The 125,383-nt window shown below is 44.4% G+C and overlaps 2 protein-coding genes and 1 long non-coding RNA gene across 11 annotated transcripts; 2 read left to right on the top strand and 1 right to left on the bottom strand.

Annotated features, from left to right (window-relative positions):
- Positions 1–4,340: 4,340 nt before the first annotated feature.
- FNTB (farnesyltransferase, CAAX box, beta) lies at positions 4,341–78,269 on the top strand. Of its 3 annotated transcripts, none has more exons than XM_032179996.2 (12): positions 4,341–4,701; positions 22,347–22,411; positions 30,445–30,517; positions 33,749–33,840; positions 43,010–43,156; positions 43,255–43,338; positions 48,172–48,258; positions 56,750–56,879; positions 59,927–60,059; positions 69,124–69,235; positions 70,465–70,579; positions 76,794–78,269. In XM_032179996.2, exons 1-12 carry the CDS (start codon positions 4,555–4,557, stop codon positions 76,923–76,925), a joined length of 1,317 nt encoding a protein of 438 aa, XP_032035887.1. In that variant the 5' UTR covers positions 4,341–4,554; the 3' UTR covers positions 76,926–78,269. The 3 variants fall into 3 exon arrangements, with proteins under 3 accessions (XP_032035887.1, XP_058285615.1, XP_058285616.1); XM_058429632.1 differs by lacking the exon at positions 4,341–4,701 and adding an exon at positions 4,965–5,009; XM_058429633.1 differs by lacking the exons at positions 4,341–4,701; positions 22,347–22,411 and adding an exon at positions 30,247–30,353.
- Positions 23,682–118,195, bottom strand: MAX (MYC associated factor X). Of its 7 annotated transcripts, none has more exons than XM_058429636.1 (5): positions 118,155–118,195; positions 109,376–109,483; positions 93,564–93,687; positions 92,996–93,080; positions 90,759–92,293 (listed from the first exon to the last, which is right to left on the bottom strand). In XM_058429636.1, the coding sequence occupies exons 3-5, from the start codon at positions 93,582–93,584 to the stop codon at positions 92,106–92,108; spliced, it is 294 nt and encodes a 97-aa protein (XP_058285619.1). In that variant the 5' UTR covers positions 93,585–93,687; positions 109,376–109,483; positions 118,155–118,195; the 3' UTR covers positions 90,759–92,105. The 7 variants fall into 7 exon arrangements, with proteins under 7 accessions (XP_032035895.1, XP_032035896.1, XP_058285619.1 ...); XM_032180000.2 differs by lacking the exon at positions 92,996–93,080 and adding an exon at positions 117,191–117,217 and having other exon boundaries at positions 117,948–118,164; XM_058429637.1 differs by lacking the exons at positions 90,759–92,293; positions 92,996–93,080 and adding exons at positions 93,092–93,295; positions 117,191–117,217 and having other exon boundaries at positions 117,948–118,163.
- On the top strand, positions 105,572–112,393 carry LOC131381513 (uncharacterized). The gene is made up of 3 exons (XR_009210309.1): positions 105,572–106,286; positions 109,300–111,108; positions 111,393–112,393. It is a non-coding gene; the product is annotated as an uncharacterized LOC131381513 (long non-coding RNA).
- Positions 118,196–125,383: the final 7,188 nt, after the last annotated feature.

The raw sequence follows: 125,383 nt of genomic DNA, 5'->3' as shown, positions 1-125,383 counted from the left end.
CTGGCAATGGGATTGGTAAGCAGTGATCAGATGCTAGATATATTTAGAACAGAACTTACAAGGAGTGAGAAAAAGAGAGGCAACAAGAATGATTCCAAGGTATTTGGAGTAACTGGAAGGATGGAGTTATCATAACAGAGATCGGGGAGACTGAGTGCACAAGTTTGGAAGGGAAGACCAGCAGTTCTGTTGTGGATATGTTAAGTTTGAGATGCCTATTGGAGATCTAAGTGGAAATGCAAATAGACATTAGACATGAACTCTGGAGTTCAGGAGAGATCCAGGTTGGAGATACAAATTAGGGAGTTTTCAACCTACAAGTGTTACTTAAAACATTGAGACTGCCTGAGCTGACAGGGAAGTGAGTGCAGACAGGTAAGAGGTCTGAGGACTGAATCCTGGGGTACCCCAAGCTAAGGTATCCAAGATATTAGCAAGGCAAGGAAGGAGGAAAGCCAGTGTGAGACACCACAAGGACAATGTGTTTCAAGAAGGGAAATGATCAACTATGCAAATATGGCTGGGAAGTCAAGAAGGAAGACTTGAGATCAGGACTGAGACCTGGCCCTTGGATTTGGCGATATGGAGTTTTATGGAGAGTTGATAAGAAACGATTGGAAAGCCTGATTAGAATGGGCTTGAGAGAGTTGGAAGAGAGGACCTGGAGACGTTCGTAGCAGCAAATCTTTTAAGGGTCTCTGCTAATGAGTCATAGAGAGGTAGCTGGAGAAGGAGTGGAATCAAGAGGGTTAGAGATGCACCCCCCCACCCCCCACGGCCGGGCGCGGTGGCTCATGCCTGTAATCCCATGACTTTGGGAGGCCGAGGCGGGCGGATCACGAGGTCAGGAGATCGAGACCATCCTGGCTAACACGGTGAAACCCCGTCTCTACTAAAAATACAAAAAAAAAAAAAAAAAATTAGCCGGGCGTGGTGGCGGGTGCCTGTAGTCCCAGCTACTTGGGTGGCTGAGGCAGGAGGATGGCGTGAAACCGGGAGGTGGAGGTTGCAGTGAGCCGAGATCGCGCCACTGCACTCCAGCCTGGGCGACAGAGCGAGACTCCGTCTCAAAAAAAAAAAAAAATAACCCCTCACCCTCCACGCAGCCAAGAATGAGAAAATGGCATGCTTGAGGGAGATCTGGATGATCAAGTAGAAGAAAAATTTGGTGTTTTAGGAAAGGCAAGGGAGAATTGCGATAGTCTTTGGGGGGTGGCGCGTGAGGGGAGGGAGATGACCTGGCCCTAGGTAGGAGATGGGGCAGTTATTCCATCCAGCGGAACAGGAGGGACAGGACCGCCGGTGGGCAGTAAACTTGGGGAGGAAGTTAATTACCTAGCGGGATAACAGATGAGTTCTTTCCATTTTGCAAATGTTCCAATATGTATTATTACACAGTTTCACAAGATATTAAAGGAAACAATTCATTCCGACATGTGGCTTGTATGAGTGAAAACAGGGAGAACGGTAAGAGCAGTTTTAAAACTTATTCCCTAAATGCACTCCAGGGTCAGAAGCGACCTCTAGTGGTTCATTTAGACCATTACTTTTTTCTTTTTCTTGCTCTTAAAAGTATAAAATAGCACGGTCCACATTTAATATTATTTTTAAAGAAACACGATCAGTTTAATTTAGAAAAGAGTATCAGGCATTTGAGTAAGATAAACATAAACCATCTGCAGTCCAAGCTGGAGTTGCTATTATCATGACTAAGAGTTTCCTCTCTAAATATATAATTCTCTATAGCACCATTAATATTTATGTTCATTCTGCTTCTTGAATGAGTGGTTGTATTAAACCAAGAGGAGGGACAACTAGTAGGCTATTTGATCCAAGTCTTCTCGATGCTTACACGGAGTACAAACCCCACATATTTTTCATTACTGGTTTCACTTGATTTGGGGTTGTTACTGGGTTTCCTCTGCCTGGGATGTTCCCATCCCCTGGATTAATTAACACTTCCTCATGGGAGTCTTTCCAGACCTTCCAGGCTACCTTAGGGTCCCCCCATCATGCAAGCTCACAACACTCCGTGCTTCTTTCTGCCTCATCCCATTTCTCCCAACTGTCATGAAAGAGTCAATTCTGTCATTACTGTTTAATGTTTTTTCTGGTAAGTCATGAGAACCACAATGGCAGAGACTGTGTCTGGCTTATTCACTGCTGTCTCGTTAGCACTTAGCTCAGTGCCTGGCACTTACCCTGTACTCAATAAACATTAATTGAATGAGAACACACTATCCTGCCGGAGACTCTTGCCCATGTTCCTATTCACATCTTTTGGATCCCACTGCAGAGGAGAATGAATTTTAGAGATGAATTTTTATTTCTAAAATACAGTTTGCAATTGCTTTAGGTCCATCTGTGACAGATGCAGCAATTTGTCACAAAACTGTCTCAGATATTCTTTCAATAGCACAATCTTCAGGATTGAAGCGTTAAGTTTCCAGCTCTCCTGCAAAGAAACTCTTTGTGACAAAGGCTGAATCCTTAGATATGACCCTGACCTTATCAGACAATTTTTTTCCCAAAACGTAACTAAGGGAAAGACTATAAGATGCCAATACAGGGGGAAGTATAATGAGACCATTTCACATTGTGCAGCCATATCCATGGGTCCTAACCCATACAGTCCCCTTATTTCCAGATTTGGTAACATTCTGGTGCCTCTAGGTCTTAGTTCAGCAACAGTACCACTAAAATGGACACGGTGGTAGTGTTCACCCACCTGAGGTCTTTAGGCCAGCCCAGCCTCATCTTTGAAATTTTTGTGAGTGATTCTATTTACTACCAGAGACTGAGAACAGAGGAATGGCTGGTTGTCAAATGTCACTCTGGCCTATAATCCCTGGATCCTAGACATGTGACATGGAATGGAGTGGGAGCAGAGTGAAATTGCTCTGAGCAGGAAATAAAGCTTGTCTCCAAGTGTACCCAGAATGTCTGTTATTATCATATCTTCTATAATCTCCTACATACAACTCCCCCAGTTTAATCTCTGGTATTATAATTTTTGGTGTAGTACTTTTGATGCATGCCCTAAAATAAATTCTCTTCTATTGCTTGTCCAAAGGTAGCAGCGTTTTCCTAAAAATCACAACTTTAAACTTGGTTGTTCTGGAGGCGAGTGTGATGAGTAAGTCCACTCCATAAGAATCAATAAGAATTTCTTTTATTCTAGCTGGGCGTGGTGGTGCGCATCTGTAGTTCCAGATACTCAGAAGGCTGAGGCAGGAGGCTCACTTGAGCCTATCGTTTTTGTTTGTTTTTTTGTTTTGCTTTTTTTTTTGAAACAGAGTCTCGCTCTGCCACCCCGGCTGGAGTGCAGTGGCACAATCATAGCTCACTGCAGCCTCGACTTCCTGGGCTCAAGAGATCCTCCCACCTTAGCCTGCCGAGCAGCTGGGACTACAGGCATGCGCCACCTCGCCCGGCTAATTTTTTGGTATTTAATAGAGATGAAGTCTTGCTATGTTGCCCAGGATGTTCTAACTCCTCAAGTGATCCTCCTGCCTCAGCCTCCCAAAGTGCTGGGATTACAGGTGTGAGCCACCGTGCTCAGCACATGTCTTCTAAAAGTTGCTGTTTCTTCCTTTTCAGGAGTTCTTTCCCACACTGTTCTTCTGGATGCCTCCTCGTCATCCTTCGGATCTCAAATGAAAGGTCACTTAGAGAGGCTTGGCCTGACCATACAATTCAGTTAGTTTCCTACCCCTTTAGTCTCTCTCATAGACCCTGTTATTTTCCTTCATATCATTTATCACAAGTCTTCATATATTTATTGTGTTGGATACATTCAATTCTGTCGATTTTCTTAGAATGTAAGGTTTCCAACGGCAGGGACTTTGTTTTGTTCACTTTTGTATTCCTAGGACCTAGCACAAGGCCTGACACATAGCAGGTGTTCCATAAATATCTGCGGACTGTCTATTTCACTTAACCTTGTTCCTTCTACTGCATTTCAGTTCTTGCTACTGCAGTGTAGCCTCCAAGAGACAGGAGAAAATCATAATGCCCCCCTCGCTCCATCACTGAGTTACTGAGACGGCGTCCTTGCACGTTTGAGCAGCTGCCGCCTTCTCCTGGGAGGCTGTCAAGTACCCCAAGGTGCACAATAATTCTATTAGTAATAGCGTGACTGAGGCAAATCAGTAGAGCTGTCAGAAATGCTTTCAAACTTACATTCATTGGGTTCTTGGGCACCTGAAACTGCAAACCATTGCATTACAATTAAGTGAGAATTAGCAGAATGTTAAAGTTCTTTAACAATTTGCGTAACAAACCGAGGCGTCCTACGTCATCTCTCTGAAATGAAATTCGGATGTAGACACTATTGCGCTTCAGGACTCTGCGCTCTTGCAGCAGCTCCTCCGCCCAGTGGGGGGCGGCAGCATCTCAGTAACTCACTCTAAATACGTGTAGGCGGGAGGAGACATTCGCGTTCAAAATCTTTTTGCCTCTATCCGCTCGCCGTAGCGCCTTAGCCCGCTCGAGTTTCAATGCGCGTTGTTGCTTAACGAGGCAGAGACCTACACACTGTCCGCTGCTCTCTTGATGATGGCTTCTCCGAGTTCTTTCACCTACTATTGCCCTCCATCTTCCTCCCCCGTCTGGTCAGAGCCGCTGTACAGTCTGAGGCCCGAGCACGCGCGAGAGCGTTTGCAGGACGACTCAGTGGAAACAGTCACGTCCATAGAACAGGTGAGGTGGCAGGACTGGGCGAGGCGCCCGCGCGGTGTGTTCTGGGAGCGGGAGTCCCGTTCGCACGGCCGACCGGGTGCGGAACTCACCGGGGAACTACGACTCCCACAGCGCACCGCGGCGCCTTCCCTCTGGGAAGCTCCGGGTGCCCAGGCTTGGGCTTCGTCGTGGAGCGTTTGCGCGGCCAGCTTGGGGAAGGGTCGTTTCAAGGTTGGGCTTGGAGGAGAGGGCAGTAGCCGAGTCCTCTCTGCCCTAAAGAACGAGAAGAATCGTGTTCTATGCCTGGAGGACAGAGGCAGCCCGGGCGGGTCAGACAGCCCACTCTGTTCTGCCAGTACTTCGGGAGGTTCTGGGGTGCATAATGCACTTTTCCTAACCTGCTCTCAGCTTCTGGAGGCAGAGAGGAGGGCCAGGCTGCTGTCATGCCGTTTCACGATCTGTTTAATTTTTGACCTACAGTGCCAGGTTTGGGGGCCCGCCTCGTGGGTGGGCATTTTGGTAGTCATTCAGCCATTGGGCACCAGCGACGTGTCGGACACAATATTAAACGATGGAAGTACAAGGAAATAAAACAGCTCCTGACCAGGAGCCTGGTTGGGGGAGAGGCAGGAAAACAGAGTTTGGAAAGTGATCTAATAGAAAGTATGGATTTTGGACTACTAATCATTCCCTAAGGCCTAGAAGTAGGATCGAACCTATCATTTTGAAAAGTGTTTGGCGAATGAGTGTATATTCATATGCCCAAAACCATAGTTTTGTTTTTCTACTTATTCCCTAATTGGAATTGTTCCCAAGGTTGCTATGTGGAACTGTTTATCCATCTGTCGCTAGGAAAAGTCGTTAGGATGATTCTTAACACTAATAAATGAACATCCTGCTGCTTACTGAAGTAAGATCTCTTAGTAAGGTCAGTCTCCAGGCTTTATCTTGGAGAGACCTGTTTTGTATTTCCTACTTTAAGTTGGAAGCCTGTACTTTGGCAAAATTAGTAACAATAATTGTTTTATTGTACAGTTATGACTAAATAGAATTATAAATTTATAACAGAAACAAGGGCTTGATACCTGGTGATTCACAAAGTAGCAGAGAGAATATTTTAACTGGAGATTTAAACTTCATGGAATTTAGGGTAGCAAAGGAAATCCTCACCTCTCGAATCTAGCTAATTCTCCAGGTTGGTTTGCCTACCAGTGTGTCCAGGGAAGGCTGACTGCAAAAGGTTGTAAAGAAATTTCTCATTGATGAAAAACCTACAGGATCTTTGCAGAATTCCTAAATGATGGATTGCTGAGTTGATTCAGGTCAAGTGTTTTACTTATTATCTGACCTTAGATTATGGGATTGCCTTTTTTTTTTTTGAGACGGGGTCTCGCCCTGTTGCCAGGCTGGGATGCAGTGGCACGATATCGGCTTACTGCAACCTCTGCCTCCCGGGTTCACGCCATTCTCCTGCCTCAGCCTCCAGAGTAGCTGGGACTATAGGCGCCCACCACCACACCCAGCTAATTTTTGTATTTTAGTAGAGACAGTTTTCACCATGTGGCCGGGCTGGTCTTGAACTCCTGACCTCAAGTGATCTGCCCTCCTCGGCCTCCCAGAGTGCTGGGATTACAGTCGTGAGCCACTGCGCCTGGTGCGAGCATCTTTCAAATCTAGACCCAATGGTATGGCAGACAGTAAAGAATCTCATATTTGTTTTTCATGTTGTTATTCCAGCACACATTATTAGAGTCTAGGATGAACAGTTTCAGGTAGTAGGAAGATAATGTTGTATCTCATTTTTGTGGCCTGCCTCACTGTTTTAATAATCATGTTAGTGACCATTTATTGAGTCTCAGCACAGTGCTAAATGCTCTCCATATGTGGTATCATTCAATCCTTTCACTTTTTATGGATGAGAAGACTGAGGTTTAGAGACCTACCATATTGGTAGGTTAATGATGATACATTCATCAAAAGTAACAACTTTGTTAGGAGGAGTTGTTTACAGAGGATATACTATTACTCTTTCAGTTTTGACTAAAGCTTCCATTTACTGATAGCTCAATTTTGTGCCATTGCCATTAAAAACAAATTGATGGCTGACACCTGTCATCCCAGCACTTTGGGAGTTCGAGGTGGGAAGATCACCTGAGCCCAGGAGACCAACTTGGGCAACATAGCAAGACCCTGTCTCTACCAAAAAAAAAAAAATAGCTGAGCGTGGTGGCATGCACCTGTAGTCCCAGCTACTTGGGAGGCTGAGGTGGGGGATCGTTTTTGAGCCCAGGAGTTCACAGATGAGCCATGATCGAGCCACTGTACTCTAGCCTGGGCAACAGAGTAAAACCCTGTCTCTTAAAACAAAACAAAAAATGACTATATTGATTTTGGTACTGGCCTGGGCAACATAGCAAGACCCTGTGTCTATTTAAGACAAAAACTTTTTAAATTAAAAAAAAGAAAAATAAAATAAATGCTTGTTACCTGCTTCCTGTCTGATTATCAGAAGACTCCGTTTATTTGTTAAGCAATAATTTGGTAATAGGAGTTAAACCTATAAATAGTGGAAGGAGTCCTTAGCTGTGAGTCGTCTGTTCCATTCATTGATTCTCATTCCTTCAGCAAATACTTGAGCGCCTTCTACGTGCCAGGCACTGTTCTAGACACTCGGCATAAGTTGTTGAACAAAAGAGGCCAAGTTGATGCCTTTATAAAACTCTTTCTAGGCCAATGAGGCAGTCAATTAAAAGAGATAATATCTATAGCTATCTCAATATAAAATGTTAATTAGAAACGCTGTGGAGAGTAACACCTTGGGATAGAGGGGATAGGGTGTGTCAGGAAAGGGTGGGGTGGGAGCAGGGGAGGTCTTCATATAAGGTGGTAAGGGGAACCCTCTGGTGACGACACATGTGATCTGAGACCTGAAGTCTCAGATGAGGGAGGAAGCCATCATGGATCTGATGCAAGAGTATTCTGGGCAGAGAAAGCAGCAAGCACAAAGGACCAAGGCAGCAGAATGCCTGGTGAGCAGGGGGCTTAGCAAACCAGAGAGTAGGAGATGGGTTGGATCATGTAGGGTCTCACTGCCCCTTGGAAGTACTTTAAAATACCCTGACTGAGATGGGGAGCCACTTGGCTGTATACCTGCCATTTACTGCCCCAGATTCACTTGGCCCTTTTCCAGCCTGCTCTGTAGATGTGCCCCAGGAGGGGGCCCTGCACTGACAGGTTTCCTTGCTTTATGGCTGCGGGCCATGGGAAGTATTGCTGGGGGTGACTGAGAAGGAGAAGAATGAGACCGCTGTATTTCTTCCCTCCTGCAGGCTTGTGTGGGCTGGGGTTTCCTTAGATTTAAGGTCACATTTCCTGTCATGTGCCTTCTCTGTGGAGCTCTTTGTCTCCCTCCCTCAACATCCTTCACACCTGCAGGTCTATGAGGAGTTCAGGTACCCCTGATTTACCAGCTCCAGATACTGCATTTTCTCTTGTAGTTTCCCTACACCTGCCCACATCTTTGTAAATAGTTCCTTAATAAACTCTCCTCAAATCACCCACTTTGTGCCATCTGTTTCCTGCCAGGACTTAGACTGATCCATGATCAGAGAGTTTTGAGCAGGGAAGTGACCCAATCCGACTAGCATTTTAACAGCCTCATTTAGGTTACTGTCAAGAGTAGATGGTGGCGAGTGAGGGTGGATACAGGGAAACCAGCTAGGAGGCTGTTGCAGTATCCTGGGAGAGAGGTGACGGTGGCTTAGCTCACAGTGACAGTAGTGGAGGTAATGAGAAATGGTCAGCTCTGGATATTTTTATGAAGGTCTCTACCTTGCTAAGCTGTTTTGTTAATGCAGATGCAGGGAGGGCCTTTCATGACACTACGGAACAAGACGTGGTTGTATTGTTAGTGCCTGCCTTCCTTATTGTGCCATCTGGAATCATCCCATTGCAAACACTCTGATTCAGGCCAGTAGGTTAATACTGATAGTCTCAGAGGTAGCAGCCTTGCCAAAAACAGGTGTTTACAAAAGATACTACTGTTTTTCTTTGAGTTTGTCTTTGAACAGTGGCAAACGCATCCTCCACTTTAAATGGCATGGTGTCATTGAACCACTGGCATGGTTCCTTGTCAATCAAGTGACTTGAACTCTGAGGGGAATATAAGAGAATTATTAGTCTTGATCCCTGCCCTCAAAATTCTTTTATCTTAGAGAGATAAAAAAAGAATATGCTGTAAGGCTGAGTGTGGCGGCTCACTCCTGTAATCCCATTACTTTGGGAGGCTGAGGCTGGCGGATCACTGGAGGTCAGGAGTTCGAGATCAGCCTAGCCAACATGGTGAAACCCCATCTCTACTAAAAAAATACAAAAATTAGCTAGGCCTGGTGGTGTGCACCTGTAATACCAGCTACTCAGGACACTGAGGCAGGTGAATCTCTTGAACCTGGGAGGCAGAGGTTGCAGTGAGCCGAGATTGCACCATTGCAATCAAGCCTGGGTGACAGAGCAAGACTCCATCTCAAAAAAGAAAAAAATAAGAAGAATATGCTATAGGCAGTCACAGAGTGCTAAATTATGACTGCTTTGCACGAGGATTTTGGGGAGTTGAAAAGCCATCTGTGTGGGCTGAGGTGGTCAGGATGACTTCATGGAGAACGTGGAACTGGGTGGGCTATAAAAAATAGAGTTTGGGGCAGCCATTCTAGGAGGGAGAGCTGTTTTGAGGAAAGACTCAGGCTTGACTGGGGGCTTTAAGATGGTTTACCAGGAACAGAGGGTGCAGGTTGGATGTGGTAGGAAATGAGGTGAGCTGGGCGGGTGGGCCCCCATCAGGGTATTAAGAGGCAGGTGATGTGCTGGCTTCAGGTTCGGGCAGTGGGCTACTACATATCCTAAGGAGGGACCAGCGGAACAGAAGCCTGACTGGCTGTTGACTTATGTCAGCTTATAGGATCCAATCACTAAATATGATAAAACTTCTCAACTTTTTATGCCTCTGATAGAAGGAACCGGAGCTCTACTTGGTTAAGTGGTCAGTAGGCTAGCTTTCTGAATCCATTTTATTTTATTGAAATTCAGCATATACCATATTGCCCAAGTGTAAAGTAATCCTGCATGTCAAAGTTTCCCCATTAAAAAGTCCAAAAGGTTGTTTTTGGTGAAGTTGAAAATACATGTACTTTTAGGTATATAAGTGAAAAATACCTGCTTACAAAATTTATGTTTAAATTTGGGTCCATATACCTACTTAAAATCACCTACTTTATAAAGTAACACTAATTTAGAAATGCTGGTTTTCCTCTTCTTCTTATTTATAAAATGTTTCTTTTCAGACTTCACATGCATCTTTGACTTCACTATTTTTATCATCACTGGAGCCACTTTTTGAGTCAGCCAGTATGGATTTCCGGACCACATGTTCAGTTCTTGAGATACATCCTTTTTGAATATGAATAAGATGTTACCACTGAACAGTTTATTCCAAGTTACAAGTATCCAATTGCATAACATTAGACTTTTTTTTTAAGAAAGGGTCTCACGTTGTCGCCCAGGCTGGAGTGCGGTGATGCAATCACCACTCACTGCAGCCTTGACCTCACAGGCCTGCCTTGGCCTACCAAAGTGTTGGGATTACAGGCATGAGCCTAGAATTTTTTTTTTTTTTATAGTGTTTCCAGTTGGTATATATTTGTGGTCACTGCAACTTAACCACTTTATTACTTTTTCAAATGATGTCTTTTTTTTTTTTTTTTTAAAGACAGGGTCTCACTCTGTTGCCCAGGCCGGAGTGCAGTGGCACGATCATGGCTCACTGCAGCAACTTTCCAGGCTCAAGTGATCCTCCCACCTCAGCCTCTTGAGTAGCTGGAACTACTGGCATGTGCTACCACGTTCGGCCACTTTTTGTATTTTTTTGTAGAGACAGGGTTTCGCTGTGTTGCCCAGGCTGGTCCCGACTTGGACTCCCAAAGTACAGGCATGAGCCACCGCACCCGGCTAAAATGATCTTTAAAACGTTGGTGTACTGGCCAGGCTTGGTGACTGATGCCTGTAATCCTGGCACTTTGGAAGGCCAAGTGGGTGGATAGCTTGAGCCCACAAATTCGAGACAGCCTGGGCAACAGGGTGAGACTCCATCCCTAAAAAAAGTAAAAAATGAATAAACAAAATAAAAAGCTGGCCTTACACTGGCAGTTTACACATGGAAGCGTGCGTTTATATCTCCAGGGGTAATTACTTAATTTGTGTTTAATTTATCTTGTTTCACTGATTACCATTAGCCAAAGCAGCCCAAACCACACCTTAACTGAGGTTGTTTTAGGGTATTGTGTCATCCCCAGCTGGTACTTTGTATTCAAAATAAAGAAATTGAAAAACTTCCTACAGCAAGAGGTACTTGTAAGTATTTGAATATGAAGTGACTTGTATTTTCTGAGAGAGAATTTTTTTTGAAAAGTCTTGCCTTATATTTCATATGTTAAATGATTCTTTTACTGAAGCTTCAATGAAGTGAATCTTAGGCAGCAGATCTACTTTCTGAAGCATTCTGTCTTGGGAGAGGAGGGAGATACAGGAAGCAGAGAAGTGATGGTGCCTGGTGTGAAAGTTGGTGCCTCATGAGATTGGCTTTAGATAGAAGCTGTGAAAGAGAAAGTGCCAAATGCATTAGTTGTTGTTTACCACTTACTGAATGGAAACTATTCTCTGCTTTTATTGATTGGATTTCTTTTTTTTTTTTTTTTTTTTTTTTGAGACAGAGTTTCGCTCTTGTCGCCCAGGCTGGAGTGCAGCAGCGCAATCTCCGCTCACCGTAACCTCCGCCTCCCGGGTTCAAGCGATTCTTCTGCCTCAGGCTCCCAAGTACCTGGGATTACAGGCATGTGCTACCACACCCAGCTAATTTTTGTATTTTAGTAGAGATGGGGTTTTACCATGTTGACCAGGCTGGTCTCAGACTCCTGACCTCCAATGATCCACCCACTTCCACCTCCCAGAGTGCTGGGATTACAGGCGTGAGCTACCACGCCTGGCCTAGTGATTGGATTTCTATTGATTAAATGAAAAACTCCATGAAATACCTTTTAAACAGAGCTGTCCAGAGTGCAGGCATTTGGTTAGCTCTTTATTTATTGCCATGGCACCTAAGTGTTGGGGACTCTAGTACAGTTACTTGATCCCTGGCCCCTAGAGTCTAACACAATCTCTCCATCGTTGAACAATACAAACTAATATACATATAGTTATGCATCACTTAATAACAGTAGAAATACATTGTCAGTAGGAAATTTCCTTGTCATGTGAACATCATAGAGTGTACTTAACACAAATGTAGATGGCATAGCCTACTACACACCTAGGCTATATGGTATAGCCTGTTGCTCCTAGGCTACAGGCTACAAACCTACACAGTATGTTACTATACTAAATACTGCAGGCAATTGGAACACAATGGTAAATATTTTTGTATCTAAACATATGTGAATATAGAAAAGGTAAAGTAAAAATATGTTATAAAAGATAAAAAATGATAGACCTATCTAGGGAACTTAGCATGAATGGAGCTTGTGGGACTGGAAGTTGCTCTGGGTGAGTGAGTGAATGAGCGGTGAGTGAATGTGAAGCCCTAGGATATGAGTGTACACTACTAATAGACTTTATAAACACTGTACACTTATTAGTGAGCAGACATTATGAAAAATAAAATAAAAATAAACACGGTATGCTTAAGCTACACTAGATTTATTCATACGCTTTTTTCTTTTTTTTTTTTTTTTTTTTTGAGTCAGAGTCTGGCTCTGTCCCCCAGGCTGGAGTGCAGTGGCACCATCTCGGCTCACTGCAAGCTCCGCCTCCCGGGTTCACGCCATTCTCCTGCCTCAGCCTCCCGAGTAGCTGGGACTACAGGCGCCCGCCACCACGCCCTGCTAATTTTTTTGTATTTTTAGTAGAGACAGGGTTTCACTATGTTGGCCAGGATGGTCTCGAACTCCTGACCTCGTGATCCGCCCACCTCGGCCTCCCAAAGTGCTAGGATTACAGGCTTGAGCCACCGCGCCCGGCCACGCTTTTTTCTTTCAATAATAAATTAAACCTAGCTTACTGTAAGTTATTTACTTCATAAACTTAAAAATTTGTTTTACAGCTTTTTGACCCTTTTGTAATAACAGTTTAAAACACAAGCACATTGTACTGCTGTACAAAAATATTTTCTGTATATTCTTATTCTGTAAGCTGTTTTCTACTTTTAAATTTTTTAACTTTCTTTTTACCTTTTAAACTTTTTTGTTAAAAACCAAGACACAAATGCACACATCAGCCTGGACCTAGACAGGGTCAGGATCATCAGTGTCACTGCCTTCCATCTCCACATTTCATCCCACTGGAAGGCCTTCGGGGACAGTAATAGGCATGGAGCTGTCATCTCCTAGGATAATAGTGCATTCTTCAGGAATTCCTCCTGAAGGACCTGCCTCAGGCTGTTTTATAGTTAATTTTTTAAATAAGTAGAGATACACTCTAAAATAATAATATAAAGTATAGTATAGTAAATATATGAATTAGTAATGTAGTTGTTTATTATCATTATCAAGTGTTAGGTACTGTACATAATTGTATGTGTTATACTTTTATAACACTGGCAGTGCAGTAGGTTTGTTTACACCAGTGTCACCACAGGCATGTGAGTAATGCTTTGTGCTAGAACATTATGAAGGCTGTGTTACTAGGCTGTAGGGATTTTTCAGCTCCATCATAGTCTTACAGGACTACCGTGGAATATGCGGTACGTTGTTGACCAAAACATCCTTATGTGGCGCATTACTTTATTAGTTTATATCATATATACGTGTATAGTTTATAAATTGATACATAGTTTATATTATATATTTTAAAGATATATGTGTATATTATACATGTATATATTTTATATATATGCATGTGTGCACATATGTGTATGTATGTATAGGTATGTATGTATGTATGTATAAAGCCTGATCAGCAAACTTGGAAACATTCTGTACATAGAAACACCTAGCCTGGGGCCAGGTGCAATGGCTCATATCTGTAATCCCTGCACTTTGGGAGGCTGAGGCACGCGAATCACTTGAGGTCAGGAGTTCGAGACCAGCCTGGCTAACATGGTAAAACCCTATCTCTACTAAAAATACAAAAATTAGCCAGGTCTCTTGAACCCAGGAGGTAGAGGTTGCAGTGAGCTGAGATCATGCCATTGCACTCCAGCCTGCATGACAAGAGCAAAACTGTCTCAAAAAAAAAAAAAAAAAAAAAAAAGAAACAACCAAGCCCTGGGCTGGGCACCGTAGCTCATGCCTGTGATCCCAGCACTTTGGGAGGCTGAGGCAGGAGGACTGCTTGAGGCCAGGAATTTGAGACCAGCCTGTGCAACATGGTGAGGCCCATCTCTATTATAAGAAAGAAAGACAGACAGAGAGGAGAGAGAAAGAAAAGTAAGAAAGAAAAGAAAAAAAGAAACAGCTAGCCTGTGCCCTATCAGAAGCAGGGGTAAACTCAACTCTTGGGTTCCCTTTTTGCCATATCGTGAGTGATGAGTTGCCTCATGATTAGAGAAGGTGAGAGAGGTACTGTTAGGCTTAACATTTGTTAGGTTATACATTAAATAATGGGAGAGCTGGCCTTGGAACCTAACAGTTAGGTGTAACATTGTGTTGATGGGAAAACAAATAAGGTCTAAAAACCAATGAACTTTGAGAACACAGCTTCTGCGCATGTCGTGGCCTGCCTATCTATGTAGGTGTGGGGGATGAGGCATCACAAAACTAAGCACTTTGAAATCCTTTTCCTTTATTTTTCTAGGAAATTTATGGTTAACAAAAGTATAATAGTGTAATTAGCCATTTTTCTGTAACTGAGAATTAACATTTGCTAACATCTTTTTTTTTTTTTTGCTTCTGGTTATTTGTTTAAAGGAAAAGCAATTAGAAATATAGCCAAACCCTCCTTTAACCCTATCCCCAGTTCAGTGTGCCTCCCACCCTTCCCAGAAGCAGCCCTTATCGTAAGTTGTTTGTGCATCCTTCCACTTCACTTTTAATCCTTTTATGCATTCATAAACAACTGGATTTGTGTTTTTAAAAATTCACATAAATTGTCACACTGCCATTTTGCCTTTTTTCATTTCACAGTAAAAAAAAATAGAAACAATCTTGCTTGATCAGTTGGAGTCTTGTCAGATTTCTCTTACGGTCATAATTCTGGAAAGACAATCTCCCTTCAGGATAGTGAGAGGGTCCTGAATTCTGTTAAGATGTAGGTGTAAAAGATAACCGGCAATTATTCCGGAGGTCACAAGATTTAGAGCTTTCTCAATTACTCCTGTAGATAACATCCCAATTGCAGAACCTAAGATTGGCTGTTTGAGATGTCTTTGCAGATTTTTGCATTTCTGACTGGCTGACTCCACATAGACAGGTCCTGTGGCCCCACCCACAGGCTCAGTGCAGGAGGACCATCTTCCTTCCACATCCCTATGATTTCATCCCCAACCAATCAACATTCCCATTCCCTAACCACCTGCCCACCAAACTATCCTTGAAAAACCTCCAAACCTTTGGGAAAATTGATTTGAGTAATAACTCTGTCTCCAGTGTGGTGTGGCCAGCTGCATGTCAGTTAAAGTCTTTCTTTATTGCAAGGCTGTGGTCTCAGTGAATTGATTTTGTCGGTGCAGCAAGCTGGAAGAACCCGTTGGGCGATTACAAAATGAGCAAATCTCAAAGAGGTGGCATAGACTTCAGGCTTAACTACCATGTTCAGCTGAAACAAAGAAGGATGTTGGGGAGGCCCGGAATGGGGAGATGACCCGGAAAAGCACAGTAAACAAGGATAAGGTTTGTTATGCAGATTTAGGCAGGTGCCTTCTCCATTGGTAAGAGTTCCTAGTGGCTTAGAGTCATCCTTGTCTCCCTGGTTCAGAAAGAGAGGCAAATGGAGATTTCCTTTTATAGATGTAATTTTCCCTTACAAATGAGGTAACTTCTACCCTGTTTTCAGAGCTTTTCCTTTGTCTGCTGTTTCTCAAAATAATCAGCTCAAAATAATCCTTATGCCAAAGAAGCCTATCGTGGGAAGACATATTCTGGTCTCCTACGGTCATATTTTGAGGTGGCATATTCTGGTCTCCTGCACATTCAAAATGTTAGGTTATTTAGAGAAATTTTTGTTTGTTAAACATTTAAAAAGATTTGTTACCTTTGTTTATCCTTTACTAGTTGAGAAGAAAAGTACATTACTGTTTTTTAAATTAATTATGAATGAAGAAAGTACTATTTGAGGTAAAACTTTACTCATCAACCTCTGAGCTGAAATTTAGTGACCATTGCCACTACTAAAAATCTTGTTTTATCAAACTTTCAACCTAAATTAACAGAGAGAGGCTCTCTAAAAGAACATGACACTTATTTGGGAATAGTGTATTGCAACAGGAATCTTTGTGCCACAGTAAACTGTGCATATTCAAGGAGGTAAAGGAAGACAAAGGTTTTTCAAGGAATAATGAGGATTATATAATTCTTTTAAGATAATTATTATTGGCTACAAGGATCAGTAACAAGTGTGACCAGTCTGAGATTGGAAAGGCAATTGCTGGACAGATGTTCTCGTGGAAATATTTTTTGTATAAAGTTGTGATGACCTTTGTGCAGGGTCGTGGTTTTTACAGAGTCATTTGGGATAGTTTTTGTTAATCAGGCATTGATGCATGAGAACCCTCTCTTCATAGCTGTCCCCAGCTTTATTTGTCAGGATTTTTAAAGACAAGTGACTCCATTTTGATTCTGACAATGTTCACAAACATTAGCATTGCATCAGAATCCACTGGAGGACTTGTTAAAAGAAGTTGGGTGGACCCCGCCCGCTAAGTGAATCTATAGGTCTATACTGAGGATACCTGAGAATTTACATTTCAAACAAGTTTAACTTAGTTTCTGGAGAACCTGTTTCTTGAGTAAGAGGAATGGTTTCTATGACTCGTAGCAGCATTATTCATAATAGCCAAAAAATGGAAACAGCCAAAATGTCCACCAGCTGATAAACTGGCAAACGAAATGTGATAGATCTACACAATGGAATATTATTTGGTGAAATAATATGAATAAAAAGAAACGGAGTACTGGCACATGCTACAGCATAGACGAGCTTTGAAAACATTGTGAAAGAAGCAAGCCACAAAGGACCACAGCTTTTATGATTCCATTTATATACAATTCCAAACAGGTAAATTTATAGATAGTAAATTAGTGGGCCAGGCACGGTGGCTCATGCCTGTAATCCCAGCACTTTGGGAGGCCAAGGTGCACGGATCACTTGAGGTCAGGAGTTTGAGACCAACCTGGCCAACATGGCGAAACCCGTCTCTACTAAAAATACAAAAAATTAGCCGGGCGTGGTGGTGGGTGCCTCTAATCCCAGCTACTTAGGAGGCTGAGGCAGGAGAATCGTTTGAACCTGGGAGGCAGAGGTTACAATGAGCCAAGATCACACCACTGCACTCCAGCCTGGGCAACAGAGTGAGACTCCATCTCAAAAACAAAGAAAGTAAATTAGTGGTTAGCAGTGGGGAGAATGATAAATTGGATTTGATGCTTAAGAGGTTTGGGGTTACTTTTCAGGGGAGTGAAATGTTCTAAAATTGATTGTGATGGATGCACAAATCTATGAATATGCTAGAAGTCATTGATTTGTGCAGTTTAAATGAGTGAGTTGAATGGTATATGAATTATATCTCAATAAAGCTGTTAAAAAATACATCAGTTCTTAGTTCTCCATGGGACCTATTAAGAAAAAAAAGAGGCCAGGCGCGGTGGCTCAAGCCTGTAATCCCAGCACTTTGGGAGGCCGAGGCGGGCGGATCACTAGGTCAGGAGATCAAGGCCATCCTGGCTAACACGGTAAAACCCCATCTCTACTAAAAATACAAAAAATTAGCCGGGCATGTTGGCGGGCGCCTGTAGTCCCAGCTACTCGGGAGGCTGAGCCAGGAGAATGGCGTGAACCCGGGAGGCGGAGCTTGCAGTGAGCCGAGATCGCGCCACTGCACTCCAGAGCAAGACTCCGTCTAAAAAAAAAAAAAAAAAGAAAAAAAAGAGAAATATACCAGAATATACTAGTTCTTAAGAGAAAATTATTCATTGTTATGAACAGCTGACCTGTAATACACAGATAGTCATCAGAATTCATAACTTGACTTTTCAGATATGAGGCAGTTACTAACTGCATTGGAAAATCACTTGTTCATTTTGAAGAAATGATTAGGAACTCCAAAGAGAAGGACACTATGTTGGGAAAATTTTAAGCATTTTCCACCTTGCAGTATGACATATTTCTATGTTTTTGTCCGGTGTCTTAGCTTAGAAATAAACCTCCATTTTTCTTGCGCTGTACTTGGCTGCTTTCCCGCAAGAAAGCTGAAGATAGGACTTCTGATTAAGGAGTTCCTGGCTGGGATCTTTCCTTCCTAGGCATCTAAGTGCCAGAATGCCAAGGGGAAGATGGGTTCATGCATTAGCCTTTGAATATTATTAAGTCATATGGATTTGAATAGGCTTGTATTGGGGTAAAGGAAGTGAATTTTCTTCCCACTTGATTTTGTGTCATTCAGAATTCGTTAACTCACTTAGATAAAACAGTACAGTTGGTCCTCCGTATCCGTGGGTTCTGCATCTGTGGATTCAGCCAACCACAGATCAAAAATATTTGGAAAAAAAATTGTGTCTGTACTGAATAAGTAAAAACTTATTTTCTTGTTATTATGTCAATCTAAAAGGAAGAAGCTCAGGCAAAGTTAATGTAAGTAGAGAGTTTATTTGGGCCAAGCTTGAAGATTGTAACCCAAGAGCATAGATTCAAGTTGCCCTGAATATACACTCTAATTAGCAACAGTTACAAGTAGGTTTTTAAAGGACAAGAATAGTTACCCAGGGCCAGGCGAGGTGGCTCACGCCTGTAATCCCAGCACTTTGGGAGGCTGAGACCGACAGATCATGAGGTCAGGAGATCGAGACCATCCTGGCTAATACAGTGAAACCCCATCTCTACTAAAAATACAAAAAATTAGCTGGGCATGGTGGCACACACCTGTAGTCCCAGCTACTCGGGAGGCTGAGGCGGGAGAATCACTTGAACGCAGGAGGTGGAGGTTGCAGTGAGCTGAGATCGCACCACTGCACTCCAGCCTGGCAGAGCCAGACTCCGTCTCAAAAAAAAAAAAAAAAAAAGAATAGTTACCCCAAAAAGCTGACTAAAAGAAAAATAAAAGAAAAAGAAGAGGTGATTCCTAAATTGTTTACCAAGACTTTACATTAAAATTACATAAGGTATACATTATTCTTCATATCACAAATTCCAGGGACATGAAGATAATGGATGAGGCAGCTAGGGAGGAATGAAATGCCTTTAAACAACTGCCCCCGGACATGGGTGTTGGGAGCACAAATGAAGTCCTATACTTGGTCTCTCTGGGCCTGATCAGTTTTGCATACCTCACATAACTCAGACTGCTCTGAACTATTTTTCTTTTCTCAATTGCAGTTATATTGTACTAGGAGGTATTATAAGTAATCTAAAGATGATTTAAAATACAGGCATGCACTATATAACAATCAACAGACTACATATACCACAGTGGTCTGGAAAGATTATAGTACTGTATTTTCACTCTACCTTTTCTATGTTTAGATACTTTTAGATATACAAAGGCTTACTATTGTGTTACATTTGCCTACAGTATTCAGTACAGTAATATGCTGTACAAGTCTGTGGCCCAGGAGCAGTAGGCCACACTATACAGCCTACGTGTGTGGTAGGCTATACCACCCAGGTTGGTGTGAGTATACTCTGATGTTCCCACCATGATGAAATCACCTAAGAAGGCGTCTCTCAGAATGTATCCCTGTAGTTAAGCTACTCGTGATTATATGGGAGAGTTGTATAGGTTTTGTGCAAATACTCCAGCATTTTGTATCAAGGACTTGAGCATCCACAGATTTTGGTATCCTGGGAGATCCTGGAACCAATCCTCCATGGATACTGAGGGATGATGGTATATCATAGGCAAATCTTTGTTTAATGATCTTACCAATTTCTTGTATATTTTTCTATCCCATTCAGCTTATAGGCATGACTGAGAAATGCAGTCTCTGTTTCATTTAGGCTGGTGCTTTATTTTAGCTGCATGAGTGTCGGGAATGGAAAAAGAATCTTGATGATTCTGGGACAACTTTCTTATTCCTCCCAAGTCAGATTCTCATGGTGACGTCTGTCTGTTTTTTGAAGTACTGTAATCTTTTAAACAGATCATCCCTCAAATTCATGTTCAAAAGCAAATATCAAAGCATATTCTAAAACCAGATGTAAATTAATTTTAGATTGGCTGCCATTTTAGATGATTCATATCACTGCTCCCCTCATCGTCACAGATAATTCTTGCATGCTTCTCAAAGGGACTAGGAGCTCTACCTCAATGGGTGTTTCGGAAATAAATGACTCAATTTTGAAGTTTCCCAGGGAGATTTTTATGTATCTTGAAATCTCAACAAAAACATATCTCACTATAAAGATTAGGAATGCCAAGGAAGGTGAACCCCAATCCTGTTAACCAGATGCTCCCTCATTACTATACCTTGTATACTGGGGCTCTCCCATAAGACCACATTGTGACTACAACCATTGCCTGATGCACTCAGCAAGTCAATACACCAAGGGGTTGGCTGGACATGGTGGCTCATGCCTGTAATCCCAGCACTTTGGGAGGCCGAGGCGGGTAGATCACCTGAGGTCAGGAGTTCGAGACCAGTCTGGCCAACATGGTGAAACCTCATCTCTACTAAAAATACAAAAATTAGCTGGGCGGGGTGGTGAGCGCCTGTAATCCTAGCTACTTGGGAGGCTGAGGCAGGAGAATTGCTTGAACCCGGGAGGCGGAGGTTGCGGTGAGCCGAGATCATGTCGCTACACTCCAGCCTGGATGACAGAGACTCTGTCTCAAAAATAATAATAATAATAAAATAAAAAACAAAGAAAGACGGGGGTTGCAGCAGAGAAGGAGGTTTAGTCATAGGGTCACCTGATGAGGAGATGGGAAGAATCTTCAAATCCCTCCTTGAGGAATTTGGGGTTAGGGCTTTTAAGGGTTTTGGAGTGGGCTGAAGTGTGGAGTGAGGAGTTTGTTGATTGATTGAAAAGTGTAGGGTGAAGTCATTGACAGAGAGATAAGGAAGCTGTATTCTCAGGCAGATCCTGTTCCTCTGTGGGGGTTTTCAAACTGATTGCTAGACTTCAAAGTATGAAAAACATCTTAGATGATCCTTAAACAAAAGTCTTATGATTCTAATGTCAGAGATCCTGGCTCTTTAGGAATGATGGGATACAAATGGTCAGACGTTTAGCAACCAGGAAGTGGGCTGAAGTGCAGCCTGATTCATGCTTAATTACAACTGTATTTCTGTCCAGAACCCAGCATGCAATTTTTGTCAACCATGTGGGGCGATTTTAGCATTATGGTGTGGTCTTCAGAAGAGAAAGATCTGATTTCTTTTGTGACCTGACTTTCTGAGATCCTTCATTTTATGGGACTGTGGAGTCCTGTGTGTGACCTAGGACCAGAATTTGCTATTTGTTTTGGTGTTTCAACAATTGATGTTGTTATAAATCTCCCTGACGATTTTAGTATTTTAACTGTTCAGTTTTACGATAAGAAGCATGACTGTTGGCAGAAACTAATTAAGTATTTGAGAGTGGTGAGTTAATGAACATCCAAACAACTTCATAGAGCAGGAAGAATACATATTTCAAGTGGAGGGGAGAAAAAAAATCATTTTCCCTCTACCCTTCTAATTTCTGGGTTGGAACCACTATAACAAAACAACAGGGTAACAAAAGAAAAACAAGCAGAAGTTTGTTAACGTGTATACTTCATGTATACATAGGAGATACCCAGGGGAAAATGAGTAATTCTGAAAGAGGTGATCTAGAACTCCAGCTTATATAGCATTTTCAACTAAAAACAGAAGATTGTGGGGGAAGCTAGTTACGGGGAGGTGAACAGGACAAGTATGGTAAATAAGAGTAATGTTTGTTACGCAGATTTCAGTAGGTGCTTTCTCCATTGACGATAGTTTCCTCTGATTTAGTCATCCTTCTCTTTTGGTACAGAGAGGGAAACACTCACAAATGGAGATTTCCTTTATAGATGTCAGTTTCCCTCACAAACTGGTATACTCTGTTTTCAGAGCTTCTCCTGTAGCTGCAGTTTCTCAAAATAATCCTTATGCTGTTGAGGCATATTTTTGGGTGGCATATGCTCTCCTACACAAGCAAGAGACATCTGTCTTCATCTGCTCCCAGAGTAACTGGTGCCAGGGAACCAAACACCAAAACTGCCATTAGTTTGGATATTATGGATTCGGTTTCTGGAAAAGTCCATTGTGATGCCAGTATGGTACAGGGGATTCCCTCTCGCCTTGTCCTAAGCCTGTCATCCTGCAGAACTCCTGTCTTACAGTACTGTGAAGTTCTAGACCATACCAACCAACCCTCGCCAATAGGCATTTGTGGCAATAGGAAGAAAAAGCTGATGGAGGTCTCATCTGTATTTGTTTTCTCTCTCCTATCTCCTGCATCCTTACCAGGCAAAAGTAGAAGAAAAGATCCAAGAGGTCTTCAGTTCTTACAAGTTCAACCACTTTGTACCAAGGTAAGCTGTGGTTAGGAGTTTGAGGGGATCTGGGAGAACACCACCATGCAGAAGCCTTTCTTCTTTCCTCCTTGAGCGAATCTAACCACGGGGAGCATCTGCTGCAAGAATGGTGCTTCTTGTCCTTGTGGTTACCGGGATATGCTAGGACCCCCACTCCTCCCTCTGGTAGAATACTGTTTAGAGCGATTCTCCACTCGAGCTGAGCTGCCAGGTGTTACATGGGGATCTCCCTCAGTGCCTCAATTCTGAGGTCTGAAGATGGAGAGAGGAATTCCAGGTTTTTGTTTAGTGGTGGCCTGCTGTTCTGGTCTTCAGATAACTCTCAGGTTTTTCTTTTTCTTTTTTTTTTTTTTTTTTTTTTTTTTGAGACAGCGTTTCGCTCTTGTTGCCCAGGCTGGGGTGCAGTGGCACGATCTCGGCTCCCTGGAACCTCCACCTCCCAGGTTCAAGTGATTTTCCTGCCTCAGCCTCTCAAGAAGCTGGGATTACAGGCGCCCACCACCACACTCGGCTAATTTTTGTATTTTTAGTAGAGACAGGGTTTCACCGTGTTGGCCAGTCTGGTCTTAAACTCCTGACTTCAGGTGATCCACCCACCTCAGCCTCCCAAAGTGCTGGGATTACAGGCATGAGCCACTGTGCCCGGCCCAGATTTTTCTTTTTCATATTGTACTTTGAAACATTTAGAGTCCAGGGAGATGGCAAAGGGTGGATTCCTTTGATGCAGATTATTATTTGACTGGAAAAACACGGAAAGTTTGAGTTTCTCCATGCCTGCTCCCTGTTGGTAATTGTGTAGCATATCCCAAGGATGAAATTTCAAACAAGAAATAGAATGCCTTTTGTTTTCCTTGGAGCTTAGCAAGTTGAAGTCTTCTGAGTCCTGTGAGGTCAGGTATTTTGAAAAGGGAATTATAGGAAGAAATTTATTATTTTATTTGAACCTTTATTTTCTCTTCCAGTGTTTTGTAATATGTCACACTAGAATTTCATAAGGTTATTTCATTCTTGTATTAGTACTTCTCATGCAGTCACAGATTCTTTTTTTGAAACTATTATTTGTTTTATTTCCAGCCATCAGAATTGATCGGTAGCCTAAAACTGTGTGGTCACCATTTTATCTTAATGATGGAACACCCTTCCTTCCTTCCTTCCTTCCTTCCTTCCTTCCTTCCTTCCTTCCTCCTTCCTTCCTTCCTTCCTTCCTTCCTTCCTTCCTTCCTTCCTTCCTTCCTCTCATTCTCTTTCTCTTTCTTTCTCTCTTCTCTCTTTCTCTCTATCTTTCTCTGTCTCTCTCTCTTTCTCACTTTCTTTCCTTTCTGTCTGCCTTGTCTTGTCCTGTCTTGTCCTGTCCTGTCTGGTCCTGCCCTGCCCTGTCTTGCCCTGTCTTGCTCTGTTGCCCAGGCTGGAGTGCAGTGCCCTGATCATAGCCCACAGCAGCCTTGAACTCCTGCGAGTCCCTTCAGTGCAGCCTCCCCAGTAGCTGGGACTATAGGAACATGTCACCATGCCTATCTTATTTTATTTTTGTTTTTATTTGTTGTAGAGATGGGGGTGTCACTGTGTGGCTCAGGCTTGTCTTGAGCTCCTGGCCTCAAGCAGTCCTCCCAAAGTGCTGAGATTACAGGTGTGAGCCGTGGCACCTGGCTGAGAGAACACTTTTCCTTGACATCTCTGAACAAAGTGTGGTTAGGTCACTGGCTGATTCACTCTGGTTGGGAAGTTGCAGGTCTGAAGTTCAGCCTTTCCTCCTTCATCATGTCTCTCGACTTCTTGAGATCTCCTAACAGACTAAATCCTAGGAAGTCAGTCTCTAGGTACTTCTGCTTACTGCAACGTTATAAATGGGTCCAACTTTGTTACCTTTGTGTCTTTTTTTTTTTTTTTTTGCCACCATTTCCTTAAGAAACTTTTTCTGATTAGCCATGGCAGAAAACAGCTGGAAAAGGCAAGTGTTCATCGGGAAAGATAGGTGGGAGGGTTAACTTCATCTTCGTTCCCTGGGGAAGGAAAGGAGGAAAAATATCAGCTTACTAGTATAGTCTTTCCCTTAACTGCTAAACCAAATCTCTGCATTAACCCAATGCTCTGACCTCAATAAAATGAATTATTCCTCTTGTCATGAGACACAGCTAGAGATTAGCAAATGATGCCATTTATTTAAACAGCTTGGGAGAACGAGCTCTCTTAAATATAATGGTATCCTTGGCAGTTTGCTGCCCCTAGGCACAAGCTGGTTCAAGCTTAGCTTCCCCAGAGGGGGCAAGACTTCATAATGGTGAGGGTATGGGTGATTGCTTTCGGAGGGGCTTTATTGGCGTGGTTGTACCCCCGATGACTCACCCGATTGGGCTGAGTCACTGTCTACTGCCTGGGCTCTGGGGACACACAGCCTCTGTTTCCCACATGAATCTTTGATTATTTGACATTCCCTTTTCACTTACCATCAGGATAGAGCCCTTGGTCTCTTTCATTCGTTTTTTAAAATTTTCCTTAGCTCATGAGCTGAAGAAAGACGTTTATTCACACTGAGATATGAGGGAAAATGGGAGGTTATATAGTCTGGGAGGAAGCAGTTGTTTTTTGGGAGTGGTGGAAGATGATATTAAAGGAGTGAAATCCCCTGATTCATAGATGGTAGGTCAGGTATGGGTGGGAAAAAAAAAAAAGTGTTCCTCCTGGGCTTGGATCCTTGTGGAAATAGAATATATCAGGGCTCTGGGTTAGTGTCAGGAATTTCACAATTACCCGTTTTACCATTGTTGCCTATGAAATTGAGTGTTTTGAAGGATGCTAATTAATATTGGAGATATTATACATTTTGGCTGAATGGCTGAGTATATAATTCAACATATCAATGTAAGGCTGAAGCCAAACATCACCATCATAGAATGAGCGAGGATACAGGAATAAATTAGAAAATTTATCAGAATTTTAAATTATTATCACAGTCTCAATATTTAATACCTTAATAGTCAAAATTTAAAAGTCTGACACTTTAATACAGGAAGTAACCTTCACTGTTAGCTAAAGTGCATGGTCAGCTGTTAGCAGTAAATCTAGATGGCAGGGCTTGTTTGTGTGTCTGAGGTCATGACGTTGATCAAAAGGGACAGACTCACACACACGCCCAGGACCACAGACCACGCACAGGTCCAGGGATGCCTGTGATGATGCTGAAGTCGGCATTTGCCTATTCAGTGTTCCAGGGCCAAAGCTGAATAGCAGACTGGGCTGAAAGTCAAGGCTGGAGCTGAATGTCAGTACATTCTATAATTAATCCCCTTCCCAGAAATGATTTTCTTCTCTAAGGTTGTGACTGTCTACCTGGAGTGAGGTAGTCAGTCCCAAGGAGCTTTTTGACCATGCTCTTCATGGTTTTGTTTATTCATATCTGCTTTCCCATGAAAATTCATTTTTTCTTCCCTGTGAGTATTGTCACGTTTTCACACCCTTTTGAATGTACCCTTTTGCATTTATCACCTTGGCTTTAATAAGAAACCTGAAATGCATAAACTACACAGATACCTCGCTCACATGTAATTTTAAAATTTGTTTTCTCCTGGGCACAGGAGCCTGGTGCTTCTCAGAAGTGAGAAATATTTATGATGTCCCTGTGCTAATAGAGCCCTGGAGGTTAAGTGCTGACAATGGCTCTGAAGCCAGAATGCTCTGAGTTAAAGTTCTTAAAGCAGGTCTCTCACAGGCACCAGCTTAGCTCCCGTGTTTTCTACCATTCCTGTATGTGATACAATTTTAGAATTTCCCAGATCCTGAGCAGGTAGAGGATGTATTCCCTTCTTACTGTTGTTCTTTCCAAGGTCTCACAAATAAGTTCACCTTTCCTCGATTGCTTTATTACTTACATGCCAAGTGCTTATTTTTTGACTAGAGAGGCCCCTGGCTTTAGTGAGTTTAGAAAATCCCCAGGAACCAACAATGGACTGAATCCCCTGTCCTCTCATCTGTCACAATCAAATGCATGTTTCCCAGGATGGCCCAGGTTTGGGGGGAGGAAGTGGCTTTGCTCTCATTCCATTCTGCTGCCTTTGTGTGATCCTCTCTTTCAGCAGCAGTATCTAGAGAGTCTCCAAAGGACAGGACACTCTGCTGGGCTCAGGGAAGCCAGCATGAGCAAGGCTAGCCCTGGGCCTGCCCCTGCTGTGCTCTTGGCCTAGTGGAGGAGGTGGACATTAAACAAATGAACACAAATATACAGTTACCAATGGGATAGTTTGAGAGAGGGAATCACTGGGAGAATCTAATTTGGATTGGGAAGTTGGGGAAGGCTTCTTAGAGAAAGTGACATTTAAGCTGAATCTGTAGGTGGAATAGGGGTGGCTAACTTAAAGGATGGGGAGAGTGTTCCAGGCAGAGGGAACAGCATGTGCTAAAGCCAGGAGACTGAAAGGAGCGGAGCTCAAAGAAGGCAGCATGACCAGAGCTCAGGGGCGGAGATGAGGTTGGGGAGTAATGTGGGTGGAGGCACATTATGAAGAGTCTGGAAGCCCAGTGGGCTCACCCCTCATAAGAAATTCTATTTAAATCATTACCCAGTACACACAGATGTGTAAGTTCCTTCTCAGACAGTGGAAACCTGACTTCCCATAGCCTTAACAGATTTACCCACTTGCTGTCCTGTCACCCTCTGCACAGTGACACGGGGCCCTCCTCATCCACTTGAGCTGACAGCCTGCATCCCACCCTGCACCCCCTCACGTCCTGCACGAAGCCTGTCTTATTCTGCTCCATGTAATTGAATGGTTTTGGGGCTGAATTGTTCAGGTAAAAATAGGAAGAGCTCTACCTTTTCTTTCTTAACTTCCTACACAGAAAAGATTTTTGGATAGAGGTGAGTTGAGAATGAGGACCAGTGAGGGTATTAGTCGGCTTGGGCTGCCATAACACAGTATCACAGATGGGGTGCATTAAACCACAGAGATTTATTTTTTCACAGTTCTGGAGGCTGGAAGTCTAAGACCAAGGTGTCAGCAGGCTTGGTTTCTCCTGAGGCTGCTGACTGGCTTCACCAACATGTTATACTTCTTAATTTCACTGGCCCTTCACTAACTGCCTTACAATCCTTTTATTCGTCTCATGTAGATTCCCTAACACACCCACCACAGTGGCACTCCACAGCTCACCCACCATCTTGATTCCTAGTTCCTGAGAAAATCGAGGCTGACCCACCTGACTTTCCTGTTTCCTCCTTCCCTCATCAGAGACCTGTATTTCGCTCGCTTCATACCCATCATTTCTCATTCAAAGAATGTAGCATCCTTCCTTATTCTAGGCTCACCTCTCCTACTATACCCTCATCCCAGCCCTCCTCTAGCCTCTTTACAGACCTTCCCTATGGATTTCCTCTGAGCTTTTGCATTTTTAATGTGGAATTTCTCTGCTTACTGCCTTGTACTTTTGATTCAGCTGAACTAAACTAACTCAAATGTGTCATGATATTTTCTTCATTTTGCCTGCTTAACTCATGTCCTTCCAGCCTTAACCTCAATGCTGTTCCCTTTGGGAAGAGTTTTCCGACCCTCCATCTGTTCCCATGGCTGATCACAGCGTTTATTGGATAGGGCTCTGCTTGTCATTTTCACATCTGTGTCCACCTCTGGACTGTCGCTCTAGGGTACAGAGCAGCCTCTACCCCAGTGCTGGACACTCTGCCCACACAGATGGGTGCTCCCTGCGTCCTGAGTGGACTTCCCTGAAAGAGAAACTGAGTCTGGCCTTCTCTTGTTTACAATTTGCCTTCACCTCTGCTCTGAATGTTCTTGGAGGTCTCCCGCCCTTCTGTGGTTTGTTTTCTTTTCCCCTCAGTCTTGCTGCAGCATCTGCCACTGTTAAACACCTTCCTGAAATTCTCTCCTCCCTGATGGCCTGTGACATGACACTTCCTTTGCTCTTCCCCAGCATATGTAAACTCTCCTGTTTCTCTCCTTTACTGGCTCCTCCAAACGCTTAGAGATGGGTCTTCCCACAGTTTTGCTTTCAAACTTCTCTCTCTGCCCTCTCACCTTCTGTGGCTTCACCTGTCACTTGCATGCAGACGAATGCTTCCCAGTCTGTGTGTGTAACCTGAATCCCTCTCCTGAGCCTCACGTGTGCGTCCAGCAGCCTGATTGACATCCTCACCTGAATGCACTTCCAGCATCCTAAAACCCACACATCCAAAAGTTGGCTGATCACGGGTCACACACTAGTTTGGGCCCTAAGTAGCCCCCACTGGGTCAGCTCCTCAGAGCTTCTAACCCTGTCTCCCCACCCCATCTGTCTGCCCACTGCAGTGTTTTCAGTTACTTCAGTTTGTAAATACACACTGAGTAGCTACTGTTTTTCTAAAGCACAGTTCTGATCATTTCTTTTCTCATCTCAAAAACCTTCAGGACTTCCCTTTACCTAGTAAATTGAGTAGAAATGCCTCAGTCAGCATCCCAGATCCTTGTTTTTTTAAAAAAGAAAGGTCCTAGCTGCTTTTCTCCCATTCCTCTTTCATCCCTGTATTGAGGCCAGATTCTCCCACCTGTCACTCCTCTTGCACGCTTTATACCTGTGCTGCATAGTAGAGTAGGCATTAGCTACCTGCAGCTATTGAAACTTGAATTAAAATTTTCTCCTTCTGCCAGGGCCACTCATCGCACATTCCTCCTTTTTCACACAAACTTTCCTGATCATTCCTTTCTTCATGAGATATCCCCTCCCTTTTGAGCCTCAGTAGTATTTTATGTTTTTCTCTTACAAAACCTACCCATTCTTTCCTTGTAGCCAGTGATATACTTACCTCATTTCTGAATTGGAAGAGTTTTTGAGGTAAAGACCACATGAAGGGCTGGGCGCGGTGGCTCACGCCTGTAATCCCAGCATTTTGGGAGGCCGAGGTGGGTGGATTACCTGAGGTCAGGAGTTCAAGACCAGCCTGGCCAACATGGTGAAACCCCTATCTCCACTAAAAATACAAAAATTACCTGGGTGTGGTGGCACGTGCCTGTAATCCCAGCTACTCAGGCGGCTGAGGCAGGAGAATAGCTTGAACCTAGGAGGTGGAGGTTGCAGTAAGCTGAAATCACACCACTGGGTGACAGAGCGAGGCTCCATCTCAGCAAAAAAAAAAAAGACTACATGAAGGCTCTTATTCTGAGCCAAGTACAGTGGGAATTTGATAAACAATTGTGGAATTGACTACCTAGCAAAGGGAATGGTTCTCTTTCCTTTGTTTCTGTAATCTGCAAGTGCAGGGAACATCTTGACAATCTGTGCTTTTTCCTTCCTTCCCTAGTCACACAGGCTCTTCTGCCAGACCAAGAAAGAAGTGCAGCCTTTGTGCTTTGCCCACCTGTGCAGGTGGCCATGGGCAGCACATTCCATCTTAAAGCCAGTATTGCTGACTTGAAAGCCAAGGACAGCGACTGGCTGCAGAACACGGTCCTCTGGCCAGGGCCGTGGGTCACATGTGGGAGGTGGAATTTCAGGGAGGGAATAATAGATGATAACTGAGAGGCAGGCAGGGTGTAAACTACGGGCCTTGGAGAAATCATCCCGGAAGGGGTGACTGAAATGACAGCGGCTGAGGCAGGAAAGTGGCGAGGCTCAGATTTAAATTGCTTATAGGATGGGGAGCCATAAAGATATCTGTTCTTAGATGCTGGAGGAAGTTTCTGGGTGGACTGTCATTGCCTGGCTGCATGTGCTTATTGCGGCTTTTCTGTTAGCCCAAAGTCACTGCCTTTAGGAGACAATCGCACTCAAAATGTCAGCTGGCATGGTTTTCAGATGCTTTAGAGACATTCTTTTCTCTAGTTTAGAGAAGCTGTAAACTAGAGCTTCTAAAAAGAAGCTTGACAAGAGCTTCTTTTCTCTGGTTTAGTTGCTCTTTGGAACCAGAGAAGTTGCTGGTTATCCAATCAGTGACTGCAGGGGGACATCCTGAAGCTGAGTGTGTACCTGTGTGTGTGTACGTGCATATACGTGTGTATGGTGGAAGCATAAGCTATTGGAATGGGCTTATAAGCTGTTTGTCTTTCCAGGCTTGTTTTGCAGAGGGAGAAGCACTTCCATTATCTGAAAAGAGGCCTTCGACAACTGACGGATGCCTATGAGGTAAACACATTACCCAGGAACTCTTGCTGTCAAATTATCCGCCAAATCTTCCTCCTTTTTCTATTTAAACGTAAAAGACTGTTGGGGCCGACCTGTTGCAGAGTCACTCTTTGTTCTTTGTGGCTCTGGCAGGAGGTAGGGTGCTGTCACAGAGCTGGGACTCCAGCCCTGAAAGGGCAGAACCTAGTCTCTTCCAGAGTGAGTGGAGCACCCTAGATAGGATGGGGCTTTCTTCTGTTACTAGATGATGACTGAGGGGTTCACGTGCTTTATCTAGACCTCCTTGACAGCTGGCTATAAGCCAGTTACCTGTTCACCCTTAACCCTTTGCCCTGTAAGCTGATTTAATTTCTTGCTCATTTATTGAGGGCTGTTGTCCAAACCTGTTAAGTTTGTATCATGATGGTTACAAATTTTCCAACTTCACCACTCCTTCTAGTACATTACTTTTCATATCTTCATTAAAGAGACAAAAAACCCTTTCTTGTAATAAGATCTAATTTCTATACTGACTAGAGGACCAGTATAGAGAGTGGCCCTTGCAATTTAACACTACTATTTAAGAGGAGATCTTTAATATTTCCCAGAGCAACCTCAGGGCTGGATGACGGTGGAGGGGGACAGATGTTGGATGGGATTGAGTGGCAGGCAAAGGGTGAATGTGAACAGAAAGGCTCCAATCTTTCTGCCCTGCTTAACATAGAGCAGCATCTCTATTTTTAATCTGTTTTTTATTTGGGTTCCACATTTGATTATTTGTGGCAACGATTTGCCAACTCAAATGCCTGTAGGGCCCAGGCAGGCAGCATAAATCAGTGAGGTGGGCTGCATGGAGACTGAGGCTAACTGGAGAACCCGTGCCTTTACTCCGTTCCCACCCATTGCTGCCATCTAGGAATGCAGACCCAGGGTTGCCAAATCATCTTTCTTTTTTTTTTTTTTTTTCTCCAAATGAAGCTGGAAATCCACGTTTTCATGTGACTCTCCTGACAAATGTTGTAGCTACTTCCAATTAAACAATACACATCCATGGGCTAGATTTGGCCTGTGGGCTATGAATTTTCAATCCTTGACTCAAGTTCTCAATAGTTATGATACAGTTGGTACCGTATCAGCTAACAATTTATTGAACAGTGTGCTGAAAGCTTACCGTGCATTCTCTCATTATTTGTGAGATGGAGTCTCGCTCTGTTTCCCAGGCTGGAGTGCAGTGGCATGATCTTGGGTCACTGCAACCTCCGCTTCAGGTTCAAGCGATTCTCTTGCCTCAGCCTCCTGAGTGGCCAGGATTACAGGTGTGCACCATCATGCTTGGCTAATTTTTGTATTTTTAGTAGAGACGGGGTTTCACCATGTTGGCCAGGCTGGTCTTGAACTCCTAACTTCAAATGATCCACCTGCCTCAGCCTCCCAAGGCTCTGGGGTTACAAGTGTGGGCTACTACGCCCAGCTGCATTCTCTTATTTAAATCTTGTAACTACGTGAGGTAGATCAATCTTTTGCTTTTTGCAGATAATGAAATGGGCATAGTAAAATTAAGTCATTTGCTCAAAGGCACATAGCTAGTAAGATGAGGAACTGGGATTCAAACTTAGGCTGCATCCCTGGCAGTGTCTTCAGTAGCTCACCAACCTGCCTTCCAGGTGGCGGGTTAGCCACAGCTTGGGATATCAGCACAGTTTTAAAGAGGGCAGCTTGGGCCAACGGAAAGAACACTGGATTGAGTCTAAAAACCTAGGTTCTTGTCTCAGCTCTGACATTTACTATTTTTATAATCTGAAAAAGGTTAATCTTTGGACCTCATTTATGTAGTTTAATTTATAAAACTGGGGCAGTACTCCTACCTACCCTGCCTAGCCTTGAATGCTCAATAATCATTTGTGGTTTAATTAGGATGAAGAGCCGTCTGCATGTCGCCTTTGGAAGCCTTTCCTAGCTCCCCAGGCAGAATTAGTCAGTCTCTTCTATGTGCTCCCTCAAAACTCTGTTTTTGTCCATTACAGCATTTCTCCAGGTATATATGTACACGGGTTGGTTCCAGAAAGACATGAGGTAACTTATATGTCTGTCCAGTGCTCTCTTCCCCTACAGGTAACCACATGCATTCTATATCCCAAGCATCTCAAGAACAGAAACCAGGTCAGGCATGGTGGCTCATGCCTGTAATCTCAGCACTTTGGGAGGCTCAGGCAGGCGAATTGCTTCAGCCCAGGAGTTCAAGACCAGCCTGGGCAACCTAGTGGGACCCTGTCTCTATAAAAACTTAAAAAATTAGCCAGGCATGGTGGTATTTGCCCCTAGTCCCAGCTACTTAGGAGGCTGAGGTGGGAGGATTGCTTGAGCCCAGGAGGTTGAGGCCGCAGTGAGCTGAGATCATACCACTGCACTCTAGCCTGGGTGACAGAGCGAGACCCTGTCTCAAAAAAATAAACAGTAGAAACCAAATTTTATCATCATCACCCCGGTGTCTAATACAGTGCTTGGCACAAGTAGATACTATCAAATATTTGTTGAATCAGTGATTGAGTTAAGCCAGGAAATCTCTTCAGAGAGTGTATATCTCCTTGGTTCTACACCAAGAAAATAGCAGCCCCTAACCTCCTGGCCTGTAGGAAGTCCTCTGCTCAGCCTTCCTTAGATGCCTGCCAGAGAGGGATCCACTGGGTTCAGGGTCACCTTTTTTTTTTAATCCTGTTGTCTTTTTTTCTTTTCTTTCTTTCTTTTTTTTTTTTTTTTTGAGACAGAGTCTCGCTCTGTCACCCAGGCTGGAGTGCAGTGGTGCCATATCGGCTCACTGCAACCTCTGCCTCCTGGGTTCAAGTGATTCTCCTGCCTCAGCCTCCCAAGTAGCTGGGATTACAGGCGCACATCACCATGCCCAGCTAATTTTTGTATTTTTAATAGAGACAGGGTTTCGTCATGTTGGCCAAGCTGGTCTTGAACTCCTGACCTTAAATGATCCACCCACCTTGGCCTCCCAAAGTGCTGGGATTGCAGGCATGAACCACCACGCCCGGCCTTGTTACCTTTTTTTTTTTTTTAACAGATAGTCATTTCAGCTCCTGGCTAAGACCACAAAGCAAAGTGTCCTTTATTCACTGATTGTTGTTTGAGCAAGGGGGCCCTCCTCCCCCTTGCCAGGCTGCTGGGAGTGAAACAGATACGGCCTTGGCAGCAGTGTCTTGGAGTGATTGTGAATAAGGGATGTTTTCTCTCCTGTCTCTCTCCCAGTGTCTGGATGCCAGCCGCCCATGGCTCTGCTATTGGATCCTGCACAGCTTGGAACTGCTAGATGAACCCATCCCCCAGATAGTGGCTACAGAGTGAGTCTGTCTTTGGGAAATCTGGGGTGTTCTCTGAAATTGTATTTTGAGTTTGGGGTTTTGTTTTGTTTCTGTTTTATTTGTTTGGACTGGAAAAAAAACAGTGCCACAAAGAAATCCTTGCCCTTCTCATGACCTCCGGCAACTTCCTGAAACTCCTCCACTTTAGAAACCTAATGTAAGCTGGTGGGTAGAACAAGACTTTGAACTTCCAAGAGAAGGATTCTGGTTTCTTCTGTGGCCTTTTCTTTTGGCTCTTGACTCTGGTCTTTGAGAAAAGTCTTAATCATCAACTCTGAGAGACAAGATTTTGCCAGAAAGTACAGTATGCATTTGAACAGCTTCTGTGGGGAAGCATGTGCCAGTCCAGTGAACAAAAATGCCTTTGCCTTTCCTATGTACCTCTATAGAAGTACCTCCCCGCTCCTGGTGCTTGGAGGGACCGTGTAGCTCTTGATGGGACTGGATGTATTACTGGCGTGGCATACAAATGCCATGACTCTCAGTTTTCCTAAACCCGATCGGTGATTAGATATCCAAGCAACTGAGCTTCTTCCCAAGATCCTTGTACAGATAGCATTCTTGATCTGGCATCTCATTCCCAGACACTAATCACCATTTATATATTAAAGAAGAAAAGACTGATCATGACTTCAGTCCTAGGGATACCTGGAATAAGAAAGGGCAGCCAGGAATTGGATCCAAGAGATCCACTGAGAGGCAGCATGGGCTCTAGGCAGCATCTCGAATTTCTCAGCTTCCTCTGGTGTTCTTGAGGGCGAAGCATCTGGGATGAGAGACTTCTGAGCCAGGTTTGTTTCTCCACAGCACAAGGAGGCAGCTGTGCTGGGACACACAGAGGCTAGCCGGGGCCCCTGTCTGGTCACAGAGCCCCTGCCTCGGTCACATTGTCAGGTCAGAGGAACAGAACTGCACATTGTCTCATTCATTCTGTCTTAACAATAACCTCTCATTCTTGCCTTCCTGGGCAGGGTGTCTTGTGATGAATGTGGATGGGGAAGATAATAAAGAATTAGGCCATTAACCCTTGTGGTACGTAGGATGCTTTCTGAGGGAGAGGCAAGTGCATTGTTTTAATCATCGGGATGCCACTGTAAGCCTGGCTGCTTCCAGCACTGGAAGGAGAGTTGGACACAGTTTCTGCAGTAACAGGAATTTAATTGTCAAAGAAAGGCCCATGTGGTTTTGTTTTTTTTTTTTTTTTTGAGACAGAGTTTCACTCTGTCACCCAGGCTGGGATGCAGTGGCACAATCTCAGCTCACTGCAGCCTCCACTTCCCGGGTTCAAGCGATTCTCCTGCCTCAGCCTCCTGAGTAGCTGGGATTACAGGCACCCACCACTGTGCCCGGCTAATTTTTGTATTTTTAGTAGAGGTAGGCTTTCACCATATTGACCAGGCTGGTCTTGAACTCCTGACCTCAGGTGATCTACCCACCTCGGCCTCCCAAAGTGCTGGGATAACAGGCGTGAGCCACCACATCCAGCCTTGTGTGTTTTTGAAATACCAGCTTGGGGGCCTGGCGATTGTTTGGGAAGTTTTCCCTTCACTCCTACACAATCATGATATTTGGAAAGTTTTCCCTTCATTCTTGCACAATGGGAAAGTTGGGTGAGAGAAGAAAGAAAAAATGGGGATTTCTGTGAGCCTGTATCTGAACGCTGGACGGAGGAGGCCGCAGACTCATAAGAAACTGGAAGAGAGAATCACAGGGGGTGACTGAGGTGGAAGAACTCGAGCCAGAATCGACTGAGTTTTTTTTCTAGGCTGTGTACTTGGTGTTTTATAGTGAAGGCTTTTCTGAGGAAGTGTCAGCGCCGCTTTTGGGGCAATGTCACATAGGAAGAGAGGAGCCCTTAAAGGGCCTTTCATTGGAAGCAATCTAAATTAAATATCAACAGTAGAGAATGTTTAAAAAAATTTTTTTTAAATGTAAAGCTGGGTGTGCTGGCTCATGCCTGTAATCCCAAGCACTTTGGGAGGTTAAGGTGGGTGGATCACTTGAGGTCAGGAGTTTGAGACCAGCCTGGCCAACATGGTGAAACCCTATCTCTACTAAAATACAAAAATTAGCTGGGCATGGTGGTGCATGCGTGTCATCCCAGCTACTCGGGAGGCTGAGGCAGGAGAATCACTTGAACCCAGGAGGTGGAGGTTGCAGTGAGTCGAAATTGCGCCTTTGCACTCTAGTCCGGGCGACAGAGCGACACTCCATCTCAAAAAAATAAATAAATAAAATACATAAATTTAAAAAATAAAACTTAAGTCAGTTATGGTGCAGTACATTCTGTGAAATACTATATAACCGTTAAAAAAATTTATAAATGTGGCCACGCATGATCACACCTGTAATCCCAGCACTTTGGGAGGCCAAGGTCAGAGGACCACTGGGGCCCAGGAATTCAAGACCAGTTTGGGCGACATAGTGAGACTCCATCTCAAAAATAAAAATAAAAATCGCTGGGTGTAATGGTGCACGCTTCTAGTTCTAGCTGCTCGGGAGGCCGAGACAGGAGGGTCACTTGAGTTCAGGATTTTGAGGCTGCAGTGAGCCATGATGGCACCACTGCATTCCAGCCTAGGCAACAGAGCAAGACCCTGTCTCAATAAATATATGAATGTGTATATTTGTATGTTAACATATATGTATTTATATAGAGAGATGTGAAATGAAAATAATTTAAAAGATTTAATTTACATATATTAAAAATATAGATGATTATATGCATAGATAAAGCCAGAAAGATACATGTAGTAGTTATTTCTGGACGATGGGGTTAAAAGTGATTTTATAAACTTTCTGGGCTGGGCACGGTGTCTCACACTTGTAATCCCAGGGCTTTGGGAGGCCAAGGCCGGCACATCACCTGAGGTCAAGACCAGCCTGGCCAACATGGGGAAATCTTGTCTCTACTAAAAATAGAAAAATTAGCTTGGCTTGGTGGTGTATGCCTGTAATCCCAGCTACTCGGGAGACTAAGGCAGGAGAATTGCTTGAATCTGGGAGGTGGATGTTGCGATGAGCCAAGATCATGCCACAGCCTGGAGGACAGAGTGAGACTGAAAAAAAAAAAAAAAAGGCCAGGCGCAGTGGCTCACGCCTGTAATCCCAGCACTTTGAGAGGCCGAAGCGGGTGGATCACCTGAGATCGGGAGTTTGAGACCAGCCTGGCCAATATGGAGAAACCCCGTCTCTACTAAAAATACAAAATTAGCCAGGCGTGGTGGCGCAAGCCTGTAATCCTACTCAGGAGGCTGTTTGTTTGTTTTTTGAGACAAGAGTCTCCTTCTGTTACTGCGCTCCAGCCTCCTACTCAGGAGGCTGAGGCAGGAGACTCACTTGAACCCAGGAGGCGGAGGTTGCGGTGAGCCAAGATTGCACCACTGCACTCCAGCCTGGGCAACAAGAGTGAAACTCCATCTCAAAAAAAAAAAGAAAAAGAAAAAAAAAACTTTCTGGCTGCATGTAGTGGCTCATGGCTGTAATCCCAGGACTTTGACAGGCTGAGACAGGCGGATCACTTGAGGTCAGGAGTTCGAGACCAGTCTGGCCAACACGGTGAAACCCTGTCTCTACTAAAAATACAAAAAATAGCTGGGTGTGGTGGCTGGCACCTGTGATCCCAGCTACTCGGGAGACTGAAGCAGGAGAATCACTTGAATCCGGGAGGCAGAGGTTGCAGTGAGCCGAAATCACACCACTGCACTCCAGCCTGGGTAACAGAAGGAGACTCTGTGAGCAGCAGAGGCCACCCAGAATCAACAAGAGATGCTGCCCGTCTTCACCTGTCCATTGTCATACTCTACCTAGGGAAGGAGATTTCCTTTTCACTGTATCAAGCTGAAGCTGTTTTACAGTTAGTATGAGAACAAGCTTGATGTGATGCCGACTCATGCATCTTGCATTTACATCTCCTCCTAAGCCGTTCTGCCCATGGATGACTGTTCCTATTTCCAAAGCTGTAAATCTTTTTTCTTTTTTTTTTTTTTAAACCTGCCCAATTGTGCAGAACATAGCTATAATCTTTATAACTTATCCTAGGCCTTAAGTCTGTCTATGATAGCCTATTCTAGTGCTGAAGTTTTTTATGTAACGTAAGTACTTCTTGCTACAAATTAGTCTCAGTTTTTACCTACTAGAATATTTATGTAATTATCCTTTGTATATTTGAGGCATTTTGCTGGATAGCTTTCTCATTGTGATTATCTGTAATATTAAGCTTTTTATTTTATTTTAAAAATAGAGATAAGGTCTTGCTGTATTGCCTAAGCTGGTCTCGAACTCTTGGCCTTGAGTGATCCTCCTGCCTTGGCCTCCCAAAGTCTAGGGATTACAGGCACGAGCCACCACACCCAGCCAAATACTTAAAAAAAAAAAAATGTAGTCATTTTTACAACTCTAATGTGAATTCCCTTTGAGGTGGAAAATGGAGGCTAGAGCCAGATACAGTTCTGACTAATACTGTGTTTATGATGCTTTTAACAAGCATTTTTATTGTTGTTCTTCACAACTCGTGGACCCTTATTGCTGGTCTTTTCCTGCTATGTTCCTAGTCATTTCCCATCTTGTATTCATGTGCCTTACCCATCCCCCACCCCTGCCATCTCTAAGCATAATTCTTGCTATTTGTACCTATTTCATTTGTTTTATTCTTATTGGTTTCTGATTTGTTTTGCTGCTCATTTTGTATTATATGCTTATTTACTGTACATGCCTTTGAATCCTTCATCCAAACTGATGACAGTGTTTAGAATCAACATTGATTAATTGATTGAGACAGGGTCTCACTCTGTTGTCTGGGCTGGAGTGCAGTGGCACAATCACAGCTGCCTGCAACCTGGACCTCCCCAAGCTCAAGTGATCCTCCCACCTCAGCCTCCTGAGTAGCTAGGGCTAGAGGTGGGTGCCAACATGCCTGGTTAATTTTTATAATTTTTGTAGAGATGGGGTTTTGCCATATTGTCCAGGCTGGCCTTGAACTCCTGAGCTCAAGTGATCCCCTCACCTCAGCCAAAGTGCTGGGATTACAGGCATGAGCCACCATGCCTGGCCAGAATCAATCACTTTAGATCAGTCCTCAGCCATCACCTAAGAGTCCCAGTAAACTCCTTATAAGGCTGAGAGGCAATCGCTAATATCCCTGCTTTGAACTTGACCCTCTGTCAAGATTTACATACTCTTTAATGATGGAGTGATAGGGTGGTGGTGTCCAATAGAACTTTCTGTGATAATGAAAATGTTCTATATTCTGTAAATGTCTATAGATGTCTATAAACGTCTATACATGTTCTATATTGGCCACTAGCCACAGTTAGCTGTTGAGTACTTGAAATGTGGCTTGTGTGACGGAAGAGCTGAATTTTCTATTTTAATTAATTGAAAATTTAAATTGCCTCATGTGGCTAGTGGCTGCCTATTGGACAGCACAGATGTATCTCATTGCTACTCAAAATGTGGTCTCCAGACCAGGAGCATTGCTATCACCTGGGAACTTATTAGAACTGAGGACTCTCAGCTGGGCATGGTGGCTCACGCCTGTAATCCTAGTACTTTGGGAGGCCGAGGCGGGCGGATTGTCCGAGCTCGGGAGTTTGAGACCAGCCTGGGCAACACGGTGAAACCCTGATTCTACTAAAAAATACAAAAATTAGCTGGGCGTGGCGGCATGCACCTGTAGTCCCAGCTACTCAGGAGGCTGAGGCAGGAGAATCACTTGAACCAGGAGGCGGAGCTTGCAGTGAGCCGAGATCGCGCCACTGCACTCCAACCTGGGCGGCAGAGCGACACTCCATCTCCTAAAAAAAAAAAAAAAAAAAAAAGAGGACTCTCAGACCCATCTAGTTCTACTGAATTAGAGCTGCAGTTTAGCAAGATCCACAGGTAATTTCTACGCAACTCAAGTTTGAGAAGCACTGATACCTGGCTGAACATTGAAATCACATGGGGAGTTTTAAAAAAATACTGCCACCTGGGTCCCACCCATGGTGATTCCAGTTTAATTGGAATTAGGTGTGGCTTGGGTGTTGGGATTTTTAAAACACCCCCCAAGTAATTTTAGTTGTGCGGCAAGGACTAGTGATGGCTCAAGCTTGCATGTATCTGAATCACCTGAGAATTTGGTAAAAATACAGAGGCCCAGGATCTTTTCCACCTCAGGAAGACTGGGTCTCTGTATTCTTTTGTTAGCTTTCTACAGATTCTGATGCACACATTTTGGGTTTGAAAATCCGTGGTGTAGAAGATAGTTTCCCACTTTGCTGGTAATTGGCACGTAAGCTAGAATGAAATGCCTTGCTGACGTTAAAGAAAATTGATGTATTACAGCTTTCAGTCATATTCTAAACGAATGATTTTGTGAATACTTGTTTTTCACAAAACGTGCCGCTTGGTGTTTGTACAATGTTTTTTGCTTGTAATTTTTTATTTGTTGGTGAACTTCTTGTCTCTATGATAAGTTTTTCTCCCCCTACCTTTGTGGGAAAAAAATTATTTTTTTGTAGAGCTTGGGGTCTCACTGTGTTGCCCAGGCTGGTCTTGAACTACTGGCTTCAAGCAATATTCCTGCCTTGGCCTCCCAAAGTGCTGGAATTACAGGCGCGAGCCACTATGCCTGGCTCCTTTTTTTTTTTTTTAATATATAGAAGTATCATTAACATTTTGGTCTTCAGAATTGCTAAGAAGTCTGTTAATGACAGCTGGTAGTTCATGGTCAACTTGCCAGTTCCTTAAGGTGCAAGTTGGAAAGCCTTGGGATCAGAATGTTCTGTAATACGGAAGTGTCTGAGATCAAGAGAAGCCCAACCTCCAGTTCTCTAGCACAGCCCCAGACAGTCAGATGCAGCACGTCAGCTGAGGGAGGTTGGCATGGAGGGATGGTATCAAGGTGTCTGGTACATTCAGATCCTAATTCGAGGCTTTAGGGTCAGTAGTGTTGCGTTCGGCACAATTCTATCTTAGGAGCTGGGAAAGGGAGTGGATAACCAGGTGACTCTTTTTCTTTCTTTTAAAAAATGTGCTGTTAAGTTTTGTATCAGCTTAAACTTTTTGTTTTTGTGGTACAGAAACCTTTTGGTATGCTAGTGCAGCCAGCCTTTGTTAGGGCATGCGCTTATTAACTATTTGGTTCTGGGAAATGTCATAAGAATTGATGACGATTTGGAAAGAAGGAACAAATTCAAGTTCTCTACAGAAATTAATTGCTGTTAAAAATGCGTCACATGCTGGGCACGGTGGCTCACACCTGTGACCTCAGCACTTTGGGAGTCCGAGGTGGGAGGATTGCTTGAGCCCAGGAGTTCAAGACTAGCCTGGGCAACATGGTGAAACCACATCTTTATAAAAAATACAAAAACTAGCCAGGTGTGGTGGCTCATGCCTGTAATTCCAGCTACTTGGAAGGCTGAGGTGGGAGGATAGCTTGAGTCTGGGGAGGTTGAGGCTGCAGTGAGCCGTGATAATGCTGCTGTCCTACAGCCTGGCCGACAGAGTAAGACCCTCTCTCAAAATCAAAAACAAAAACAAAAACCATAGTGCCACATAATTGTCTTCAACTTCAGTTTCAATCCTTGTGTTTTCTACAGTAAAATTTTAGGTGCAAAAAGAAGTGTGTGTTGTTTTAACCTGTGACGTTTCAGAACTCACAGAGCAAGGCAACAGCATTTGCTTTTGCTTTCCCTGCCCGGATAATGAGAACTCTGAAATCGAAAGTAATTAAATGTGATGTTGGCAAACAGTTATAAACTTGTGTCTTCTTGGAGAGTAGGCTATGTAGTCTTTCTGGCAGTAGTAGCAAGGAAATAACGAGGTGAAAGCGCCCAGGAAAGAAGGCCCCATGAACGCTGCAAAGACAATTTGCTTGTTCTAAATGGAGGTTTCTCCTGGCGGGAAGGCTGTGACCCTGCTGAGCTGTGGAGAAACAGCTTGATAACCAGGGCTTTCCTGGGGCACCCTTTCTGGTGCACTTCAGAAGACCCTGGACTGATGATAGGGCTCTCTTGATTTCACCTAAAGCAAGACTGTAACCTCTGGGCAGCCTGATGCCAAGCTTGGAGGCAAACCCTCAGAAAACAGCTCCCCTCAGTGAGGGAATGGGAGCCTGTTTGAATTAGTATGGAGAATTCTCCAAGAACCTGCAGACTGGGAGGCATTCTCACGGTGAGTCAGTGCAGCTCCTCTTATGTTTACCACAATTAAGGTGAGCATGAGAGCAGCCTGCCTGTCTTCTATTTTCCCAGCCATGGAAGTAGGCTCCATTACAAATGTGTTTTTCGTCCGGATGCAGTGGCTCACACCTGTAATCCCAGCACTTTCAGAGGCTGCAGCGGGTGGATCACTTGAGGTCAGGTAGTTCAAGACCAGCCTAGCCAACATGGTGAAACCTCGTCTCTACTGAACATACAAAAAATTGGCTGGGTGTGATGGTGCACGCCTGTAATCCCAGCTACTTGGAAGGGTGAGGCAAAAGAATCCCTTGAACCTGGCAGGTGGATGCTGCAATGAGCTGAGATCACGCCGCTGCACTGCAGCCTGGGCGACCGAGGGCAACCCCGCCTCAAAAACAAAAAACAACAACAAAAAAAACTTGCTTCTTACTGGTAGAGTAGAAATCAGTGGCCCACAGAGGCTTAGGTGGCAATGGGAGTGAGAAGACCTCTCTTTACATGTTCATGATAGGCCTAGGTGATGGATCCTGACTAGGATGGTCAGTGTGGAAAGAAGCAGTTGAGCACCATGTTTTAGCAAAATTCAAAGGCTGGGAGGTTCCCAAAGGCAAGGAGGAGGAGGCTGGCACCACAGGTCCAGGGCAGCGAGTTGAGTGGAAAGTCTGGGAAAGGTTTGTGTGGGAAGCACGGGAGACTCTTACCCCATAGCCACGAAAGTCGGTTTCTTTCCAGCCTTGTGTTCCCTGCTTCATGACCAGGGAAGCGCTGAAGTATGAAACTCAGAGGAGGGCAGACAGAAATGGTGATAGCTGGGGAGAGAATTAAGCCCTTTGGGGAGAGGTTATATTCAACAGGTGGGAGGAGAGGTTCCCCCCAACTTTTGAGGGAGTGGGGGATCATTGGAAAGGCATGGAATCTAGTGGGAATTTGGTGTTTTGACATGAATGCTCTCTGACTTTGTTTTTGCCCTTTGGCCGTGTACCTAGTGTGTGTCAGTTCCTGGAGCTGTGTCAGAGCCCAGAAGGTGGCTTTGGAGGAGGCCCCGGTCAGTATCCACACCTTGCACCCACATATGCAGCAGTCAATGCATTGTGCATCATTGGCACCGAGGAGGCCTATGACATCATTAACAGGTACAGCGAAAACCAGCAGTGACAGAACCCCAGAGGAGTTCCCCGCCTGCTGACACGCACTGACTGTTGCCTCTCCTGCCTCTTTCCCTGTTTCTCAGAGAAAAGCTTCTTCAGTATTTGTACTCCCTGAAGCAACCTGACGGCTCCTTTCTCATGCATGTCGGAGGTGAGGTGGATGTGAGGTGAGTGGGGTTTTGCACAGGCTGCCACATCAGTTGACTCTAGAGCTCATCTGCCATTAGAGACGCCAAGCCTAAGGAACATCATGGGGAAGCTGCTGCTTTGTCCCAGAATGACACATGGGATGACATGTCAGTGACACGTCAGAATCATTCAGATGTGATGCAGATGTCCTCAGGTGTCATGATGACTTGACTTATTTTATGTAAATGTGAAAATATAAGACAGAAACAAATGCTTTTGTTTTAGAAATTAAAAATATATTTGTTTGGTATGAAATGATATACCACAATATAAATAGCTGTATGGTGTAATGTATTCCTTCACCTCTCTCAGATAGGAAGGGAGGGGAAAGCCCAGCAGGGCCTCAGTAAATACCTTCTGAGTGAATTTGATGAAATCATGAGAATGTTAACCCCTGAGGTCCTCCTGAGGCACATGAGAGTTTTTCTGGGGGGTGCAGAGAGCCTTGTGGGCCAGGAGAGTGCAGTGCAATAAAATCACATTAACTGATTGGTGCCAGTTAGCTCGAAATTATTATTTTCCTCCATAAGTGTCTGATGTGCCAAGCAAGTTGCTTCCTCACCTGGCAGATTACTTACGAGGCATACAGGGAATTCATTGAATAAGCCATTTCTCTAAGACAGTGGCTTATTGAGATTTTCTGCCATTTGCTTATTATTTAGTTGAGAAATACATTTTGTGAGGTTTCTATGGCAAAGCTGTCTTACTGCCTATGTGTAAATGGGTTTGCTTCTACACAAGTTGATTAATATTCTGGCTTAAGCATCTGGTTTAACCATTGGTTTGAAAGTATAGGGGAGGAAAAAACCACAAACATTGTGGAGCATAAAATACATTACAGATAATAGCAGGTAATCAGGCTGCAAAGGCATTTAGTTCAAGATGTTCTTCTATCTCTAACTTGTCTAATCCAACCAAAAAAATTAGATTAGGATCTGTGTATACCAGTGAAGCCAGTAGAACTACTGAGGTAAATCAGTATGTGTTGATTCTTCTTAAGGAAAATGTTAAAAGAGTTTTTTTCCCTCGTGTTCACTACATTTTCATTCCTGTTCCATTGCTATTCCCCCAAAATATGCACAGTCTGGAAACATAGCTTTTAAAAACCTACTAAGATTATTAGGCAAAAGCAAACAAATCATAGCAAGATCCTTTTGGTATTTTATCATATACCTTTTGCAGCTATGATTATTTGCTATCTTATTCATTCTAGCACTTTTTTTTTCCTATGCTCTTTATTTATATGTTCTAGATAAATGCTAGGAAACTTCTCTAGTAAGGCAGATTGGTTCCCCTGCTGAGCGCTGTAGCCATATTCTTCCCTGACCTTTGCTCTTTGGGTGATGCTCTGCCATTTATGCCTGTGCTTTCTATTTACATAAAGGATTAAAGATATGAATGATGGAGAAAAGCTAGCAGATTGCATCCATTTTCCTTGCTTTGCCTGGTTTCTAGTACCCCGATTCCATCATTTTTCACTTGGCATTTCTTTCATCCTCCTTTGCCTGGAAGCATCAGCCAGTCCTCAGGAGTGCTTGTTTGGGTGGATTTGACTTGGAGAAAAGCAGCAGTGACGGGAGAGTTTGACATCTGGAGACTAGCTCGCTGCCCTTCTGGGATAGACAGCAGTCTCTGGATGATCTTTCTGCTCTGTTACACTGCTGATAGTTTCAGAGATGAGCCTACCCAAGGGTCTATAGTTCCAGTGTATTGTAAAAAATCAAATCACAGTGAACTCATAGCAAGCACCATTTTTTCTCAGTTCTTAAGAAAGGAAGAAGTCATTATTCCTGACCTCCTAATCTAGGTTGTATAATCTAGATCATTCTGTGAGGATAAGGTGGAGGCAGGGATCTAGCATTTGCAGAAGTTTGGTGAGAGAGCATGTGTTGCCCAGGAAAGGACAAGTTCAGTGTTGAAGTGTAGATGGCCTGGTGGGCAGGGGAGCAGTGGAGCTGGAGGGACAGGCTGGGAACAGGCTACAGAGGCCCTGAAATCTCCTATGGAGTCTGGAGTTTAGTGATATGATCTGATTTTATTTTCTTAGAAGTTATCCAATTGCAGTGATGGATTGTAGTGTTCCAATAAAAGCCCTCTGGTTTCAGGGCTGGAGGGAGAGAGAGCAGGAAGACTGATCTAGGTTGAAGAAGGCTTGGATTTGGGTGATGGCAGCAAGGATGGAAAGTTAGTGGACAAATTCAAATTTGAGAGCTGCGATGACTGGGTGGAGGGAAAGGGGGAGAAATACATGAAAAGGTTGTATTACGTTTCCTCCCCATCTCAGTGTGAGACCTGGGACTCGTGTCTTCTGTCATCACCTCTTAGTCCTCACACTTGTGAGAGGCAAACTGTATTATAGGTCGCCTCCTACCTCACAAGTCACAATAGGATTCAAGAGCAAATGCATTTGAGCCTCTTTAAGAGGCCCACGATTGCAAGGAAATTAGAGCAGATCTTCAAAATTAGCTGATGGTAGATGATCACATTTGGCATTGGCACTTGTGACTCTTGTGTGCTCCCAATGCCTGCTGGTGGAACTAAACTTCCACTGTGCCTTTGGCTGCTAAAAATGCTGGTAGGATCATAATGCATGCAGCTTCTGCAGAGACTTCTTTGGAATACCTCAGTAAGTCTGACTTCATGTTATGTCTATACTGAGTAAGATGGAAACCAGGGCCGAGCGCAGTGGCTCATGTCTGTAATCTCAACACTTTGAGAGGCTGAGATGAGAGAATCACTTGAGGCCAGGAGTTCAAGACCAACCTGGGTAACACAGCAAGACCCTGCCTCTACAAAAAATTTTTAAAAAATTAGCCAGGTGTGGTGGCATGCATCTGTAGCCTCAGCTGCTTAGGAGACAGAGGCAAGATCAGTTTGAACCCAGGAGTTTGCAGTGAGCCATGATAGCGCCACTGCACTGCAGCATGGGCAACAAAGCGAGATCCTATCTAAAAAAAAAAAGAAGAAGATGGAAACCAGGCCCTTCGTTTATGTTTCTTAGGAGCCCTTAGGAAAATAATTTTTGTTTGTTTTGAGACGGAGTTTCTTTCTGTTGCCCAGGCAGGAGTGCAGTGGTGGGATCTTGGCTCACTGCAGCCTCCGTCTCTGGGGTTCAAACGATTCTCCTGCCTCAGTCTCCCAAGTAGCTGGGATTACAGGCGTGTGCCACCATGCCCAGCTAATTTTTGTATTTTTAGTAGAGACGAGGTCTCACCATGTTGGTCAGGCTGGTCTCGAACTCCTGACCTCAAATAATCCACCTGCCTTAGCCTCCCAAAGTGCTGGGATTACAGGCGTGAGCTACCACGCCTGGCCAGGAGAAGGATTTTTGAGCAGAATTCAAACCAATGATTTTTGTCTTCCCTGTGCTGGGTATTTGAAAAAACCATAGAGGGGAAGGAAAGGCAGTCTATGTGTGTATTCCATGACAGAGGGAGAAGCTGAAATAAAATGTGCCCCGAGAAGAATTAGGGCTGGGAGGATGGAACAGCAAGAATGATCCTAAATCAAGTATAATAATTTTGTGTGTGTGTGTGTTTTTTTTTTTTTTTTTTTTTGAGGTGGAGTCTCGCTCTGTCGCCCAGGCTGGAATGCGGTGGCATGATCTTGGCTCACTGCAACCCCTGCCTCCCAGGTTCAAGTGGTTCTCCTGCCTCAGCCTCCCGAGTAGTTGGGACTACAGGCACATGCCACCATGCCCAGCTAATTTTTGTATTTTTAGTGGAGACGAGGTTTCGCAATATTGGTCAGGTTGGTCTTGAACTCCTGGCCCGTGATCCGCCTGCCTCAGCCTCCCAAAGTGCTGGGATTACAGACGTGAGCCACTGTGCCCAGCCTAATAATGTTTTTTTTAAAAAATAGCCCAGGCGCGGTGGCTTATGCCTGTAATCCCAGCACTTTGGTAGGCCAAGGCAGGTGGATTGCTCGAGGTCAGGAGTTCGAAACCAGCCTAGCCAACACGGCGAAACTCCATCTCCACTAAAAATACAAAAATAAGCCGGGCATGGTGGCATGCGCCTGTAATCCCAGCTACTTGGGAGGCTGATACAGGAGAATTGCTTGAACCCAGGAGGCGGAGGTTGCAGTGAGCTGAGATCATACCACTGCACTCCAGCCTGGGCGACAGAGTGAGACCCTGTCTCAATAAAAACCAAAACAAAAGCAAAACAAAAAATATAGACGTGCGCCTTTTTCATTTAACATGTGTGTCTGTGTGTGTGTACTGGTGAGAGGTTTGAAATCAAGGCTTTTTTCTCCCTCTAGAGGTTTAAGGACTGTATTGGAGTGGACTCACCTGTTCCTATCGTTGTTTGATCTATTACAATTTGGTAGCCTGTTTTGCAGTTTATCTGTTGCAGAAAAAGTATAGTTAATCTTTAATGTGTCAAGGCTGTAAACAGAAATCCTGGATCTGAAACAGTACTAACATCCAAATGAATGAGCATATCAGAAGTACCTGAATGATACCATAGATTTATGGCAACCATTATAGGTCTTTGAAAGAAGAGCTGAATCCACTTTTGACATGAATTGATACGGCTGTTATTTCCTCTGATGTAGATTGGACCATGTGGAGGTAGGGAGAATAGAATGTCATGTTCTTTCACTGAAGCCATGCCGTGAGCAACTCTATCCAAATAGAATGTCACACCTCTCAGTTGGAGACCCAGGAGGACTGACCGTGTGCCAAGAGTGAGGACAGGAGGTGATTACAGCTTACTAGGCAAGGCGAGCAGTCCGCCCTCGGAGTTCACTGAGCCTCATTAGCTCTTCTGTAGAGCTTAATGTGTTTCCCTTTTCTGTCTTTCCAGAAGCGCATACTGTGCCGCCTCTGTAGCCTCGCTGACCAACATCATTACTCCAGACCTCTTTGAGGGCACTGCTGAATGGATAGCAAGGTGAGAGAAGCCAGGGTTTCTCCTGGCCTCTTGGAGAGCAGGCAGTCACGATGCTACTTCAGAAAAATAAAGAAAATGCAAAGGGACTTGGAAGGGAATACAAAAATCACAGGAGATCCATTAGGGTTATCTAATGATTTTTTTAAATCCTTAAAATGTCTTCTTTTTTCCAAACTTTCTTTAATGTTATATTATATTTTAGATTGGCAAAGATAAAAAACTTTGGTAAACAATATTAGTGAGAGCCTGAATTGATTTAACCAGTTTTTAGAGCAATTTGACAGTATGTCAAAGATGCTCTTGTGTAGGACCCAGTAATTCCACTCCCACAGAAACCCTTGCACACACGAATGGGAGAGAGGAGCACAGGACTTGTTTATAAGAGCCAAAAAGCTGGATGCAGATTCAGTGCTCATAAGCATGAGATGGGTAAGAGTGGTATAGTTGCATCGGAATATAATGTAGCAGTCAAAATGAATGAACTAGAGTTACATGGATCAATATGGAAAAATCTCTATGTTGAGTTGAAAGAATGAAAAAAATACAAAAAACCACACAGATTAGCACATTTACTTCAAATTTGAAACATGCAAGAGAATTCTGTATTGTTTCTGAGAAGAGTCATGTGGTAATAATACAAAAACATGTATACGAAAGATAAACACCAAATTTAGCATGGTGATTCCTGCTGAGGGGAGAGCAAAGGAAATGAGATAAGTCTGCATAGGAGACTTCAGCTGTAATAGTTAACAACAACAAAGACCTGAAGTGTATATGGCTAATTCTAAGCTAGGTATTAGATACATGTATGTTCTATATTTTGTTTGCTGTACTTTCCTGGATGCTTCAAATATTTCATAATTTAAAAAAAGTAGGCCAGGTGCGGTGGCTCACTCCTATAATTCCAGCACTTTGGGAGGCCAAGGCAGGCAGATCATGAGGTCAGGAAATCGAGACCATCCTGGCCAACATAGTGAAACCCCGTCTCTACTAAAAATACAAAAAATTAGCTGGGCATGGTGGCATGTGCCTGTAGTCCCAGCTACTCGGGAGGCTGAGGCAGGAGAACGGTTTGAACCTGGGAGGCAGAGCTTGCAGTGAGCCAAGATGGCACCACTGCACTCCAGCCTGGGTGACAGGGCGAGACTCCGTCTCAAAAAAAAAAAAGCAAAAGGTATAGTAGACACATACATACTATGATGGAATGATAGCCAAGCTGAGATACTGTTTTAGTTAAAAAAAATTTATTTTTATCAAAGTAGTATGTATTACCATATAAATATAATTTACAGTGATACCATATGGTATGCTGAGATCATATTTACTTTTTTGTATGAGTTTTATTTTCCTGGAGTTAATGGATATATCATGAATGTACTTATGAATTCCTTCCCAAATTGTCTGTCAGAGCTATAAAAAATTACTCTAAACATAGTCAAACCCTTCAGGTAACCTGTCTCTGTGCACATGTGCGTTTTGAGTCGCCCCTTCTGGAGCCCTCTGCCCTCCTGCTTCAGTCTGGACAGATTGCTCTCAGCTTGCTACACAGCAGGCATCCCGAAGCTTCCTTTCAGCATGAAATTCACTTCATTTCTCTCCTTTGTTGAAGTCCCTGTCCTCCTTTTTCTTGGTTTTCTAATTTTCATGAAGTATTGTACTCCAACAGATCCCAAAAAAGGGTACCTGGGAGATACATTTTTAATATCTTGCATGTATCTGTGTTCTAATCTCACACTTAATTATTTGGTTAGAGATTTCTAACTTGGAAATGGTATAAACTGTAGTCTTTCTGAATTTTGTAAGCATTGCTTCGTTATCTTCTAGCTTCCAATGTCATTGTTAATAAGGCTGATAATAGTAACCAGAGTTCATTGAGGACTGTCATGCTCAATGGTAAGGCAGCTATAGTTGACAGCTGGAGAGCAGGCACTGCCTGTGTTTGGTTCTCTTTTATATTTTGTGTTTCTCAGCTGAGATTTTCCATCTTTTTATTCTTTATGAGTGCATTTTTCTTCATTTTTGCTGTGGTAAGTATGTAATTATAATGTCTGCTTTAAATTGCTTGTCTGGGAATTTCCACATCTGTGTGTCCTGGAGTTGGCATGTCAGCTCCACGAGTCTTCCTGTGCTGAGTGATGTTGTGTTGTGTCCTGGACATTGTGATATGATGGTGGAGGTGTCACACAACAGAACGGTATGGATTCTGTTGGTTTGCCCCAAAAGGTGTTGATGTTTTCAGTTTAGGAGGCAGTCAACTTGGTCAGACTCAAGCTGCAAACTGTCACTCCTGCAGCAGCTCAGAGCTCATTTCTTGCTTAGAAGTTGCTTTGTTTCCCCAGCACGTATGTGGAAACTTGAACTGAGTTTAAATGCAGAATTTGGGATTTTTCTTCTTTGACTTTCCTGTTTCTGGATTCGTCCTCAGTTTCTGGCAGCCTGCATCTTCCTGCCAGAAGGATGGTTGGCTTCCCATTAGAGTGTTGGCTGCCCGCCCCTGACCCTGACCCCTGGCCTGCTTCTGCCACCCTGGGCTACGGCTGCCATCCTGAGGGCAAACCAGAGAGAACAAGTTGTGGGGGAAGGGAGGGACTAACTGCGTGCTGTTCTCTGTTCCAAGTTTCAAACTCCACCAAAATCTGCCTGCCTTTTTTCAGTCAGCTGAGCCCTCAGGAAGCTGTTTTTTTGTATTTTGTTACAGTGTACAGCTGTCATTTGCAGGGGGGTTGATTGGTTAGGCACAGACTAGACACGGAACTCAGACAGCCTGGGTTTGAATCCCAGTTTTGCCCTTTCTTTTCTCTTCTCTTCCTTCTTTCTTCCTCTCTCTATCTCTCTTTCAATTCTCTCTTTCTTTTTCTGAGACAGAGTCTTGCTCTGTTGCACAAGCTGGAGTGTAGTGGCATGATCACAGCTCGCCGCAGCCGCCACCTCCTGGGCTCAAGCAATCCTCCCATCTCAACCTCCTAAGTAGCTGGGACAACAGGCGCGTGCCACCATAACCAGCTAATGTTTAAAAAAAAATTTGTAGAGATGGGATCTGTCTGTGTTGTCCAGGTGGGGCTTGAACTCCTGGGCTCAGGCTATCCACCCACCTTGACCTCCCAAAGTTCAAGGATTACAGGCATGAGCCACTGCGCCCAGCTTTTTTTTTTTTTTTTTTTTCTTTGAAGACAGGGTCTTGCTCTGTTGCCCTGGCTGGATTGCAGTGATATGATCACGGCTCACTGTAGCCTTGACCTCCTGGGCTCAAGCAGTCTTCCCACCTCAGCCTCCTGAGTAGCAGAGACCACAGGTGTGCACCACAACACCTAGCTAATTTTTAAAATGTCTTGTAAAGACAGAGTCTCACTATGTTGCCCAGGCTGATCTTGAACTCCTGGTTTCAAGCAATCTTCCTGCCTCAGCCCCACGAAGTGTTGGAATTACAGGTGTGAGCCACCATGGCTAGCCTGCCATTTCTAATTAGCTTTGTGCTTGGACAAGTTATTCCACTGCTCCGTGTCATAGTTTCCTTATATGTCAAGTGGTGGGATACTGAATTTAATTAATTTAATTTAATTTATTTTTTGAAAGAGGGTCTCACTTTGTCACCCAGGCTGGAGTGCAGTGGCGTGATCTTGGCTCACTGCAGCCTTGACCTCCTGGGTTCAAGTGATCCTCCTCCTTCAGCTTTCCAAGTAGCCAGGACTGCAGGTGTATGCCACCACACCTGACTAATTTTTGTGTTTTTAGTAGAGATGGGGTTTTTCCATGTTGCCCAGGCTGGTCTTAAACCCCAGAGCTTAAGCAATCCGCCTGCCTCAGCCTCCCAAAGTGCTAGGATTATAGGCGTGAGCCACCACACCCAGCCTTTAAATTTTATATTAAGCAGAAATACAAAGAAATCAAATGGATTCCACTGTGCTGTACTACCTGGCAGTGCCATTGTGATTCTTAATTCTCTGTTTTTTTCTTCTGTCTCTCTTTCTCTATCCCCATCTTGTCCTTCTTTAGAGGCTTAGAATCTATTCTTTTTGTGTGTGATGGAGTCTTGCTCTGTCACCCAGGCTGGAGTGCAGTGGCGTAATCTCAGCTCACTGCAACCTCAGGTGCCTGCCACCATGCCCAACTAATTTTTGTATTTTTAGTAGAGGTGGGGTCTCACCATATTGGCCAGGCTGGTCTCAAACTCCTGACCTCAAGTGATCTGCCCTCCTCAGCCTCCCAAAGTACTGGGGTTACAGACATGAGCCACCTCGCCTGGCCTGGAATCTTTATTCTTGTTTGGAAACTTGATGATGAATCTTGATGTGGATTATTTTTTATTCATTGTGCTGGGCACTCGATTTGGAAGTGCATATGTTTTAGTACCAAGAATCTTTATTACAGTATTTCTTTGATAATTTCTTCACTTGTGTTTTCTGTGTTTGCTCTTTTTTTTTTTTCCTTTGAGACGGAGTCTTGCTGTTGTCGTCCGGGCTGGAGTGCAATGGCGTGATCTCGGCTCACTGCAACCTCTGCCTCTCAGGTTCCAGCAATTCTCCTGCCTCAGCCTCCCGAGTAGCTGGGATTACAGAAGCCCACCACCACGCCCAGCTGATTTTTGTATTTTTAGTAGAGACGGGGTTTTACCATGTTGGCCAGGCTGGTCTTGAACTCCTGACCTCAAGTGATCCGCCTGCCTCGGCCTCCCAAAGTGCTGAGATTACAGGAGTGAGCCACCACGCCGGGCCTTTTTTTTTTTTTTTTTTTTTTTTTTTTTTTGAGACGGGGTCTTATGTGTCTCCCAGGTTGGAGTGCAGTGACATGATCATGGCTCACTGCTGCCTCGACTTTCCAGGCTCAAGTGATCATCCTCAGCCTCCTGAGTAGCTGTGACTACAGGCATCCACCACCAGCTAATTTTTTAAATTTTTGTAGAGACAAAGTCTCACCACGTTGCCCAAGTTGGTCTCAAACTCCTGGGCCGAAGTAATCCTCCTGCCGCAGCTTCCCCAAGTGCTGGGATTACAGGTGTGAGCCACCGTGCCCAGCCTCTTTATTGATTGATTGATTGATTGAGACGGTGCCTTGCTCTGTTGCCCAGGCTGGAGTGCAGTGGTGCAGTCTGGCTCACTGCAACCTCTTTCTCCCAGGTTCAAGCGATTCTCCTGCCTCAGCCACCCAAGTAGCTGGGATTATAGGCGTGTGCCACCACACCCAGCTAATTTTTACGGGGTTTCGACATGTTGATCAGGTTAGTCTCAAACTCCTGACCTCAAATGATCCTCCTGCCTTGGTCTCCCAAAGTGCTGGGATTACAGACATGAGCCACCAAACCTGGCCAGCCTTTTAAAAATATGACATCCCATTAGTACATTTGATTGTCTGACTTTTAAAAATACTTTGAGGCTGGGCGTGGTGGCTCACGCCTGTAATCCCAACACTTTGGGAGGCCAAGGCAGGCAGATCACGAGGTCAGGAGTTCGAGACCACCATGGCCAACATGGTGAAACCCATCCTCTACAAAATATACAAAAAATTAGCTGGGTGTGATGGTGGGTACCTGTAATCCCAGCTACTCGGGAGGCTGAGGCAGGAGAATTGCTTGAACCCAAGAGGCAGAGGTTGCAGTGAGCCAAGATCACACCATTGCACTCCAGCCTAGGTGACAGTGTGAGACTCCATCTCAAAATAAATAAATAAATAAATAAATAAATAAATAAAAATAAAAATACTGCCAGGCACAGTGGCTCATACCTGTAATCCCAGCACTTTGGGAGGCCAAGGCAGGCAGATCACGAGGTCAGGAGTTCGAAACCAGCCTGACCAACATGGTTAAACCCTGTCTGTACTAAAAATACAAAAATTAGCTGGGCGTGGTGGCATGCACCTGTAATCCCAGGTACTCAGGAGGCTGAGGCAGGAGAATCACTTGAACCCAGGAGGCAAAGGTTGCAGTGAGCCAAGATTGTGCCACTGCACTCCAGCCTCGGCAACCGAGCGAGACTCTGTCTCAAAAATAAATAAATAAAAATAAAAATATTTCGTTGCATGGTTCGTTTCCATCTCTTAATCCTTCTTCTTATACTTTGAGAGATTCGCTTAGTATTTATCTTCTAATCCTCTTGTTTTTATTTTTGTAATCCTATTTTTAGTTTTCCTCCCCGACTACTTTTACTTCCTGACTACTTTTTTATATACTCTCTTGTTTTTTTCTGGGGATATTTTGTCCTCTCAATAGTCTTACTTCATATAATATTTTATCTAAAGATACAACTTTAAAAAGTTTTCTTTTGCTCCCTGTCTTATTTCCTCCAATTTATTTTTGTTTGTTTTGGTCTCCTTCTCTTTCATAGTAGAGACTACGGTCAAATGTCTGGTACTCTACAGCTGTCTGTTCATATGTAAGGGTCCAGCACTGAAAAGCTGCTGGGGAGCTCTGCAAGGGTGGGCAGGATCAAGTCATTCACTGGGGAATTCTCAAAGCAGTATCTGTAGGGTTTTTCTTTTGGGCTTATCAGTTCCTTCAGAGAGGAATCTTCTAAATTCCTGCTTGGGGTATGAAACTGGCAGCCTTGTGTGAAATAGACGGAAGAATGAGGCTGGGGGTATTGTGTTGAGATTGCTGACTCTCACGTAATCCCATTTGGTACAGTGCTCCCTCCTCCTCTTAGCGTGTTGGATATTCTGGAACTCAGATCCTTCTGATTAAACCTCTGAAACTTCCCATCTTCTGCTGGATATGAGTAGGGGACTTAAAGGTCTGATTCTTATATAAGTTTGCAATCAACAAACTTGGTTCAAACGCATTCCACTTCGTGGAGGTTCCCTGTATCTCTAATCCTGGAGCCTTTTATTGGAGCAGATCACCTTGCTTTTTGTTGCCCCTCTCCCATCCTTTCCGTTTGGGTAGGGAAGATTTCTCTATTCGACTAAGTCAGTTATTTCTTGTCCTTCTTGTGTTAGTCCATTTTGTGTCACTATAAAGGAATACCTGAGGCTTGGTAACTTAGAAAGAAAAGAGGTTTATTTGGCTCATGGTTCTGCAGGCTGTTTAAGAAGCCATCGCCACCTAGCCTAATTATAATTTTTAAAAATAATGTTTATTTTTGAATAGTATAAAGGTTCATTATAAAAACTTTTCGAACAAAGAGAAAAACGAAAAGGAAAAATATTACCAGTAGACCTGTACTCAAAGATCACCAGAGGCCAAGTGCGGTGGCCCATGCCTGTCATCCCAGCACTTTGCGATGCTGGGGTGAGAGGATTCCTTGAGGCCAGAAATTTAAGACCAGCCTAGGTAACATGGCAAAGCCCCATCTCTACAAAAAATACAAAAAATGGTCCGGGTATGGTGGGGCACGCCCATAGTCCCAGCTACTCAGGAGGCTGAGGTGGGAGCATTGCCTGAGTCCAGGAGGTTGAGGCTGCAGTGAGCCGTGATCTGCAGTCAACCTAGGTAACAGAGTTAAGACCCTGTTTCAAAAATAAAAGATCACTACAATCAACAATCACTTCTCAATTTTATTTTAACTTGATGGTTATCACTATATATATGTGTGTATATATGTATATATATGTGTGTATATGTACATATATGTATATATGTGTGTATATGTACATATATGTATATATGTGTGTGTATATGTACATATATGTATATATGTGTGTATATGTACGTATATGTATATATGTGTGTATATGTACATATATGTATATAGGTATATGTGTGTATATGTACATATATGTATATAGGTATATGTGTGTATATGTACATATATGTATATAGGTATATATGTGTGTATATGTACATATATGTATATGTGTGTATATATGTACATATATGTATATATGTGTGTATGTGTACATATATGTATATATGTGTGTATGTATATATGTGTATATGTACATATATGTATATGTGTATATGTACATATATGTATATATGTGTATATGTACATATATGTATATGTGTATATGTGCATATATGTATATATGTGTATATGTACATATATGTATGTATATATGTGTATATGTACATATATGTATGTGTGTGTATATATGTACATATATGTATAGATATATGATTTTATAACTTTTTCCCAAAGAGTAATAATTTGAATTACTATGTTTCTTACACAAGTAGGCTGTTTCTAAGTGTCTGGGTTTTTAACATTTTACAGTTTTTATTGTACTTATTTTTTTTGGAGACCTAGTCTTGCTCTTTCACCCGGGCTGGAGCACAATGGTGTGATCATAGCTCACTGCAGCCTTGAACTCCTGGCCTCAAGTGATCTTCTTGCCTTAGTCTCCTGAGCAGCTGGGATTACACATGGACGCCACCAGGCCCAGCTTTTTTTTTTTTGAAAAGACATTTCCAAAAGTTAATTAGTTGGCATCTTTTCATTCATAGTTGTGATGGCTCACACCTTAATCTGAGTGAACTTTTTCTCTGCCACCTAGGATGGTCCTGGTCTTGTGTACGTCCACTCACTGGCCACTCATTCTGCTTTTCTCAATCTCTTCTTAGGTGTCAGAACTGGGAAGGTGGCATTGGCGGGGTACCAGGGATGGAAGCCCATGGTGGCTATACCTTCTGTGGCCTGGCCGCGCTGGTAATCCTCAAGAGGGAACGTTCCTTGAACTTGAAGAGCTTATTAGTAAGTGTCTTTTGAGCCATCCTCTTCTCAGGCCCCAGGTCATGGTGATATGGTTGTACTCAGACACGCAGGCTTCGGGAGAGTTTGGCTATGGGAAGGGCTAACAGAGTTAGCTCTGTTCCAACACAGAGGAAGGAGTGAGCAGCTGCTCTGTCTTGGCTCCTCCTTCTGCCTTTCTGTCTTCCTGCTTAGAGCTTTTTACATAGTGTGTAGACTACATAGACTGTGTCCTGCAGACATCTGGTGTGAGCAGAGTACCTTCCTTATACTTCAGTTTCATAGAATTAGAGGTTATTGTGTGTTATAGAAAGAACCTCATAAGAGGAAAAGTTACAAGAAGAGCTTTGCAGCGTTTTGAAACCAAACTTTTATTACCTGCTGCACTGTGTAAACAGTTAGTACCTACATTTAAATGAGTTGTTTAGGCAGAGTTGGCTAATTGCATTGAGAAGGCAGCCCAACATTTATGTCTGGACCCCAAGCTCCTGGCCAGTATTCAGAAGAAAGTCAGAAAGCAGTCAGCTTCAGGGAGTCACTAGATTGTAGTTAAATAACAGTGGGTGCACAAACACACACACCTCCATGGCCACCAAGGAGAAGGCATTCCCCGTCATGTCATTTGGGGAGCATGTACCCCCTGACCATGACCTCAAAGCAAACCAGCTGCAACTGACATGCACCTCCTCTCCCTGAGTTCAGATGCCAGCCTCCCGTTATGCGGCCCATCGTTCGCTTCCTGGAGAGTTTCTGTTGTACCCTGTAGAGATGTAACCAGCAGTGTCTTGCCTCCACCTTCAGAAAGCCTCCCCCGGCATAGTCTTTTTAAAGATTCGTGAAGGCTTGAAGGCTCATGCTGAAACAGCCAACTTTGTATGCTGAACTTAAGAGTTTCTCAGATGTTTTAAAATCTGAACACCAATAAGGGATGAAACAAAAAAGTCCCATCTCCCAGGCAGAAATAAGGAATGTGATTAGGGAGTGCCTCAGTTATAATGACAGTGTTCTAGATTTGAACCCTGTCCCTACTACATTTGAGACATGGGTCCTTGGGCAAATTGTCTAATCTCTTTTAGCCTGATATTTTTTTCTTTTATAAGGTAGGGATAACAATCCTTATTTTTTTAAGGTTAAAGGAGAGAACATTTATAAACAGCCTGGCACATAGTAGGTACTTAATGAATGTTAGCGTCCCTGTAACCCAGAGTAATAATCTTTTTGGCACAAGGGACCAGTTTTGTGGGAGATAATTTTTCCATGGACCTGGGGTTGGGGGTGGGACAGGGGGTGATGGTTTCAGGATGATTCAAGTACATTACATTTATTGTGTACTTTATTTATATTATTACATTGTAATATATAATGAAATAATTATACAACTCACCATAATGTAGAATCAGTGGGAGCCCTGAGCTTGTTTTCCTTCAACTAGACAGTCCCATTTCGGGGTGATGGGAGACAGTGACAGATCATCAGGCATTAGACTCTCATATAGAGCATGCAACCTAGAAGCCTGGCACACATGGTTCACAGTAGGGTTTGCATTTCTATGAGAATCTAATGCTGCCGCTGATCTGTCAGGAAATGGAGCTCAGGCAGTAATGGGAGCAGTGAGGAGCAGCTGTAAATACAGATTAAGCTTCACTGGCTCACCCACTACTCATGTCCTGCTGTGCAGCCTGGCGTGGCCTGGGGGTTAGGGACCCCTGCTCTAACCCAAACTACTCCCTTCCATTCGCTTTGGGAGAAGTAGGACCCATATCTGAAGTATGAATTCCTATAGCCCAAGGAAACAGAACAAATCCATGGGCTTAGGCACTGGAAAAAGTAAATTAGCCTGCTTAACAACACTTCAGCCCTGCGGTCAGTAGAAATGAGGAACCCACTCCCACTGCAGTGCCTGCTTTCTCTCTGCCTGAGTAATGCTTAGCCCACTTCCATTACATGCTGGAAGCCCTGGTTCATTTAAGACCAACCGAGGATATATTAGTACCTGAACCTGCAGTGCAGTGTTTTCTGTCTCTTTTAAGAATTTGTGACTGTGACTCTGTATGGGCAGGTGTTGCCTTGAAGAGGGATATAATCTAAACAACAGCTTTTAGGGGAGGGCTGGCCCCCACTTCCATCAAGGGTCCCAGTGGCTCCTTTCAGGACCTTTACCTAGTAAGACTCTAGAAACAGGAACTACCCTCCCCTGTACCCTTTCAGTTGAGTGAGGCAGCTCTGTAAGTCCATGGCTGGAATGGCCTAGGCGGTCTAGGGAAGCAAAGGGAAATGTCATATCTGCTCAGCCAGTTGGTTCTGCTCATTCCGAGGGACCAAACCCATGACTATCTTGATCTTTGTAGTAGTGTGTGTTTAGAAAACTTGTAGATAAGCAAGGAATGGTGGTATCGTGTGTGACCACTGAGTGACATCAAGACCTATTTTATAGCTTCAAAGTAAAAGATTTTCTTATATCAGCCACAGACTGGGCAGAGTTGTCATTTGGTAATTGAATGGCTTCTGCTTTCAGGCCTGCTAGTGACTTGCTAAAGAGACCTTGGGTAAATTTCCCCAGGTGCCAAGTAAAAGTCAGGAGCAGTTTGAAATCATCTGATGAAATATAGTACCAAATTCCATTTATCTGCTTTTTATAAACTCCCCAGAGCAGGGAAGTAATGAGAAATGAGCTACTGGTAGTCTTGCCTTCAATTTCCAACTTAAGCCATGTTTATTAAGAGACTTTGAAGGTCTCCTTACAAACCAGTTTGGCCTCTTTATCCTCTCAGCACTGGCACGGCTTTGAAACCCAGGAAAAGGTAGTTGTTTGCTAGGCATTGAGCAGAGATCAGTGCTGGATGCCTCCACAGCATTGGCTTAAAGGTTTCACTCTGTGTCTGTGGCAGTGTGGGGAGGGAAGGAAAGAAAACCAGAGCACCAAAACTAGAGTGCCGAGAAGCCACGAGATGGGAAACCCTCCATCCCACAGATTGACTCCCGGAGATCCTGTCGGGCTAGATTTTGTCTCTTTTAGCCTACAACTGCCTTTCCCATCTGTGTCTCCTCAGCAATGGGTGACAAGCCGGCAGATGCGATTTGAAGGAGGATTTCAGGGCCGCTGCAACAAGCTGGTGGATGGCTGCTATTCCTTCTGGCAGGCAGGGCTCCTGCCCCTGCTCCACCGCGCACTGCACGCCCAAGGTGAGCCTGGGGAGCTGTTCGCTGGGGCTAGATGATTTCCCTCCACTACTCACAAAGTCTGGAAGCCCAGCATGCTTTTTTAGAGGGGTTGAAATGAGCTCTGTCTGTCCTGGATTTTGAGTGCCCAGTGTGGAACCTCATGCTGTGGGGCATGCGTATGCAGAGTAAGATTTAGTTTCATTGGTTTAGTGTCATTCTTTGCTTCTTCAAATTGGCTGCGACAGAATGAGCTTCCTTGAAATTGCTATGGGGAGCGGGGAGGAAGTGGGTGCTGCTTCTGCGTTATCTGGAAGGAGCAGCCCACTCCTGTGCTGGGCTCTGTGGTGATTGTCACCACCTCTGGGTGCAGGGCAGAGCTGAAAACCCTCAGTGTTGCAACAGTCACTGTTGCAACAGCAACAGGAAAAGCAACTGTGTAAAGGGGTAGAGAACCAGAACCCATGGAGAAGAGACTCGCCGTGTCTGACTGGCTGCAGAGTTGTCACCATTAGAAATGTTTTATTTTACATTCATTGAACAAGCCTAAATGGGAGTTTGTTCCACCTGCATCACTGGAGTTCATTTCTGTGGGGTCTCAAATGGGAATGCAAAACCGAAGTAGTTAGCGAGCAAAAACTCTGGGAACATTCTCTCTTTATCTCTTGAAACCTCAGTCTGCCTGCTAACTCCTGCACCATCTTTCTGGTGTACTTGATGTGAGAGCAGGTGTCTCTGAGTAGACCTGTGGGAGAGAGGAAGTTATGGGGCCCTGCTGGTTGCTGATCTGTTTTTGGAATGAGATCCCTGGGTCCAGAGAGAAGCTGTTCTTCGGACTTAGTTGGATAATGTAACTGCTCAAATGTAAAAGATCAGATTCTTTTCTTCCCCTCCCCATAATTTTTTCTCCTGTTTCTGAGCCCCCCACCCCCCATCTTCCCCCCTCCCTGCCGCCCCCGAGGTGGAGTCTTGCTCTGTCTCTCAGGCTGGAGTGCAGTGGCACCATCTCGGCTCACTGCAACCTCCACCTCCCAAGTTCAAGCAATTCTCCTGCCTCAGCCTCCTGAGTAGCTGAGACTACAGGTGCGTGCCACCACACCTGGCTAATTTTTGTATTTTTAGTAGAGACAGGGTTTCACCATGTTGGCCAGGCTGGTCTTGAACTCCTGACCTCAGGTGATCCGCCCACTTCGGCCTCCCAAAGTGCTGGGATTACAGGCGTGAGCCACCGAGCCCGGCCCTGAGCCTCATTATTTAGTTCCTTAATTTCCTTTGAGTTGTTGAGTTGTGACCATTTCTGACACTGAATTAAAGTAAGCAGAGCCTCTGTCCCATTTTCCCGGCCTGGGCCCACTGGACTTTAGGTGTCAGTATTAAGGCATATAAGGCACTTCCGCTTTGAACACAGCGAGTGCGCTGTCAGCAAGTGCACTGACTCTGGAGCCTGCACAGTCTCTGCCTTGACCACCAGTAGGGAAGTCAGGAATTCCCCAAGTCCAATATTTTTTATTTTATTATTATTATTTTTTGAGATGGAGTTTCACTCTTGTTGCCCAGGCTGGAGTGCAATGGATCACCGCAACCTCTGCCCCCTGGGTTCGAGTGATTCTCCTGCCTCAGCCTCCCAAATAGCTTGGATTATAGGCATGCACCACCACGCCCAGCTAATTTCGTATTTTTAGTAGAGACAGGGTTTCTCCATGTTGGTCAGGCTGGTCTTGAACTCCTAACCTCAGGTGATCTGCCCGCCTCGGCCTCCCAAAGTGCTGGGATTACAGGCGTGAGCCACTGTGCCCGGCCCAACATTTCTAAGATAGAAAAAAACTTGGGGTCATGGTGATCTCTTTATTTGGAACTGGTGAGGTCACGCCCCTGGTAAAACCATCAGTCTTTTACAAACCTGTCCCTGGCATGGATAAGACGCAGTAATTCTGCAATCCCAGGGAAATGTGGAATGAGCTATAACAGGAGCACCACCTGTCAAAGTCTTCCAGGGGGGCTGCTGGTTAATTGTTTCGTGTAGCACATGTTCTAGAGGGCTTGGTGGCATTCAAAGCTTTGTCTGTGGAAAAGGGTGCCTATGAATCTTGGTGCTTCCAGCTTTTTTCATGGGCTGGGAGAAGGCCTGCCTGTGTTGTCTTCTCAGACACAGAGCATCTCTTGAACTTGGAACAGACAAGAGTCTGTAAAGAAGGGAAGTGTGTTGAAAGGAAGGCAAAATACTGACTTTGGGAGTCAAAAGGGGATGCAGTGTAGAAAGATAGTCACAATATATTGTGATCATATCAAAGCAATATGTGTGGAATCCCATTTTTAGTGAAGGGTTGACTACAAAAAATTCATAGAAAGTATCTAGGATGTGAAATTACAGGTGATGTTTGTTTCCTGTTTGTATTTTCTAATCCTTCTATAGTTGATAGGTATTTCTTGCATAAAAAAAGACAACAAAAGTTATTTTACAGAAACAGGGAAATTCTACAAACAAAACAAGCAGCAAGGTGGGACAAATATTTATAACAAGTGATGAATGGCTAATTTCTTTAATTTGAAAAAAAAAATCATACAAAGCAGTAAGAAATGGATGGACAACCCAACTGAAAAACAGCCAAAGGATCTGAAGAAAGAGGTCCCAGAGAAAGAACTGTCCTGCTTACTTTTTCTACTACAACTGCCACTACTACTGGTAGCGGAGTCTTCCCAAGCCCTCACTGTATGCCAGGGGCTGTACTGAGCATTTCACATCTATTTTCTCATTTAATTCTCAAAACAACCCTATGAAATAGGTACCATTGTTTACAGATGAGGAAACAAAGTACAGTGAGGCTAAGTGACTGCTTTATAATACCTGACTGGCACTCACAAGGGTTAGTATGTGGTTGTGTGAATCCAGACTAGCTGGCATCTGAACCCTGCCCTGCTCATACCCACAGTAGGTGGCCATTAATCCAACAAAAAATTGTTTAGCTCACTTGTAGTTAAACAAAAGAGTGGCACTATTTGTTTTTATTATTGGATTGGCAGAGATTAAAAAACTTGATACCCTATGTTGGGGAGAGTGTGAGAAAACAGGTAATTTGATACTGTTAGTGGGGATGTAAATAGGTAAGTCATTTTTTGGAGGGCAGTTTGGAGACATCCATTTAAATTATAAGGGCACTTACCCTTTGAACACAGCAAGTGCACTGTCAGGAATTTACCTGCAGGGATATTAGCAAAGGATGTATATTGAAGTGGAGTTTTAATAGCATCATAAGTGCCTATCAAAAGGTTAAGGGTTAAATAATAAAAATCTCTCCAAACAGTAGCTGTATACCATGGGCTGATATAGAAAGCTCTCCAAGATACAACATGAAGTGTAAGGGGGCGGGGCCTGGATCTTTCCCTAGGCACACAGCCTGAGATGTACACAGCTTTTCCTGGAACCCTACACTAAACCCCTTTAACAGTGGGCACCTTTGGGAAAAGAGAAGCAGACAGAAGACAGAAGGAGGGAGACTTTTCAGCGTTTTTTTTTTTTTTTTTTTTTTTGAGACAGAGTCTCACTCTGTTGCTGAGGCTGGAGTGCAGTGGTGCAATCTCGGCTCACTGCAACCTCTGCCTCCTTGGTTCAATCGATTTTCCTGCCTCAGCCTCCTGTGTAGCTGGGATTACAGGCGTACACCACCACACCCAGCCAATGTTTTCTATTTTTAGTAGAGACAGGGTATGACTGTGTTGGCCTGGCTGGTCTCAAACTCCTGGCCTCAAGTGATCCACCTTCCTTGGCCACACAAAGTGCTGAGATTATAGGCGTGAGCCACCATACCTGGCCAACTTTTTAGATTTTATATTCTTCTGTATTATACTGTGCCCTTTAAAAAAAAAAACAAACGTGCATTACTAATTTTATTTTGGTAAATGTACAAATACATTTTTTAAAAGGCATTGATCATATTGCTAACTAAAAAGCAAAAAGAATGCTCTACATAGTGCAGCACGTGGGTCTAGGCCATGCCCTGACCCAGCAAGTGACCATCAGTGGCTCCATGCCAGTGACTACCTTCTATGTGTAAATGACAGTATTTGAGTAGAAGAAGGAATTACTGTTAATAGCCTAAAATGCTGGGCATGGTGGTTCATGACTATAATCCCAGCACTTTGGGAGGCCAAAGCAGGAGGACCTCTTGAGCTCAGGAGTTCAAGTCCAGCCTGGGCAATATAGTGAGAGCTTGTCTCTACAAAAAATTAAAAACAGTTAACCAGACATGGTGGCACGTGCCTGTAGTCCTCGCTACTCAGGAGGCTGAGGTAGAAGGATCACTTGAATCTGGGAGGCAGAGGTTGCAGGCAGAGAGGGCCACTGCAACTCCAGCCTGGGCGACAGAGCAAGACTTTGTCTCAAAAAAAAAAAAACAAAAAAGCCTGTAATCCCAGCATTTTGGGAGGCCGAGGCGGGTGGATCATGAGGTCAGGAGTTCAAGACCAGCCTGGCCAACATGGTGAAACCCCATCTCTACTAAAGATACAAAAAATGAGCCAGGCGTGGTGGCATGTGCCTGTAATCCCAGCTACTCAGGAGGCTGAGGCAGGAGAATAATCCCTTGGACCCTGGAAGTGGAGGTTGCAGTGAGCTGAGATCCCGCCATTGCACTCCAGCCTGGGTGACAGGGCGGGACTCGGTCTCAAAAAAAAAAAAGGCTTAAGAAATCTCAAGTGCTGACTAAATCAGTGAGTCATTTTGTTTTGTGGAGCAATAAGAAAGCAGCAGGCCTGTGAGTTTCCACTTGGCTTGGTAGTTACTGGTTTCTTGTATGTTCTTTGGGACATACTCTGGAATTTTCTTGCCTACCTGTGAAATTGAGCTACAGATGGCTGCACCTATCAAGTTATGGTGTGGAAAGACTTTTGATTTTTTTTAGATAAAAGGAAACTTTGAAATGCAAAATGAGATTAGAATGGAGACCTATAATTTCAGGAAGAGGTAGAAAGGATTTAAAAGGCCGATTCCAGTGTGCAGTTATCACCCTATAATCATATCTGCTTTAATCTTGTTGTGATTATGTGTGCTGGTGTCCAAATTCAGGATTTCTGGAAGCTCCTTGTAGAGTTTTTGAACTTTGAGCTTCTAAGCTTCAATAATACAGGAAGTCACTGAAACAGTCTATAGTTTTTTATATAATAAACATAGCGTTTTCTTTTCAGATTCTAATTTTACCCACAGGTTATCATTTACCTTATAATAATAGTCTCTTATTTGTTATAGGATATGAAATATGTGTACATTTTGTACAGATGTGTAATGCAGTTTCCTAAAGTTTAATAAATATGCTTTTTTTAAATAATAGCTTTGTTGAGATACAATTCCCATACCATACAACTTACCTATTCAGTTGCGAACCATCATGACAATTTTAGGACATTTTCATCACTCTTCCCCCCAAAAATCCCCATACACATTAAATATTTTCTTAAAAAGGAAATTGCAAAGGAAAAATCAATATTATGATTACAATATTATGTATAAAACATATATATGTTTTACATTAATTAAATTTTAAAATTAATTTTAAAAAAGTTTTAAACTCACATAACCAAAACAGAGGAGCAAAAAGGAGAAAATAGATGCAGCATATGATGTAGACAAGGGGCAAATATAAGAAAAAGCTAGATTAATAAAATTGGCTATTGGATCTCAGAAGATACAGGCCAAACAGACATCATCATAAGGAAATGCAAATATTAAACACAAATTATGGGAAAAATTTCACCCTAATTAGTAATCAGAGGCATGCAAATCAAAATAAACTATCAGGTGCTATTTCTTTTTACCATTTTAATTGCTGATAACTTTTAAAAAGTAACTAAAGCTGGCCGGGCATGGTGGCTCACGCCTATAATCCTAGCACTTTGGGAGGCCGAGTTGGGCAGATCACTTTAGGAGTTTGAGACCGGCTTGACCAACATGGTGAAACCCCATCTCTACTAAAAATGCAAAAATTAGCCAGGCGTGTTAGCTTGTACCTGTAATCTCAGGTACTCAGGAGGCTGAGACAGGAGAATGACTTGAACCTGGGAGGCAGAGGTTGCAGTGAGCTGAGATCGCACCACTGCACTCCAGCCTGGGCGACAGAGCAAGATGGCATCTCAACAACAACAACAAAAAGGTGCTAATGCTGGAGGTGGTATAGCAAAATTTTAAATTTTGCTGGTAGCTGTATAAAGTCTTTGTTTTTATTTTTAGTTTATTTATATATTTATTTTTGACAGCTCCTGCAGAGCAGGGCTACTCCACAGGGATTGTGCTGAGAGTAGTCTATAAATTCTTAAAGCAATTTATCAGTATCTATTAAAAGCCTTAACAATGTGTATTCCCTTTAACCGAATAATTCCACTGTGGTCAGTCTATTTGAAGAAAATAATCCATGGCCGGGCGCGGTGGCTCACGCTTGTAATCCCAGCACTTTGGGAGGCCGAGGCGGGCGGATCACGAGGTCAGGAGATCGAGACCACGGTGAAACCCCGTCTCTACTAAAAATACAAAAAATTAGCCGGGCATGGTGGCGGGCGCCTGTAGTCCCAGCTACTCGGAGAGGCTGAGGCAGGAGAATGGCGTGAACCCGGGAGGCGGAGATTGCAGTGAGCCGAGATCGCGCCACTGCACTCCAGCCTGGGTGACAGAGCAGGACTCTGTCTCAAAAAAAAAAAAAAAAAAGAAAAGAATCCTAAGCATACATAATATTGACAAAGATTTAGTGCAGCATTCCTCATAATGGCAAGGAACTGGAGACAACCTTGCAAATAAGTAAAAGAAGATAGAGTGAACTCCCATCATGTATGTGTGTATCTTCTACAACAAAGCCCACTGTGCTTACAGGTGAGGAAAAGAAAGGAAGGGAATTAAAACAGTGCAAGTGTATCAAAGCATGTGGCCTGCAGCCAGCCTGAGATGGCAGACTGGATGCTTCTCCTTAGGTCAGACTCAGTTTCCTGTGTCTCTTAATGGGTGTTTCAGGGCTGGGTGCGACTCAGGGTTGAAGATGAGAAGCTTTTGTCCCTGGCCTCTAAATGTCAGCTGGCCACTGTCCCTCACCTAGTGCTCAACCTTGGAAACCCTTTTCCTCTGTCTCTTTTTAAAGAAATTTAATAAATTATTATTGTCTGTTTGAAATATTCAACAATTTAGGCTGGGTGTGGTGGCTCACGCCTGTAATCCCAGCACTTTGGGAGGCCAAAAGAGGGTGGGTCACCTGAGGTCAGCAATTTGAGACCAGCCTGACCAAGATAGTGAAACCACGTCTCTACTAAAAATACAAAAATTAGCCAGGCATGGTGGTGCATGCCTGTAATCCCAGCTACTCGGGAGGCTGAGGCAGGAGAATCGCTTGAACCCGGGAGGCGGAGGTTGCAGTGAGCCGAGATTGTGCCACTGCCCTCCAGCCTGGGCAACAGAGCGAGACTCCATCTCAAAAAAAAAAAAAATAATAAAAATAAAAAGGAAATATTCAACAGTTTACTATTTTGCTTCAATCTCTTTATAGACTGTATCATAAACTTTTCATTTTTATTTTTAGGAATCTTTTCCCCTTTTTTTCTTTTTTGCTATTTTCTCCAAAATGTGAAAGGTTATTGATACCATAAACTTTTATAATTTTCACCATAGACATTTTTTTTGTTGTTGTTGTTGTTGAGACGGAGTCTCGCTCTGTCGCCCAGGCTGGAGTGCAGTGGCGCGATCTCGGCTCACTGCAAACTCGGCCTCCCGGGTTCACACCATTCTCCTGCCTCAGCCTCCTGAGTAGCTGGGACTACAGGCGCCCGCCACCACGCCTGGCTAATTTTTTTGTATTTTTAGTAGAGACGGGGTTTCACCATGTTAGCCAGGATGGTCTTGATCTCCTGACCTTGTGATCAACCCACCTCGGCCTCCCAAAGTGCTGGGATTACAGGCGCGAGCCATTGCACCCGGCCCACCATAGAAATGTATATACTCACATATATATAAGATTTTTAGCTCAGTTCTTTTTATGATACAGTTACCTTGTATGTCCACTTAATGAAATACTATATGGCTATTCACAGTGATGGCTATGCAGATTATGTAGCAGAATAGAAAAGTTTATGCCTATAGTGCTAAGTGAAAAACATAAGCTACACAGTTATAAATAACTAGGTAGAAAAATGCATAGAACCAAAAAGATTGGAAGAAAGAAAAATTAGCTTTCAGGTGCTATTTACCAATTGTTGGGCATCTTTTTTTTTTTTTAATGATTTACTGTCGGGCATCTTTTAGCCCAGGTGTCAAAGTATAAAACTGACCAAGGACTTAATGTACATCCTATATGTATATGTATTTTTAATCGATTTCTATGCAGATGTTTCCGCACACCTGTCCGTGATTTGTCCCTCCTTCCCGTTTGATAACTGTGTGGCCCACAGAATTCTTTGACCATAGTGATTGAACTTCAGAGTGAAGAAGTCCAGTTGCTTGTCAGTACCTTAGTAGTATTACCAGAATACCCAGTTTTTGCTAGGGTATCATATGATGCAGGAGGGCAGTTACTGGTAATGTTTCTTAGGTAAATTCTTTGAGCTGAGAGACAAGTTACAGAATTCCCTTTGGAGATCAATTAAATTTAGGCTTAGAAAAGTAGAAGAAACAGACTTTATCACCCATTAAGAATTCTCTGAGCTAATCAGTCTGGTTAAGAAGTTATAGAGATATGCTAGAGGGAATGTCTCTTGAAGTCCAGGGTAGAGTTATGGACCAAGTTGGGAGCAGCTACTGAGGTCAGTCTGGGAAGGTAAGCTAAACAGCTAGGCTGGTTCACTGCCTGCCAGAGATGTGGTTGAGGATCACCATCCATGTTAACAGGGTGCATTTCAAGAAAGTGAAAGTGCCACTTTGTACTGCTGCTCTTTGACACATGTCAAAGTTCAGGAGAAGGGACATGCCGTGCGTAGGACATGGGGAAGATAGCAGTTGTAGCAAGAATGGAAGAGGAAGGGGAGTGGGAAACCTTGACTATTCCCCCAGGTGAGAAAGCAGAATTAGGTCATTGATACTTGGCTGGATCTGCCGGGCCCTTACTGACCCTTTGCCCTTCAACAGGTGACCCTGCCCTTAGCATGAGCCACTGGATGTTCCATCAGCAGGCCCTGCAGGAGTACATCCTGATGTGCTGCCAGTGCCCTGCGGGGGGGCTTCTGGATAAACCTGGCAAGTGAGTGTGTTCTCTGTGGGGAGGGAAGGGAGAGGGGAGGAGAGAGCAGAGGGGCATGCACCTCAGGCCTACTCAGAGCCAGACCTCAAGAGCAGAGGTGTCAACTTTAGCACCTGCATAGTGCTAGGTTGTATGGGAAAAAGCACCCAGTTGGGAGCACCCCTTGAGGCCATTGATCCTGGCACCTCCAGCTGCCCGTCTTGTCCCCCAGCTTGCATGCAGCCCCCTCCCCCAGACAGGGAAACAGATTGCTGGGTAGATAACTCTTCTTTTTTTAAAAAACAAGACAAAACCAGAAAACTGATCTAATAGGATACAGGATTTTAAAACCCCTGAGTGTTGTAAACAGAGACTGTAATCATGACAACTATTATAGAGTGGATTAAATGATTAAGCTCAAATCTGAGATGGCTTATGTGTTATAAAAGAAAAAGGGAAATAAAATAAGTCCTCTAATCTTTGTTAGCCACCCTCTGTCTCCCCCGACCCCAGCACACATCCTGCTGCTCTTGGCGTCCAAGGGAAGGCCTGGTCCCGCAATTTATCAGGAAGAATGTGGCCCATTTCTAGATATTTAGGTATTTTTCTAGAGAAGTGTATCAATTTATCACTAGTACTGCCCCTGGAGAGCCCTTTCCAGAAGACAGCTGGAGAGACTGACTGTAAAATTACAGTTTCCTTTAATAGTTTAAGGTAAAAAAGAAAGAAAAGAAAAGAAAAAATACAGTTCCCACTGCTGGGCAGGGCTGGAGGATGGGGCTTTTATTTTATTGTATCTTACTTTTTTGAGACAGGGTCTCACTCTGTCACCCAGGCTGGAGTGCAGTGTCACAATCATGGCTCACTGCAGCCTTCACCTCTTGGGCTGAGTGATCCTCCTGCTTCAGCCTCCCAAGTAACTGGAATTACAGGCATCGGCCACCACACCTAGCTAATTTTTAATTTTTTGTAGAGACGGGTCTCCTATGTTGCCCAAGTTGGTTTTGAACTCCTGGCCTCAAACTGTTCTCTTGCCTCAGCCTCCTACATGCTGGGATTATGGGTGTGAGCCACTGTGCTCAGCCAGTGGGGCTTTAAATAACACTACTGGGAAAACCATGCCTCCTCTAGCCACATGGAGGATGGTGGGGGATGTGTGATTGCACCAGTGGTCTCTGAATTGGTGTGGCTGCATTCGTAGATGTGTGTGGAGCAGAGGAGCGCCTGCTCAGAGCTGCCTATCCTTACAGGTCGCGTGATTTCTACCACACCTGCTACTGCCTGAGCGGCCTGTCCATAGCCCAGCACTTCGGCAGCGGAGCCATGTTGCATGATGTGGTCCTGGGTGTGCCCGAAAACGCTCTGGTAAGGCGGGTGCAGGGCCTCACACCCCTTCTCCACAGGGACCTCGCGGACAGAAGGCTTTCCAAGCAAGCAGAACTGGCTCTGCGTTTCCTGTGTGGACAGGCGGAAGCTTGTGGTCCCTCTGCCCTTGGAGCTGTGTAGCCATTAGTGAGGATGTGACCGCAGAGGAGACGCACCTCTGGGCAAGCTCAGGGTTCCAGATGGGCGCTCTGATCTGTCACAGAGCTGTTGTGCCTTTATCCCAGGGCTGAGGACCTAGCCCACTGCTGGTATTAGCTTCCCCTCGAGGAGGCCACAGTTACATGTCAGTCTGAGGCTGTGAGTCCCAGCAGGCTCATGAGAGCACTGCAGCCGCGCGGCACTGGCTGTATAGCCTGCCGCATCTCCCCCAGAGGCTCAGCTTAGATGCCATCTCTTCAGAGAACGAGATCCCCAGAACTCTCTGCCTCAGCGCCTTGTTCATATTCTTTGTAGTACTTTACTCAGTTGGTGGTGTGTTGTTTAATGTGTGTTTGTCTGCTTTCCTCAAAAAACAATAGCCTGGTGAGAGCAGGATGCTCACCAATAGCCCTGTGAGGGCAGGATGCTCACCGCTGCAGCCAGCTGAGGACAACCTGGAGGTGCTCTGAGCCTAGACGTGAGCCTGGACATGAATCCAATGGAGACTGTCCCCAGTGATCAAATCACAGGGCCCATGCAGACTGTCATGAATTTGTGTGTGCAGTTCCCTACTCTTACTAAGCCCTACTTCCACCAGTGTAAACACGGCCTGCTGCTACCACCTAGGTCACTGCCTTATTTTCTCAACTGTGTCGTTTTAACCTTCCTTTTTTGTTTAAAAATTTTTTTTAATTTTTAATTTGTTTTTGTGAGACAAAGTCTCACTCTGTCACCCACGCTGGAGTGCAGTGGCATGATCTTGGCTCACTGCAACCTCCGCCTCCCAGGTCCAAGCAATTCTCGTGCCTCAGCCTCCTGAGTAGCTGGGATTACAGGCATGCGCCACCACACCCAGCTAGTTTTTGTATTTTTAGTAGAGATGGAGTTTCACCATGTTGGCCAGGCTGGTCTCAAACTCCTGGCCTCAAGTGATCTGCCTGCCTCGGCCTCCCAAAGTGCTGGGATTACATGTGTGAGCCACCACGCCTGGCCTCATCTTTGTTTCTTTTAAATTGGGAAACATTTCAAATGGAAGAAACACAAATGGCCAATAGATAGTTGAAAAGATGCTCAACCTCATTCTTAATCAGAAAAACAACCACCCAGCTTTTCCAGGCCCTAATTATTTCCCCCTATTTGCCTCTTATGTAGCCCTCTTCCAATTTTTTTTCCTCCCTCCTTCTCCAGAGGTAACCCTTTCCCAAGTTTGACATGTATCATGCCTATGGATGTTTTTGTGCTATTGCTACATACATACGTATCTATAAGCAATATATAGTCGTTTATAAGCAATATAACAGTTGTTTGCATGTTTTCAAACTTTTTGTATGTTACCTACTGTACTAGTTATTCCACATTGCTTTTTGCACTTACCATTGTATTTTTGAGGTTTATCTGTGTTCACATGTGTTGCTCCAGTTTATTCATTTTAACTATTACATGATACTGCCTTGTATAAATGTACCCCAGTGTATTTTTCTGTTCTCCTGCTAGTTATCAATTTTTTGCTATTACAGTGTTGCAGTGAACGTTCTGGTATCTGTCTCATTGGGTTCACATGTTAGAATGTCTCCAAGAGGGGACCTGCTGGGTTGAAAGGGACACGTATTGTCATCTTTGATAGATAGCTCTCTAACTCCTCCCCAGCGTGGTTGTGTAAGATGAATCAATCCATAGTCAGACCTTTTCCTTTTTGCCAATTTGATGGGTGTGAAATAGTATTTGTTTGATTTTGTGTTTTCCTGATTACTAGTGAGGTTGAGAATATTTTCAGGTGTTTGTTGGCCATTTGTGTTGTCTTCTGCAAATTGTCTGCCAGTTCATATTCTGTGCTCATTTTCTTACTGATGGGTAACTTCAGTTGTTTTCCCTTAAGTATTTGTAGTTCTCTGTATATTTTTGATACTAATCTTTTGTCAGTTACATGTGTGTAGTGAATATCTTCCAGCTTGTGACTTGTCTTTTCATTTTGTGACTCTGATTTGTGTTGCTATAAGAGAATACCTGAGACTAGGTAATGTCTAAATAAAAGAGGTTTATTTAGCTCATGGTTCTATAGACTGAGAAATTCAAGGGCATGGCTCTGGCTTCTGGCAAGGGTTGTGCTGCATTATAACATGTGGAAGTCAAAGGGGAAGCCAACCCATGCAAAGAGAGGAGAGCCTGAGGGCATCCTGGCTTTATAACAGCCTACCCCTGCAGGAGCTAATCCATTCCCTCAAGGACTAATCCAGACTCCCCAGAGCAAGAGTGAGAGCTCACTCACTACTGCAAGAACAGCACCAAGGCACTCCTGAGGGATCCACCCCTCAAACCCAAACACATTCCATAGACCCCACCTTTCAACATCGCCACCTTGGGGATCAGATTTCAACATTAATTTTTGTGGGGACAAATAAACCACATCCAAACCATAGCATTTTGTTTTTAGTGTTTTTTTGTTAAATAGAAGATCTTAGGCCAGATATGGTGGTTCGCACCTGTAAACCTAGCACTTTGGGAGGCTGAGGTGGGAGAATTGCTTGAGCCCAGGTAGTCAAGGCTGCAGTGAGCTCTGTTTGCTCCAGTCTGGGAGACGGAGTGAGACCCTGTCCCCAGCACCCCTTCCCCACAAAAATATTTTAATATTTTAATTTTGAAGTGGTCAAATCTATTTGTCTTCTGTCGTTCAGGGGTTTGTTTTTGGAGGAGGGTAGGTGAGGATTTACTTAAGGAATCTCTACCATTTTTTGAGGGAAGCAGACAAAAGGAGGCACACATTAAACAAATACATTACAAATTGTGATGCGTGCTATGAAGGGAATGAACAAGGCAATGCAGCAAGTCATTAAGTGTAACTTCTTTTAAATAGTCTAAAGCTTGATTTTTTCATCTAGATTTTTAATTCTCTTGGATTTGGTTTCTGTGTATGGTGAGGCTTGGATATAATGTTATCTTTTTTCCATATGGATAACCAGTTGACCAGCACCATTTACTGAAGTCTACAACCTTTCCTGCTGATGTGTATCTCATGTGTACCACACCCTCAAGTTTCCATACATGAAAGGGCCCTGTTTCTGGACTCTCTATTTTGTTCCTTTGGTCTGTTTGCCTATCTGCACTCTTTTAAGCAAGTCTGAAAACAGGTAGGCAAGTCCTGTCTGCCTTGTTGTTTTTCTTCAAAATTGCCTTGGCTATTCTTTGCCTTTTGCTCTTTCCTGTGAATTGTAGGATCAGCCTGTCAAGTTCGAATGGGATTTTTATTGGAATTGCACTACATTTTAGATTAATAGGAGAGAACCAACTTGTTTTTTTTTTCTTCCTGTCTTCCCAGGAGTACAAAGAGAACTGACTTCTTTTCAATATTTAGGCTTACATTTATGAACATAATTTTTCTTTTCTTTAATGTCTTTGAGTGGTTTTTTAATAATTTTTTCCATAAAGGACTAGCATTTTTTTTTTTTTCGGTTAGAGTTATGTCTAATTTACAGTTTTTATGTCTCTTGTGACTGGAATCTTTTTATTTTCAATTTTGTAACTGTTTGTTACTAGTGTATAGAAATGCTAATAATATGTATAAATCTGTGTCCAGCCACCTTGTTTAACTCTCTTAATAGTTTTAAGTTTGTCTAAGTTAGTTTCCACTTTATTTTTCTTGCCTTGTATTGTTGGCTAAGATCCCCACATAGTGCTGACTAAAGGTAATAGAGGGCATTCCTGTCTTGTTCCTGATTGTAATGGAAAGGCTTTTTATAATCTGATCATTAAGCATGATATTTACTGTAGGGCTGTGATAGTTACATTATGTCAAGTTAGTGATATTTGCTTTTATTCCTGATTTCCTAGGTTGTTTTTGTTAGTTTCAATCATAAGGTAGTGTTAAATTTTATTGAATGCTTTCTCTGCATCTGATTTTTCTTCTTTAATATGATATGTTTCATTAACATTCTGATGTTAAGCCTTATATTCCCAGGATAAGCCCTTCTTGGTCATAGTAGAGACAGTGTGTCTGTGTCTGTGTGTTTTGTTCAGTATACTGCTGGATTCAGTTTGCCAGTATGTTTGCCTAGTACTTTTATTTAGGATTTTTTTGCATGTGCGTTCATAAGAAAGATTGATCTAAAATTTTATTGTGTTGTCCTTTTCCAGTGTTTCAGGATAATATCATAGCCTCATAACGTTATGAGGTATGCTCCTCTTACCTTTTTTCTTTTTCTTTTCTTTTTCAGAGACATGATCTCACTCTGTCACTCATGCTGGAGTGCAGTGCTGTGATCATAGCTCACCGTAGCCTGGAACTCCTGGGCTAAAGCTATCCTCCTGCCTTAGCCTCCCAAGTAGCAGGGACTACAGGTGCACACCACCAGAACCTGCTAATTTTTAAATTTTTTGTAGAGACAGGGTTTTGCTATGTTGCCTAGTCTGGTCTTGAACTCTTGGCCTCAAGCTATCCCACCTCAGCCACCCAAAGTGCTGGGATTACAGGTGTGAACCATGGTACCTGGCCCCCACACTGGCCCCTTTTTTTTTTCAGTCCTTAAAAAGTTTGTATAGGTCAGAGATTATCTGTTTCTTTGTAGGTTTGATACTACTTGCTGGAGAAACCATCTAGGTCTAGTATCTTTTAGGGTATGTGGGGGTGGCAGAATAAGTTTCTTCATGTAGGCCTTAAAAAATTCCTTAAGTCAATTTTGACAGTTTTCCTGGTTTTTAAAAATTGTTTATCTGAATTTTTGTATGTTTTAGTATGAGGTTGCTCATAGTATTCTCTCAAAATTTTTTAAATCTCTCCTGCAGTTGTGTCCCCTTCTTCATTATCCCACAGTGGGAGAATCCTGAATATTGGCCTAGGATTATGCCCTGTGTCAAATCTAAAGTTTCTTTTGGGTTTCTGTGATGTACTAGAATAACATCTATTTAACTTAAATTTTATATTTAAATTATGTTTATATATTTAAATATGACCTGACAGCCTTACTACATAATAGGGTTGTGGTCCTTTTTTCTTTTCTTTTTTCTTTTTTTTTTTTTTTTTTGAGACAGAATCTCACTCTGTTGCCCAGGTTAGAGTGCAGTGGCGTGACCTTGGCTCACTGCAACCTCTGCTTCCCGGGTTCAAGCGATTCTTCTGCCTCAGCCTCCCAACTAGCTGGGATTACAGGCACCCACCATCATACCCGGCTAATTTTTGTATTTTTGTAGAGACGGGGTTTCACCATGTTGGCTGGCTGGTCTTGAACTCCTGACCTCAGGTGATCCATCCACCTCGGCCTCCCAAAATGCTGGGATTACAGGCATGAGCCACCGCATCCGGCCCTCTTTTTCTTGATTATAAATGTAAATACATGCTTATTATTTTAATAATTGGGATACATAACATGTAAATAAGAAAATTAAAAATAATCATATCACTATTAATATTTTGGTATGGGTACGATTTTTGCCATTTATATACATCACAGGTACAAATACACTTTTTAAAAAGTTTGAGACCAGGCGTGGTGGCTCACACCTGTAACCCCAGCACCTTGGGAGGCTGAGGTGGGTGGATCACCTAAGGTCAGGAGTTCGAGACCAGCCTGACCAACATGGTGAAACCCTGTCTCTACTAAAAATACAAAAATTACCCAGGCATGGTGGCTCACACCTGTAATCCCAGGTACTCAGGAGGCTGAGCCAGGAGAATCGCTTGAACCCAGGAGGCAGAGGTTGCAGTGAGCTGAGATCACGTCATTGCACTCCAGCCAGAGCAACAGAGCAAGACTCTCTGAAAAAAAAAAAAGTTTGAGATAGTATTTTACATGCTGTTTTCTCACATACTATGTTGTAAGCATTTGCCTATATCATTAAATATTTAAATGCATGTTTATAATGGCTGTATATTACCCTGTGTCCCATGTACTAGATAGTTTTAGCAAATACACCGTTTTTGAACCTTTGGGCTTTGTGTGATAAATCTTTGTGTCTCTGATTCCTTATACTAAATTCTTAGAAGTGCCTTTCATGGAGCAAAGGATGTGTTATGTTTTCAAGAACCACCAGGGTGATTAACTGGCACCTTTTCTTCTCTTTGCAGCAGCCCACTCACCCAGTGTACAACATTGGACCAGACAAGGTGATCCAGGCCACTACATACTTTCTGCAGAAGCCAGTCCCAGGTTTTGAGGAGCTTAAGGATGAGACATCGGCAGAGCCTGCAACCATCTAGAGGACCTGGGTCCCCGCAGCTCTCTGCTTACCCATCTCCCCAGTCAGACAAGGTTTATACGTTTCAATACATACTGTATTCTGTGCTACACAAGCCTTAGCCTCAGTGGAGCTGTGGTTCTCTTGGTCCTTTCTTGTCAAACAAAACAAAACCAATGGTTCTGGGTTTGGAGAACACAGTGGCTGGTTTTAAAAATTCTTTCCACACCTGTCAAACCAAAAATCTATCAGCCCACGTGGTGTGGTTGGTGAACAGTGCACGCCAGGAGGAAGCAGCCCCTCCTCACCAGCTCTCCAGCCAGGATGATCACACAGAGATGAATGGCATCTGAGTATTACGGCATCCAGAGCCACTGCTGACTCCCACTTGCACGCCACCATTCAGTCGCCAGACTGGGTGCCCTCCCATGGGCGGAATAAGTCTGCTCCATGCCAAGGCTGGGCTTTGGGTCCCGCCAAGATGAGTTCTCTGTAAGACTGTGGTGGGGTTGCACCAGGAGGTGCCTCTGCCTCTCGACTCGCACCCTGGTCATTTGCAAGGGAAAAAGAGCTGGAGGTGGGGGGTGAAAGATCTCCTTCAGTTGGGAGTCCTTCCACTTCAACACTGGAGAACTGAGCCTTGCATCTCTCCAGGGTCCAAGGCCACGCTTGGTGCACAGGCAAGACTTGCTTCAGCCCCAGGTGTGGTGACTTAGACCTAGGAAACCAATTGTGAGTGGAAAATGAACCTCTAGTTCAACTGTGCCAGAGGAAGCAGCCCTCCAGTGCCCACCTGCCTCACTCCTCCCTATCATGTACCGTGAAAACCCCCTCTGATGGCCTCAAGGCAGTGCCTGCAGGCCGAGGCTCTTCTGGGGGTTTTTATCTTTCTTCCACCAGACTCCAAGCCCACTCTCCTCTAAGACTGTGTTGTCTTTTCTCACCCAGAGTATTAACACTACTAAGTCTTTCACCTTAATTTATGACTCAGGATTTATTCACGTCCTGCCCACTCTAGGCTCACAGGAATAAAATCAAGTGCTAGACACACTGGCTGCTACTAAGGCACTAGCCTCCGGAGCTGGTGGTGGCAGCGCGGGGTGCCGCCCAGCGTGCTGGGTCCTGGCAGTGCCTCTGCTGTGCTGCACATTGAGCCCTTTCTCGGTCAGTGGAGTGTCGAGTTGGGCCATCTGTCCACGGACCTGGCCTTCATGTAAGCAGCTGTGGGCTGTGGGCAGACAGGAGCTCAGAGATGCAGCATGAGGCTCTTAGAAAAACCTGGCCATTTGCTGCCTCTAATTCCCTTTTGCTTTGACATATTGGGCTATGTATTACCTCCTTGAAATAATAAAAGAATAACATTTTCTATGATATCTCTTATTTGTGATCTGTACCAAGAAAATGCCCAATGGTAGGAGCTACTAAAGGTTGCTCAGGGATCATCAGTCTCCTGTGTGCAGGATTCCAGACTGTTCGTATCGGTGGTGACAGAGGAATGACCGAGTTCCATCCTCACGTGCTGTCTCCTCCAGTAGAGGAAGCCGTGGGCCTAACAGAGAGTGGGAAGAGTTGTTTTCCAAGCTCCCTGGGGTAATTGGGTGTGGTATGTCCCAGCCCTCCACACACCGCACTTCATGGTCTGTCTCCGACAGACAGCAAGGACTGAGCCTAATAGCCCCAGAGCAGGCTGACTTAGCAAGGGTGGGTGGATGTCTGGCCAGGGGCAGGGGCTGTCACAGGGACAGGCTGGAACTCTGTGGCCACTTGGCTTTCCCTTCCTCTGGCGAGAGACCCTCTCCCATGGGAAGCCAAGAATATGGATGTCCTGTGGCCTGACCCTCTTGGAGGGGAGAGAAGATGGTGTCCTTAGAGGACACCCAAATCCATGTAAATAAGCCAAATGCACATCCAGGAATGTAATTCCTGCCCCCTATGCTATTTTTGTCCTGTTAACAAGGGTTTGCACTGCAAGGCAACATATTGAAATGCATCCTTTCCATCACTATAACAAAAGGCAAAATCCTCTCAGCACCAGGAGCCTCAAGGTATTGTGAGATTAATTACAGTAATAATTAGTGTGGTTAATAGAAGGGACTGCTTCAGTCTGAACTGGCTTTTTACCAAGGAGGGATCTGAGTTGGACCCCAAAGGGTAGGTAGAGTTAGTCTGGGTAGAGAAGAGAAAGGGTTATTTCAGGAGAGTTTACACTGGCATATCCATGAGACATCCTTTTCCGGAGGGTTTCCTGACAGCCCTCCAGGTGAGTCCTAGAGATTTGTTTATTCACTCATTTGAGATAGGATCTTGCTGAAATGCACCCAGGCTGGAGTGCAGTGGCACAATCATGGCTCGCTGCAGCCTCGACCTCCTGGGCTCAGAAGTTCCTCCTGCCTTAGCCTCCCAAGTAGCTAGGACCACAGGTGCACACCACCACAGCTAGCTAATTTTTGTATTTTTTGTAGAAATGGGGTTTCACCATGTTGCCCAAGCTGGTCTCGAGCTCCTGGGCTCAAGTGATCCTCCCGCCTCAGCCTCCCAAAGTGCTGAGATAACAGGTGTGAGCCACCGCACCTTTGGAGAGATTTATTATGTGACTCCTTGAGTAGAAGACATTTATGTAGCATTCAAGGTAGATGACCCCAAATACTTTCTCCCATCAATAAACACAAAACTAATACAGATCTCTGTATCCAGGTGGGCTCCAGTTTCACCCTTAGACCCACCTTGAACACCAGATAAGTTGGGAAGCCTGCCAGACCCTACAGGGAGCGGAGCATAAAGAGAACCTCATGGATAATCAGGGGAAACACACCTGAGATAATACCAGTAAACAATAGTTCCACACTGCCCTCCCTTCTTGGTATTATTGAGCATTCTTCCATATCTTTCATGACTGGGATGCTTTTCATGTAATAATTAGTGTCAAGTGACAAATAGTAAGGATTGGACCAAGCATTCTAGTTGCCCACATGCACTGCTTGGTGGCATTTACTGCCTTTGAGTAGGAAAGAGAGTATAATATGATTTAAGACACCATTGCAACTGGTAGAAAACTTGACCCAAACTGGCTTTTAAAGCAAAGAGGCAACCTGTTGACTCAAACTGCAGAGTCCAGGAGTTAGGCTGGCCCTATTAGGTTCCTCACCCTCCCTCCATCTCTCTACATTAGCCTCAATCTCAGGCTCTCCATGGGGTTGTAAAATGGCAGCACCAATAACTCCAGACTCTACATCCTCTTGGGGTCAGGGTCAGCAGACAGGCATACCTGGTTCCACCCCAGCCTTCCTTCCAGCAAGTATCATTGTGTTTCACTGGCTTTAATCAAACCAAGTGCCTTTCCAAGAAGCAGTCCGATGGCTTGGAGAATACAGTGCACCAATTGGCCAAAGTCTTGGTCACATGCCTCTCCCATGAGAGGGAAATGAGGCTTCATTAGAAGCACGTAGTTTTTGGGAACGAGGAAGGAACGAAGCTCCAAATGCAAATTAGGATTGTTGCCAAAGGGGTAAATGGATGCCAGAGAGGCAAATGGCCACTGGATTTATGTATGGAATAACAGTGGATTATTACTGGGATAGAAGCCTGTAGGGACACTATTGGCATCCATGCCACTCCTCCCCACCTGTGGCAGCCAAAAGGTTTGCCTGGGCTTGATGCCCTCCTACCTCCAGGCCCAGGCCCCGATCGGCTAAGCCAATAATTTTAATTTGTCTCTCATTGCCCCAGTAATTTGTTCAGGTTGGGAGTAACTCAGGCCCAAGCCAGTCACTATGACTTGTCCTTGCCCTAGTGATCAATTCAGAGCACAAGCATGTGACCTAAAATAGTCTAAAGACAGAGATGTCGTAGACACTATATGACGGGGAAAAGCATCGCTTTCCTATTACCTAGAAGGAAACCAGCATGAGAAGCCAGCACACACACATGCTCTGAGACTGAGAAACATGGCCCTGATCACATGGCTCCCGAGGCCCATGTGGCCTCTGGATTTTCAGTTATATGAGCCAATGTGAGTTGGACTTACTATTACCTGCAACTGAAAGCAACGTAATACAGTTATGTCACTTAATCACGAGGATACGCCCTGAGAAAATCAGTCAGGTGATCTTGTCGTTGTGTGAACATCACGGAGTGCGCTTACACAGACCTAGATGGCCTAGCCTACTGCACACATAGGCTAGATGGGGTAGCCTGTTGCTCCTAGGCTACAAACCTGTGCAGCTTGTCACCATACTGGATACTGTAGGCAACTGGAACACAGTGGTAAGTATTTGTGAATCTAAACATGGAAAAGGTACAGTAAAAATACAGTATTATGATCTCACGGGACCACTGTCGTACATGCATTCTGTTGTTGACCAAAACATTATGTGGCGTGACTATATAAAAAACTCTACCACCAATTAGCCCCAAGACAAAGGCCTTACCTGCTGCTTAAAAAGTGCTGACTACTCTTGCCTCATCTAACCAAACAATAACCCCTAAGACAGTCCCTCCTGGTCTACCGCCTCTCACTTGATCATTTGACTCACCTTGTAAGGTGAGTGAAGCAGGCGTAGTACCTGCCTTTTACAACTGGAGAAACAGGTTGGAGAGCTTAAGTGAATCACCCAAGGTTTCCCAGCTGTCAAGTGGTGGTGCCTGAGCCTGAGCCCAGATCTGCTGCCTCCAAAGCCCACGCCCTTCCACCACCGCAGGCCTCTGAAGGAAGGTGAGAGGTCTCGGGGAATAGGGGGCACTGGTGGAACATGCTTGGTTTACCTCTAGGCTGGATGACTGAGGCCCAGCATGCCAGCTGCCATCTGTCACTAGGTGAGGGATGGTGACAGCAAATAGCAGGGCAGGCCCCTCACCCTTCTAATGAGGTCTCCAGTTGCCGCCAAGTGTGTGGCATAGAGTGATGTTTGCTGCACCAGGTGCATGCCACACCAGTGCAGAGTGTGATGCTGTGTGGCTCAGTGAGGCTGTGATAAGTCCGTCTTCCCAGGAGCTGACCACAGCCTGACAGCAGCCAGCTTTTTCCAACCTGGCCCAGGCACATCTAACAGGTTCCTGCGCATCCTCTCACTTTCCTGCAGTAACCCTCTTTGCCTCTGCTTTCCACCAGCTGGGGAACTGGGGCCAGGTGGCCTCACGTTCCTGCCTCCCGCTTCTCTGGCACATCCAAGAATAAAACCAAGCAGGGCAGGGACAGGGCGCTCATCATTAGGCCAGCTTAATGGAAACTTTCCCTTGCCCTCTGCTCCCCCTGAAGAAATACAGCGCTTCCGAAGTAACAATAAGAATAATGCATGGCCGGGTGCGATGCCTCACACCTATAACCCCAACACTTTGGGAGGCCAAGGGGGGCAGATCACCTAAGGTCGGGAGTTCGCGACCAGCCTGACCAACATGGAGAAACCCCGTCTCTACTGCAAATATAAAATTAGCCGGGCATGGTGGTGCATGCCTGTAATCCCAGCTACTCGGGAGGCTCAGAGGCTTAGGTAGGAGAATTGCTTGAACCCAGGAGGCAGAGGTTGCGGTGAGCTGAGATTGCACCTTTGCACTCCAGCCTGGGCAACAAGAGCGAAATTCTGTCTCCAAAAAAAAAAGGAACAATGTATTTTTTAGGTCGGGTGTGGTGGCTCATGACTGTAATCCCAACACTTTGGGAGGCCAAGGCTGGAAGATCACTTGAACTCAGGAGTTTGAGACCAGCCTGAGTGACACAGCCACACTCTGTCTCTACCAAAATTTAAAAAAAAATTAGTCGGATATGGTGGCATACACCTGTGCTCACAGCTACTTGGGAGGCTAAGATGGGGGGGGTGTCACTTGAGCCTGAGAAATCGAGGCTGCAGTAAGCCATGATTATGCCACTGTACTCCAGCCTGGGTGACAGAGCAAGACCCTGTCTTTAAAAAAAAAAGCATTTTACAAAATAAACATTTTGGAATAGTTTGAGATTGACAGAAAAATTGCAAAGATAGTACACAGAGTTCCCACAGACCCATTAGTCATTTTTCCCTATTAACATCTTCCACTAGTAGGTGGCATTTGCCATAATGAATGAACCAATTTTGATACATTACTAATGGAAGTCCATACCTTATTTGAATTCCCCTAGTTTTTACCTAATGGCCTTTTTCTGTCCCAAGATCCCATCCAGGACACCATTACACTGAGCTGTCATGTCTCATGTCTCCTTAGACTCCTCTTGGTTTTGACAGTTTCTCATTCTTTCCTTGTTTTTGATGACTTTGACAGTTTTGAAAAGTATGGCCAGGTATTTTGTAGAACATCCCTCAGGCGGGATTTGTTTGATGTTATCCTTATGACTAGATGGGGTTAGGTTTTTTTTTTTTTTTTTTTTTTTGCAAGAGACAGTGTCTTGCTCTGTCGCCCAGGCTAGAGTACAGTGGATCATGGCTCACTGCAGCCTCAACCTCCTGGGCTCAAGTAATCCTCCTGGTCAGCTTCCTGAGTAGCTGGGACCACAGGCACACACCACCATGTGCAGCTAAATTTTTTTTTTGGTAGAGGCAGGCTCTTGCTATGTTGCCCAAGCTGGTCTTGAACTGCTAGACTTAAGCGATCATCCTCCCTTGGCCTCCCAAAGTGCTATGATTACAGGTATGAGCCACCGTGCCCAGACCATGCCTAACAGTTTTTTGGAGGAAGGCCACAGAGGTAAAGTACCATTCTCATCACACATCAAGGATACATACTATCAACCTGCTTCATCATGTTTATGCTGATGTTACCCTTCATCGCCTGGCTGAGGTACTGTTTGTCAGGTTCCTCCATAAGGTTACTTTTTTCTCCTTTTCCTGAATGTATCCTTTAGAAGGTAGTTACTATATGCAGTCCACGCTTAAGAAGTGGGGAGGTGGCTCACGCCTGTAATGCCAGCACTTTGGCAGGCCGAAGCAGGTGGAACACTTGAGGTCAGGAGTTCGAGACCAGCCTGGCCAAAATGATGAAACCCCATAGCTACTAAAAATACAAAAATTAGCCGGGTGTGGTGGCACACACCTGTAATCTCAGCCACTTGATAAGCTGAGGCAGGAGAATTGCTTAAACCTGGGAGGCGGAGGTTGCAGTGAGTTGAGATCATGCCACTGCACTCCAACCTGGGCGACAGTGTGAGACTCTGTCTCAAAACTACAAACAAAAGAAGTGGGGAGTTATGCTCCATATCCTTGAAGGCAGAGCACCTACATAAACTACCTAGAATTCTACACGGGAGATGTTTATTCTCAATTTATTCAATCATTTCTTTCACTATGGACTCATATTTATTTTATACTTCATATTATGTTCCAATGCTACATTATTTATTTTGTTGCTCAAATTGTTGCAGTTTTGGCCTTTGGGAGCTTTCTCAGTGGGCTCCTTTGTCTCCTTAACAGACCCCACACTTTCTTACTTTCAATAACAGTGCATTTTTATCATCCCTTTTCTTTCAACGAGTACTGCATGTTGATCATTGTTCACACTATGTAATGGGTACACTTGGGTTCAGTATACTATTCTCTCAACCCTTGATCACACAGTCTTTCCATAAGTATTGCATGTTGGTTACCCTGAGTGTGAGACTTCATTGCCACCTTCTATACCCATGACGGCCTGGGCTGATGGGACAAAGCAGGCAAGGGGAGTCTGGGCCCTCAGCTACCAGACCAGGGCAGGGCTCAATGTCACAGCTCTGTCAAGGGGGAAGGGCTGCAAGGGCAATGCTCCCAGGTGTGCTTAATGGAGAGGTAGCCAGGTAAGGCAGATACAGATGGTGATGGTGATAACATAAGTGCTGGGTGTCCATGCTCCTTGCGAGGCTCCATCCCCCCAGTCCCTCTCCTCACTCTCTGGAGCAGCGGCTGCCATGTGCCTGGATACCAAGGGACCAGTGAAAGTGGTGGAATAGAATGGTGACCCAACCTGTGCAGAGCAGGCGGCTCTGGTCCACCCTCCCTTCACCAACAGCCCCCCACCCCCAGCCTCTCTGGACAGCTAGATGGGGAGCCCAAGGCTGGGCTCTTGTGGGCAGGACAGAAGGACAGCCCATCAAGAGCTTGAGAAGCAATGACCTGGGGGCCCTGCCCCTCCCATAGTGCCAAACCGCTCTCACTGAGGGCCCATCTCCTGAACTCCTCTGGCATTCAGAGCCCAGACATGCACATTTGTGCTAAATGCCTAACCTCATCTCTAAGCTTCTTCAAGGCAACGCCCAGCCTTTATAAGCTGCCTAGATTGCCGCAGTAGCCAGCACAGTGCTGGGCTGAGGCTACGTGCTGCTCAAATACCTGAGGGTTGAACTCATGCAGAGGCAACCCTGGAACCGCCCTATCAACGGCACAGAGATGAAGGTACATCGCGAGGCTGGAGTCCACTGGCACACACACATCTGCATGCAGCATTTGTAGAGTACCCACCACAAGCCAGGCACAGTGCTAGGAGTCCAGTAGCAAGTGCACAGACCAGCCACTGACCCTGTGGGGGCTCCCAGTTGGAAATACTTGCTCACCACCACTCTCTGCACAGAGGGCCCTGGATGGGAAACATGGTCAAGTTGTTGGAAACAGGGTCTCTCCCCCGCAAAGTCTCCTACAGCCTTGCTGCAGTAGGTATTCGCTGTGGACATGACATTCCTCCTCTTAGCTTGTTGGTCTTGCTGCGGCCTTTTGGCCCAAAGCTGTTGGCCACTGTCCTTTAGCCCAAGATCTGCTCCTGCCACCCCAGAGCTGTTGATGGCACCAGCAGACAGGAAACAATGAAGCTCTCAAGCACTGTGTATGGGAGCCATGGGCTGCCAGGATGCCAGCCAGACTCTGGATGAGTGACCGGGGGTGCATGCCCATTGGGTTATTTTTTGAATCAGACTTTGCATGGCTCATTCCATACTCCTGGGTTCCTGCAGAAGTAGGCTTCTGGAGAGAAGGCACACCTCCCTCTATTGGTCTACAGGCTGGTCAGTCTTGTTTTTCTTGACAGGAAGCTTAATTCTTCACCATGTTCGGCACTGGAGTAGAAGGTTTGGGCTCAGATTTCTTAATATTGGATCCTTGATTCTTTTTCTTCTTCTTCTCTAGCCTTTAATTTACCGGAAAAAATTAATAGTAGAGACCATGCTACATAATTTTGCCCAGAGCAGGCTGTGGGTATACAAGAGCCCCACCCCGCAAAGGACATCAGAGGAAAACAATCCTAAATGGGGCCTGGCAGTCAAAACAGGCCTGCTGGCGCAGCTGGCATCTAGCACAGGGCGCAGGAGGGGACCTGCTCGGCTGGTTGTGAATTGTCCAAGGCCACCTGCTCGGCATTCTTCTAGACACGCCCATCCTGCTGGGTGTGTTGTGTGTGCATGTGTGCACATGGGATCCAGAGTGAGCTAGAGCGTGCGGGCCCCTCGGCCCAGTCATGAGGCTCATCTGCTCCACCTCACCCACCAGGCAGATTCTGCTCAAGGGGTCCCTGAAGGGGAAGGCTGAAAAACGATGGCTTGACCACTGTCATAACCAGCCCTGGGCAAGAAACACGGGGCAGGCACAAGATGCGCTTGCAGTATCTGAACCTGGCACAGTGCCTGCCACCCAGTACTGCAGAAACGCAAACTGAAACTGGAATGAAGAAGAGGGCAAAGTCACCAGTATGCTAATGGTTAATGGCTCTGAGCCAGCCTGCAAGGGTATATTTCATTCCCCGACTCTTTTTCTCCAAAAGGTAACAGATTTGTGGTCTTGCTCAAGTTCTTTCAGAAAACATGCAAATTTTTACTGCCTTAGCATTCAACATACATTTACCTCCCCTTTCAAGGATGTTAATATACTAAACTCTTATTACATCAGCAAAAAGGAGAGTTTATTTTCTCCATGTTTTTTTTTTTTTTTTTTTTTCCTGAGAAGGAGTCTTGCTGTGCCACCCAGGCTGGAGTGCAGTGGCGTGATCTTGACTCACTGCAACCTCTGCCTCCTGGGTTCAAGTGATTCTCCTGCCTCAGTCTCCCGAGTAGCTGGGACCACAGGCATGCGCCACCACGCTTGGCTAATTTTTTTTTATTTTTAGTAGAGACCACATTGACCAGGCTGGTCTCAAACTCCTGACCTCAAGTGATCCGCCCACCTTGGCCTCCCAAAGTGCTGGTATTACAGGCATGAGCCACCACGCCCAGCCTCATTCCACATTTTAACAAAACTCAAAAATGGCTGCACTGCCCCGATGGCAGACAGATCTAAGATTTTACAGTATTTATTGAGTATTAAATGCCAGGAACAATTCATGGGCTTTTCACACTCCTTTAAGCCTCACAATGGCACTTGGTGCTATTATTGTCCTCACATTATGGCTCAGGAAGCCAGAGCAATGTCACCCCAAAGGTAAGGGTTGTAGCTGGCATGGCAGTCCAGACAGGCGGGCTCAGAGCCCCTAGCCCTACCCGCTCTGGCAGTCATTCTGAAGCTCCTTGGGCTCCTTCACAACACCAACCCCAACGAAACACCAAGCAATGACAACACTTACCAGCAGGGTGATGAGGTTTGCCAGGAGAGTCTCCAAAACCCATGCACAGGCCTGCCTGGTGCGGTCACCCAGTCCTACCTGTAGCTAAGCCTGGCTTAGCCAAATTGGTTTCCTTCCTGAGGAAGTTAACTAGAAAATATTTTTTATTCCCTTCCCAAGGAAACTTTGGGGATGTATGAGTTAGCCGGTGCCCTGGTAAACCCTAGACACTGAAGGAAATTCTCTATTCGCTATCCAGCAGTGTAGACATTGGCAAACTCTTTTTTCCTACCTGGGTTTCCTCTTCAGGCTAGAGAAACCGTTCTGAAGAAAGGAATGCTCTAGTTTCATGTTCCCAGAAGCTTTTGAGAACGCATCCTGGTGACCAGGCCGGAGAGAGAGCCTTGCTCTAGCTGGATTATAAAACCTGCCTGGGGACCAGAGGCCAGCCAAGGCGTGCTACAGAAATGAGTGCTGCCCCATGTCATTACCCCTGCTTGGGGCTTCTAAAGGGGCTGGTGTAGGCAGCCTTCAGCTTTCTTCCTTCTCAAGTTTAAAAACTTGGTAGCTCAGCCAGCCCCCTAGAGCATCAGAGGCCCGCTGGGAGCACGTAGACTCATCAAGGCAGCTCTAAGGGTTGAACTATTTAACAAGCCTGCCTCCCCCACCTTCATCCTGACCTCAGAACCACTTCGCTAGTTCAGCTCAGCTGTGCCTAACTTCCTCAACAGCGTCCTTTTGGTTCCCCAGGTTATATCACTGTTGGGAGTCAAACCTGAGTGACTTGAGGACCACCTGAAAGAGCTTGTTAAACTGACCGGTGGGCCACGGCACACTTTAGATCAGAGGGGTTAGAGCCCAGGAATCCTTTTAACAAGCAGCCCTGGGCGTGATCCAAGGATCCCACTTTGAGTAATACCACATGGGGCTTCTGAGCAGTTCTGCCTGGGCCTCCAAAAGTGTCCAAAGCTGAGAGATGCCACTGAATCGTGGTGGGAGGGAATGGGCAGAGCCTCGCTCGAGTTGACACCAGATCTAATTAATGTACCCACAGGGGCCGCTTTAGTCTTGAAGAGTTTGTCAGTCCAGTCCTGGTGTCACCTTGCTCTCTTTAGTCACTGTGCCTGGTAAGGATGGGGCACATCTCTGAGGAGTGGGAAGCATTTGTGATATACCAAGAAGTCAACCCTTACTCACTTTAGGGAAGGTGTCCGGGAGCTGGCTTTTTCCACCTTGCTGAGTCAGCCCTGGTTACATGCTTTGTGTAGATAATGGCAGCAGAGGCACCTCAGTGCTTGCTTGGTTCTGAGCACTGAGCACTGAGCACATTATAAGCATTATCTCACTTAATCCTCATAACCATCTCATGAGGCTAGTGCTATTATTATCCTCATTTTATAGATAAAGATGCTGAGGCTGGGAGAAGTAACACAGCCACCGAGTGGCAGAGACAGGACTGTGAACCCAGCCAGTCTGCTTTCAGAGGCCAAGCATAAAACACACATGATACTATCAGAAACAGAATTCTGCTTACTTTAGTCCCCGTTCAGGGCTCTGGCTCCTATTGTCTACTCAGTCTTCTTTTTTAAACCTGTCTCAGCTAAGATCACAGCTTTGTGAACTTAGATTCTTTACCTAAGAAGTTGTCGATGTTTTACAATGGGGTTAGCATATCAAGAACTTTAAAAACTGGGCCATTTTAAATACCCTTGCACTTGGGGCAACTGTATTGGTAGGGAAATACCACGCTTAACAGACCCCTCAGTGAAGCCACCTGCCACAGTGACCAAGCAAATCTACAGCTTATCTGGCTTTGTACAAGTGAGTGTCCAGAGTAATATAAAAAATAAACCAGAGACTACCATTACTGAGAGAGTAAGCTATGGTCAGACTTTGGTATCCTGAGGAAATACTCACACTCACTTCCTAGACACACATACCAGAAGGGGCTTGCTTGGCTGTGACTGACTTGTCCTTTTCAGCTGAGCAGTCTCCAGGCGGAGCTCCCCTGCCCTGTGTTCCTGTCCAGGAAGCTGTTTCCAGTGGTACCTCCACCCTGTGCCAAAGTCCGCTCACCACGCCAATCAGGTAGTTTGGATTTTCCTAGGTGAACCAGCCACCTAGCCACTGTGCCCCTTGTCCTCTAACTGGTTTACTGAAATCTAGAGAAGCCTAAACTCAATCCTTTGTCCAGCCAATATACTGGAGCCAGGGACTGGCTCTCAGGGACACCACCTGTCCTCATGCTGGCTTGACTGCCCCTTCCTGTTTGCTATCTCCCTAGTGGGTGCCAGCTTCACATGGCTTCCATCTCTGCATCAACATGGCTTCACCCACAGCTCACTTCTAACACCAATACTAAGCAAACCGACTGTATACTTAAGCCCAGATATACAAAGAGATATAGTTAAGGGCAGTGAAAAAGAGGAAAGCATGTTAACCTTGAGGGCTTTAGGCAATAACCTGATTCTCATTTCCATTTCTTCCTTATTGCAGTTTCTTTCCTCTATCTTGAAAAGAAGTGCCCTTAATGAATGGGATCTTGCTTTCCCAGCATTTTTCCTTTCCTTAATGTAATCACGGCCTTTGGAGGCTTGATCATGTTTCAAATTGCCTCTTATAGAGACACGACCCATCTGCCCCAGCTCCCATTAAACAAAAAAAGATATTACGGATTCGACATACAATTGATAGGAGCCACAGTGCTCTCCACCACTCTAAAGATGGTGACAAATCCAAGAACTGATTTGACTTGACTTCCTCTCTGGGTCTAGGAACAGCAGTATTTCCTGTCAGCCAGACAGGAAAACCAACACTGAGCTGCGTTCTGGCCATAATTCCTTTTTCCTCCAAGGTCAAACAAGTTCAGGCTGGTGTTGGGTGCCAGTCTGAGTAGAGCTAACTCGGTGCAGTTGGAGCCTTCTTGACTTCCAGTCCTTGGCAGCTGTGCTGCCTCCTCTTAATAAACTGGAACTGTTTAGAAACTGAAAGGTCTTGGAGAACAGCCACCTCTGAACTGGGTACTCATTACCAGGAGAACCTGAACCACAGCTCTGGGCTACCAATTCCCCCAAAGGTCACTTGCTTAGCAGAAACTAGACCTAGAAATGTTGCCACAGCTAAGGCTACATTCCTGTCGAACCTCAAAAGCCTCATCCAATGAGCAAAGCCATCACCACCCATTTACTCTCTCAGGCTGAGCTGAGAAAGGGGGAGAAAGGGGAAGCAACTCTGGCTTATGGCTGCTCCTGGTTCTGCAAGACCAGGTAAGCCACCTCCACTTCTCACTCAGACTTATGCTGAGGCCCTAACAGCTTCCAGAGGGGTCTCTCATCAACCACCTTGGCCTTAACAAGGGCAAGAAGACACCACCACCAAGAAGGATAAAATAAGTTTTTATTTATAGTCTTATAGTAAAGGGGGAAGCCTTAACTTGCAAGACAATTCTTCGGCAGTATGTACAACATACTTTTTATTTCCATGGAATGGAATCAAACACGAACTGAGACTACAGAGTATACACTAGAAATCAGCAAATGCCAGGAACGGAGTACGAAAAAGACAAAGAAATGAGGCCTAAACACACAAAACCCTTCACTGGGATCTGCTGACCACAGCCAGAACCAGGGCTGGATCACACAATGGAGACAGGTACCAGGACAGTAGGAAAGGAAGTGGGGTGAGGGCTGGGAAGGGTCCGCACTGGGGTGCGGGTTTAGTACCAGGTAAATTGCTCTTGGTATTTACATACAAAATCAGTTGGCTCTATTTCTTAGAAACACACACGGGAAGAAAGAGTTCATCATTACTTTATGAATCTGTCGCTTTGCAAGACCGACATCATCAGAAATAGGTACAATTCACTCAAATTCAAATTTAAGTAGCAGGAAATAAATATCAAAACATCATCACTGGCCCTCAATACAAAACCTCTATGCCACCCAAAACACCCTCCCTGTCCCAACCCCAAATGGCCACTCCCTGGTGGCTGCTGCTTCACTGATGCCATCTCCCATACATACCACGAGAGTGTCACACGGCCCTCCGTGAGGCTGGCGCCGCAGGCTTAAACAGCTGTCTGAGAGAAGCAGGAGTGAAACATGCCAGCAACTCTGTGCTGCGAATCTGTCCCCACTTTCTTTTTATACCACAAACTTCTTTAAGGATCTGGTCTTTCAATAGGAGCGATACATAGCTTTTTAGAAAAAGGAAAAAAAAAAACCCTTAAAAAGGAGGAGGGTTCATTCTGATTACTCCAAACCGGTCATCTTCTCAAAGTAGAGCAGTTCAGATTCACAAAGTCTATCAGAGGTGAGGGCGGGCCAGGAGGCCGCCTGGGCAGGGCAGGCGTCCCCTGGGCATGTGCCCGGCAGGGCTGGAAGGAGCTGGTAGGGTGGGCAGGACACTATGTGCTCAGAGGTCCGGCCGGCCATCTGTCCTCCACAGAAAAAGCTGCCAAGTTGGGGTGTTTTGGTTTAAAAATTCCTGTTGGGGACAGGGAATCCCTGAAGGGAATACATTAAAAAAATATACAGTGGAAATGGGGAAGGAGAACGACAGCTGTTGTCCAAGAGCTTCTACGTAAAAATAAAAATTAAAAAAAAAAAAGGGAGAAAGAGAAAAATAAAGAGTCTCTTAAATGGTTCTGAGGGTTCTACCGATGAACTGAAAGGAGGATGAGACGATGGAGACAGACAGTTCTTATTGCTGGCCTGCCCCGAGTGGCTTAGCTGGCCTCCATCCGGAGCTTCTTCCTGCTTTGGGGCTCTTCAGGCTCAGACTCCGAGCTGGAGTCCGAGCCCCCATCGAAGGCAGAGATGGTGCTGCCCTTGGCGTTGGTGTAGAGGCTGTTGTCTGAGGAGGGGTAGTTGGTCTGCAGTTGGGCACTTGACCTCGCCTTCTCCAGTGCACGGACTAAAAGGCAACCAAGGGAGTGTGTTACTGCCTTCTGGAGACTTGGGAGTAACCGAGTCTCAGACTCAGGGTCCAGCCTGTTCTTCCTAAGGGCTTGCTTGTCGGCCCCCGAGGCTCAAGATGCTCAGAAGTAGCTCCCTTCAGGTGGCTGTTCACTCACACACTTCATTTCCCTCCCGCCTTTCCCAGCTGGACCTGGGAGCCAGCAGACACTCTGCAATCCCACCCAACTCTGGAGAAGGCTTGTGATGTCACCGTCCTGCCGTGGAAGCCCCGCAGAGAGAATGGAGCGTGAGCTCCCTGTGGGATTCAGCAGTGCAATAACAGAGGAGAAGCTGGCCCAGGAGCATGAGGCTCCACAAGGTGTGAGGCCACAAAACAGCAGGAAAGGATGACATAAGACGTATCAGCCAAAGAACAGTTTTGGCTTAGCTCTCGTGTACAAGATCCACTTGGAACGACAAGCTGGACAGTTGGAAGCAAGTCACCAATACACATAAAATACCTGGGCTTTTCAAATAGCCCCTACATACAGGCTGCTTGGCCCAGTAACCAACCCACTGACACCACCCACTGCCCATCCCTTGGTTCAGCTCAGCTTGAGCCTGGAAGGTCAACCCATTTAATTTATTTTATTTTATTTTATTTTATTTTATTTTATTTTATTTTATTTGAGGTTTTCTAACCCAGGTGGTTACTTGCATTTCCTTTTACTTGCATCTTCCATGAGGGAGGAAGAGAAGTGAATTCCCCAGGAACAAAGAACTTGATCAGCTCTCGCTTTCCCCTGTGGTTGTAGGAAAAGGCGGGTGTGAGCATTGAGAACAGCATGGGCCTAGCCCATAGGCTGCCCTGATTGGACTACCATTGACAATGGGGAGGGCTCACTGTCCCTGAACACCTGGAGTCTCTGGTACTTACACAGCACATTCCACTCCAAGGACCTCAAAGCTCTTTTCAGACACCTGATGCCAGGTGTGATCCCTACTGCAGGCAGAGCACCTGAGCCCCAAGAAGGGGAGAGGTCAGGCCAGAAAGATACAAGTCTCCAGCTGTCCAACTTCCTAGCTTCCACTGTCTCCTCACTGGCGCCTCAGGTCCTTCCTCAGGACGGCTCTAACACTCAGCTACTCAGGCCCCAAGAAGCAGGACCAAGCCTGCTACTGAGCACATACTCCATGACTGCCTCTGACTCTGCAGGCCCAGGTGCCAAAGCCTGACCTGGCTGGAGCACAGCAGGGCCAGCTGCCCCACAAGCTCGGGTGCTCACCTTGCTGCTCCAGAAGAGCATTCTGCCGCTTGAGGTCGTCAATATCTTGCTGGTGTGTGTGGTTTTTCCTTCGCATATACTGGATATACTCTGTGGCTTTGTCTAGGATTTGGGCCCGGGATGCCTGTGGCAATATGAGAAAAAGCACAGGGGACAAAATAAAAACCGAATCCAGGCAGTGAGGGAACCTGGCCTGCAGCAACTGCTTGGGTGGCTGGAAACGAGAGGGTAAGGTGGGAAAAGGCTGAAGAAATACAGTAATGGCTACTATAGGCCTTCCTTGGTTTTTTTTGTTTTTTTTTTGAGACAGAGTTTCGCTCTTGTTGCCTAAGCTGGAGTGCAACGCCGTGATCCTGGCTCACAGCAACCTCTGCCTCCTGGTTTCAAGTGATTCTCCTGCCTCAACCTCCTGAGTAGCTAGGATTATAGGCGTGCGCCACCACACCCAGCTAATTTTTTTGTATTTTTAGTAGAAATGGGGTTTCACCATGTTAGCCAGGCTGGTCTTGAACTCCTGGCCTCAGGTGATCTGCCCACCTTGGCCTCCCGAAGTGCTGGGACTATAGGTTACAAGCGTGAGCCACTGCGCCCAGCCTGTTTTTTTTTTTTGGAGACGTAGTCTCGCTCTGTTGCCCAGGCTGGAGTAGAGTGGTGTAATCTCAGCTCACTGCAACCTCCACCTCCCGGGTTCAAGTGATTCTTCTGCCTCAGCCTCCAGAGTAGCTGGGATTACAGGTACATGCCACGTTGCCTGGCTAATTTTTACATTTTTAATAAAGATGGGGTTTCACCATGTTGGCCAGACTGGTCTCGAACTCCTGACCTCAGGTGATCCACCCACCTCGGCGTCCCAAACTGCTGGGATTACAGGCGTGAGCCACTGCATCCGTGAAGGCCTTCTTTGTGACATACGTGGTGCCAAGTGCTTTATAGAGCTTACCTCACAAGATTAGTCTCAGAGGTAGCTCTACTAGGAACCTAAGGATCAGAGAAGTATACCGCTTTATTCAAAATCACCAGCTGGACAGTGGCATGGCCTGGATTTAAACTCAGAGTCATCTGACTCCTGAATTGTACTCCTCCCATCCCCTCTGGTTCTTTAGGTTGCTTTAAAGTCTTTAGCTTCGCTATGTCTGGAAACATTAAAAATACTACTTAAATGAAAGCTTTAGGTCACTAATTCTGCTAGGGCCTGGCTTGAGATGGAATGGGTACAATGTGTTTCATCAAGACCCAAGATTCCAGCCAAACTCTGAAACCATTGTTAACTATTCCCAACTGAACGATGCTGCTGTGTCACTATTTCAGCCTTCCTGGCTAAAGAGACTTTCATAAAAAGCTGTCAGTGCTTGATGTCAACACAGGAAGAGCATGAGATTGGGCCATTTCAGGAAACAACCACACCTCTACAATGGCTGTGGGTTGCCTGGGTATTGCCTTGTTAGAGTAAGTTCGTAAGTCAATAACATGGATGTCATGTTACTGTGCCCCTAGACATCAAACTTGTCTGGGAGATTCTCTCCAGGCTACAAACATAGTCAGAGTTACTTATGGCCAGGCAGCCAGCCAAATTGGTAGAATAGTACAAAGCCAAGCGAAGCTCAAGGCGGGGTAGCCTAGTAGCTTAAGTATCGCCTTCCAGCTAGAGGCTCCTGAGCAGCCAGAAAGCTTCTTACCCAGGGTAGGGAGTGCTTGACAATTCTATATTACAAGCCCAATGGGTCCTAAACAACCAGAACACAACAGCAGGAGAAAGACAAAGAAAACATGTACACCGTGGCTAGCAAAACCAGATCTACTCATATTAAATCCTAACAATCTCAATTTATAGGCCTCAGTTTGGGCTGAGTTTCAGAAAGGTTTGTAAGGCCTGTGCTTATTCGTAAGTCCTCACGAGTACTACAATTTCCAGGCTTTCCTCTTATAGCACCCTTAAGGTAATTTCCTCAAGGAAATTGTTCATAATCAACCATTTTTATCAGGCGCAAATTACGTACAAGGTACTAGGCAGATACTGTGCGGAAACGAAATGTATTAGTCACGGCTTCTTTGCCCCAAAGCTTACTTACTACCTAGTTGAGGAGATAAATATGTCTATACACAGACAAATCACAGGGCAGTGCTGACAAGCATAACCTGACTAGCAGAGATTAGAGACACCATGGGAAAGATGGCTTCTGGCTGGGGTGATTACCTACTGTGTGCCAGGCACTGGCCTTGGTTCTGCATGTGTGCATGCAACGTGCTCCTATCTGAAATGGTGAGCCCTGTGTTAGACCAAGGTGGCATTTGGAATAGCACAGACAAGATGGGATGGGGGAAAAGCAAGATGCGTTTCTTTAGTTAAGTCAGTCAGCTTATGTAGAAGGAATGAGAGTTCCTAGCCTAGCGATGGATACTTCAGACACTGTTTCCCATTTCTACAAAGGGGCCTTATTAGGGTTTAATTATTAGGTGACAAAATGGGGTGGAAAAAAGGAGCACATAATTAGAAGGGACTAATTAAAATACCTTCCTCTCTAGATACTGGAGATGGAATGAAAAATGATTAGTATTGATGAGAGGTGGTAGAGTGGTGAGGAAGAATTTGGGAATTAGAGGACAGAGGAGTGCTCTACATGCTTGTCATTAATGGGTTCTGTGGCTGCAGACACATTTCTCACCTTGCCTATTCCTCATCTGACTAGAAATTCTCTAAGACCCTATCTAGCCCTCCAAAGTCTACCCTTTCCATCACTGACGTAATTGCTATGCATATTTACATCCTTCTTTTTAAATTTGCCTATGTAAAAGCTATTTTTTCAACTAACAGTTCCCAGAAGGCAACATTAGCTCTTAACTACCCATGTGCATCTGGGACAAGGGAAAAAATGCACAATCTCTGAATCCAGAGAGCACTTGCAAATGTTCAATGATAACTTTTAACGAATGACCAGACTGAGTAACAGCCTTTTTGCTACCAGTTTCTCCTTCAAATATTTATACATGAAACCAGGGAATTAGGATCAAGAAGTGAAAAGTGAGCAGTAAGCACAGCAAAACAAGCCAGAAGAGAGAAAAAGATCTGTGAGGGATGGCAGTTTCCATTTCAGGGTAGTTTTTGGATGAAGATAAAATTCATAGATGTTCAGAACATAGTGTCTTGGGAACAACAGGAGTCCAAAGAAGGCTGGATTGGTTTAAACTCAGAACGAGGCCTTCAGAATGCTAAGCACAGCCCTTCCTCCATCCTCAGCTGAAAGCAGAAGTGCCCCAGGTCACTCAGGGTGCCCTGATCCCTCAGCAAGTCCAAAAGAATGGTTCAGAGTTAACTTTATTTTACTCTTCCCAGGATACCCAACAAGAATTAAGATCCAACAAGAAAAAAATTTAAAGCACAAAATATAGAAATATCCCAAATTTGCATGTGCATGTAGTCCAGAGAAGAAAAAGCAAAAAGCTGAAGCTAAAAATGCTAGACTCACCTGCAATCCTCCCCTCCCATCTTTCCACTCCATACAAGATCATGTGGCCAAACACAGCACGAAGGTGGGGGCAGGGCCTTCCTTGTCTTTATGAGTTTATAATATATGACCAGTAAACATGAAGCCAGCAAGAAACCCTGGGATTTATGGCATGGACTATGGAATAACCCTGGGCTTTCAGTTTCTGTTTTCTGAAAATTGCTCTAAGTCAGCTGAGTCAACTGCCTATCTTCATGTGAGTGTGACTGATCAGATAGAACTTGGTAAGTCAACGTGTCCACAGGGCAAGTGCTGCCTTGGGTACTCAGTAAAAACCTGAATATTTTTTTCCTGATAGTTTTTATAATTAGCAGAATCATAATTTTGATTCTGTCTTTGTGAACAGAAATGGCTCTTTAAATGGCTTGGATGGAGCCCTGAGACAGGGTGGATGGTGGCTGAAGGGACTGAAGAGGTAGCCAGGCCTCCCATGTAGCCATGTGAGTAAACACAAAGGGCTCAGCAGGCCTCTCTCTCACCTCTGGGAGCCACATAAAAGGATGCTGGGCAGCCTTGCCAGATCTTGCTCCAAAGCCATGGCTGCACACAGCAACACAAATGATGATGATGATGGGGGTGGTAACAATGGCAGCGCTAACACTTACTGAGTACTTACTAAGCGTCAGGCATCCTCACACAACCTTCTGATGTTTTCCCTATTTTATAAATGAGGAAACTGAGACACACAGCTGTAATTTACCCAATGTTATATAAACTAATAGGAAGTTGAGTCAGGATTTGAATCCAAGCCTTCAGGACACTCATATTTTGGGAACACAGGGGAAGCTATGGAACTAATTTAAAAAGCTCAATAGAATTGCAGGGACAGTGTTGTCATGGAGGGGAAAGTTGGAGGAGGAAAAGGACTATGAAAGTCACCTGATTTGCCTACAAGGACATCAATGGAAGACCCTAGTGAAGGTGGTTTTCTTGGAGGAGTGACAGCCAAAGCCCAATGGTAAATTGTCTCTGCACGGGTAACAGGCGTAGGAATTGAGTTGCAAGTGAGGCAATGATGAAGACTAGTCTTCAGAATTTGGTTGAAAAGTTAAGAAGTAGGCCAGGTGCAGTGGCTCATACCTGTAATCCCAGCACCCTGGGAGGCTGACGTGGGAGGATCACTAGGGCTCAGGTGCTGGGGACCAGCCTAGAAAACACAGCAAGACACTTGGGCTCTATAAAAAAATCAAAAGATTAGCTGGGCATGGTGGTACACGAATGTGCTCTCAGCTATTTGGGAGGCAGAGGTGGGAGAATCTCTTGACCCCATGGGGCTGAAGCTGCAGTGAGACATGCTTGTGCCAACACACTCCAGCCTGAAAAACAGAGTGAGACCCTGCATAAAAAAAAAAAAAAAAAAAGTGAAAAATGGTAGTTTGTAATAGCAGTATAGCAGGAATGAAGGAAGATTATTTTTCTTTCTATTTTAAAGGCAGGTGAGAACTAAACAGGTTTCTAGCAGAAACACATTGAGAGGAAAAGCCTCAAGATGCAAGCTAGCGTGAGAGAACTGACCTAACCGTCTGGTCTGGAGGGCGGAAGTGGAAGGTTATATGGGGGATGTGAGCTTCCCACAGTATTGCTGGCTTCATTACCTCTTGGCAGCCCAGAAGGATAAAAGCAAAATGAACAACGTAGAAGACCCAGGGTGTGGCAGAGGGTCTGCCAGGTTCCTGTCCCTCCTACTGTTCATGCTGCAGCTACGTGTCCATTTGCATTCCCTCCCAAGGCAGTAAGCAGACAGAGGGAAGGCCAACCCTCTCAAGCAGAGGCACTCAATGTCAGACCTCTGCTTTTGAACAGCATCCACCCACCCCACACATCATGGTAAGAACTGACTACATATGTCACAAAAGGCCTCAATCCCAAAAGACTTGGATTCTAAATAGAACCGTTTAAGGCCCCAAATGACTACTGAAGTTGTTAGCATTGATGCTTCAGATGAAGTCCAAGGTTATTAAATCTCATTTAAGGCAATGGTTCTCAAAAATTTTCAATGTAAGGCAAGAGTTCCAAACATTTCTGGAGTTATAAATTTTATCACAGTAACTTGGATTTCTCTAAAAATTCAAGTTGTTTTAGAAAGTGGGTGGGGAGAGGTGAGGAAAAGAATAGTAGTGCTAGATTGTTAACATTAGGAACACCACTGCCCTTCCCTAGGGTCCCAATGCTGATGTGAGAAACAATAATCTTAACTCTGCTAAACACTTTTCCTCTTCAGTGCCAAAAACAGATGCCGGTGGGCTGATGTTACAGCTGTCTTGTTTCCCTAAGAACCAAAATGCCATATCTGGAGGGATGAAAAAAGAGGTACTGCTGGACTCAACAACTCACATCTGTTTTATTTTGTACTAGTTATTTTAGAGAAAATGAAATCATTTATTTTCTGAAACGTGTGTAAGCTTTTACACATACGAAGGTAAGGGGAGGGCCCAGGGCTAAACTGGTGTACGTTTCCATGTGAATAAGCCATCTTTTGAAAACCAAAATGAAAGAACATGCACAATAAATTTGGATCCACATTAAACTAGTTCATTCAAAAATGGAACCCCATCAATGCCAGCAAAGGAGGCTGGAAGGTTGTAAGGCCAGAGTCAGCACAGACCCGTGGCTCCTTGAAAGCTTCCTGCTGCCAGGGCCTCCCCAGCCACAGGACCATTTTGCTGATTACCAGGGAAAGGCAGAGCTATCAGCCCTCAAGCAGCTTAATTAAAGCCAGGAGTAAGACATTTGTGTAAGGAGTCAAAACAATCATTTTTTAAATCTTGCATTCTTTTTTCTTGTGCACTTAGTAGCTTGAAATGAAGGTGTGGCATTTCTGCATCAAACTTTGATGATGAAGGACAAGAGTACACAATTTCCAAAAGAGGAAACAGAGCTAGTAAATAAACATGTGGAAAAGCAGTTAATTTCACAAGTAATAAATAGAACACAAAATTACTAACTTTTGTTTACTGAATTAGTTACCCTCTTCCAAAAAAAAAAAATTCCAGTGATAATGAAACTGGTACTCTCAAAACACTACCAAAAGACTGCTCTTTAGAATTTGCTTGAAAAAAAGAAAGAAATGGAAGAAAGAGGACATAAAAACAATCCTCTTGGAAAGCATTTTGGCAACACATGGAAAAAGGTCAGATGCTCACACCCCTCAACTCAGAAATCCAACTTCTTGGAATCTATGGAAATGGCTACATATACAGAGATGTCCATATTATAATTATAAATTTTAAACTTTAAAAACTGAATACAACCCCAATTGCCCAAAAGGAACATGCCTAATGACTAAACATGAGCACACTGTATGACCTGGGGAAAAAATATATGATGTAAAAGCAGCAAGCTATAAATAGTACTTTTCCTGTTGGAAGCATGTAGATGAAGAGACCAGGAAGGAATACACAAATTGATAACACTATATTTCCTTGTTTCTTAGACTCCATCAATAAATCCATGGATTGAACAATAGCAGCTTTTGGGGAGAAAAAAAAGGAGGCAGGTTTCTTTTCACATCCACTTTAAGATGATGTCTAATTTTGGTCACATTAAATGGGGCAGGGGGGGTACGGAGAGTCTATTTTTGGATTATACTATCTGATCTGATAGTCACTAGCCACATGTGGCTAATAAACACTTGAAATGTGAGTACTCTGAATTGAGATGTGCTGTTAAGTTGAATTTTAAGACTTGGTGAATGAATAATTTTAAATATATTGATTACATGTTGAGATCATAGTTATTTTTGAATATTAGGCTAAATAAATTATATTATTCAAATTTTCACCTGTTTAACTTTTTAATTGGCTCTACTTGAAAATTTAATTGTATTTAAGTTATATTTAAAATGCATTTGTGACTCATGCTAAATTTCTGTTGGGCAGCATTCGTCATAGCCAAAGGGAAGGCTGTAGTTGTGTTAGAGGAAAGAGGGATTCATGTTTTTTCTTCTTCCCATTTTTCTAAAGTTTTTGCATTTTGTTGGAGAAAAAAAAAAAATGCTAAAGGCAAGGCCTAGTAATCAATCTCTATCCTTCCGAATCTCAAGATGCGAAAAATGTTAGAGGTGAAGAGCTCTCTAGTACTCTTGGGGGAGTGAGACCTCTCCCATTCTGTATGACAGTCTCCCATAAGGAATAATTAGATTTCTGCCCTACAGGAGCATACCATTTAGTTAGGTGATAAGATAATCACAGAAATTAGGGAGACTGAGAAGAGGTCCCACAAAAGGCCACAGAGGTTCAAGGGAGAGTTCTAAGGGTGGGGCAGTATTTGATATTGGCCTCTAAGGCAAGGAGCTGGAGACTGAGGGAAGGGGGGAACTCAGGCAGGAAATAGAGGACAGACTGCAGGTAGGCCTTGTGAGCAGGGCTCATCAGTATGGAACCCCCAAGTCACCTGGGCAGTGTGGCTGGGGTTGGACCTTAAGAAAAGCAAAGAACTCAGATAAGCTGAGAATGAAATTCCTGGGCAAACAGAAGAGGGGTTGATATGGTTTGGCTGTGTCCCTACCCAAATCTCACCTTGAATTTAACTCCTACAATTCCCATGTGTCGTGGGAGGAACCTAGTGAGTGGTAATTGAATCATGGGGGTTGGTCTTTCCCATGTTATTCTTGTGACAGTGAATAAGTTTCGTGAGAGCTGATGGTTTTAAAAACAGCAGTTTCCCTGCACAAGCTCTCTTAGCCTGCTGCCATCCATGTAAAACGTGACTTGCTTCTCCTTGCCTTCCACCATGATTGTGAGGCCTCCCCAGCCATATGCAACTGTAAGTCATTAAACCTCTTTCTTTTGTAAATTGCCCAGTCTCAGTTATGTCTTTATCAGCAGCATGAAAATGGACTAAATGCAGTAAATTGGTACCAGTAGTGTAGGGCACTGCTAAAAAGATACCTGAAAATGTGGAAGCAACTTTGGAACTAGGTAACAGGCAGAGGTTGGAACAATCTGAAGGGCTCAGAAGAAGACAGAAAAATGTGGGAAAGTTTCAAACGTCCTAAGGACTTGTTGAATGGCTTTGCCCAAAATGCTGATAATGATATGGGCAATAAAGTCCAGGCTGAGGTGGTCTCAGATGGAGATGAGGAACTTGTTGAGAAGTAGAGCAAAGGTGACTCCTGTTATGTTTCAGTAAAGAGACTGGCAGCATTTTGCCCCTACCCTAGAGATTTGTGGAACTTTGAACTTCACAGAGATGATTTAGGGTATCTGGAGGAAGAAATTTCTAAGCAGCAAAGCATTCAAGAGGTGACTTGGGTGCTGTAAAAGACATTCAGTTTTATAAGAGAAGCAGAGCATAAAAGTTCAGAAAATTTGTAGCCTGACCATGTGATAGAAAAGAAAATCCCATTTCCTGAGAAGAAATTCAAGCTGGCTGCACAGATTTGCATAAGTAATGAGGAGCCGAATGTTAATCCCCAAGACAATGGGGAAAATGTCTCCAGGGCATGTCAGAGATCTTCACAGCAGCTGTTCCCATATCAGGCCCAGAGGCCTAGGAGGAAAAACTGGTCTTGTGGGCTCGGCCCAGGGTCCACATGTTGTATGCAGCCTAGGGACTTGGTGCCCTGCATCCTGGCCACTCCAGTCGTGGCCGAAAGGGCCCAATGCAGAGCTCAGGTTGTGGCTTCAGAGGGTGCAAACCCCAACCCTTGGCAGCTTCCACATGGTATTGAGCCTGGGAGTGCACAGAAGTCAAGAATTGGGGTTTGGGAACCTCTGCCTAGATTTCAGAGGATGGAGTATGGAAACACCTGTGTGTCCAGGAGGAAGTTTGCTTAAAGGACAGGGCCCTCATGGAAGACCTCTGCTAGGGCAGTGCAGACAGGAAATGTGGGGTCAGAGCCCCCACACAGAGTCTCTACTGGGGCACTCTCTAGTGGAGCTGTGAGAAGAGTGCCACCATCCTGCAGACCCCAGAATGGTAGATCCACTGACAGCTTGCACTGTGCACCTGGAAAAGCTGCAGACACTCAATGCCAGCCTGTGAAAGCAGCCAGGAAGGAGGCTGTACCTTGCAAAGCCACAAGGGTAGAGCTATGCAAGACCAAGGGAACCCACCTCTTCTATCAGCATGACCTCTATGTGAGACATGGAGTCAAAGGAGATCATTATAGGGTTTTTAGATTTGACTGCCCTGCTGGATTTTGGACTTGCATGAGGCCTGTAGCCCCCTTTTTTGACCAATTTCTCCCATTTGGAATGGCTGTATTTATCCGATGCCTGTACCCCCATTCTATCTAGGAAGTAACTAACTTGCTTTTGATTTTACAGGCTCATAGGCAGAAAGGACTTGTCTTGTCCCAGATGAGACTTTGCACTGTGGACTTCTAAGTTAATACTGAAATGAGTTAAGACTTTCGGGGACTGTTGACAAGGCACGATTGGTTTTGAAATGTGAGGACATGAGATTTGGGAGGGGCCAGGAGCGGAATAACATAGTTTGGTTGTGTCTCCACCCAAATCTCATCTTGAATTGTAACTCCCATAATTCCCATGTGTCGTGGAAGGAACTCGGTGGGAGGTAATTGAATCACAGGGACAGGTCTTTCCCATGCTGTTCTCATGATAGTGAATGAGTCTTGCAAGATCTGATGGTTTTAAAAACAGGAGCTTCCCTGCACAAGCTCTCTCTCTTTGCCTGCTGCCATCCATGTAAGACATGACTTGTTCCTCCTTGCCTTCCGCCATGATTGTGAGGCTTCCTTCCAGCCATGTGAACTGTAAGTCCACTAAACCTCCTTCTTTTGTAAATTGCCCAATCTCAGGTATGTCTTTATCAGTAGCATGAAAACAGACTAATACAAGGGTGTACAGTACCTGGAAGGTTAATGTTAGGAAGGAGGCGAAAAAGCAGGTAGGCAAGCTGGGTACCTTATTTACAGAACACGGAATACCAGTCCTTACCTAAATGGGCAATGAAAAGCCCTTGGAGGTTTTCAGCAGCACGCAAATAATTTATAAGAAATTAAATGCATTTATAATTGCTGAGCCTGGAGCCTAAGGGAGACTTGGGCAACTATGGGCAACAATTTAAGATGTAGAAACTTTAAAAAGATAATTGCCCAAGTTGGAGTCTGGCTAGCTAACATAACCTTAATGAGTAATGAGGAGAAGCGGATAGGGCTGTAGTTTACATTTCATTTAAAAGACAATCCCTCCAGTGGCTCAGATATGCTATAGACATAGGTTACCGAATGAACTGTCAGCCTTAAAAGCATCAACAGGAATGAGCCATCTCCCAAAATAATGTGGCCAGGTTGATGGGGGATTCCTCCCCTCAGTTAATAAATATTCACTATGCTCCCTACTATGTGCAGGCACTGAGGGAAGAAATATAACCAAAAGGAGACATTCTCCCTGCCTTCATGGTACTTATTGTAGTGTAGTGCCAGCAGACAGTCACTGAATAATCACACAAATATATGTAAAACCACACATATTAAGTATAATATATAAATGTGTGTACATAAAAGTATAAATGCTATGAGAGCCTTTATCCTTAAGAATCATGTTCCCTGCCATAAGGGAACTATTAGTATTTGGTTTCAACATCTACCTGTTAAGAAAACTAGATTTTAATGGAAATGAAACTGAGATTAACTCAATGTAAAGCTCTTATCTGATGCTCAGCATGTTATCTCATTATTGTTAATTGTTAGATGTAATCCTCTTTCCCAACAAGAGGGCAAGACCCTCAAGGGTAGACACCATCTATTATGTCTTTTAACCTCTACAGCACTCACAAAGTCTCACTTATATAGTTGAGCACATAATGTTGACTGTTGCTGTTTTCTTTACTGGCTGAGCAAGCCTGCTGTTTCCTCTGGCTCTCTCTCTCCACCACAATTTACTGAGAACCTACTATGTGCCAGAATCTGTGATAGGAACTGACAGAGGCAATGCCCTCAAATTCTCACCTCAAAATCAAGAAATTCTGTTTTTCTTTACTTTCATTTGAAGTTATATTCTCTCTCTTCAACACAGCTCTCCCCATAAGGGAGAAATGCAGAGCTCAACTGCCTGAGAGAGCAATGAGTTTGATAACAACAGGCACTGAGGGAGAGACTTAAAAGATGAGAAATTACTATAAACCACTGTAGAGCTACAAATGGCAATGATGAAAACAACCTACTGCTAAAGCCATCCATGATAAAGAGACAGTGTGATTGGTTATAATCATTCTGGCTCAGGTACTGGGGCTTATGAGATGGAGGACAGAATTATACTCCCATGTAAAGGCTGGCTATCAGGTCTTGCCCCCCAACATAAATACGGGGAGCTTAGTGCCAGTGAACCATTGTGTAACACTCCCTAGTACCCAAGCAAGGACACTTAAATAATACTTTCTGTAAAAGTAACATCTCTGTAAAAAAAAAAAAAGGGAGGGGCCCATAGTTGATCTTGCCCTTACTCCATTACTCTGGTTGGCTGGCTGATGGTTCCAATTCCATCCTATTGTTCCCAGTGGAACAACAGTGGAATTCCATGTACAGTTGAGAAACTGCAAGGAACACAAAAGACGCAAACAACAGAGTTCAAGGGTCTACTTGCTAACTCTGAGACCTATGGCAAAACCCAAATGAACCACCAACTGTAATGGTCTATTTTCTTGGGCTCAGAGCAACTATGTGAACTCAGAAGGAAATTATAGGCTTTAAATGATCCTTAATACCCTGCATTTCAGTGTTACCTACATACGCCACCTCAGAGGATAGCATTTCTGTAGTAGCCGTGGTATGACATGCTGCCAAGATTAATAGGCCTATCCAGGGGAAGCTCCCAGGACAATGACAAGATACAAGTATTTAAGCAAGATTTCTTTAAAATATCCTTAAACTGCTTACCCATATGGTACTGGAAAAAAGATGGAACTTGGCAACTGGCAATCTTGAGCTCTAGCCCCTGTCCTGCTACAGATGGGATAGTGATCTTGAGCCTGTTAACAACACTGACAGGAGCAACAGCAGTAATAACTGTCAAATAACAGTACCACACCTTATACAACTGCTGTGTGGATTTAATTTTACATTGCAATACAATGTCAATTATTACTGATTTTTTTCCTCAAGAAAAAGATAATTCTTATTTATTTATTTTTTTTTGAGACAGGGTCTCATTCTATCACCCAGGCTGGAGTGGTGCCATCACAGTTCACTGCAGCCTGGACCTCTCAAACTCAAGTGATCCTCCCACCACAGCCTCCCAAGTAGCCTGGACTACAGGTAAGCACCACCACGCCCGACTAATTTTTGCATTTTTTGTAGAGATGCAGTTTTGCCATGTTGCTTAGGTTGGTCTCAAACGCCTGGGTTCAAGCGATCCAACTGCCTGTCTCCCAAAGTGCTGGTATTACAGGCATCAGCCACCATGCCCAGCCAACCATTTTTAAAAATGTTTAATTTATAGCAGAAATACAGAAAACAAAGGGTAAATAAGAGTTTGGGTCCCACATTTAAAGCTTTCTTTCTTTTTTACACAAGTATCCCCCATTATTGTTTAGGATCCAATTCAATTAACATATTGCTTTCTCTTTAAAAAACAAAAGGCTTAGGACACATATGACAGATAATCCAAATGCTAAGGGAGAAGTCAGCTGAATCATAAAGATGCTTAAGTCAAAGGAGACTGGAACATAGAGAGACCCAAATCAAAGGCTTTCCCTTTAAGAATCTAAGTTTCCCAAAACTCACATGGTAAAATAATCATCTCATGATTATTTACATAATGTCATAACCTTAATTACCACAATCTAAGAATGAGCCTATTTCCTTTGGTTCAAATACCACACTTAAAAAAAACGCCAGGTTTAGTGAGAACTCATAAGTCTGAGGGACCAAAATATTGTTAGACTCATGGCACCTATGAAACAGCACTGGCAGCTCGCTTTTTAAAGAGGAAGAAGTTGAGAGCTTAGACATTTCCTTCATTCACTGTCAGTAGGACATATTTGGATTATAACACAGGATAGGAGGATTCTGAAATTAGAATGGTATCTTATAAACTCTCAAATCTTATAAATTCTTTAATGTGAAACCATCACCATGAGTCCCAAATAAATTGACTGGCTCTAGAATCTGGTTCCCCTGGACCACTCCTCTCTCCCGGTCCTGCTACTTTTCTGCCGGCATCTCCTGCCACCATCCCTTCACTCATTCCACTCTAGCCTCTTTGTTTTCCCTGCCTGGCCCAGGAATGCTTACAGGTTCCTGTCTCAGTGCTACCACACTTGCCTTCCCTCTGCCTGGAATGCTCATTACCAGACAGACGCACTATTCTTTGCTTCACTTTGTTCAAAGCTTTGCTAAAATGTCACCTTGCCAGCAACACTCTTCTTCTCTGCCATAATTAAAATTGCAACTCTTCTTCCCTGTTTTTCTCATTGGTACTTACCTGACATAATACATATATTTTAAATTCTTACTTCATTTTTTAATCATTTCCTCATCAGAGCAAGAGCTCCTGTTATTGTCTGTTTTGTTTACTGCTGTATTCCCAGTATCTAGGATAGTGCCTGGCATGTAGTAGACCCTCAGTAAGTATGTGTTGAACGGCATGAATGAATAAATAAATGAGCCACAACAAATGACAAACTATTCCATTTGTAAGACTACCAAATTCAAACCTTTAACTTCCTTGAAGAAAGAAAGGAGAAAATAGCATTTAGAATAATGTAATTATAAGGAGTTAAGGAAGAATGTTATGGCATTGTAAAATAGGCTGGATAAGGAAAAGGTATAGCTGTGATCCTATGACCCACCTCTCCCAATGTATTCAAACTTAAGAATGCCTAAGAATCATCTGACTGCTTGTTATAAATACAGATTCCTAGGCTTCCCTCCAGAAAGGCTGATTCAGTAGTGAATCTGATGTGGGTGGTCCGCAACTCACCCCTTGAGAAACATTGCCCCAGTGCCACTCCTGGTTAGATGTGAGACTTAGGAGAAGGCAGCTCTTGTCCATATAGTTTACCAAAGCAATTTTAATTGATACTATGGTACAGGAATAAGCACCAACTGTCAACAGGTCAAAGAAGCCTAAGAGATAATCTTTGGCATGTGTTTACTTTGACTAAAGGGGTGAGTCTGTCTCTAGTCATAAAGATTTCCGTGGTACTTAGTGTTGTACCCAGGAAGGTTGTTATTCCAGGTAAGTACCTTGGTTTAAGGTCATTAAATCAAGTCCACACTAAGTAGGCTTAACCCATGGCAAATTCTGGTTTTGCAATACCAGGTATGCACATGGCCTGTTTTGTTCTTTATAAAGGTCAGACCTTCTCCATGTTTCCGCCACATGGAATGCCACACCTTAGATAAAGTATAGAGGCTATAACTTACCAGAGTGACAATATAAAAAATGAAAGCATAAGGGTTCCAAATTTGATCTTGGATAACCAAACAAATCCAGGACCCCCACCACAGAACTAAATCAAAGTGCACCCAAAAGCAAAGATTATTCTTAACAGAATAGTTCCTTCTTTATAAAACACTGGATCACTAAAGCAAAAACATAGGTCCCCTGCCCAGCTTGCCAGTTATTCCAATGAATTGCTGCAGACAACTACACTCTCTGTCAAGGATGGAACTAGACGTGCAGATGTCTTCTCCAAATTCCAGGGAGTGACCCTAACCCATAGGCTTTTACTCAAAGCTTCTAATTTTGTTTTTCAAATGTAGAAACAGCTGGTGCCTAGCCCTCCAGGGAAAACGCTAGGTTCCAGAAGGGAGTGGGGAAGAATGGTTATTTTTTTCTATTTCACATGAACATGTCTCTTCACTCAAGTCTTTTGTCCCACAGCTTAAAATGCTCTTTATACACCTTGGAAATAACAATTATTGGGGCTAGAAAATCAATGGTGCCCAGGTTGTTTTTCACATACATTACATACATTTCTGCAAGTGCTCATTTACAATAAGTATTAACTTTGAACCATAGGAAAGAAATTCTCATGGAGGTCTAGGGTATTAATGACCTCTGGAATCTTTACTGTTATCCCAAACGAACTCTGGGCCACTCTTTAGACTATAGTGTATAGTTATAATTTCTAGAATTTATTACAAATAATATAGATTTTGAAAGATAACTCCTACCGTTATCTCACAAATAGCTCCATTATATCTGACATATTTTGTTAAGGATAAACTGGAGTAGGTAAGGTGTGCAGTGATCCTCCAAACAGTAAAAAAATAAGGCAACCATGCTACCTGAATATCTCTGACTACATTTCCTTCCCAATAGGTGAGTGCTCTGCTAAGCTCCACAACAAGTTCCAAGCTAGTAGTGGCCAGCTACTCAGCCTTCTCAGGAAACTCACCTTCTCTCCTTGGAGTGATGGGACTGAGTCCCGCAAACTGTGAAAGCTGTCTTTGATGTGGTCCCTACGTTTTCGTTCCAGTGCATTATGATGAGCCCGTTTGTCAGCCTAGAAAAATGGGAGAAAGAACACATTAGGAATGTCACTCCTTTTGCTTGGTACAAGGTGGGTGGGGTACAGCCTGGAAGTACACGCTGTCAGCACTGTCCCTGGCGAGTGGCCTGGGAAGGATTTCTCGAGGTGGGCAGTTAGGAGTCTCCAGAATTAGGCTCTGCTAAAGGGGGAGAAAGGGGTGAGCAACGCTTGCGACAGGAACATCCAAAGTAGCTCGATGCATCCAGCTCATGCATAAGTAAAATAAAAGTTATTCGGGGGGACAAAGTGTGACTCTGCTGTAACATCAGTGGTCCCCCCCCAACTTGCTTATGTGACAGAAGAGCCACCAGTCTGTGGTTGGGAAGTGACTAGAGAAAGCTCCAGTGGCCCCTTCTTAAGATGTGATCACCTCCACTGTAAGAGATTCCCCAGATGGGCGTCCAGGGGAAGAAAGAGTTAAGTCACTGGTGCTTCTTTAATGTGAAACCATCACCGTGAGTCCCAAGCCCACTAAAAGGCACTAGTTTAAGACCTTCTCACCAAATCATACAATAGAAACTAAAACCTCTATAAAACCTAGATGCATGAATCTGAGATCATTATGACAGAGCTGATAAGATGACAACTGAATTCTGAGTTCTTGTTTTTTAAAAGTAGATCCAAGGTGCTATCCTGCCAAGGGCTTCCTTGCACACAGGCAGTGCCAGACAGGCAGTTCTTAGAGGACACAACTTCTGACACCACATACTCAGAATAAATTCCCTCAGGTACCTGTGGCAGGTCAGGCTAATTTGGCAGTATCTAAATATCCAAGTCAAAGTCTTAGCCTGCTTGGAATCACAAAGAACAGTCAACTGGAGATGGACCAAAACTGCCAACACCAAGTCAGGAATGGCAAAATGCTCTGGCTTCAGGCAGAAGAGACAGCGCTGGAGAGCATGGTAAGAGCACTTCAGCAGGTCCCCATGAGAGGGGTCTCCCCTCCAAATGGAACACAAACAACCCAAAGCAAGAAGAACTTCATCGCACCTACACTCTAGGAATTATGGAAATTATGCTCTGAACATTCACCTTGAATGCACAAGGTTGCACTGAGCTAACCTAGAGAGCCAGTCGGTACATGGGAAGTTCAGGTAGCTTAAATCTATACACACAGAGGGCCAGAAATTCAAAAAATGGAACAAGAGTAAATAACTTGGCTTAGCACAAGAATAATGCTGCCTCACATGAATCCTTCTACTAGAGAAGATGTACAGACAAAAATCTATCAAGAGTTGTGAGAATGAAAGGACTTGAAATTCTCCTGTTATTTAATCCTAAAAGTCCTAGTCATTACAGAGGAAGAGGAGGCTGGGAGCACCTGTGGTCATCTGAGTTACTTCCTGGTCTCTTAAACATAATACCTCACCTACAGCTCTGTTGAAATGGACATGTGGTTCCCATGACAACCATGGTTCTCCATAGCATATCTCTCTTTTGGGGGCAGATGCCTGGAGCACTGCTAAAGTTGTCCTAATCTTGTTAAGTCTGGATTCACTGTAAAATGAATGTTTACTGAACTATAGTGACATATGAAATATTATGGAGAAGCTGAGAGGACAGTCAAGTTTGGAACACCACGTAACCTGAGGCTAGAGGTAGGTACTCTGTATCATACAACTTTAGAGCAAAATTATAGATGCCTTCTAACAGTAGCATGAAATAGCGCGACAGAATTAAACCTATTTAAGTATCTAGTCCTTTTGAACTTACTGTTGTTCCCTCTGATCATCTACATAAAGATAAGTTAGGCTGGGACTATACCTAAGGAGCCTAAAGGCCAAGAGACAACATTTGGCATGTGTCTGCCGCTCCTGTTTGCTATATACTACCTAAGGTGGTTTATTTACATGCAAATTAATTGCCCATCTTTGGTCTCCAGAGCAGCCCAAGATACTCCTGTCTACTAAATCACCCTGATTCTTGGCCCTCCTCCCAGCTGAGAGCTGTGCACCAGAATTACCCACAATCCCTCTTGTTGATACAAATAAAATTCTAATTGTCTGTTTTCTTTCTGGGAGAGCCCTGCAAATCTCAAACGGCTAGAATGAAGTTGCACTTGGTTTCACGTGGCCCTGCACTAAAGAGGTGGAGCTAAGTATAATCTAATACCAAAATCATCCCCACAATACACTACCCCCTCCCATTCACTGAGCTCTGAAAGGACTCAAATGGACAAGTCTCTCGGTTAGAGGATTGTAAGTGAACTTGGCTGTAGATCATGAGCAGAAATCTTGGCTTCTCATCTGGGGAGCCAGCCAAGTTTGAGAAGTTGGCTCAACAAGGAAAGGCAGCAGTTCACTGCCTAGTAGAAAGCCTGGGCTGGGGACTGTTGTTCTCAAAGTAGTGGATGGAATTTCTGTAGTGGTTCCAGGCCCAATTTAACTAGCAGAAGAGTGGAATCTTAGACCAATCCCTGCTGCCATGTCCATCCCTGAGCTACTAGTGGAGTCAATTTTAAATTTCTCAGAGATAATGGCAAGGATGTATTTTTCTCTTCCCCAAGCTCGATTTGAAAGAGCAAGTTAAAAACATGCAGAACTAACAAGCCTAATTCCAGGCAACTCTGAATTAAATGTTTTCACTAATGTTTTGAAAGAGCACACGAAAAAGAGAAAAACCTTTACACAAGGCTGAGAATTCTCTGTGGGAAACATTTCCAAACCACAGATCCACCCAGACCGATAACACTGCCCGCGCCTCATCCCCACCCCCATTGGAGGACTAGTTTGCAGGCTTTATCACTGCCTTGTTAACTGTCTTTGTTTGCTGGCAACCCTTTTTGAGAGGGCCAAGATTTCAGAGTTGAAGAAGAAAAACTGGGTGAAGACTCCCAGTGTAAGGCATCTAATATCCACCCACAAATGCAAAACTGGTTTTAAAAAACAGGGCCAAACAATTGTCTTGAACAAATAAAACTCTACTCAGATGAGCCTGTACTGAGAATGATGTTCAATAATGAAAACGAATGGTATGGAAAGCCCCCTTGTGGAATTAATTTGGCCCTATTCTAGGAGACCACAGAGGTATTCTTGGACTGTACAGCAGGCTCCCAAATATCTCCCCTACACATCCTATGGGAACAGTGGCTCGATGCTGCCCATTCTTCTAGTACGCTGGATTTGTACATCTGGATGTCTGCCAGAAAACCCTTCCTCCAGGGCATCCCTAACAGAAATACTAAGGGGCTATGCAGTGGTCCACAGATGCTCAACAGAAACTCCCGCACCAAATCACTTCCAGCTTTGACATCTCTGCCAAAGTTTTTATTCAGCCTCTCAGTTATATTTCTACCCAACTTTCCACACTGGTAGCCAGAATAAAAATCTTCACCTACAATTTGTCCATCTTTGACACTACCAAGCACTTGTATCTTAAGTGTTGTTAGATGTTGAAGGCAAACATTATTTTGTTAGCCAAGAAGTTGCTACGTTGGCAAGAAGTCATCTAGGCTAAGGAGGTCTGTTCAAAATTGAGGGAAATCTCTTAAAATTATTTTCTTCCAACTTACTGCACAGAGACTGCATCTTTGTTCAAGGCATCACATCAGTCAGTAATCTTATTTCCTCCAAGTTCTAGGCAAATAGCATGGGGAAATAAATGCTTCATTATTCCAGGATGCACAAGGTTCTCCAGAACAATGCCATGTCTTGCAGGCTACCTGACAGCTAACCCCACCTATAAGGGGAATCATCTCAATTCTAATACAGAAAATTCTCAGCATATAGTGAATTAGTTGCCCACTAAATATTTACTACCTTTACAAAATGTGAAGGTTGTATTTTAGAGGGAAGCTTGTGTTGCTTATGATTCTTAACAAGCTATTCTTTAATTGAGACTAAGGACACGAGAATACACAGACCCAAAAATCTCATCTGAAAAGATCTATTTCTTACTTCTGATAGATAAGAACAAGACAGGATAAAGCTCAATTTCTGAGCAACTTAAAATACTCATTTAATCAAACCAAAAATTATAACATAAAATAATGGGCAGGTAGGATGGGATAAACTCACCAAGCTCCCTAAGAGAAAGACATGGATTGCAATTTTCCAATACCTGTCCTGCTTGTAGCTGATTGCCTGGTATACATTTCCAACATTATCTAATGTATGTATTTGTTTTCAAACTTTTTTCTTTTGGTGCCTAAAAGAACTGGCAAATGCTATAATCCAAACAAGGCCTCATACTATAGCCATTTCAGAGAAGGATGCCTTGGTCAGGAAATTTTAATTAAAAACTAAGCTGAATTCTTTGACCAACTATTTCACCATTACTGGCATCTTAGAAAAATTCTTTTAGACATAAGAGCAACTTTTACTCTAACACAGGCACATTTAGGAACTAACTCTGGCATTTCTGTTATCACTGTCAACACTCTAAGCAGAGAAAAAGTACATGCATTGTGCAGCACTTTTGCCATGCAACTGACTGCAGGTAAAACAGACAGTAGTTTCCTGAGTGAATTCCAATCTCGGAGGCTACCAAGATCGTTCTCTTCTGAATATTCCTAAAGAAGCAAAGAGCTCTGAGAAGTTAAAAATATTTCATACCAGAAAGGTCCAGAAGTGGAATTGCACAAATCTGTTTTCAAACCCCTAACAGGTATACTGCAACTGCAACTCACTCAGGTGCCATCAAGGATGGTCACTGGAAAAAACCTTGCATTTCCTGACCAACACACTAACCCATATATTTCTTGTACACTTTCACTCTTTGCTAAAGAAATTTCCCAAACAGAAATAAAGCAAAAGGAAGCCCTTGCAATATAATATACCTGTCCCAGAAATTTATCTTTAAAATGCAACCTCTTCCCTCCAAAATATAATAAAAATAACATCAGTGGGATTTTGCAATGTATTCAATTTAGTAATAAGAACACTCTTTGGGGTTACTTCCTTTAATAAAGCTTACTGGTCATTGGAGAAGCTGTTTTCCGTTTGTACTGAAGCAATAGAAAAAAATATTTGCCCAATCAGTTTCACTTTCTGTTAGAGTTAGCCTAACTTCCTAACTCTGTTCTCAGTATGTTACATTTCTCATGTAGTAAGGCCTAGATATTGTAGTGACACTATAAAACATACATGAACGTTTTTATATTAGGATCCACAGAACCTTTTTCAAATAACTTTTTCAACTTCTTCTGTAGTCCTAAATACCTAAGTATTTGGTTGTTCACAGTCCACATCTTTTTTTAAACCTTTTTTCTAAGGCAAAACTTAAGAATAGCTCCCTCTTAAATTTTAAATATATTTATTATCTATATTAAATATAGAGAAGTAAGCAGATGCATTCACAGAGGGGAAAAAATGGAATCCTTTTTACCCTACACAGTCACAATAGTTGTTTGATATACTACAAAATTTGTCTATAACACATCTGCTTTTTCTCTCCATGCTGTTGTAATTACATTGTGCAGAGTAATACTTAGAAATCTCAACAAATAGATGTGTTAAATTAAAAACAAAGTGTCAAACCAACTTCCCTTGCCTACCCCCCAAAATCAAAAGGAAAAATCCTAGGCACCTTAATAGCAAACTAAAAACATCTAGACAAAACAATGAGATTAGCATTCCAGGAAAGCAGAAATATTGTAATAATTTAATAAACAAATTTACATCAACAATCATATGGATGAAAATTTTGAAAAGCAGAAAGCTTTCAAGAACTGTGAGCCAAAATTTCACCAAAAAAAAAAAAAAAAAAACACAACTTTCTCTTACTGGGAAGTCAGTATAATTTCAATTCAAAGGATAATTCTGCAAAGGAAGGCTAAACGATCCTTACCCTCCAACTCTGATCAAGACCTGGCACAGATTTTACAACTGGAGACTTGCAGGGAAAAAAAAAAGTTTTCAACAGACTAGGCCCCAAACATGAAGGATAAAAGTAAATGAGAAAAAGGAATTCGATTTTCAAATATATGCATAAGTATATGAGAATACTTCAAGAATAAATAAAACAAATTATCTTTAATGACTATTACCCAGGGATAATTTTTAAGACTTCTGGAACAACTACAACCCCGGATTTTATGGAAATATCAGCTCTCAATAAATAAGTTTTCTTAATGCCTATCTGCTTAGACAACCTGCACAATCTTTGCTTGCTCTAATGAAGAGCAGGTATAACTGAGATGGCTTGCCTTTATCCTGTGGTTATCAAGTTCTTATACGAGAGGTATCAAAGTGACATCCTGCAAATTCTAACAAGCCCCCAAACAGTTGTTCCACACATCATTTTAAAAATCAGAAAAATAACATAAAGTTTTAGATTTCTAATCTTTCTTAAAAAATAGGAAGATCTGCTGCGCGCAGTGGCTCAGGCCTGTAATCCCAGCACTTTGGGAGGCCAAGGCCGGCAGATCACGAGGTCAAGAGATCAGACCAGCCTGGCCAATATGGTGAAACCCCATCTCTATTAAAAATACAAAAATTAGCTGGGTGTGGTGGCACGCGCCTGTAGTCCCAGCTATCTGGGAGGCTGAGGCAGGAGAATCGCTTGAACCCAGGAGGCGGAGGTTGCAGTGAGCCAAGATAGCACCATTGCAGTCCAGCCTGGCAACAGAGTGAGACTCTGTCTAAAAAATAAATAAATAAAATAAAATAAAAAATAGGAAGATCTAGCAATACTGACCCTTCACTCCTACGTAACAAACCACTGGAGTTCAGTAGTGCTGACTTTTTAGAAGAGGCACTGCTCTCCAGTACCCAAGCCCTCACCTCTTCCTTATTCTTTATGGCCCTTATGAGCATTTGAATTTTTTACCCCCATTCTATACACTTCTTACTGCTCCCAACTATCAAACATTAGACACTCTGATATACTTATTTCTCTTCCCCTCTCTGATTCTGTTTTATTCTGTGTATATTCTTTTTTTCTCTCTAATCTATTCATGAAACACCCATATTACTGTCTCAGACTCCAAAGACATGAAATTAGTGCTTATCTAAATCCACAGAACCATCTACTGAGAACATTAATATCAAAACACTAAGAAATTATTGATAACATTATATGGTCTCATCCATCACCTTTCAGCAAACCTGTCTCTGCAATGCCACTTTTCTTCAGCTATTTTTAAATTTTCTTTATACCTCCTTCAAATACACAGAATCAGACCATAATAACTTTATGTGACACTTTGATGATGCAACGTTTGACTCCTCCACATTTCCAATTTTTGCATTAGAATACCATGTTGTGCTAGATTCTACGGGTCTAGAGCAGTCACATGACTTGGTTAAAGGCGATTATTGCATGTGGCTTCAGCTTCACACAATTATACAGATATGGTTTAAAACCTACTTGTTCCTAAGTAAATCTTCTGACCACTTTGCCCTGAAATAATACTACCACAGACTTCAGAATGCTGCATTTCTCATTTCCACTTACATAGTGGCAGCTGGATCCCCTATCTGAAAACTACAGAACAATTCAATTCTTTGTATACAGCTCCTCTTACTCACCTAGAATCACTGAACTTATCACCTGAGAATCTAGAATGATGGGATTTGCAAACCCCCCACCCTCCAGAACCAGGCCCCACCTCATCTTAGTGGTTAACATTAGAGTTTACTACAATATTAAAAGTAATAGTACGATCTCTTTTTCTCTCTGACCCCAAAAAGGAATAGAACTGAACGGAAATAAAAATGAAATGGAGAGTAGGAGACGTACCGCAGATTGAAACCTCGGTTGCTCTTCCTGGAATAAGAGAGAAAAAAAAATAGAAAATATAGAAGTTATTTTTACACTTAACATTCAATAATAAGAAAGAAAATGCCGGCGGCAGAGGAAGCGGAGGGTGGGGAGTCAGCCCGACACCCCTTCCTCCCTCCCCACCCCTTGCCCCCACCCTTCCACCCTCGGCGGGATCCGGTAGCGGGGTAGAGGGGTCCCGAGCGCCGCCCCTCCTTCCGGGATCCGACCTGGGCCAGAGGGATCCCGAGCACTGTCTCCTCCCTGCAGACCCAGCTCGGGCATCTAGGCACCCCCAACCCCTCTCCGCCCTTCCTCGCCCCCCAGGATCCGCGGGTCACGGGAGGAGAGGATCGCAGTCCGAAGGGGCAGGTCCTGAACGCCGTCCCCTTCCCCTGGATCCGGACAATGGGATCCCGGGCGCCCCCCATCCTTGTCCCCCGGATCCTGAGCAGGGGAAGGTGGGAGCGGGAGGCCGCAGCACCCTCCCCCACGGGAGAAGGTGGGGGGTCCCAGAAGCCGCGTGTCTTCCCCCAACCTCCAGTCCCAGGAGGCCGCTCCGGCCAGGAGCCGGAGGGGAGCGAGCCGGGAACGCGACGGAGGCAGTCCTGGCCCCGAGGGGAAGACGAAGGAGGCGGCGGCAGCCCGGCCCCCTCCCGCCGTCGCCCCGCTGAGAGCCCTGGCCGCTGTCCCCGCCTGACAACCCGCACGGGAAGGAAGAAGCCCCAGGACTCACGTCGCTCTCCACCTCGATGTCATCGTTATCGCTCATTTCCTACGGCCCAGGCAGCGGCCACTGCAGCGGCGGCGGGGAGGGGAAGGGGTGAAGGGGAGGGGGAAGTCACCGACAACAACAAGCCGAGTCCCCCCCACACACACACTCACTCACTCACTCACTCGCTCTCTCACTCACACACACACACACAACACGGGCAAGAACCACCTCCTCACTGCAGCACCGGATCAACGGCGGCACGCACGCCCGGTCGGCCCCCGCCACGTGACCAGGCTCGCAGCGCTGGGGCAGCCGAGACTTGTAGTTCTTGTCCCTCTGACAGACGGCCCGGGTAGCTCCAGAAAAACTACAAATCCCTGAAGAAACCGCATCCAGGCGTCGCCAGTCCGGCTTGTTGACGGAGCCCAAGGCGCCTGCGCGTCCCGGGGAGTGGGGCGGGGAGAACCGCGGCGCGGCGCCTCCTGGGAGTCGTAGTCCGCAGACCGCGAGTTGTCAGGAGATTTTCCTCCCGAGGCGGCAGAGGAGGCTGCTGGGAAGACAGGACACGTGGAGGGAGCTGGAGCTCCTGGAGCCGGGCACCGTCTGCGCGCTGGACGCCGGGCCCAGGGGACTGGGTGGAGTCTCTGGGGGAGTAGCCGGCTGTCTAAATAATGCTGCCTCTCTTTGGTATGACTGGTTATACTTTGTCTTCTTGATACGGAGTGGTTCCGTTTTGCGCCTAGGGGCGTAACCCGCCCGGGAGGGAATCTGGCTGCGGCGGACCAGGGGGCGCGGCTCGGGATGCCCGCGCGAACCCTCGGGGGCTGGTGGGGAGGTGTCGGTGGCAGGTGTTCGTGGTGCTACCGGACAGGCAGAATGACCGACCTCGTCGGGTGACCGCTCCCAGCCGCGAGAATCCTGTATTCATTTATCCGGGAGTGACCGTCCTCGCTCCTAAGCTACTCACGTGAGGTTCCAGCGTTCACAGAACGCGAACCCTCAACCACTATGGACGTGGAAGTAAAAGCCCTTTCAGAGTTTGTTGTAGCCCAGGCAGTTTAGGCAATATCCCAGCTCAGAGTACCATAATTAAGATTGCAAAAAGGATCAATATGGGAAACTTTTGCAGTTCCCTGTCCAGTTAAAATCATATTTATATACTGTGGCATAAAGTGTAATCACATCCATTCCACCAATATTTATTGAACACCTAACATGTGCCACAAGGGGATGCCATAACGGATAAGACCAAAAGCATCCCTGCCTTCATGCAGCTCACAGCTGAGCAAGCAAGCGTGCCGGCCCTGCCGCCATTTTAAGAGTGTGCAACGAGTCCCATGGGAAGGAAGAAAACCATAAGAAAGACACTTTCCACCCTGAATCATACTACTCCTTTACATCTGGTCTCCAAAGTGAATGACATCTTGAGTTTTTCCCATGAGTTACTGATTCCCGGATGAATACCATATTATCCCTGACTTTTGAGTGTGGAAATTTGGGGATATGTCACACACAATTCTTGTGACATACATTCCTCAACGTGAGCATGTCATCCATGCTGAAAAGACAAATGTAAATGTGGTAATTTTTCCTTTAATATCTGTTGTATTTCTCTCTTTTTTTTTTTTTTTGAGACGGAGTCTTGCTTTGTCGCCCAGGCTAGAGTGCAGTGGCGGGATCTTGGCTCACTGCAACCTCCCTCTCCCGGATTCAAGCGATTCTCCTGCCTCACTCTCCCGAGTAGCTGGGATTACAGGCGCCCACCACCGCGCCCGGCTAATTTTTGTATTTTTAGTAGAGACAGGGTTTTACCAACTTGGCCAGGCTGGTCTCAAAACTCCTGACCTCGTGATACAACCGCCTCGGCCTCCCAAAGTGCTCAGGTGCTCACGCCTATAGCATGAGCCACCGTGCGCGGTCTAATATCTGTTGTATTTCTTATTCAGTGATCCAGTCCTACTGAAGTCTGCACATCTTTGCAAGTGAACTTACCTTTTCTACATGCTTTTGTCTCATAGTGTTCTTTTCCTGCTGGGTTGGGGAGACAGATATAAGCAGACCATTATGTGATAAGAGCTGATGGGCTATTGGGGAGACAGACGGCCACTTTTGAGCGAGTTAATTAACTGGATACTAGAAGTTAAAGCTAATTGATTATTACAACAAACAGTTGTTGGGTGCCTGCTATGAACAGAGCACTCTGGGGCAACCCCGGCTACAAGTTAAAATCATCCTAGGAGCTTAAAAAAATTCCCATCCCCAGGCCACACCCCAAACCAATTAAGCCAGAACCTCTGGAGGGGAGATCCAGACTGAAGGATTTTTTTTTTCCAGACTGAAGGAGTTTTTAAAGCTCTTCCGGTAATTCCAGTGTGCACCCAAGACTGAGAACCACAGCTATAGACGATGCCAGAATAAATAATATAGTTTCCCATTGAATTGTATGCTTTTAAAGAGTGAATTTTATGGTATGTCAATAATTATATTCCAATAAAACTGTTATAAAAGAAAAATAAGATAATCTTTACCGACGTGGAATTTAAAACCTGACAGGAGTAAATTATCAACTCAAATAATTGTGATGAAGACAAATTATGTAAGTGTCAAATTGTTTGTACAGACAGTGAATGCTGTAAGAGCTCAGAGGAGGAAGAAGGAGTATGAGGTATGAGGTGGGGCTGGGGAGTTGTTGGTGACCAGGCAAGTCTTCTTAGGTTGTCAGTTGCATTAGGGTAAGGGCTGGGTCTGCAAAGACCACGTAACATTTTGTTTATCGTGAATAAGGTGGACTGAGGTGAGGAGGAAAGTCTTTCCTGGTAGGGAGACTGGAGATTTTAACACATCTCCTTTTAGGAATCAATAGAATATGAAGACCTGTCAACCTGATTAAGAAATTTGACCTAATAGACATAACACTGCACCCAACAGTTGTAGAATATGTTGTCTTCAAGCACTCGTGGAACATTTACAAAAATTGACCATGTACTTAGCCATAAGGCAAATCTCAACTTTTTTTTTTTTTTTTTGAGATGGAGTTTCGCTCTTGTTGCTCAGGCTGGAGTGCAATGGCATGATCTCGGCTCACCACAACCTCCGTCTCCCGGGTTCAAGCGATTCTCCTGCCTCAGCCTCCCGAGTAGCTGGGATTACAGGCATGAGCCACCACGCCCGGCTAACTTTGTATTTTCTGTAGAGATGAGGTGTCTCCATGTTGGTCAGGCTGGTTTCAAACTCCTGACCTCAGGTGATCTGCCTGTCTCAGCCTCCCAAAGTGCTGGGATTACAGGCGTGAGCCACCCTGCCTGGCCAAATCTCAACAAGTTTTAAAGGACTGTAATATTAGTGTATTCTTGGACCTAGTGCAATTAAAGTAGAAAAATAACAAAAAGTTAACTAGAAAAGTCTCATACATTTCGGATTTAAGAAACTTTTAGGCCGGGCACAATGGCTCACTCCTATGATCCTAGCACTTTGGGAGGCCAAGGCAGGAGGATCACTTGAGATCAAGAATTCGAGACCAGCCTGGCCAACATGGTGAAATTCCTTCTCTACCAAAAATACAAAAATTAGCCAGGTGTGGTGGCACATGCCTTTAATCCCAGCTACTCGGGAGGCTGAGGCAGGAGAATCACTTGAACCTGGGAGGCAGAGGTTGCAGTGAGCCTGGGCAATAGAGCGAGACTCAGTCTCAAAAAAAAAAAGTAAACTTTTAAATGACCCAAATGTAGGGATTTTCATGAGTGAGGCACATACACACAGGAAAGAACGAGGCAGATGAGAAGTTTCCTTAGTGTTCCTTTTCAGTATTTCTCTGTTGTGCATCTAGGACCGCAAGAACTCATTTTCATCTACACTTGAGTATCTTTGGCAAAGCCCCAGGTGAGCTTATCAGGGCTGAACTGCAAACACATCACAAGGAAGCTCGTAAGAAATACAGAACCTCAGGCCCCACCCAGACCTACTAAACAGATCTACATGATAACATTATGCCCAGGTAATTCATATGCACAATGGGGTCTGAGAGCTGTGATGAAGAGGGAGTGGAGTAGCGGTGGTGTGAGCAGGTGGATTCCTTCCATTATCTCTTTAGCTCTTTTACAATTTGGCTCCCACACTACCACTTGACTAAAATCACTCTTCCAGGCCACTAGCTACCACTTTATTGCCAAATCCAAAGCCTTTATCTTATTTGACCTGATGTTGGCCATCTACGCTGTTGGCCACTCCTCTCTTGAGGGCCAAGAATTCCTGTGCTTTTCTCCTTCCCACCATCACTGTTTGCGTTCCAGGGACCTTTTGGTTGGCACTTGCCTCTCTGTCTTCCACCCTCTGCCTGCTAGGATCCTCTACCCCCTGAGGCTTTGGTGACCAGCTCTCTGATGGTGACCCCAAGACCACACCTCTCTTTTTAGTTCTAGATTGTTATATGCAATTTACTTCTGGACACATCTACTTGAATTATTCCACAGGAAACTCAAAACACACGGCTTATGGATGAGTGAGAGAAAGCAAGGTTTTCTTTTTTTCTTTCTTTTTTTACTTCCTGTGGCACAGCCCTCAAGAGATCCTGAGAACATTTGTGCCAAAAGCAGGTTTTGATACAGCATTTAGAGTATGACTCATTCATGTAAAATGAGTATATCTGTAGGAGCATATATGTATAGAGAAATATGTAGAATAGTATTAATCAAAAACTTTAATAGCTGATTGGGCATAGTAGCTCACACCTATAATCCCAGCACTTTGGAGGTGGGAGGATTGCTTGAGACCAGGACTTAGAAATCAGCCTGGGCAACATAAGGAGATCTTCATCTCCACACACACACAAACACACACACGCACACACGCACACACACACACACAAAGAGAAAGCATTTTAATAGTGTTCGTTTCCGAGAGGTGGGATTTTCAATGACTTTTTTTTTTCTTTTTTTTTTTTTTTTGACACGGAGTCTTGCTCTGTCGCCCAGTCTGGAGTGCAGTGGCGTGATCTCAGCTCACTGCAAGCTCTGCCTCCTGGGTTCATGCCATTCTCCTGCCTCAGCCTCCCAAGTAGCTGGGACTACAGGCACCTGCCACCACGCCTGACTAATTTTTTCTATTTTTAGTAGAGATGGGGTTTCACTGTGTTAGCTAGGATGGTCTCGATCTCCTGACCTGGTGATCCGCCCGCCTCAGCCTCCCAAAGTGCTGGGATTACAGGCATGAGCCACTGCGCCCAGCCTCAATGACTTTTTTTTAACTGAGTAGCATCATTCTCACCAAAATAGTAGAGCTATTAAAAGACAACTGCTATCTCAGTAAGCCCACTGTCTTTCCTGAGCAGCAAACTTCTCAAGCCATAACCCGTAAGAAGACGGTCCTAATCATTTCCTATGTCAGTTGTGCTTGCTTTCTCTTTATTTGGGGGAAGGGGTGTGACTATCAAGGTTCTCCACAGGAACCAGCTGACATACTCAAATTAGGATCGTTTGAGTTTTAAATAAAGAGGTTGTTTGCAAATATGTGGGCAGGCTCTAAAGAAACTTCAAGGGATTGCACACTACCATTGGGAATCTGTTCTCACCCCGAGGCCTACAGGGGAGAGGGGGCAGAGTGGTGACCAGAACTGGGGGGTTGGGGGACTGTGTGTGTGGAGAGAGCCCAAGAAGAAGAACTTAGATCCATGGCCCAGAGTGGTTGGATCTAGAAGGCCAAATGGAAGATCTCTAAGCACAGTGAGGGACCCTTTCCTCCTCTTCTCACATTTTTAGAGAAGGCTGAGAACTTCCAATCTACTCTACAGGAAAGGGAAAATATGGGAGGAATACTTCTGGCCTCTCTGCCCTCTCCTTCATTTCCTGTTGGTGGGTGAGTGACTGAATCATCAACTTGGTGAGTTGCAAGGAGAAACTGGTCCCATGTGGCTCAGCCCTCTCTCCCTGAGCTGTGGGGAGCTGTCCTTGGGGAGGAGGCTCCCCTCTTCTGTGGGGGGCTGTCCTTGGGGAGGGGACTTATGTTTGCCCAGTTTTGCTATGACTGTGTGGGTACAGTTAATTCAAGAAATATTAAGGAGGCTGGGCACAGAGGTATACACCTGTAGTCCCAGCTACTTAGCTGAGGCAGGAGGATAATCTGAGTGTAGGAGTTCAAGGCCAGCCTGGGCAACATAGTGAGACCCTGCCTCAAAACAAAAACAAAGACAAAACTAAAACAAAAAGGTTAGAAAAAAAAGAGGCCGGATGCAGTGGCTCACACCTATAATCCCAGCACTTTGGGAGGCCGAGCCGGGCAGATCACCTAAGGTTGGGAGTTCGAGACCAGCCCAGCCAATATGGCAAAACCCTGTCTCTACTAAAAGTACAAAAATCAGCCGGGTGTGGTGGTGGGTGCCTGAAATCCCAGCTACATGGGAGGCTAAGGCAGGAGAATTGCTTGAACCCAGGAGGCAGAGGTTGTTCAGTGAGCCAAGATCGCACCACTGCACTCCAGCCTGGGTGACAAGACCAAGACTGTCTCAAAAAAAAAAAAAAAAAAAGAAAAGAAAAAAAAAGAAAAAGAAGGCTGGGCACAGTGGCTCACACCTGTAATCCCAGCACTTTGGGAGGCTGAGTCAGGTGGATCACCTGAGGTCAGGAGTTGGAGACCAGACTGATCAACATGGAGAAACCCTGTCTCTACTAAAAATACAAAAATTAGCCAGGCGTAGTGGCACATGTCTGTAGTCCCAGCTACTTGGGAGGCTGAGGCAGAAGAATGACGTGAACCTGGGAGGCAGAATTTGCAGTGAGCCGACATTGTGCTACTGCACTCCAGCCTGGGCAACAGAGCGAGACTCCATCTCAAAAAAAAATAAAAATAAAATAAAATAAAATAATAAAAATAAATAATAATAAAAAAGGAATGTCATGGAAGCCACACAGGCTGAACCTTGTTCTCCAATTAAGCCTTATCAATAATGAAGCTATTACTTTTGTCTCCATCTGTCTGACTGTGTCTCTGTCTGAACTGGTTCCAAATTTGGGGTAGGAGACCTGGATGCTATTTATTGGCTCTCTTCAACCTCAACATCCCTCCCTCACCTACCAATCCCTCATCTAGTCACTCAGCAAGCCTGCTATGTCCCAGGCCTTTCAAACCCCTTGTTTCCACTGCAGATCCTGTCTCATTTAGGCCTCCGCCATCTCTCGTGGGCCACAGCTCCCTGGTGAGTCTCCATGCCACCTGCCATTCTCCACCAGTAGCCAGAGTGATCTGTGCAGAATGAAATATCTTCACTGAGTCGATAAAATGTTTCACTCCCTCCCAGTGACCTGGGGATAAGCCTAGCCTCCTTAGTCTGGCACTTAAGGACCTCCATGATTTGACTCCTGTGCCAGCCTCATCTTTCAGCTCCTGCTGTCTCATCCTCCACACTCCAGCCATGTAGAATCTCTTGCCTTTCCCCCAAAGGACCATGTTTTCTTTTGCTTGCAGGA

This window comes from Hylobates moloch, unplaced genomic scaffold (genome assembly GCF_009828535.3).
Source record: "Hylobates moloch isolate HMO894 unplaced genomic scaffold, HMol_V3 SCAFFOLD_16, whole genome shotgun sequence".
Taxonomy (NCBI): Eukaryota; Metazoa; Chordata; class Mammalia; order Primates; family Hylobatidae; genus Hylobates; species Hylobates moloch.
Note: the sequence above shows the minus strand (reverse complement) of the source record. Positions and strands in the feature narration are given on the sequence as shown.

Excerpts from the sequence above, each read along its gene's own strand:
- FNTB (XM_032179996.2), top strand. The coding sequence starts at position 4,555 with ATGATGGCTTCTCCGAGTTCTTTCACCTACTATTGCCCTCCATCTTCC. Across the intron at positions 43,157-43,254 it reads GCCTATGACATCATTAACAG|AGAAAAGCTTCTTCAGTATT; the intron begins GTACAGCGAAAA and ends CCTGTTTCTCAG. Across the intron at positions 56,880-59,926 it reads TGAACTTGAAGAGCTTATTA|CAATGGGTGACAAGCCGGCA; the intron begins GTAAGTGTCTTT and ends GTGTCTCCTCAG.
- MAX (XM_032180000.2), bottom strand. The coding sequence starts at position 117,983 with ATGAGCGATAACGATGACATCGAGGTGGAGAGCGAC. Across the intron at positions 93,688-109,375 it reads CATCACTCCAAGGAGAGAAG|GCATCCCGGGCCCAAATCCT; the intron begins GTGAGTTTCCTG and ends ATATTGCCACAG. Across the intron at positions 92,294-93,563 it reads TGCTCTTCTGGAGCAGCAAG|TCCGTGCACTGGAGAAGGCG; the intron begins GTGAGCACCCGA and ends GTTGCCTTTTAG.